Source organism: Semicossyphus pulcher, unplaced genomic scaffold, assembly GCF_022749685.1.
Source record: "Semicossyphus pulcher isolate SPU_LCO1_2020_fin unplaced genomic scaffold, fSemPul1.0.p SCAF_9, whole genome shotgun sequence".
NCBI classification, from domain to species: domain Eukaryota; kingdom Metazoa; phylum Chordata; class Actinopteri; order Labriformes; family Labridae; genus Semicossyphus; species Semicossyphus pulcher.
The window spans coordinates 29,243,488-29,344,937 of NW_027211770.1; the positions used below are offsets into that span (position 1 = coordinate 29,243,488).

General features: G+C 42.5%; 1 protein-coding gene across 10 annotated transcripts; it reads left to right on the forward strand.

Moving 5' to 3' along the window:
• The first annotated feature begins 30,072 nt into the window (after positions 1-30,072).
• On the forward strand, positions 30,073-94,668 carry cspg5a (chondroitin sulfate proteoglycan 5a). 10 transcript variants are annotated; one of them, XM_069655530.1, is made up of 7 exons: positions 30,073-31,698; positions 53,579-54,548; positions 74,623-74,811; positions 82,106-82,184; positions 85,949-86,005; positions 90,407-90,508; positions 93,617-93,706. In XM_069655530.1, the coding sequence occupies exons 1-6, from the start codon at positions 31,599-31,601 to the stop codon at positions 90,491-90,493; spliced, it is 1,482 nt and encodes a 493-aa protein (XP_069511631.1). In that variant the 5' UTR covers positions 30,073-31,598; the 3' UTR covers positions 90,494-90,508; positions 93,617-93,706. The 10 variants fall into 10 exon arrangements, with proteins under 10 accessions (XP_069511631.1, XP_069511623.1, XP_069511625.1 ...); XM_069655522.1 differs by lacking the exon at positions 90,407-90,508 and having other exon boundaries at positions 93,617-94,668; XM_069655524.1 differs by lacking the exon at positions 90,407-90,508 and having other exon boundaries at positions 93,635-94,668.
• Positions 94,669-101,450: the final 6,782 nt, after the last annotated feature.

Consider the following 101,450-nt stretch of genomic DNA (forward strand, 5'->3'; position numbering starts at 1 on the left):
ACTAATCAAATGATCCTTAATTCTGCCATTGTAAGCTTCCGAGCTAATAAATGTTTGCAGTTTAAAGTGACCCTGTAGCTTAGATCAAGATTGAGCAAAAACATTTAAAAAATTAAATGTAGTAAAAGAAAAAAAACAGCAAAAGGTTATAATCATGAATATAAAATATATATGTAAATTATATTTTTGTTTTTAAAATACAAAAAGCTGTTTAATATAAAGATTTAGGGTAAAAGTATACAAAATATCTACGATCTGCAGATATAATAAAAAATAATTAAACATGTTTGTTAAAGCTCCTTTATGTTGATTTTGGCGCCCCCTGTGGACAAAGCCGTACCTCTTATCTCTTTGCTGGTTTTGTCCTGTTCATGCTTTAGTGGTGGTTTTTAACAAAAAATCTCATCCTGCTTTATTTAACAGTCACACGGATCACTTTAAATTTTTGCCCTGTAAAATGTAAACAAAGGTAGCGTGCACTTAATCGTTTCTACTGACACCTACCCTCCGCCAGCAGTTTCAGACATTAAAAATAACTGTATATAAATAATCGATCTTGTTGCTGGTGGTCTGGTTTGCTTTTGTCATCAGAATTAATTTCAGTCTGTTTCATAACCAGCAAAAAACTCCTCACAGGAGCTTTACGTATCCCAATCCTCCCACCCGACTTCCTTAAATATTAATCCATAGATGAATCCATGAAACCGGTGAATAAAGGATTTATAGTCTGAACGTGGAAGATGTTTCTGTACTTCCTGTCTGTTTTTCACACAAACTGGATTATCTGTTTGTGTCTCCCTCTTGCCTTTGTGTTGGGATTAAGGACTTTCCTACAAAACATCTGCACATGTGTTCACAGCGTGTAAATTACAGTTTGTAGTGACATCACAGGCTTTTCCAGCTATTGTAGTGCGAGTTTCATTCTTCTATTGAAAAATACTGACATCTGCTCAGTTTCCCCACATCCCTCACACAGTCAATCCTTTGTGATGTAGTGATTAAAAACATTTTCCATTTGATTTTCTTTTCAGATTGGATTTGTAAAATGTAAAACAAAATACATTATTGTATTTCCGGCTACAAGAGCTGTAAATTGGTCATTGTTCACAGCTACATTTCAAGATGGCATGGCTACTTCACAGAATAATATTTATAGCTTTTTTAATTTAATTTAATTTAATTCAAAGGCTTTGTTGGAATAAAAGATTCAGGTACAATTTAAGCCAAACACGATATCCTCAAAAATAGATGGAAAATATACAAAACCGAAATATTTGCACAACATTAAAAACATTCTTTCACCTTTATTTTAGGTTTTATACAACAGTACCTTTATCAGTATGATGAAATGTATAAAGTATTTAAAAATTATGATTCAGAGATTTTTAAAAAGAAAGCAAAATGGAAATTGGAAATTATTCTTATTATGCGATGCACTTAATGATCTAGTCTTGTGTACTTGATGTCATAAATGCTGCTGGCTAAAAGCAATAAGGTATGGCACATTCTACAACAGTGTAAAAAGACGCTCCACAACAAGCACAAATCGTAACTTAAAATCTAAAAGTATTGACGGTTAAATGTACCTAAATAATCAATGTAAAAGTATTTGTTTTGCAGAAAATTACCTGGATGAGATATACAATTATACATTTAACTAGTAGGTAATATGTTTTATGGACCTCCCACCATCTCACTTCATAGACATCCATAAAGTTTGTGTTCGATTTTATCTGATAAATCACCTTTCTTTTCTTTGATTATTCTGTTACTAAGAGTTTTCCACTGATGTGATCGGAGGAGAAATCATCGGGCCGACCAAATAATATCCAAAATGTTTGAACATATTTGATAGCAGCCAATGACAGAGTCTACATTGAGATAATCTCTATTTACAGATTCTACATAGTGGAATAGTCTACAAAGTAGAATCTGTAGGCAGGACGTGGATTTCCGGGAAGGCAAGTATTCTGGTTTCCGTTTGAACTACGCTTGTAGTCCGACTAATATTGACCAATCACGTATCAGGCTGCGGCGTATACTAAAATTAGCTAGCATACTAGTATAACATTACTAAACATTCTTTCACCTTTATTTTAGGTTTTATGCAACAGTACCTTTATCAGTATGATTAAATGTATAAAGTATTTAAAAATTATGATTCAGAGATTAAAAAAAAGGAAAGCAAAATAGAAATGGGTTAAAAATGGAGCAAATATTAATATTACATTTTTGTATGAACACATTTATTTAAGAATTGATGAAGTACTGAAACTGAATGCTGAAGTTAAAACTTAAATCAACACAGTAGATGGACAGTATGTTGGTTACAGAGTGAGATATTTGATTGAGACAGTAAATTTCATATTGGGGCCATTAGATTACGCTCTGTAATCTACATCCGATTTCCTCCTTAAACATGGTCCTTATGCCCGACCTGGTGGGGCAGTTAAGGGGTGAACATGTTCTTAGTGTGGTTGTTAGTTTAAGTGTGTGTGTGGTTGTGTGCATACGTGACGTAGAAATGATGGGAATAACAAGAGTCCTGTTGCTGTTTCGAAACCTAATCCCGGCCGGCCTGCACTGTAATCTGGCGAGAGGGGGGATTTCTCTGTCCGGCAGATTGACCATGAGGATGTTATTGAGAGGGATGAAAGGCTGGGTGATTACAGGACTCCCCATGTGGGCCGAGGCAGAAGAGGGGGGATGGGAAAGGTTTTAATTCAAATATTTTTGTGTCAGAAGAGCAGGGAAATAGGACACAATCATCAAGCTCTGTGGGAACAGTGATGGTGCAAAAAAAAACATGAGGCGAGCTGTAGGCGAGACTTCAACGCCTTTCCTTTGGTATCGTTTAACACTATAGGAGATAATGTTATCTAGTTGAATGTTAGCTTTTGTGACAAAGCTGTGGGTAGCGTACGAGTTATCAAATATTTTGTTTTACCTTTAATAAGTTTGCCCGATTTTAACTTAACTGTTAGCTTAGTTTGTCGTTAGCTAGGAATTAAAGCCTTTCCTTTAGTATTGTTTAACACCTAAGAAGAATATGTTGTCTAGGGAGTGGTTGAATGTAGGGCCGATACCGATGTTTAAAGCGACAATTTAGCCGACGGCCAATACTAATGTTTTTTTCCATAACTGCAAGTTTTGTAATAATTAATATCCTCGTCTGGATAAGGGGCCAAAATTAACTTTTATTATACAAAAATTAATTTATTCAGGCCTTCATCACACTCTTTGAGAAAGCATGAATTCAGTCTTTCAAATTCCCTATACATTTTTATTTAAACTTCTTTCACGTAAAATAATCTTTTTTTTTTTTAAATAACTGCCTGAAAAGCCTCTTTAGCCTGTTTTAGAATTACCTGGTCATAGTACAAACATTTTTCAGTGCTTACATAGTCTAACAAAACTCCTTTCTGAAAACATAAATACTCTTATGTTACAGTTAAATTTACTGCACAATTAAAGGAGTTAAATAATGAAAACATCGGCGCATACCACCTTATTTGCCGATGGGCTGATGTCTGTCAACACGGTTAATATCGGCCGATTCTCACGTTCAGCCAATTCATTGGTGCATCCCTTGTTGAATGCTAATGTTAGCTGTTGTGTCTAAACTGTAGGTGGCACATGAGTTATCAAATATTTTATTTTACCTTGAAATAAGGCCAGATTTTAGCTTGACTGTTAGCTAGCTAAGATTACCGTTAGCTAGGAATCAACGCCCTTTCTATGGTATTGTTTAACACTTTAGAAGACAATGTTATCTAAGAAGTAGTTGAATACTAAAGTTAGCTTTTGTGACCAAGCTAGGTAGCATACGAGTTATCACTTTTTTTTTTACCTTGACATATAGCCTGATTTTAACTTCACTGTCAGCTAGCTAAGATTACCGTTAGCTAGGAATTAACGCGTCTGCTTTTGGTATCGTTAAACACTATAGAAGATAATGATATCTAGGAATCGGTTAAATGCTAATGTTAGCCATTTTCTGTAGCTAACGGGTAAGCAAAAGTGTTGTTTTAACTTTGTCTTGTTATAGAGATAATGTTAATTATGTGCTCCAAGCCAATTCCAGTTTAACTCAGCAGTAGCAACGGAGAGGACAGTTTGTGTGATTATTTTCTGATCAAAAAGGAATTCAAACAGGCAACCATCCAGAGCAGAAAAGCAGAGTGGAGGCAGACGGGCTGCCTGCCAGAGAGGCTTTAAAAACGGGCCGATTTACATTTTGCTGATGCTCCTACTAAGAATATCTGACAGGAAGCGAGAGAGAACGGGTTGCTTGTTTTACACAAGGGTATTTAAGCTTGACACAAGTTCAAACTGTGACCCTCAAAACACAAAACAGTCCTGCTCTTTGCAGTCTGCTGCCCTGCTGATGTCAGATGTTTCTACATTCAGGTATGAATTGAATATTCTTTTATGTTTGGCTGTCTTTTCCTCTCATGTTCAAACGATATGAGCTAAGCTGACAACAGAGAGTTAAATGATTGACAGCTGTCAGTTGAAATTTGTGATGAGGCGATGTCTTGATGTAAATTTAGTTGTCTTCCGTCAGTGTGCATCACACTCGAGGGGTGGAAAGAGCTCATGAAGCCGCATTATAGTACTTCAAACATGTCATGAGATATTGACGACTTAATCTTGAAGCTGTAGTCTAATTATGCGATACACTTAATGATCTAGTCTTGTGTACTTGATGTCATAAATGCTGCTGGCTAAAAGCAATAAGGTATGGCACATTCTACAATAGTGTAAAAAGACGCTCCACAACAAGCACAGATCGTAACTTAAAATCTAAAAGTATTTGTTTTGCAGAAAATTGCCAGGACGAGATATACAATTATACATTTAACAAGTGGGTAATAAGTTTTAATTTTTAGTTTTATGGACCTCCCACCATCTCACTTCATAGACATCCACAGAGTTTGTGTTCGATTTTATCTGCAAAATCACCTTTCTGCTCTTTGATTATTCTGTTACTAAGAGTTTTCCACTGATTTATCTCTGAGGAGAAATCATCGGGCCGACCAAATAATATCCAAAATGTTTGAACATATTTGATAGCAGCCAATGACCGAGTCTACATTGAGATAATCTCTATTTACAGATTCTACATAGTGGAATAGTCTACAAAGTAGAATCTGTAGGCAGGACGTGGATTTCCAGGAGGGCAAGTGTTCTGGTTTCCGTTTGAACTACGCTTGTAGTCCGAGTAATATTGACCAATCACGTATCAGCAGGCTGCGGCATATGCTAAAATTAGCTAGGATACTACTATAGAGAGACATGAAAGCCGACACTTAAAGCTGCAGTAGGTAACATTATTAAAACTAACTTTTTAGCATATTAGCTCAAACTGTCACTTTAAACATGCAGAAGTACATGAGAGAGATAATCTGTAAAAAATAAATCATGTTCCTCTGGCTCCTCCTTCTGCTCCTAATAGCATTTGTAAGAATCCACCGCTCCCGAACCACAACAACCAATCAGAGCGGAGCAGTCTCTCAGGCTGCTGTCAATCACACGCAGTGCAGCACCACTCCTCCGCGCATGCTGACACGGTCAAGCTCAATTTCTTCAGTGTGCGCAGTGTCAGCCGGTTTGTTTCCACAAAGGCTGAAAAACAAGCACCAGGAATGAAAAACTGCCCGTCCCTCTACTGCCAACAAGGCCTACACGACAAAGACCGTTAAACCGAAGAAGAGAAATGAGGAGAAGCAAGCTCAAAAGAAAGAGTTGGACCGAGACTGAAATGAAACGAGAATAAACATTGGAGGGGTATTTCCGAGGTGAAGAGAGCTACGGGACCTGAGAGGATTAAAAGGCGGTGCTGAGTTAGACAGTTCTGCTCGACAGGTAATTACCCCAGCTTCTTTTCCGCTGTATTTGTTTTCAAATAATGTTTCCATATTGCTGAGACGTCTGCGGTTACTGTGATGTTGTGTTACGTCGGTGTTGCAGTCGGGCTAACGTTAGCTCTCTCTCGATGCGGCTGCTGTTCTGCATTGTTTAATGGCGGTGTGGTTATCTGATGAATCTGCAATCGGGGAATTGATAATGAATATCAGAAACCCTAAATCTATATGATTATGAGCATGTCGTTGGAGAAAAATGGCTGCCGTGTAAATATGGTCAGTTAGCACGAGAGTCGACTCCAGACTCACTTCAGAGTAGTGTGACTGCGATAAATATTAACTTAAGAGACCTTCAGCTAACTAGCTAATTTTCACTACTGTCATTAGCTGAGCTTAATTTTTGTATTTTTTTGGGTCGCAGCAGCTTTTTTTATATTTATTTTGTTGACAGTAAACAACTTTTAAATTCTTAATTTCCTCCAGACTAATTGCTAACTCACGGTCATTGCTTGTTCGCTCATTAAGTCCATCCTTTTGACGTCTTCATTAAGCGGCCCTCCTGCTGCTGTGGAGCTTAAATAAATGAACAAAGCAAAGCTGCGGCTGGTCTCTTTACATTTTTGGGACTACACACACAAAAACAAATTTAAAAAATCATCGACTCTCATTTCTTTTCATCAGAGCTCAAGACGTAAAGAGAAGTCCGTCGTGGCTAAACATGTTCACGCTGAGCATGTGAACGCGCACACACTTTCCCAGCATGTTTCATAATTAACATGCCCGCTCCCTCCGGCCTCCCACATCTGCACTGAATCTGCCACTACTGATGAGCTTTACACTTTACAAGTCAACCGTTCTGTTTCTCTTTCTCCATATTTTTATCTGTCGAATCTCTGTCCTCACTCTGAGTTCACCTTCTGGGACACTCTCACCTCAGATGTCACCTTTGCTTAAAATTTGCACATTATTCATCTTGAGCCTTTAATAACACTTCACCAGCGTATTTGCACATTAACATCTCTGTACACTGTAATGGCACATTAACACCTCAGGTCATTGTGTTTGCACATTTACAACTCTTAAGACTGTTTGGCACATTAACACCTCTACCTCCCTGTAAAGTATGTCTACATTTTAGATATGTTAGTTTAATTTTGACTTTACAGATATATTTTAGCTCATTTTAGCTTCCTATATATTTTACACGTTTGCTTGTTTTTTCAGCTCCAGTAGTTGTTGCTTTCATTGTTAGTCGTTTGATTGGCTGTATTTCAGTGACTGTGTTTTTCATCGTGCCTCTGTGTCTTGAATCCTGCAGCTTCATGTCGTTGACCTTTTTCTTGGAGCAGCTTGTTGCTATACCGATGGTCCCTTAGTTACAGCTGATGGGCTCGTGGTACCCAGCGTTCGGGTCTGTCAGGTATGTGTGTGTGACGACACTGGCTCAGTGATGAATGTACATGCTTTGGTATCATAACCTCCAACCACCTGCTCCTCCATAGAGGAGTTTGAACAGAATCTTGTTACTATAGAAACAGCTTGGATACAAGTTTGTTTCCTACCAGCTCTTTATGTTAAAAAAGAACCTGCAACAGAACAAAATACACTGAATTTATGTTAATGTTGTCTACCGTGAGTCAGCCCATAATTAACTATAAGCCTATAATTAATTAAATTAGTAACAAAGAAATCCATCTGAGATTTAGAATCACAAAGCAGTTTTTCCCACTTGAGTGCACTTTATTATATTAAGCATGATCTGATGTTAACAGGGCAACATAAGCAAACTAACCTGACACACCTGAGTGCAACTGAATGGATGAACAAAGTACATATAAAATACGTGCGTATACATCACACGTGTAGTCCACCTGCATGGAGAAAGACGAGGAGTCTTAAAATGTCAATATTGCAAACCACAGTCACTTTCTATTTTCCGGGTAATGTGTGATCATGCATGGTTATATAGCTGACATTTAACCGTGTGTGTGTGTGTGTGTGTGTGTGTGTGTGTGTGTGTGTGTGTGTGTGTGCGCGCGCATCAGTTTATGCGAGTGTGTGTCATAAAAAATGTAGAAGGCTAAAGTAGGGCAGCGGTTCACAGCACCACACGGGCCCGTGGGGTGACGGAGGCGTGCAAAGACACCTCCCCTCTGACTCCGCCTTCCTCTCTTAGTGTCTCGTCCTCTTGTCTCCCCTCCTCTCTCAGAGCCGTTGTTTCCTCACTGTCCTTTGTCTGACTCCTGTGCAGGTCCAGTGAACACGAGGACCAAGAAGTACACTGTTTTCTGAATGCTTAACATTACAGCTTAGGCTGTTACCATAAATACGACCACAATACATCTGATATCTGATTCAATCATCCTTCTAGTGATGTCTCTGTGCTCAGAGCTGAAATCTAACATCTGAGCGACGTTGATAACGATGATGGCGGTCCTGAAAATGCTGCCAAAGATGAGCATAGTGATTTAATGATTATAATAGTGAGGACTGGTAATAATAGAAATGGTTTGGTTTAGCAAGGTTGCAAATCCTGCAGAATAAAATTACACAATCAAAAGGTCATCTCTGCATTAGTATAACTGCTGATTTAATCATCATGATGACTATAATACGTCTGCAACAGGCGTCGAGTATGTGAGGGCTGCTTCATGTTTGATTTATTCGATAAACAAGGAGAGATTGATTTCTCTTTATCGAGGGAAAAGAGGCACAACTGAAACAACGGCTCAGGTAGCAGCAGTGCAGTGCAAAAAGCTGAAATTCTGACGTTTTGTCAAGAACATTTCTGTTTCATTGATAATTAAAAACGAAACAAAAAAGGACACAGCCACCTCGTCTAAATCCGTTGCTTTGTAAATTACTGTTCTGGTCGAAGACATTTTGTTTTTCCTGAGCTAAATGTGACCATATTTGAACAAGTGTGCAGAGCTTGAGGCAGGTGAATGCTAAGTTATCATGGTGTAACAGTCATATAGTTCCAACTCAAGGCCAATATACAAGCTTAGCTGACAAGTCAGGTATGGAGATGGTCATGTTTTATTTAATAAATTAAACAATCCCGGGCTTTATGGGGGAGCAGTGGTTAGCGCTGTCCCCTCAATTCCAGAAGGTTTGAATGCTGGTTCAGACGTAGTGGTCCTTTCTGTGTGGAGTTTGCATGTTCTCCCCGTGCATGTGTGGGTTCCCTCCGGGTACTCCGGCTTCCTCCCACAGTCCAAAGACATGCTGGGTTCCTTGGTGACTCTGAATTGCACATAGGTGTGAGTATGAAAGGTTGCCTGTCTCTGTGCGTCAGCCTTGTGATTGGCTGGAGATCGGTCCAGGGTGTAACCCCGCATCTTGCCCAATGACAGCTGGGATAGGCTCCACCCCCCCGCAACCCTGAACAGGATAAGCGCTATAGATAATGGATGGATGGAAATTAAACAATCCTTAGATTTCACTTATGGAAGAAACTAGAACACAGATTTCTTCTGTTAGTGCAATTAACCACACAACAAGCCATATCATTTGTCTGATATTTGCATGAAAAACTTTGTAAAAGGCAACAACACAAACATGGCCGAGAGTTCAAGGACTGAAACACCCAACAGCGAGTGTCACCCACCTGTCGCCCAAAGCCGTCAAACCCTTTCTCATGTATAACTTTAAAGCTTAATATTATCAGCACATTTCCAGAGACCAGAGATTCATCCTCTCCATACAGTTATCATGAATGGAAATAAGCTATTGAGACCAACATTCAGCATGTGTATTTATTTCAGTATATAAAGTAGTTAACATTTGGCACATAGCTTTGCTATCACTGGTGAGCTGACTTATTTATTCATCAAAAAATATGATAAAATAATATATATATATATTTAAATAGGCTTTTTAATGGCTTCCAGGTGTAAATGTCATATATTATTTAATTATTATATATGATTTAATCAGAGTTTGTATTATTAATATATTTTTCGGACCATTTTGGCTGATTTTCAAAACACGAAACACATTTATCTGAGTGCAATGTGTATTTTTATATAGTTCGACACGACATACTTTACTATAAAGTGTGATGATTGATGTGTTCACCTGAAGTGCAACCTTTAAGGAGAAATGCCTGATTAGTTTTACTGTAGGTGTTGATTTCAAGATGGTGGTTCTCTTTAAACTGAATGTGTTCTAAACAAAAATCAACAGGTTGCTGCATTTTTCAAAAGAAAACAAAAGGCCGATTGTTAGGGAATGTTCTATACGGAATGCATATTGATTGTGATGGATTAAAGGCGCTCTAGAACCCTCACAGAGCTGCAATGTAGAGGTGTCTTAACCTGGTTCATCATTTTAACTTTAACTTTGTTCGAGTTAACATTGTCGAGAGGATCCAGATCAACTGTTCGATTTTCGTATTTCATTTTGAACACATCAGAAGTATCAACTCACAGCATGGTAAGTAGATTAAATAAGATTGTTTCAGTGTAAAAAAAGTCACATTTCAAGGGTTTTAAACAAGGGAGCTCAAACATGAAGCTGCAAAGTCACATTTAAAGTCCAGTTTTGTTTGACACTTAATTTAATCGCACTTTAATTACATCTAGTTTACAGTAAAGTCCTCTAATCTGCTTTTTATGTACTGATAAGCAGTTTGTATTTAAGTAACCGGATTTGCAGCAGAAGTTTAGATCGTTTTGTTGAGTTTAAATGTCTATCAGAGGTTGAAATCAACTTAAATATGCAGTTAATCTGATCAGAAAGTAAATATAATGGCTTCTCGTCACAAACAAAGATATGTCGAGCAGGAAAATCCCAAGAACCAGGTATCTATTACAAGACTTCTGATTTCTTTCTGGCTGATTTTCCTTCTTTAAGTTCTCAAACTAAATTTTCAAGCATGGAAAAAAAAGACAAATGTGACTAAAAATTGTCAAAAAAAAGAAGTGAAACAGAATTTTGTTTTTCAAACGGACGTCGAAACAACTTAATTTTCAGTCGGTGGGAGTAAAGTTACCAAAAGAAAACATCTACTACAAGCTTTTTAATAACATTTTTGTTGAGTTTACCTTTGGTTAAACTGAAAAAGTGAAATGAGCGAAAATGACTTTTAATTCTTGTCCTAAAATGAACTTAACTTAAAAGAGAGCATTACAAAAATGACTAACAAAATGTCTTTCACTCTATTTCACCTCCAGAGTTCATACCGGGAACAAGAACAGTTTCTAACATCATCTGAAGGGGAGGACGCCTCATTGTCCCCCCCTTCAGACAAAGATTCCAACACCGTCTTGGGTGTCATCTCCTCCCCGTCGTCTGAGTACCTCGTGAAGTCATACCTGGGAGAGGGCGCCTTTGGGAAAGTGGCCAAATGTTTCAAGATGGCCACCAAAGAAATGGTGGCTGTGAAGATCATGAAGCACAGAACCTTCACAGCTGAAACACAGAACGAGGTAAGTACAAGTGATTTTTAATTGAACTGTACGATGCTTTAATTATACTGTAAAGCAGCCTATTTGATTACTCTTTTAAGAGGGCGAGATTTGAAAAAACTTTAGTGCCAAGGGGACGAACATTTACATTTCCTATATCTGACGTGTAAAGCTAGGGACTTAAGGGATGCTCGGGATATGTTTACAGTGCATCTTATAAATCTGAGGAGAGTAGTCTGCTGTTTTATTTCCCATGCAGTTGGACTCTCTTAAATCCCCTTTGCTTTAACACCCTGGGTTAAAACAAAAGAGTAATAGAGAAAAAAAGACGAATATTTAGCCTCCAAATTAAAAATATCCCCATGATAGGTCGAAATTAAGAGATAGAAAGACATAGTTTGACTTACCATGTGGATATTTTTATTGTCAATAAGTTTTCATCTTTTTTTATTCCCTTACTGGCAGCAATGGGCTTCCATAGCTAACAAATGAACCGGCTGATATCTGTAATTATAATAACAGTAATCTTCTAATAATCAGACAATGTACATACCCATAAACTGAGCTTATACACATTAGCTTTGCTCCTGCTTCCAGTGGTAAATTAAACATGTTCCTTACTGTCCACTTCCTGCTAAAGAGACGGTTTTAAAGATCTACTTGTAATATTTTAAGCATTGAGAGTGCCATGTTGCAAAGGCATTCCGTACTGCTACAGTAGTGCCAAATGACGTTGGCTTTGTGTGGCTGTTTTTTATATTTCTTGCTCTATAAGCACGACTGTATAAGAGCTTGTAGGGCGAGGTCCATAAAGGGGGCCTCTTGTTAATTAATCTAACATCTCACATGTTTCCCAACAGGTGAACATCCTTCAAGAACTGAGAGCTTTCGACTCGGACAGATACAACTTTGTCAAGTTCAACGAGGCCTTTGTTGACAGCGGGAAAGTCTGTCTGGAGTTTGAACTGCTCGACATGAGTTTGTTGAATTTCATCAGGAAGAAACCAGCATACACTCTCACCGTGAAAGAAATCCGACCATTCCTACACCAGGTATGCCATTGTTGTGACTAAAACATAATAAGAGGTTTATGTTTCAGGCAAACAGGAAGTTTTATCTACTGAAACTGATTATTTCTCTATTTGCTATCAGAGTAATAGTTATTTGTGGAAAAAGAACTTGCCTTAATTGTCATAATGTTGCCTTGAACCAACACTGAGCTAAGATTACACACCTCAAATGTCTTTAAAACCTGTCAAAGCCCCAGAAATATCACCTGACTCAGTGACTAACCATCTTATATGTTTGACTCATTTCTTCAGATGGCCGTGACTCTACAGCTCCTGAAGAGCCAGGGGCTCGTACATGCAGATTTAAAGCCGGACAACATCATGTTAGTGGACCGTGTGAACCAGCCGATGAAGGTTAAGATGATTGACTTCGGATTGGCTTGTCATGTCTCAAACATACAATGGGGGGCATACATGCAGCCACGGTTTTACAGGTAAATAACTAGAAACACAGCAGAGATTGTTTTTATTCTTCATTTTTAGGAAATCTTTATGTCAATAGAGTAGCCGAAACTAAAACAATTTCTTTTTATTTTGACAGGGCTCCAGAAATCATCCTGGGATCTCCCTTCACAGCAGCCATTGACATGTGGTCTTTAGGCTGCATTGCTGCGGAGCTGTTCCTGGGTCATGCACTTTACCCCGGGAACTGCGAGTACGACATGGTAAGTGTTATGCTTCTAACTCATAAAAAGTTTAATCTATTGTATTTAAAGTGTGAAAAAATAACTACAAATGAGCAGCTAAGAAGGCTTACAGTCAACTGGTAAAAGCAAACAATTATTATAACACATAAGCACTAAATGTAAGTTCTTAAAGGGACATTTATGTTTATTTACTTGTATAAGCATAAAGACAAAAAGCAGTGGGAAACAACTAGCATGACTGTCTCGCTCAGAAACTATATTCACAGGGGCTGTAGCCTATCCAGAATGTTGTCAAGCCATTTTTTTGGCAGTTCTTTGTCGTAACTTAAATATAAAACAGCATAAAACACTAAAATAGTTTGTGAAAAGATGAACTGACTTTGTAAGTTTGTGTTTTGCCAACAGCTACGACATATGGTGCAGACTCAGGGTCAGCTACCGCAGCCGGTTCTCAAGAATGGAACCAAAACAGGTAGTTTTTTCAAGAAGAAGAGGAAAGGCCGTGGATGGAGATTAAAGGTAAGAACAAATAAGTGCCTTTCACCTTCAATGTTTTCTTTTTGTCTCTGTCTTTCCAATTGTCAGTTTTTCTTCCCGACACATTAATCTAGCCAAATATTATTTCCCTCTAGACATCGCGTGAATATGGAGTCACCACCTGTTCCGAGACCCGCTTCAACTCCCTTAATGACCTGAAGGACGTTAGACCAGCTCATCATCTGTCAACGGAGGACACCAAGGCAGAGACCGAGGACCAGGACAACTTCGTGGAACTACTGAAGAAGATGCTTCATCTGGACGTCAGCAAACGGATAACACCCAGCCTGCTTCTCGAGGATCCATTCATCACCATGAGGGACCTCGCAGACGACTACCCCAACAGCTTCTAGTAAGTATAAATTGAAATGTTGTAATAAATCTCTCTGCTGGTTTGGATGGATGATGGTGATGGAGGAATTTGAATGCTTGAACTAACTTTTGTTTTTCTTCCAGCATGAAATCATGCTGTGAAATGATGGAGGTCTGTCAAGGCTCGGAGGTTCAGCAGCCCTCCACCAGCACCTCCAGCCAGAACCAGTACATCTCACAGCAGGATTCTCCCGCTTGGCACCATCAGCAAGAGCTTCCCGTCATACTGGACATCGCATCAAGTGTCTCCAGCGACCTTTCCATCCACGATGACGAGACACCATCTCATTCCCAGGAGCCCAGCTTCTCCACCCAACAGGACCAGGGACCATCACAACAACCACAGCCTAGTTTCACCGTTTACAGAGAGCCGGGGTCACCTGTGATGACTGATGTAGATCAATCCTGCAGCTACAGACTTAAACATCCGAGGAAAATGAAGAGAGACTCTTTTGAAGCCACTTTGACTTGTAACAGGTACGTCTAACTTTCCTTTTCTGATTTTACTATAAACGTATTTATATATATTTTGATATGTGTTGATGAATTGAAGAGATTAAAACAGTATTTGGTCTTTGCAGAAGCCCGGAGAGTGAGAGGAAGAAGATGAAGATGGACGCTTGCGTTGAGACAAAAAGAGGTAAGCTAATCTACGGCAGCACAATCGTAGGATAAACTTTTATTAAGTTAATTAGAAAACATCATTCGGCCTGATTTCTAAAAATCTGACAACCTGGAGGCTGTGTTAGAGGTCTTCACAGGTCCTAGAGATTGCATTAAAACATTAAAACTTGCTCTAAGAACAAATGTAAAGATTTAGAAAATAATTTAAAAAGTAGTTTAATTCAAAGATTAATCTATAAAAATAATTTTTCCCTGCAAACCGTGCCACAGATAGAAGACAATCATTTTTTGAAGACTAGTAATTCAACAGTATTTGTTTGCTTCTGTGGTACGTTAATGTTTTACTGCTAAATTAAGAATGCCTGTAGATGTGATAATAGACTCAAACATCTAAACTTCCATCTTAAAAAACTATTCTGCTTACATCAACAAATGGTTACGAATTGGTGTAATTAAGCTACATGTGATCTTACACACAGCTGGTGCAGCGGATATCTTTCAGTCTGTACTGCAATTAAGATGTAATGTTTTAGTTTGTTCACTTTATCAGCATGTCAACTTCCTGTTAACACGCTAAACTAGGAATCTACTCAATAGAGTGCTGCAGGAATATGGCGTCAAATCCAGAAATGAGTTAGCATTTTTCGCTAGCTCCTTAGTCTGGAAGAAAACAGGTTTATCTTATACATTCCTAGTTTACACAAGCTTAAGAGATTTACACACTTTGTTCTAAGATATAAATACCAGTAAATTTTATATTTAAAAGCTTTCATGCGACTTAAAAAAGGGCAGTTGCTAACAAGTGGCTAATTTAGCTTTTAGAGCTTGTTAGGGAGTTATCACGCCGAACACGGACGAGTTTGATGCTTAAGTGGTGCTTTTGTTAAAGACGTCCGAAAATGGTGTCGTTTTATTTATACCCCAATGACTGATTTTTACACCTGCACATGCTTCAAAATGTGTTTTTAAAAAGGGTGTTTTTATGTGAAGATTATCTTGCAACAAACAAAACCACACTTCTGACATTTTGTTGGGGGAACCAGGCTGATTCTAACCTCTAGGTTGGCCTGCAGCTCGCCATATGAAGAGAAATATCTTCCTATTTGTTTTGTGAACCCGAACCATTACTTTGTAAGCTTTCTAACATCATGTTTTTCCATTTTACTTGTTTCAGAGTTACCAGAAAACACCAGCGAGGCTCCTACAGAGACGACATCCAGCACAGCAGAAGCAAAGCCCAGCAGGAAGAGGACGTGGGACACTTTTGTAGCAGCACACAGCGGACTAAGGTAGGTATCATTTAACATGCCTGTACTGATTTAATATTTTTTTGACTTCAAGTACAAGAGACTCAAACATATTTCATCCATGCAGGAAACCTGACAACAGCTCACCAAAGAAGAAGAAGATGAAGATGAGCCCTGACGCAAAAGAGGCTCCAGCCGAAGCTCCGTCCAGTGTGGCTGACATTAGACCTCAGAGAAAAAGGACTTGGGACACTTTTAAAGCTTCGTATATTGGATTAAGGTAGGTATTATATTACTATTATTATACTATTATAATTATATTATATTACATTTAAGTGTTAAAGTTCAGAAAGTTTAAACAGGATTTGTTTCATGCAGGAAGCCAAAGTGTGATTCACCGGAGAGGAAGAAGATGAAGATGAGCCCTGAAGCAAAAGAGGCTCCAGCCGAAGCTCCATCCAGTGTAGCTGACATTAGACCTCAAAGAAAAAGGACTTGGGACACTTTTAAAGCTTCGTATATTGGATTAAGGTAGGTATTATATTACTATTATTATAATTATATCATATTAATTGAAATTATTACATGCAAGTGTTAAAGTTCAGAAAGTTTAAACAGGATTTGGTTCATGCAGGAAGCCAAAGTGTGATTCACCGGAGAGGAAGAAGATGAAGATGAGCCCTGAAGCAAAAGAGGCTCCAGCCGAAGCTCCATCCAGTGTAGCTGACATTAGACCTCAAAGAAAAAGGACTTGGGACACTTTTAAAGCTTCGTATATTGGATTAAGGTAGGTATTATATTACTATTATTATAATTATATCATATTAATTGAAATTATTACATGTAAGTGTTAAAGTTCAGAAAGTTTAAACAGGATTTGGTTCATGCAGGAAGCCAAAGTGTGATTCACCGGAGAGGAAGAAGATGAAGATGAGCCCTGAAGCAAAAGAGGCTCCAGCCGAAGCTCCGTCCAGTGTGGCTGACATTAGACCTCAAAGAAAAAGGACTTTTAAAGCTTCATTTATTGGGTTAAGGTAGGTATTATATTACTATTATTATATTATTATAATTATATTACTTGAAATTATTACATGTAAGTGTTAAAGTTCAGAAAGTTTAAACAGGATTTGTTTCATGCAGGAAGCCAAAGTGTGATTCAACGGAGAAGAAGAAGATGAAGATGATCCCTGAAGCAAAAGAGGCTCCAGCCGAAGCTCCGTCCAGTGTGGCTGACATTAGACCTCAGAGAAAAAGGACTTTTAAAGCTTCATTTATTGGGTTAAGGTAGGTATTATATTACTATTATTATATTATTATAATTATATCATATTACTTGAAATTATTACATGTAAGTGTTAAAGTTCAGAAAGTTTAAACAGGATTTGTTTCATGCAGGAAGCCAAAGTGTGATTCACCGGAGAGGAAGAACATGAAGATGATCCCTGAAGCAAAAGAGGCTCCAGCCGAAGCTCCGTCCAGTGTGGCTGACATTAGACCTCAGAGAAAAAGGACTTTTAAAGCTTCATTTATTGAGTTAAGGTAGGTATTATATTACTATTATTATATTATTATAATTATATCATATTACTTGAAATTATTACATGTAAGTGTTAAAGTTCAGAAAGTTTAAACAGGATTTGGTTCATGCAGGAAGCCAAAGTGTGATTCAACGGAGAAGAAGAAGATGAAGATGAGCCAGGCTGAGGAGAAGACAGATACAAGTAAGCTAACCATTGACTTCTATTCACACATTTCCCTTATTAACAAATAACAATTTAGTTTGCTAAATTATAGTAAATGTACTGTTAATTGGGAGATGTTTAAAATTGTTGGCGATTATGTTAACACCATGTTTTCTGTATTTCCAGCGACAGCGATGTCCGACAACGCTTGCCAGGCTTCCTCCAGCAGCACCACAGACCCACAAACAAAATGTGACCCTTGCAAGAAGCCAGACCGCAGGTCGACACGGAAAAAAAAAAGGTAAAGTTTTGGTATCCTCTCTCAATCCCACATATGAAGATCAGTTTTTTTGTTTATTAGTTTGCCTAAAGATGTCTTTTCTTTTATACAATGGCTATGAGTGTAAGCAACTTAGTGACTCTGTCTCTTTATCTGTGAGTACAGAAGTTCATCTGATGAGGATAAACCCTCCGAGGAGTCTCCAACGCTAGCAGCCCGGTCCATGCGTCTGAGGGAAAGGAAAGCTGATGCTAACGATAGGTGATGACAGGGAGCAGCAGGGACGTGTCGAGGTCCAGCCTGCTGCTCCACAGGAGAGAAAGAGCCAAGAACGACAGATCCACTGCAACGAGGGACCTCAGGAGCACCGCGACGACCCCATGACTGTACACACTAACGCCTGCACAGATAGAACAATAGTAAAGCCCTAACCTAGTACAGCTTTAACCCATAGGAGATGAGGAGATACTCTGGGAGTTACTTGTAAAAAGAACTCCCTCCCTAAAAAAACAAATACATGAATTAGTTAATACAAAGCGCCCACTCGACACTGTAATATCTCTGGAGGGGAGTTCCCTCTTGTGCGATCCTTCCCGAGGTTTCTTCCAGACTCTCCCGTTAAAGGGTCAGTGTGGGAGTTTTTCCTTGCCCGCTTGAGGAGGTGTCATCTTTACGTGGGCGTTAGGCTAATATTACATGATAGCTTTCTTTAGTTAGTGCTGCACGGTGCTTGCAGTGGTTAGCGCTGCAGCCTCACAGCTAGGTTCCTGGTTTGAATCCCAGGTTGGACGTAGTGAGCCTTTCTGTGTGGAGTTTGCATGTTCTCCCCGTGCTTGCGTGGGTTCTCACCGGGTACTCCGGCTTCCTCCCACATTCCAAAGACATGCTCGTTAGGTTAATTGGTGACTCGAAATTGCCCCCATTTACTGTAATTCAATAATTAACAGCTAAAAAAAAAAAGAAGGAATTTGACCAAAGAAAACTACATAATGTGCAGGCTTTACTTTACAAATGTGCAGTCTAATTGGACTTTTCTTTTAAATTTGACTATTTTAACGCCGGGGACACACCGGATGCCGAAGCGCTGCGAAGCGCCGCGTAACGAAAATCGCGTGCGAGCCGGAGCACTTCCATTCACACCAGACGCGCATTTCTCCGCGTCGGTCGACAAGCGCCTCTGCTCCTCAGCTGTCGTTTACTCACATTTGGAGCTGTTTTTTAATCATGCTCTCTTGCTCTCTCTGTCTGTTCATGAAACAACGAGAGAATCCGGACAATTTTCAAAATTAAAACAATTTTCAAAATAAAACACCGTGATTGACAAATGCGATGTTATATTTGTTAGCTTTTATATATTTGTCAGTATCTAAAAAGATACACACAGACATACACACACACACACACACGGACATAGACGCAGACACAGGCACACACGCACTCATACACACACACACACACAAGAAAGAGAGAGACACAAAGTGGACTGGCTATAGGGGGTGCGGGCGGGGTGTCAAAACACACACACAAACAGAGAGAGAAAGCATGATTAAAAAACAGCTCCAAATGTGAGTAAATGACAGCTGAGGAACAGAGGCGCTTGTCGACCGGCGCGGAGAAATGCGCGTCTGGTGTGAACGGATGTGCTCCGGCTCGCGCGCGATTTTCGTTGCGCAGCGCTTCGTAGCGTGTCGGCGTCCGGTGTGTTCCCGGCGCAATTCGGCTTCAAAATAAAAATTAATAAAATAATAAAATTTCTTGTAAATTTACATCATTTTAATTTGATGTGTCTGTATATATCTGTATATCTTTATATTGTGATCATATTAAGTTATTGTTCAAGAAAATGTCTATTCAAATTAACAATCCCAACTTGAATTCAAAGCACACATACTTTCATGAGTACGGAGATGCATGTCAATATCTTAAAAAATATCCAGGTTTGATTCTGATTTCAAACATATTGCAGAGTCCTGACGGCTCTGCTCTGGAAAGAATATTACATTTACTTTGTGTTGCAAAGTCTTAAGAGTTTGGGTTCAAAAAGTGTGCAGAAATCCTGTAACAGGGTTCAGTTGAAGCTGCATTCATCAACGAGGGGATCTTGAGTTACACAACATGCAGACAAGCCGACAGATTCTCAGGCATCCAATCCAAATGTATTTATAAAGCACGTTTAAAAACAACAAACGTTGACCAAAGTGCTGAACATCAAACACAAAAACCATAAAAACAACACAATAAACACTGAGACCAATTTAAAGAAAACAGCACAATAAAATAGTTAAAAGCGTTGAGACCAATAGGAATAAAAGTGCGTTTTGAGGTTTGATTTAAAAACAGGCAGTGTGCGGGACAGCCGGACATGTGGAGGCAGAGCGTTCCAGAGCTTTGGAGCTGCAAGTAAAAAAGGCTCGGTCACCCCTGAACTTCAACCTTGACCTTGGGACAGCCAGAAGCAACTGGTCTCTGGATCTGAGTGTCCTTGATGAAAGATGAGGTTTTAAAAGGTCTGAAAGATAGGTTGGAGCAAGCCCATCTCATGAGTTATAAGTTAATAATAAAATCTTAAAGTCAGTCCTAAAACGCACGGGGAGCCGGTGAAGAGAAGCCAGAATACAGGAGATGTGCTCACGTAACTATGACTATCTCGGCTAAACGCAACAACCTCTTATAGCTAACGTGTTAGCAAAGAGTTTTTAACACATCAAGCAGACACAGCAGGACATTAGCATTTATTTGTAGCTGTATTACTGATTATTTACAAATGCTAACTCCAGTTGTTCACCTTTTAGTTCTTTGGTTGTGTTTAATTTAAAGTATCTTTGCATAATTAGCTCGCTATCTCTTCAACTTTTGTCACTAGCTGGTCACAAAGTTTGTTTCTGAAACTGCCGTTTGGTACTGAACAGGTAGTGATCAGATATTGTACTTTTTTTTGTTTTAAAGATTATTTTTTGGGCCTCTCCCTGTTGAAGAGGACAGAGGTTAGAAATATAGGTGGAGGTAGTGGGGTTGACGTGCAGCAAAGGGCCGAGGGTCTGAGTCGAGTCTGGAGCCACTGCGTCGAGGGCTGTGCCTCTATACATGGGGCGAACGCTTTAACCGCTGAGCTAATCAGGCCCACCAGCTAGCTTGAAACATACCGTGTGTGTGCTGTAAAACCAAAACAAGAAGCAAAAAGAGGCTTAAATGCTCTGTGAAGCTGCAGAGGTGGCCATCCTTGACAGGATTTTGGCACCAAGACCCTCTCACATGACTATTTAAATGTAATTAATATATAAATAATGGTTCATGCAAGTCAAAGTAGGCTGAATATTCACATTTTTGAGCTGCATTTAAAAGAAGATTTTTATTATTGTGTGACTGAATAAATTCAAGCCTCACTGTGGCTTGAAGACTTGGACAAATATTAACAAAAGCAAAGTTGGGATATATTTTGTTCTTCTTGGAGCAGTGCTTATAATACCTGCCTTCAATACAGAGTGAAAACCAGCCTGAGAGTTCATCACAGTGTACACCTGATGACTGATGGTAGCCTGTCAGACCTGGACAAACATTAACATGCTCAGAGTTTGGATTTATTTTGAACTGCAAATATGAGAAGAAAATATTCAGAATATGTTTGCTCAGACGACGGAGAGAAAGAAAGCCTGTGAGTATTTTTTTTAACAGGAAAACAAGGATGCTAATGTATGTTTAGCAGGGGGGTTTTTTGAGGGTGAGAGGGGGGTAATATGTTGGGGAGACAGAAATGGGAGTGGGTGATTATGAAGTTGGGGTACAAGCAGTTTAGGAAAATGGAGAGATAAAAGAATGGATAGACAAGACAAGAGATGAGAACGGAGACGTCCAGATCCAGGCTTCTGTTTTTCTTGTTTCAGGCTTGTGTGTTTTCTCATGTTAAAATGTCTGCTATGGAAAAGGTCACTGGCTCAATTTTTGTTGTTATGTCGAGATATGCATGTCAAGCTCTCAAGAAAACAACCGGAGACTGCTTTTTATAACGGGAAAACAGAGTACATATAATGGATTGATGCATGTGTTCTTAGGGCCTCCGTAGTATATCTTTCTTAACCTCTTCAGATATTATTTAGAGCCATGTTTGATGTTTTTCCAATCGTATTTATACCTTGATTATTGAGCTGGACAATATTCAAGTGGGAAGCATATTAAAAGAACTGCCATCTGACGACACCTAAAACTGATAATCTCGAAGATCGGTTTTGTTCAACGACCTTTTGGCGATAAACGGTAATTGCGGCAGCACACTTCCCAGATATCCAGACAGTGCTGCATGTGTGACGTCCACGGTCGTAACTCTGGATTTTCCTGGCTGACGGTCGCTTTCCTTTTTAGACTGTTTGCTTCATCTGAGCGTCGAGTTTGTTTCTTTTTTTTGGATTTTCACTTCTTGTTGAAGTTGTATCTGTAGTCATCCATCTTTTCTTTGTTTGTTCAGCCATAGTAGATTACTGTTTTTACTCACAACATTTGCAAAGAGCGGAAAAGCAGCCGCTTAGTTCTGCCTACCCTCTCTGGCAGACCAACCACTGCTAGCTGATGGGAAACGCGTCAATAACTGGGCGCCGCTTGGGATTTATTCCATGAAAGTCTCCACAGACACCCAGTCTGTAATACTGCAAATGCTTTCATCATTGGGCCATAGGCTCAATCACCACTGTGTTACCTCATTCGTCGATAGATGGAGACTTAACAGACATTTAGTAACATGAAAATCTTTGAGATTACTTTAACATAAAATAATAACACGCCAACATGTGGTGGCTCTTTCTCATAGAAGACCAAGATCAAATGCACAGGCGTACATAATGATCATGGCTCACTGTCACGCCTGAATGGATTGAAGCCGTTCTAAATGTTATTAGTGACACCTGTGCTTTTCTCACAATGGAGAAGGAATGATGACGGCGATCAGTTTATGTGTTCGGTGTACAGACACGTGTGCAGCTACCCTTTAACACTAAACCAGGACACACGTCTCATTTCCATATGTGCTGCAAACGACATCCTTACGAAACAAGCTCCAAGGTCAGTTCCTCTTCTCATTACCTCGTGTCCGTTACTGAGCGCGCTAATTAGACTCAATACAATTCAGTGTGCACCTATAGAGACAGATATAGGTCACATAATGACCCCAGGTCTGCTACATACATACAAACTGGCTATGTTGTGTTTTTCCAAGATGCTCCAGTTGTTATGGCTGTGATACAATATTGAATTCACACGAGTGAGCGATTTGATTCATGCATGTGTAACTCTGATCTGATCATATAAGAGCTTTTAATCACATCTTTGTGGAGCAGCTGCTTTCATTAATGATCATCGTTTGTGCTGTTTGTTGAGCTGTTTGCCACTTAAAAAATAAGGCAAGCTCGCAAGTTCTAATAACTTTTATTTGACCCTTTAAGTTACTTTTACGTATTTATTCCAATGACTGTACAGAAAAATGGACGACGCATCGCCATCTGCTCTTGTACTTATTTGAAGCCAGAAACTCTCGAGGCGGGCGCTGCCATCTTGCACTGGTGACGTCATTTGGAGTAGAGGTCTTCACGGGTCCAAAATTTCGTGCCCGAGAGACCCGTAATTGTGCGACCCGGAACCGAACCGGATCCGTCTATTATTTCAAAGCTGGGACACGGACCCGCACAGAACCGAGAAATGCCGGACCCGGACCCGTCTATTATTTGAAAGTTGGGGCCCGAACGGAGTTATGTCGGACCCGACCCCGGCTGGGCGAAACTGACCTATCAGCACCGACTTCACAGCTCATTACTATTAACAAGTTACCGTTAGTCAGCTGTCAAAACAAACCTTTTTGTCCTACCTGTGTGACGCAGCCTTCTCCCCTGAGCCTGTCCGTGCATATAATCCATCCTCCGCCAAGAAAGTTGATAAAACACATCCAGGTTTTCTGTTATTCAGGTCATGTTGATACAAACAGGGAAACTAATCCACTAGTTAATACAGATTAAAAGTCCACTTGCCGTCATGCAGACAGATGACAAACACGCGGCTCGTTAAGAAGCCACATACACGTGTCACACGTAACTGCGCTTACTTTACTCTTCTTTGGCCACAATTTAAATAAACAAGGTTTGACCTCTTTATATTAATTTTCTTTTAGCTTTTTTGTCCATGTCAGCGAGGAAGGTTTCCATCATTGCCGGCTTAGGCTTCAACTTTTCTCTGAACCTGCAGTCACGTGACTCGTCACTCAGCTCGTTGTTGCTCTTTCTTCCGTTATTTTCCACTTTATTTCCTGAACGTTCTCATGCCAATGACACATTGTTGCAACTTAAAATACACCCACAGACACACACACCACTTTAATCATGAAGCCTTTCTAATCACAGCCGGGTATTCCCGGATCCATTCAGGTATTACACATAACGTTGAACAGACCCGGAACTTAAGGATTACAGAATGAGTCCCGACCCGGGTCCTCAGGTTCTGGTAGACCCGTAAAGACCTCTTATTTGGAGCCAGAAACTGCGCAGTAGAGATCGGCGGGTGGAGCCGCGGTAACGATATCCCGCCCCTTCCGCTAACTTAAACACACACTTAACGATAAAACGATCCCGCACATCGTCGTCTTTAACAGCAGAACAGCTTCTGGTGTCGGTCTGAAGCAGATATTCACGCTTATGGAAAGTTCAATGACTGTAGTGTTAGTTACGTCTCCTCTCGCCGTTCCTCCTCTACTCTGCTACTCAGAGCACTTCCTGATTCCTCTTTTTATCTTTTACTTTTCCCCAAGAATTTTTCATTTTTCCTTATTTCTTGCAGATACATTTTGAGAAAAGGTTCAATACTTTTCATTCCTATTACACTTGTTTGAAAAATAATGACATTACATCCAGGAACCCAGAAAATATTACTGTTTGCTGTGTGGAGCTGGAGCCAAACGTGGGTTTCACTGTTTGTTTAGCTCTATTGGAAATTATTTTTGTCACGAGGCTGGCATAATGACAAAAGAATAAGTAGAAGACAGAAGATATGAAGCAGGTGATGAGGGATGTAATAAGTCTTCATACTCACACCCTCTGAGATGCAGATAGAGAAGAGCTGGGGGTCTTTATGTTTTGGAGGTGAACTGGAGATTAAATGCCACTAATCCATGTGTGTCCCCTATTTAATATGAGTAAAGCAGTTGGCCCTGACCGTCACAACAAAAGCACATGATAGCTGTAAGAGGAATTAACCCCGAAATACTGGAAAACACCGTTCTGCCAGACAGAATTAGGCTGAGGCTCAGAATCAATCCACTTCCTGTTTCCTGTCGTCAGCTGTGTAACTGCATTTGATGCCAGTGAGGTCGAATTTTGAGGCCCAATTCATGGAAATACAGAAATTCCCTTGCTGCAGTTTCTCAAATGCAGGAAGTAATTGATTAATATCGTTAGACATTAGTCTTTGGTGGACTGTTTGTTAGACGAAAGCAGACGCTTTTGTCCAAAGCGATGTACATCTGAGAGTTAATACAACACAAGCAACGATCGAGACGGGAGGGAACGAAGTCAGCAAGAGCCAACAAACAGCTTCGATCGGACACTGGTGCTGACAGCAAGTACACAGGGCTTTCTTTTGGGGGGGGCGGGGTTCACCATCAACAAGGTCAACATGGTCATCATCATCATCATGAATATCCTAAACAATACAACATCCTGAATGTCCTCATCATCTGCTGGTACAGGCTCTCAAAGGGTAGAAGGGTTTATTAACTAAACGAATCGTCCTGGAGATCCAAGAAGTCTCTCCTGTTTGCTCCTTGGATTTGGAATAATTCCTGCACAGCATAGTACATCTAAAACATTTAGTCATTTTATAAATGTATGTATTGCAGCTTAATTTCCTGAGCCATAGATATACTTTATTTTGGCTACGTGTTTGCGTGCATGTGGTGGCTGCCACGCATTCCCTGTGTCTGTTTGAAGCGCCGTCTGTGCACGTCCTCAAAAATAAACGCTACGTGGATGCGAGATGCAGTATGCACATGAGCGGTAGAGGCAGTGTAGAGGCAGAGGGGTCGTGACAGGGTCGACACAGCAGCAGGGACAACAATGGCAGAAAGTTCTGAAGACAAGCTGATAGAACAAGTCCACAGTTATCTGTACGATGTGTCGATGCCACTGCACAGAGACAAACATTCCTGTCAAACAACTGGAGACAGATAAGTTCCACTTTAGAAGTCGACGTGGAAACCTGCAGAACTGAATGGAAACAAGTCCGGGGCCGTTACGTCCGTGCACGGAGGAACATGCTGGAGAAACTGAGTGGGGACGGTGCCGACGGTGTGTTCTGTCCACCAAACACACATCAGCTCTCTTTTTCTGCTGTGATCTCAGAATGAACACAATAGTAACCTCCTTGAGTGGAGTGACAGCGAGATCAAAAAGTGGCCGATGGCATGGCATAGCATGTGCCGCTGTGTGTGCCGGTAGTTCAGTGGCATGTGCCGTAGCCGATAACATGGGCCAGCGGCATGTGCCGCTCATTAGACTGGCGTGCCTATCCCCTAAGGTAGGTGGTCATATGAAAATGTATAGTGGACTTGCTTTACGACATTTACTGCCATAAATATATACATTTTTGTCTTTGTCTTTTTGTCTTCAATGGCACATGCCACTGAACTACCGGCACACACAGTGGCCCATGCCGTGCCATTGCCCACTTTTTGATCTTGGCGCTGCTGCTCGAGTGTTGTTTACATCCCGCACATACGGTACGGTAGCTCTACGGTATCCTCTGGTAACGAGTAGTGCATAGACAACTATGTGAACAACTAAGTTCATGACGATCGTGTACACAAACAGTAAGTATGTCTCCGGCCTAAGGCTGTAACCATTAGTTGCTGTCCACGTAGAATGACCTCAGTTAGTTCTGAGCAATAAAATACAGCACATCTTCTTCGCAGCGTGCACGCTGTTTGAATCAAATTACAACTTAAAGCTCGTGAATGATTGCAGGGTTAGTAAAGCTTCAAAGAGCAGCTAGCTTTGCTGCAGACAGAAATTTTGATGATATTGATTGTGAGGGTTAAATTAGCTGTAATAATTCCCCTCAGATAACTGCCAGATGACAGCTCAGTGGAGGCAGCATTAGCACTGACAGCAATGAGACAAAATAAGAAATAACTAGATGAAAAGATCTGTCTTTATTAGATTTAAGGGATCCGAAGATGTATCTGAAATGTGGCCAGAATTGCAGTTCATAACAGACGGGAGGCTTTTTATTATTGTTCCCTGTCCGACGCTGCTGTCAGCTCATATTCAGATCACACAGTGGAATAGATAAAACCAGTCGCCCGGTGAAATCAGATAAAAGCACAAATGAGCAGGAAGGTCGGTAGTGTGCTCATAATGAATAAACTGATGTGTGGTTCTGAGCCCGAGGCAGAGAGACAGAGACGTGTACAGAAACAGAAAGAGAGAGAGAGATGACAGGTGCTCGGTACTAATTCAGGAGGTTTGGGGAGGATGGACATGATATTGTTCTTTTGATTGTTCTTTTGGGAGGTGGAAACATGACAAACTGCAATAGAGTGACGTGCATGAGACTTAAATGTCCACTGAAAACATTGGATCTGAGTGGAGCAGTGAGGAGACAGCGGCCTTCCTCAGCTGTATCTTAATACAGTTCTTATCGTGAATGAAAATCAACGTATCGGCATACAGATCACGAGGACTGAAACGGTTCTGCATCATCTCTAACTCTCCTGTCGTGTCAGGTCCTGTCGCTTTCTCAGGCCTGGCAATCAGCTCATTCCCTCATTAGTCCCTCCGTCTATGAACCGGTCCACTTTCACTGGGTCCCTGCCAGATTGTCTTGTGTGTTCCTGCCAAGCTCTCCAGCGTTTCCTACTTTGTATACCTGATCTGGCGGTTCTTTGCCTGCTCCCTCTTGGACTTGTTTGCCTGTGTGACCGATCTCTTGGTTTTGACCTTGCCTTAATTTGAATTTTGAACAAGTAAGCTGAACTGTCTTTACAACTCTGGCCGTCTCGTTGTCGTGCTTTTGGGTTCAGATCTGCCAGTACCGTCAAACGTTACATCCTCAGGGGGTTAATGTTTTGAAGCACATAGGTGTCAGACGAGGCGATTTACTTCCAGCTGCCAAATCAGCCTTTTTTCTATATTTTCCACGGCAAAGACCCACAGCGAGTGATGCTTGTTTGTTAAAAGAAAGCAGGATGAGAATTTTAAAAAAAACAAACACAAGATCAGCAAAGAGATAAGAGATAAGTACAACTTTGTCCACAGGGGTCGGCAAAATCAACACAACCAAAAGTTCCTGGAGCTTTAAATAAAGTATGTGACGTGACTGAACTTGCTTAGAAAACCAGAGTTGACTTTTGGTTTTATGTTGTACTCAAACACCTTTCTCCTGGCTGAAAGTCTTGAGGGTGAACGATCCATATAGTCATCCTTTGCTCCTCCCTACGTTGACTTTCACGCTAATTTTTTAAAAGATTTTCTCTCTGGGATTTTGCCTTTATTTATAGGACAGCTGAAGAGAGACAGGAAATATTAAGAGAAAAGAGAGGGGGACGACTGGCAGCAAAAGCAGAGGGCCGGAGTCAGGCCTGCGGCTCCTGTGTTGCAGGCTGTGGCCTCTGTATGCTCTACCGACTGAGCTGAGCCAGCGCCCCAACTTTCTCGATTTTATACAATTTCACCTGCCTTCCTCCTCTGCTCCCGTGATGATTACAACTTCCATCAGAGGTCCACCCCCCACAATAGGTGGGGGTAGGTGTCAGACAAAGTGATTAACTGCACGCTGTCTTTGTTTACATTTTCCAGGGCAAAAATTTAAAGTGAGTTATACATGTGACTGTTAAAGAAAGCAGGATGAGATTTTTTGTTAAACTACCACTTAAGCATGAACAGGACAAAATCAGCAAAGAGATAAGAGGTACGGTTTTGTCCACAGGGGGCGCCAAAATCAACACAAACCGAAAGTTCCTCTCAGGAGCTTTAACTCGCACAAATATTTGAAAAAACAGTGTTGACTTTTGGTTTTATGTTGTACACAAACACCTTTCTCCTGGGTGAAAGTCTTGAGGGTGAACCATCCGTCCTTTTGCTCCTTTCTACGCAGACTTTTTTGCTCGTTATACGATTTCTGCTTCCGTCATTATTACAACATCCATCTGAGGTCCACGCCCGATAATAAATGTAAATATGGTTGGTAATAAGCTGCACGCACAGACGTCCTTTACTGCTGTCGGTTTTTATGATGGTCTGAATAATACCTGAAACAAGTGTCAGAAAATGTCTGACCCAAAAGGCAACTGGATCTGAACTTGAAGATGTTTCATGTCTCATCTGAAAGGTTTCTTCAATGAGAGGCGAAACGTCTTCAACAGCAGTCCAGTTGCCTTTTTGATTAAACTTCACAGACACGCCATAAAATGTCATATTTCAGTCACATTATCCCCACAATTAAAAGGTTTCGTTGCAGCCTCTTCTACGGTTGATCACACCTGGCTTGAGAATTAGGGCCACCTTTTGCTTATTCAGTGAGGTGGTTAATGTTTGTGTAACATTTAGACAACCTTTGTTCAGTGTGCAGGAAAGTGACCATATTTTATTTCACTTAAACAGAAGCCCCGAATTTAATCTTGACCTACTTTTCACAACTCAGCAAACACATTTTCTATTCCACTAAACATTTTGGCTTTGCACACGTACACATAAACAACAAACTGCAGCTACACACACACACACACACACACACACACATTTACACACAAAACATCGCCTGTTGCCCGCCCCTCTCTCTCTTTATGCAGTTTTTGTGTGTGGAAGAATGGCCACGACCCCCACCACCGTCATTACCCCCGGGGCCCTTGGGCATTCATCACCATGTGCATCCCCCCATTTACCCCTCCAACCACCCCCCTGTCACCCAGACACCCCCACGCCTCCCCCCTCCTCCTCCCCCCTTTTTGTTTGCTTCTCTGTGTCACACCATTAGACAAAGCTGGTTGTTTTGACGGCGTCAACACACTTATCATTATTATTATTATTATTTTTACATAATCTCAAATGCTTCATCCTGTCCAACACACACACACACACACACACACAGACATGAAGGGACGTTAAGCTCCTTCACAACACAACGTTTTCCTCTGGGTACAAAAATAAAAGTGGCCAGAGGAGAGCGTGCACGATTGAGATCCAACACTCAGATGAATGGTAAATAACTGAAAGCTTTGGGAAACAGAGGGAGGGAGGGAGGAGGAGGTGCAAAAGATTTGGGAAGTGAACAGTGGAGTGGGAAAAAAGGGGAACAAGTGTCATGAAGGAGGAGAGGGAGGACGTTTTGGGATGCAGCTGAAGGAAGGAAGGAGGAAGTACAGGAGGAACAGTTTTAGATAGAGAAAGGATAGAGGACAAGAAGGATGGAAGGAAAGAAGTGAAGGGGGAGGAAAGGGATGGCTATGGAACAGGTGCATGAAAGAGGAAAAAACTATGTTTGCCAGGAAAAAGAGAAAGTTTTCAAAAAGTCTTTGTTGAAGAGGGATGGGAGTAAACAAGGGAAGAGGAGGAGGTAAACGTTTGGAAAGCAAAAAAGTAGGAAAGGGAAAAGGAGATTAAAAAGTTTCAAAAGATGGAGAAGAAAGCAAAAAAGTAGAGGACCAGAATAAGTCTGAACAAAAAAGGAAATGAAGAGGTGTAAAAGTAGAAAAAGTTGAAGGAAAAATGAAGGATGGAGAGAGGAAGCAGGATGGAGGAGTTGGATGAGGAATGGTTTTAGGGAAAGAAGGATGGAAAAGAGGAATGAGGTGACAAATATGGAAAGAAAAGAGAAAGGGAAACATCTTTGGAACAGTTTTGAACAGTTTCTAACAGGAAGAGAGGAAGAAGAATGTTGGAATGAATGTCTTGGAAGAAGGAATATGAGGAAAAATGTCTTTTGGAAACAGAAAGAAACAGGGCTGGGAGTTTTGGAGGTTGAAAAAGTAGGAAAATGTATAAGAAGAAGAAAAGGGAGACAAGGAAAGGAGGAGTAACTGACTGGAGGCATCTTGGAAAAGGTGAAGGTGAGAGATTTTTTTGGGAGAAAGAAAAATAACGTCCTGGGAAGAGAAACATAGACGATTTGCCGGAAGACAACTGATTAAACCGGGACAAAGTAGTGACAGGAAAGGGAAACAACTTTGGAAAGAGAACAAGGAAAAGAGGGTAAAGAGGTTGGTGGGAGAGGAAAGACGGTTTTAAGAACTAAAATAAGGAAACAGGTTTAGGAAAGGGAAGGATGAAGAGGAGGAGGTAAGCTTCTTGGGAAAAGGGAGGAGGGTGGAGGATGAAGTTCGCTGGGTGGGTGGGGGGCATCAACAACCCTCTCCCCCCGCCCCTGATGATGAGAAGGCTGCACTCCGCCGTGCGTTTGTTTCCCTCTCAGCCACAAAGTGCCCAAAAAGCAGCGATCCGTTTCCGAGCCAAACCAAGCCAAGCCGAGCCACGGCGTGCGTCTGCGCCCCACACACGCACCCCCTCCGCGCCTCCGACACCACCACCACCACCACTACCACCCCACCCTCGCTTCACCGTCTCCCACCGCCGTCTCTCTGGCAATGGAGCCGTAAGCAGCCTCTGTGTGCTTAACTGAGCCGAGCGTGTGAACCAGCAGCGGATCCACGGAGACAGCAGAGACCGAGCGGCTATGGAGGAGCAGCGCAGGGAGGCTGGAGTCTAGACTGCACGCAAACCAACAAGACCCACTTATCCGGATTACTTTTTGCAACATTTTTGAACTCTATTAGCGCTATTACAACCAGGATTTTCCTTTTTTTCTCCGTCTGATCATCTTGTACCATTGCACGGCGAGGATGCAGGGGAAGGAGGCGAGCGGTTTTTGCACGGGATGCTGGAGACTAACGCTGCTGTCGTGCGTCCTGGCTCTGCACTTGATCCCGCTGTCTGTGCACGGTAAGAAACTGTCCTTCAGTGTGCATTTTAAACGTGCAGAAACATTTTTCACATAATTTTCGTGCAGCAGCAGCGGCAGCATGTCCTCTCTGTGGATTCAGGGTACCTGAACACACTCCCTCAGTGCAGCCAGAAAGGAGGTCAGTGAGGCTCTGGATTGTGGGTTAGGAAAGCACTTCACACTTAAATAGCATCCACGGAATATTGCTCAGTGAAGTATTGTATAGTTTTGACATTTTCCAGTCACTGGGAAATTAAAATGAATACGATGTAGGATAATCTGGCATAAAAAAGCACCCGTAATGCACATTTTCTGAGCCTTTGAATCACACTGTAGGAATAATATCAGTTTTTAAATTTCATATCGACGCCTGAGGGACAAAAATGTAATTTTCCTGTCATTATTGAACCCTTTGTTCCTGTCGGAGTGTTTCACAGATGTCACACGAGACAAAAAAGCGCACAAAGCGAAATTAGGTCACAATAAAGACACAAGTAGACGGTCCTAAATCCTTATGAATATTGTGGAGGCACAAGAGGAGGGGACATTTAGGTCAATATAAATTAATTGGACGCGCTGCAAAACGGGAGATTATAAGATGTTAATTCAAAGATTGTAAGATTTCTTGCGTAAGGAATCACATTGAAGGGATATCATGAAGATGTTTTTACACAATGAGGTCACTATCAGCTCCATGCTGAGTGTGGCAGACAGTGGAAGTCATTAGACAGCATGGGGGGTTAAAAATGTCATTTAACTCCTTCCAGACACCGATAAGAATCTTAGCAGGCAATCACAGCAAAATCAGGTCAATAAATCAGCACCGTGCGCACTGTGAGCAACCGTTTGCAATATTAAAGGAGAATTTACAGAGACGTGTGAGAGTGACAGCGGCCAGCCGATGCAGTAAACCGGATCCCTGGAGGCGCACTGGCACTACAGCGACACAAAGGCGAGGATTAGAGCCCGGGGACCTGATGAATAATTCATGAGAGGATCTGGACGCACATTCTGATACACAGAGGGAAGGAGGAGAAGAAGAACACCCGAGTAAACATTAAAAAAAAAAAAAGGCATCTCTTTGTCTGAGAGTCATTGCGCGCGGCGGGCTACATTACTGTCAGATTAATAATGCAAGAGCGTGCACGCGCTGAAATCAGCCTGGCGTTATAATCCAATATAATCTGGCTGATTCTTGTCATCGCATTGGCTGAGATTCATGGCGTGTGATGGCAAGGTGATGTCCAAAAAAGGATGCTATTGTGTGTGTGTGTGTGTGTGTGTGAGAGAGAGAGAGAGAGAGAGAGAGGGAGAGAGAGAGAGAGAGATCCATCTGGAAGGTTTTTAAAGGGAAAAAGTCACATCAGTGTAACATCCAGGAGCGATGTTCCCTGTCAGATTTAAGCCAGATGAACCAGTCCTTCCAGTCAGCAGCCCCTGCTTCAGTTTTCACCTCAAATTTAAGGTTTCTTTTCTTTTTAAAGGGACATGTGTGGCCCAGTTACCACCCAAAGCCTTACAGGGAGGTATGCGAGCATCTAACCCCCTTTTTAACTCTCATGCTTTCTTGTGAAGAGATGAAAGAGAAGACACTCTCATGCATGTACATTTACCAATCTAAAGCTTGTAGCTGGTTAGGTTAGCTTAGCATAAAGCGATAAACCAACAAGTCTTCAAACCCACATAGGTCATTTGTTATTACATTTTGATACAACCCACAGGAGCTGATGGCAAGCAACACGCCCACATACCTGCAGGTATCAGACGAACACATGGTTAAGATTTAGAAAGGGTAGCAGACGAATCCAAACTACCTGCTGAAGCGCTGAAAGGAAGCATGTGAAATAAATTATAAGTAATTTTTAATAACTTTTGGTGTCAGTTGGTTTCACCCTGAGCTTGAGTCCTGCTCTCTCGGCTGAAACTATAAATGTAACTCAGATAGCGTTGATCATACAAAGGTTAAAAAAAGGCACACACAAGCCACACTCTTTGAATTTGACTCATGAGCATCCCATGTGTTTGTTGGATCTGTGGATCAGAAATGTTCCTTTTGGCACTGCAAGAAATCCTCATCTGATCCGATCGTTTCTGACTCTTGCACTCATAAAAACATCTTCCTCTGCAGGAACATCATTTCTTCCAGATTCCATTCAAACCAGCTCGAGTTGAGTCTGTTTGATGGAAGACGGGTTGTTGCACTGGAAAACTGGTCCGTCTGCAGGGGAAACAGTGTGAGCGTCTCTCTGCTCTGTGAGGCTGCACTTTGGCACAGCGCTGCTTGAAACTCGATGATGCTTAGCAGGCGTAGTGTCAACCATGAATGTTTCTGGCTTCTGGGTTTACTTCAGAGGCATGTGGCCCTCTGGATACGAGCACTGGTGTTGTGTCCTACTGGCTCTGACGAGTTTTATCGATTTTACATTGTGGAGTCATCATCAAGCGCTTGTGTCTCCCCTTCAGGTATATTGTTGGTCACTTTTCATCAGTGCGGCATCAGGACATTTGTGTCAGCTGAGACTCAGGTGGACAAAAAGATGTAGCTGGATCTGGTGCAAACGCCTTAAAACAACCTTGGGCTAACCCTCCACCTCCACCCCCTTCACACACCCTCAACCTGCACGCACACACACACGTGCATGTTCTCGCTTCACCGGTGGAGAGTGGAGGTGGCAGCTTGCCCCACATCTGCGAGTGATGCTCAGGGGAACGAGGCCGACTACAGCACACCAGAATCCTGTCAGTCATTTCCTGTCGGCGTTTTCTCTGGTGGCCATTTGCAATCCTCTTTCTTCTTCTGTGTGTTTAATGCTGATGATATGCCGTCCCATCCCAGCCTCCCCCTCCCCCATGCATGGTTATAAGGTGGTAGATAGGTGATTGGTGAACTAATGGGTTCTCATTGCTGCACTGAAACTCGTGCATGTGCAGCTTTTTCGATGCCCTTCTCTCCTCTCCTTTTATCTCCCTCCTCCTCCCTGTCTCTTGCTCTCTGTGGCCTGCTGACACATATCTGCTCGCTGGCGGATCATCTTTGATGTGCAGTGGGTTAATCTTCGAGCCAAATCCTCCCACCATGACTCCACTAACCTAATCTTTGTATCGCAGTGTCGAGAACCAAAAAAAACAAGCATTAGGAAAAAGAAGAAACGGACAATCCTCAAATGAATTTCTGTGTCTACAGCTCCTGTGAACAATGGCTTTGCACTCTCTCCTCCGCATCCTCTCTGTCGCCATGGAAACCACACACACACATCCTTCGACACCGGCTGGCAGAACAGCGTGTTCGTGTCTCTCCGCCATAAATGTGTTCACGCTTTGAATTCCATTAGGGCTCAAAATGTTGGTTGGATTTTTGGCACATGCTGAAATTTCTCGCCAAGTCTGGTGGATCTACGCCTACTGACCGTGTGTGTGTGTGTGTGTGTGTGTGTGTGTGTGTGGAGCCACTGGCAATGGGCGTAGTCCATCATTACCAGCTCTAATTTGTAGATTACATCAGTATTTGTGCTGGTGTATTCATCATTCCTGCATAATGATTTCATGCTTATGGTGTTTGATGATCAGCAGACGTTCACGTCTGACTGTTGGCAGAGCAAACATCAGTGTTGTCACTCTAATTTGAATTTCAAGACGAAGGAAGACGAGGCATTCCTCAAGTCAGATCAGATTGTTTGCTTTAAATTATTCTGGGAACATTCAGACAAAATAAATCTAATCTACAATAACCTTATAACGTTGTAATTTAGTGTCTTGTGAAGGTAAAATAATTAAGATTAGTTTCAGTCAAAGCTCGAAATATTGCCATTTAGATTTGTCTAAATTAACCCGATATTGGGCGCGGTTATGCTCTGACATTTCCTCCAAAATGACAATTATTCCAGAGGACATGATAAGAATAGTCACACGGCTAACGCTATTAACACCTAGCATGAGCGTCATTCTCAAGCATTGACCAATGACTGTATATAAAGATGGACGACACGTCTTCTTCTACTCTCATTGTACAAAATTGAAGCCAAAATCCACCCCCCCGTGACGGGCGCTGGAGCCGCCGTAGCCACTTCCTCTCACCAAAACACCCACCCATAAAACGGCCAAGATCCGGCACGTCGGCGTGTTTAACAACATGTCTGAAGCAGATATTCACGGTTATGGAAAGTTACGTCTCCTCTCGCCGTTCGTCCTCTACTCTGCCACTCGGGAACAGAACACTGCAGGAGCCCGATTTGTCAACAGAGCTGTCAATCATGAGGCCACACCCCCTTTTTATAGCATCAAATATCTAATGAAAAGTAAACTAGTCAGAAAAATTGACATAAATCAGCATGATAAGAATGTAGTGTCAGAAAAGAAAAATGTATTTAACGTGTATTTTATAGTTTGACTCATGTCCCATCTGTTAACATGGAGGAGGCGGGCTTTATGACCTATACTGCAGCTAGTCAGCAGGGGGCGATAGAGAGGGTTCGGCTTCACTTTTAGGGAGCTGTCATGTCGTCCTTTTTTTTATGCAGTCTATGGTGTTTGATGCTCGCAGGTGTTGATAGTTGTAATTAGTAACGTAAATAGTTGTAATGTATCGATTATCGCTGATTGCAATTTGTGTAATCAAAGCTGATCGGCCACGCCCACAAAGTCGTGAGAAATGGTCTAAAATATCAAATTAAACTGCTTTGAACAACATTTTCAGGTAGTTATGGAAGTTTATTTGCACTCAGATTTTTGTGGATGCTTAATGAGACTCTAAACTTTGATATCATAAATGCATTTTTACTATTTCAAGCCTTATTTCATTTAAAATCTTAAAGGCTTTAAACTCTTGCTTTAAACACTACATATCTAGGTGTCTGTAGACGCAGCAGTATGGCTTGTGTATGCATGTTATGTGTTTGCTGCAGAGTGACTGACAAACAGAGCAGTCAGGGTTGACGGCTGATGATTCACCAGATCGCTGCTTCAAACTGCTGAAGCCTTAATGAGCCCAGTTAGGAGAGTAATTAGCAGTAACAGGCAGTCGTGTTAGCAGAGCGACAGCAGAGGGAAAGACTGCAGCGATAGCCATTTTGTCTTCAGTCTGATACTCTGTGACTCTTGTGTGAACACATACAGAGTATCGTCGCATCTCAGAGACAAACGTTCATTTAATCAGCTGTTTTTTAGAAAAGACCAAATATCAGAAGTTTACAAAATAAGTGCTCACGATTATCAGTTACACCCTGCTCTATGGTTAGAGTCATTCACTAAGGGTCAATAAATGTCTTTAAGCCTTTAAAGTTATCATTTCATATCATTTAGCTGTTTTTTTAACATTAGCCAGACAAAATTTGTCATATTTGATAGATTAAAGAACTAATTAAAAGTACTCAGTGATGAAAATCATCTTTGCTTACAGCTCTAATCATCATGTTAGAAGTTGTTTTTCTGATCAAACCGCCAGAGCTAAATTAGCTTCCTGACAGAAGCCGAGTATTTTCTCTCCGGCTTTCTCCGAGGGACACAAACTTTTCTCTCAGCGCTAAATTGAGATCCGTGAGCGGCTATAACGGCCATCATCCCAGATAAATCTGTTTGTTGGGAAACTAAGTGATCCTAATCTCATTTGTAATATCCTCCCACCTGCATCTGCCCGCAGGCCGGCGTTAGCTAACGTTAGCATACGCAGGTTAGCTACAGGCTTGACCCGACCAGCTGCTGGATTCTCTCTGCGATCCTGCGTGCAGATGAACGTTGATGTCTGTGTGTATAATTTGGATTAAGGTGCAAATGTCCTCACACATTTTTTTCCATATTTTTTTTATGTGAGGCAGTAAGAATAGAACTTATTTACATGGAAAGATTTGTTTAACATGCACACAAAGTAGTGCATGTTACGTACAGCACATATACGTCATTTCATCATTATTACATTAAAGCAAAATCACACTCAAGCCAGTCAGAGTTTTCTCCACCTGAGGATCCTCTCAGACACCAAACCTGCAACGACGTGATTTAGCCGTCTAAAATACTTCTCCTATCTCCTGAGTTCAATTCTTTGAAACAACTTTGACATGACTTGAAGCACCAAGAAAATACACCACTACAAATGTTTGGCTGGCGCTAAAGGAAAGTCTGATAAATCTGCATCTTAAATGTAAACTAGAGTCACATGTAGGCCAATCTCGGATCCCATCGGGTATAGTCTAACGATGATATAGCCTCTGGGGACAGCGGTGAACATGTTGGGGCGTGTAGCCGGCGGTAAGCGATGAAGCACTTCCAGTCAAGACTTCCTTTTTCCGCGTGCTGCATTGTTGCAGAAAGAGAAACCGTTTTTCTTGTGATTGACTTTAATTAACGGCTCTTACCTTTGCCGAAATTTCAACATCATGATGCAGATTAGTAACAAGTCAACATGAAGCTTTGTCAGGTCTGTCCTCAAGAGGAGAAGAAAACCGCTTTAAAAATGCTCGTTTGTTGAACGGAGGTCGATTGATCTGATGCATTCGAGGAAGTCGGGAAATCTGAACAGCTTTTGTGACACCGCGCCAGGGGAATTTATCTGAAGTTGAATTTTAGATCTAGAGCAGATTGTTAGCTGAACTTGCTGCAGACGTCTGTTTTTTAGAGATTAATAAGAAGGTAAATCGTCGTCAGATGACGCTGATGGGAGCAGGGATGTCATAACGGCTGTTTTTCCTGCATACGCCGCAGCCTGCTGATATTACTCGGACAGCAAGCGTAGCAAAAACGGAAACCAGGACACTTGCCGTCCTGAAAATCCACGTTCCTGCCTACAGACAGATTCTGTCCACCGGTCATCAGTCGCCTGAGCTGGTTACAGACTTTTGTTAGTCACCGAGCCACTGAGATCTCAGAATTAACATACTGTAACAGTAACCTCCTCAAGTGCCGCCATGTCTGTTGTTTACATCTCGCACATACGGTAGTTGCATATGGCCTGAGCTCACTGGTGTGCCCTCTAGAGGTATTCTCCAGTAACACGGGTAGTGCATAGACAACTATGCGAACAATAGCGTTCATGACGCAGCCGGTTGTGTAGGCGACCGCAACGTTAAAAAGGAAGTATATTTCCAGCCTGCAGAATGAACAGAAACTATAACTCAGTGTACCTTGAAGTCCTTGTTACCCCTAGGACTCTTTTTGCAGCTTAACATTACTAAAAAATGGTGAAACCACTCATCCTTGTAAGTTTTATAAAGATTTCAACAGTGGCACAACCACAGTCACAACTTTTATACCGAAAGCATCGACCTTGTGAAACTCACTGTGTCATCCACGTGTCCCTTTGTGCCGGTGTTCCTCCTCCATGTCATCGTCCTCGTCAGCCTCCAGGTGTTTCTTCTCTTTTTTTGTGCTGCAGCTCTGACTCACAGGTGTGACAGGTGTTTTGGGCGTCATTGTCGTCGTCCTTGTCGGTGGTCGTCCGGAAGTTTCTGTTTTTTTCCTGCAGCTGTTGGAAGGTCATGAAACAACCTGGCAAAGTTTGGTGAGCAGCCGGACAGTGACGGGCCGCTTTCTCTGTCCTTCCTGCTCAAAGACAAAACAATTAGCGTACAGTATGTGTGCTTTTTTTTTTAAAGTGCTGAGTTGGCGTTGTTCTCAAACTCTGGCTGCCCTTGAACAGTAATTTACATGTTTGTGTGTGTGTTCATGTACGTAGGTGGTTTGTGTGTGTGCGGTGCAAAAAGATGGAAGATGAAGGGAGAGCTCATCTTTTTGTTTGCACGTAGGCTTGCACCTGTCTGTGTATGTGTGTGTGTGTGTGTGTGTGTGTGTGTGTGCTACAGTAAGCTGCTTTCTTCTGTCTACAAGCGTAATATGTGTGAGTGTGTGTTAATGTGTTGTGTAGGTGTGAGACTGCCTGTGTGTGTCCTTGCTGAAGCGAGTCATCGAGTTCATATTCGTGCACTCGCTCCTCTCTCCTCGCCTCCGTCTGGAGAGCGTGCACGCTGCTCGTTCCTCCTCAGCTCTCTTCTACTGCAGACTGTCTGATTAGCATTCGGTTCGCCCATCACACACATGCACACACACACACACACCTGTCATAGCGACAAACCAGGTTCATCAGAAAGACAGGTAATTATAGGAGAGGATTTATTTGGTTTGTATGATCATGTCTTCCCTTGTGCGATGCGTTTATGTTCAGATTTGCACAATAGAGAAGAAACGAGACAATCGGAGCTGAAATTATACCTCAATTAAGAAATTAATCAAAAGATAGAAGATTTAAAGGCACACTGAAATCAAGACGGGATAAAGAGAGCAATTTTGTCTCAGAGAAAACATCTTCTTGTTAATGACAAACAACCCGACTGCAATCAAGAAAAACGAGGTGGCACATGTACGCATAATTTACTCATATAGAAGTACAGATATTTGTTAAAGTAGAAGTACTGATTCAACCTCAATCCTGAATTAAAAGTGGAAAAGCTCAGGCTCTGAAATGTGCAGTATAAAGTTAAAAAAGTAGCTTTCTGAGGAACATTTCTATCAGCTGTTTATGTGCAAAGCTAACTGACCCCCGAGTCATATTCGGGATTTTATCTGTAAAAGAAATATAAACGTTTCTTATAAAACATCAGGGTTTGGTAACGTTACTCTTAAAAGTTACTTGTTACATTACTGCGCTACATCCTGAGAAAAGTAATGTGTTGCAGATGGTTAGATGTTGCGGTAGTTAGGTCTTTATTGTATCTATTACTCATTCAGTCTGTTAACAAACTCGGTGCCGACGAATTTGGAACGATGTTCGAGCGCAGCTCAGACAGACACAGCAGAATTTGTAGCTGAGATGACGAGGAGTCGCAGAAGTTACTGACGGAGCAAGGCATCGTGCCGGAAAGGGGGCGGAGATTAACGTGTCGACACGGGATATGCGTTCCCATCAATGACGATCGGAGCTGAAGCGATAATTACCCGGGTCTACTGCAGAGTCATTGACCCAGGTTTTTTGACCAGTGGGAAAGCGGCTTTAGTAACAGATAACTTGAATTGTAGAACTAACGTGTTACGTTACTTAAGCAGTTTTCGACATAGTACTCACACTCCTCTTGAGATAAGCACAGTGTGGAAAGTTCTCTGTTCATCAAAGTAATTGTTAATAAAAGAATTGAGGTAAATATGATAAATTACACACCAGAGAGAGAGAGATCTAAATGATCAACAATTTTTGCTTGGATTTATATTTAAAATAAGCACTAATAACTTTATACTTACAGACTAACAGCTTATATCAAAGTAAAAAAGGGAGAGATCGGAAGATTGTGTGTGTGAGAGTGGAAAACACATACAACACACATACACACGTGCACACATGCTTACGCACTTGAATTTAAAATGACCGACCGTTCAAAACCAGGTCACAGGGAAGGAAAAAGCGGTTATGAGTGTGGACGCATGGGTGCACGCATACAGTATGCATGCAGCTAACAAGCACACAGTAATATGTGCATGGCCTCACACAGACACACATGCAGGAGCTGCACAGTATCACATTTTTTCAACCCCAGAAATCTGCAGTTCTTCAAAGATGAACACATTATTATTAAGTGTGTGTTTGTGTGTGTGTGTTTTGCAGCGCCGCATCAGCTCTAGAGAGGCCGAGACCGTTCCCATAGCAACACATCCTTCCTCCATCCCACCACCTGTGGAGTCAGAAATGAGAGGATTTGTGTGATGGAAGGAGAAAAAGGATAGAGAGAGAGAGAAAGACACGGAGGAGGGAAGAGAAAAAAAGAGTGAGAAAAAGAAAGACTAAGGAATGAAAGGATGGGTGGAGGAGAGAGGATTTAAAATGTGGGAAATTCATGAGGTAAAACAGGGAGAGAAGGGAGGAGGTGACGGAGAACAAATCAGGAAAAAAAAAGATGAGTGAAAGACGACAAGATGGAGTAAGAGCGCGAGCGGTTGGTGTAAAATCGATGCAGAGGTTTTCAATTAGAGCTGAATGCAGCACGGTGCATTTCCTCTTTATATCGATATTAATGAGCAGCAGTGAGTAAAGATAAAAAACCTCATGAGTTATTCATTAGCGAGCGGGTGTGGGAACGAGAAAACAGCGTGTGTGAGAGTGTGTGTGGTTCTCTTGAGGTTCAGGTATTTGAAGCTAAAATCAATGAGAATGACTTAAAGAGGCTCTCTCTCTCTCTCTCTCTGCTTCACGTCCGTTCATTCAGCAGCGCTGGTCTTGACGGTGGTCCGATCAGTCGAGTTATTTTTATAAACATTAATGAAATCATCTCTCCTGCGAATTATTCGTTTATGTGAATGAACCAACAGTAATCACAGTTGGCTAGTTTAACTTCCTTTCTGGGTTAAATGAAGAGTTTCTACCACAGTTCAAAGTTGCATCCAAATCGCAGCAGGATAAAGTTCTGCCTCTCATCTGGCTCCTTCAGAAGCGGCCGACAAATGCGTCTTCCTTTTCCCCCGGGACACGAAGGATCCATCGGGTGTATCCTTCGCGGCCCATAACCTTGAGATTCATTGCGCATTGTCAATGACAAGAATGTTAAAATAAACGAATTATCTTTAAAATAATAGGTTAAGTTATGATAGCTTGTTAGCCCACTAGCTACCTGTTGCTAGGCGACAGGAGCCGCAGTTGGCTCATTTCAGTTCGGCCGAAGCGTCTACACAGGCTACGAATGACTCATCCTCGACTGCGTCCTTCGAAGGATGCATCCCTTGGATTGAGACACAGCTATCGTCTCCACGATATCACATGTGGGGTCTCTCTCATTTTCAACATCTGTTAAGATTATAAAAATCTTTTAGTGAGGGCCAGCCTTAAGAGAATTGGTAAACCAGATTTAACTAGCGGCCAAAATTTGCCCTCTAACAATCTAAATCTGGACCTTTGATTATTTATCAAAGAAATACTAATTTTTTTAAAGCCAAGTCTTTAACCAATCAGAATCAAGTATTTAGCACGGCCGTGTAATAAATGGTGGATAGCGAGCATTTTGATTCCTCCGCACTGACACTCACATCTCTTAATTGTCCAGATATACTTTAAGAGATGTTGCAGAGCCAAGACAAAGCTTTGTTCAGAGACATGTCGCTCAGCCTGTTCGCTGACACAGAGCAGGTCTGATGTTCACTCCCTCACTCATTCCTATTGCTCCCAGTTTGTAATCTGTTAAACTGCAACAGGCTACATTTGCTATATTGTTTAATAGTTTACATATTATCTAATAAGTGAATTGGCAAACATAAAGAGATTTCACCTCCAAATCCTCCATATTGTCTCTAGTAGCCTAAAAGCTTTTGTTCGTTAGCCATCCAGAGTCCATCCTTTCCCCCTCTCCCTCCAGTCTGGGTCAGCAAACTGGCTGGCGGGCCTTAACTGTCACAACCAATCAGGTTCCTCTTTACAGTCTGTCACAGCCAATCAGAGCGCCCCGGGTCTGTGGGTGGTGTAGTGGCTTCCCCTCTCCAAACTGATCTGCGACAGACAAAAGGCGAAGCCCGAGGGTCGGCGGCTCGCCAGCGCAGGCTAACAGCACTTGGCCTTGAGGCGCCATCACCCCCGAACAATCAGTCTCACACACACACACACACACACACTGTAGATGAGCCAAAATCTTCTCATTATGGCCATCCACACCCTTCACAAGAGGAGCTGGAAGCCACCCCAATTACCAGTGGGATATACTGGCAGAGAGACAACACACACACACACACACACACACACACACACACAGTCACAAACATAAACAGACTAACAATCTCCTTATGTCATACGGTTTGATTACCTCGTGTAACGTGGGAGAAAAACAAACAAAGACTCTTTCATTCCTCCGTCTCGTCTCGTTTGTGTCTCAGCCGCTCCGTCCTGGACTCAGACCGAGTCTGACACCCTGAACGACTCGTCCTGAGGCGCCCCGACCTGACCCGCTCTCCTCTGCCAGCTCTGTGCCTCTAATTGGGGGGAAAAGACGCTGGTCATTGTTGGTTTAGCTATGCTTGCACTTCTGAAGAAATAATTGCAGAATCATGTTTCATGAACTTGAAAAATCGATTTGAGCGACTCATTTAGTCTTTTGTTGAGCGCTGGATTGTTGTTTTTCTTAAAATAGTTGAAGACGCCAACGCAAAGGTCACATTAGTTTCTGCAGTGATGAAGTAAAAGCAAAAATCACGTTGGGAAATAAAAACAATTTTCACCATTTTCTTACATTTTATGGACAAAATGATCCCAAAAAATCCCCAAACCCATAAGCTACATCTCTGTGTGGCTCTCCAACAACACCTGAGTTAAAACATTTGGTTTAAGCCAGTTAAAACAAAAGCTGACGGACAGCAAAGACACATAACGTCCCTCTATATGGGCTATAGTTTCTACAACAACGCCATTGGAAAACAAAGCTGCTGTGTATCGATGATACGCAGAATTTACTTTCCCGAGCCTCCTCTGAGCCGTCATGCCTCTCCTAAACCAGCTGTCCGTCAAAAGGTTCCTCCTAGTTAATCCAATTAGGCTAACGAGGCGGTGAAACGGAGACATCTCCACTTAACTGGAGCTCAGTCCAGAAGTGCACAGTGAGGATTTTGGCAGACTGACACCGCTGAGGTCTCCCACAGTGGCCTGCGTGAGCTCTGGTAGCTTGTGAGTGTGTATATTCCTGTTTGTGTGTTTGTTTACTGTTATTGTACACACTTATATGATTATTTATATGCTACTGATTAGCGATCGCGGGAACGTTGGGTCACTGTTGGTGTGAGTTCCACCAAATATTTTAAGATTTTTACTGGTGCACACATTTTCCCATGTTAGTTATGTTGAGTTAAACGCGCTTCTGTCACGCTGATCGCTCAGTGTAAGGTGGTTAATTTTGGCAGTTATTTTAGATGTAGTCTTTAGATGACAAAAACTATGAATGGTACGCATGTAAAGCCAGCAGCAGTGTTGGTTTTGACCATACAAACTTTTGATATGTTCATCACCTCTCCTCATTTTCTCCTGTGCTGTATTCGCTTCCACCCATCCAGCCAGGCAGCCAGCCAACATTTAAACAATCTGACTGAAGCAGGCAGCCGGTGCATTGCTTGTCTTTTGACAGATGAGACGCACAGTGGGGGAAAATATGGATTTTAAATGTCCGACAGCCCACCACAAACATTTTAGTCTCATTAATGAGAACAAAACATTTGCAGACTTTTTATTACTAACAATCCAGTCAGGGATCCCATTGGCGACAGTCTGAGACGATACAGCCTCTTGGGACACCGGTGAACGGGCCGGGCGTTAATCGACTTCCCAGATTGAGAAACCGTTTTCTTGTGATTGACTTGTTATTAACGGGTCTGACCTTAGCAGAAATTTCAACATCATGATGCAGATTTTTAAGAAGTAAGAATTCAAGCTTTGTCAGGTCCGTCCTCAAGAGGAGAAGAAAGCTTTTAAAATGCGCGTTTGTTGAACGGAGGTCGGATCGATCCGATGTATCCGAGGAAGTCGGGAGATCTCAATTAAATCTCACGTTAAATTTTAGATCTAGAGCAGATTGTTAGCTGTTAGCATGCAGATGTCTGTTTATAGAGATGAATAAGAACCTAAATCATCAGATGACGCTGATGGGAGCCGGGATGGCATTACGGCGGATTAAGATCCGCCTGCTTTCCTGCATACGCCGCAGCCTGCTGATACGTGATTGGTCAATATTACTCGGACTACAAGTGTAGTTCAAAGAGAACACTTGCCACATCCCTGCCTAGATTAGAGATTATTAAGAATCTGTCTTGAGCTCATCAACGTCTCGTCTTTGTCGTGGAAAAAAAGTCGAACATTTAGTCGTATTTTCATTAACAAAATTAACACTGGTGGTCTTAAAACACAACTGAATCTGTGTCTTCTTCTCATGTCGGCCTCAGTGTGAAATAAAACTGGTTTTACATTAGAGGAAGTTTTTAGTTTTGGCTAATGAGAATAGTTAAGTTAAATGTCATGGGTCAGTCTTTCAGAAATTTCCCTTAAATTTCCCAGCAGAGGAAAGTTCAGGGGATCTCGGAAGCTGTTTTCTTGTTCATGTTTTTCCACTGGAAGTCAATGAAGTCATTAGAATTTCCCTTCTTGTAATGGGAGTCTTACTGGTGTTTGACGGACAGGTGACTCACTCTCAGCTGTGTTGGTTTCCTTCTTTCTCGTTCCACCCAGACTCCACCTCTGTTGATCCATAATGGGCTGTTCAGGCTCCGAACCAATGCCAAACATGAAGCAATGGTAAAATCAACTTCTGAGATGGATGATGTCACAGAAATGACATCCGTGATCAGGGTCAGAGTTCACTGTTGCTGATGGTGTTTCAAGAACAAAGATTTTAAGTATCTTTGTAAAGGTGGAAACTGTGAATGACTTGTAAACTTCATGTTGCTATGCCAGGTGGAGCCAGTTCTTGGATAGTAACCACAGCACTGTTGCATGTAAGTCCAGGTTTCCGTTCACTCTCTGCCGTCTGTAGAATTTCCTCAACTCAGGATAAATTTGAATTAATTGATTCTGGACAACCATTGTTGATATTTGAACTGAACAGTCAGATGTTCCCCTCCCTTCACTGCTCCTTCAGAGGCTGTAATTTATGGATTGCCAGGGACATAACTCTAACAACTAACTTATGACAAGCAATTTGGTAGAATCAGAAGCTGCCAGAGGGTGAATAAGCCTTCACCGGGAAGCAGCTTTTATTGCTTTCATATTGCTACATTGGGCGAGGATGGAGAGGGGAGAGTAGCCGGCAGGGGTCAGAGTGCAGTGCATGAACCCGACCTGTTGTCGTTTGTTTGGCGCACTCCAAGACACGTGTTCATCCTGCACACATGATAACAAACCTGTAAACTGTTATGATCATGTCATGTGTACAGGTTTATCGCGGGGGGCTGGAGGCTATCTCAGCTGTCATTGGGCGAGAGTTGGGGAACACCCTGGACTGATCACCAGTCAATCACAGAGGCAGACTGCCTTTCACGCTCACATTCACACCTACGTACAATTTTAGATTCGCCAATGAACTTAACGAGCATGTCTTTGGACCGTGGGAGGAAGCCGGAGGGAACCCACGCATGCACAGGGAGAACGTGCCAACTGCACACAGAAAGGCCCACTACGTCTGAACCGGGATTCAAACCTTCTAACTGCGAGGCCACAGCGCTAACCACTGCACCACCGTGCAGCCCGGAGCAAGCAAATGTTTGACATTTTTGCTTGAAAAATCCCTGATTTGGTGTCGAGTCTGCAAACCAGAGTGAATGTCTGCATTGAACCGGCATAAGAGTCCTGCAGTGTGGGTTTCCTTCTGCACAAGGAGCCTCATGCTGTAATACAACCCGGCTGAAGCAGTGTGAGATCTGAGGCCACTGATAGCAGACAGATTGAAGATCTCTGAGTGTTTCCCCCTCAGTGACAGAGTGGAGAAGTAGTCCAGGAGCTTTCACCTCCTCTTTCTTTCTCTGACATCTTTTTTCTCTCCTATCCTTAATTTGTCGCTCAGAATTTTACTCTTTCTTCTCTCATCCATGAAGTGTCACTTCTCTCTGTCCCTCGTTACCGTCTCTCCTCCTCACCCCCTGTCACTCCCTGTGGTTGTGTGGCAGCCATTACTGTCCGTTTTCCAGTGTGTGCGAGTGTTTGTATTCATCAGACTGTTGCAGCAGCAGGAGTCTGAGGAGTGACGTGTGTGAACGGCTGACTAGTTTCCCCATGAGATTCACCTCAACAGTCTGACAACCTGTCGCTTAATGAGCGTGTTTCTGTCACTCTGCGAGCGAGACATAAAGCAAACGAAGGCGCGAACGATGTTTTAATGTGTGATTTAAAGCTAGACAGACACCTGATCTCCTGGTTATCATCAAGTATTAAGTGTGTAAAATGCATGTGTGGTTAAGTGGTAATGTGGTAATGCTTATATTTTATGCGTTTGTGTGGTTTTGGCGTAGCATCGCAGGCTGCTGGGTTGATGTTTTATACAGCAGCGGATTGTGGGACTGCTGGAGGGATTAGCCCCTGAACGACCCCGGCATCAAAGACACAGCTGAACGCTGCTGCGCCAGAAAACAACACCATCAATAGAATGAATCCTTCCACCTGTCAAACAGCTCGTGGATAAAGTGACAGCCTCACGCCTAATGATGACAACACATGCATCTGTATTCACTGGTTTTATTTGGTGGCAAATATATTTTATACATTCAGGAAATGTTGTCTTTGCATGCCAATCTTTATCGACTCTGTCCTGCTTCACATTCAAACACGCTTCGACTATATATTTCCTCTTTACCTGCAAGAAGAGCAGCCACTGGTAAAAGAAACTCTCGGCTCAAAGGCACTGTGTCAGTATGTGCTGAGAGAATAACCAAACCGATCTCCTGGTAACAAATCCTAATGTACAAAATGTGACCAAAATGCGGATAAATGTACGTCAGAAATTCCACAGGATCCGTCTCCGGCATGTTCTGTGTGTGCCGTGACCTCCGGAGTCGCCCGCGCCCACTCAAGTCAATGCTCGCAATTCCACAGCACGCGCTGCGGCCCATCTCCGGCGCATCCCAGAAGCGTCTCTCCGCTCTGCTCCGCTAAAGATACGCGCCGGGTCTATTTTGGACGGAGGCCGCTTCAAGCACGCATCAAGCTGAACAGAGCAGATCGTTCCAAACAGGAAGTCACACACGAAAACAGCATACAGCATCCGGTCACTTCAAAATAAAACACCATGTACGGACTGGTACAGACTCCCATTGTTTTTCCGTTTTCATAACAACAACACACTGAAATCTTGGAAAAAGAACACTTTTAATTAAGTAGTGTCCTCAGCCGTGGTAGAAGCACAAAAAATCACGGAATGATCTCCACATGAGCAGATAATCAACCTCGGCGGGGCAAACTGAAGTTTGTGTGTTTCTCTGTTCACGCTGATGTCATCGCGTGATTTAATCGTTCTTTGGTCAGACTCGTGAATGTGCAGACTGCGATTTAAAATGTAAACAGCAGAATAATGTAGGAATAATTAATCAACATCGTTGATTTTCTAAAGTTTTAAACCTCTGCAGATCGACACAGACGTGCTGGAGAATCTCTCAAAATGTTATGCCAGGAACGTGGTGCATCATGTCCCCGAAACTAAAAGGTCCGTCCTCGCATAAGAGCATGAAAAGGGACTACTTTTAAACTACTACTTTTTACTTGTAAATGTTCTTTGTCTATAAAGACAGATAAGTTATTTATTTAAATTGGATTGGGCAGCCCAAGTCACACTCAGCTGAGCCCTTTCAAAGGAAGTGCTCTTGTCTTTTTGGGGTTGGAACATCTGTTTAGCCCAATGCAACACCATATGTAAGTCTATATCAATGAAGCAGACTTGTTTGGGTTAAAAGAAAGGTAAATGTGTTATCATAAGATTTGGAGAGGTTTTGTTAAAGTAGTTCAGTCAGAAGTTCTGGTTTCCTGGTTTTTCTGCTGCAGCTTTTAAATGATGTTATTAGATTGTGGCTCGTTACCATCTGCGGGTGTGTACCTTTATTCTTGTTTGTTCCCAAATCAGACATCACGTCATGCAAGTCATAAAACTATTTAATGAATAATAAAGTCCTGGTTGTGTAAGCGGAGCCTCACTGAGCGTTTAGAGATGGACAGATTAAAATCCAGAGCTTATCTTGAGTTAGCAGAGATCCTCAGATACCCTCACATGTCACTCGGTGGAGCCTGTTTCTACAGAATCTCCTTACACGACCCTCAAGTGCAGTTATTTACCGTGTGTGATCAGGGTGGGAACTAAACCGTCAAACCCTCAGACGAGACTGTATGCTGGAATGTGAGCCTGATGTTATCATTTTGTTCTCTGCAGATTGATGTAGCTCTAAAGCAGGACCGTTTAGTAAAGCCTTATTAAACAGCAATTTCTTAATGACGTTCAAATTTTATGGATATAACTGTCCTTTTACAAGAGTCCACATAAAAGACTGAAAGATTTATTGGCTGAAAATAACCAAAAATATTAGTTAGTAGATTGGAAATGTTGGAAATTCACTCTCTGGGCTGCATAAAACAGAGACTGTACATGAGACGTAGCCTCCTGCTTTGAAATAAAAAGCCAGTGCAGAATTGTCTTAAACCTGCATTTTCTGAAAGTCCCAAAGTCTAAAAGTCTATGAGAAAAGTCTCAGGTCTCAAAAGGAGTTTTAAGTCCTCTTCAAAACAGCAATAAGTAAATTATGGTCCCATTGAGGGTCAAATAGATGATAAAGAAGGGCACACTTTTGGACCAGGCTACCTTGTGATTGAATATTTGCTACCATCAATGCGTATCCACCCTCTCATCCAAATATGGTCACCAATGACAAACTCAAGGCTTCAGAAAGGTTGTCCAAAACCATTGGTCGATGTCAAGGTCCACTTCTTATGTGTAGTCTATGATCTAAATGCATCCAAAGAATTGCAGGAAATCCCAAACCAAACCAGAAGCTAAGGATTTCTTAGATCTAACAAAAGTGATGCTCAAGCACCGACACCAACACTGTGTCTGTCTGGCATATATTTTCTGTGCAGGCTACATTTACCTCATGTTGCCAAAAGACTCAATTGTTGTTGGAAAAAGTCTAAAAGAGTCAAATAAATTGATTTATTGCAATCAATGTTTATACTGCAGTTTGTCCTTCATATCTGAGGGAGCCATTGTTAACAGAAGCCTAATATGGTGCTGCTGTCGGGGTTGGCAATGCAGTCGTGAAGTTCTTTCAGAGTAAAGTACACTCACTATGTTCATGACAGTGCTGGGAAATGTCATCCAATGTATCAGTCGAGCTCTTCACTGTGTTCTTTATTGGATTTTGGTTCAATGATCAAGGATATATTTATTCCCCCAAAAGGGCAATTTGCTGTTTGGCCAGAAGTGACCACATAACAACCAGGCAAACAATGGACAATAAATATAATACATTACAATCAATATAATACTTTACACGTTATTTAAAAGGCCAATGGCAGCAGCGACTAATTAGTCTATTGGTTATTAGGCTGAATTGCCTTTAGTTTTCACTTCATGCTTATGAGTGTCTGAGAGGAGCGTGTATTCTCCCATAACCAGTCAGCAGTGACTGATGGTGTACGATGGTCATAAAACTGTCTTCAGTCATTCTTCTTCTGGTGTTGATGTTCGGAAAAATCAAAAAGATTTATATTAATGGACGTTTAAAATCTTGGCTCATACAAATGGGGAAGTTAAATGACATGATCATCGTCAACAACCAATAGGAGCGTTCTCTCCAGCACCAAACAGGAAGCAGCCGACTGGGGAGACAGTAAACGCGACAGAGCCTCCTGGGAGGCTGAAGTAACTCGACACAGAGGAGCTGCTGTCACTGTGTCCAAACTGAATGTGACATGATGGATGGACGCTCGTTGCTCTCAGGACATGATGTTAACAAGGTGCCAGTTAAATCCAGTGAACCAGTGAGAGTGTGGTGTAGGTAGGAATACCTTTGTAGCTCATAATGCTAACCAGGCTAAAGTCACCACCTCAATCGCGTCACTTAACGCAAACCATAGCACACAAACGAGCAGCTAAGTGTACTTGTAGTCTTATAAAAGGTGATCCTGCAGGATCCCCAGTCTTTGCAAAATCTTCTTCATAAACAACATAATTTCAGCTCAGTCTTTATCAGTAGCTCATGATGAACAGACTCTTGCGTGTCATCTGTGCATATTTACAGCTTTCTTACGGTTGTCCAGACCCTGTTTAGTCTGTGTCTCCTCAAGATCATCACTTCCCCCCCTGCAGGGAAACCCCCAAAGTCTCCCAAATCCCTCCCTCTCAAACCCCAATAATCCATAATCCTGCAGCTCCGCAACATTCAAGTACATTAGTGAATTATTCCTTTAATCCAAAGGAGGGGAGCGTCCGTAAAGCAGCTTTCTGCATGACTCAACGAGCCGCCCTGGGATGAAGTAATCGACCGGGGGATAAGCATAGAGCCAATCATGTCTCGTTTTAATTTGTTTCACCCGGTCACTCGGGTTCAATACCAGACTCCTTGAGCCCCCTTTGTCCGTCTCTTAATGCTCAAAGACTCCAGCAGTGATGTCACCGTGTCGGTGGACCACTGGTGTGCAAGGCTGTAAGGTTTCTTTGGAAAGAGTGAACACAACCAGTTGGTGGTTGTATGTTTGTAGTTCAGATACAAACAACAGCAGATGTTGCATCCAAAGCCCAGTTTTCTAAGCTAATATTAGCTTTACATTTTTAGCTCCTGTGTTCTGATGTTAGGCCCATTTTTCTGGGCTGAATTATTTGTAACATTCAATTCGTACCATTAAAATAAATGTACACATCTTTACTTGTGGGAACTGACAAGAATAAGAGGGTACTGTTCTCCCCCCTCGGCCTCCAACCCGATTATTCTTACCCCTCAGTTGTTGATTTATTTCATCCTAATGTTTGCTGTATCTTGTGATGTCATTTGTTTAAGGTCAGGATTTTGTTCTACTGCAGGCTGCTGGATTGTAAATGTTTTGACAGTTAAAGCTGTGTGTAATGTCAGTTTTATTTGTCACTTGCATATTTTTAGATTCAGTGTGACTAACACTCTCCAGGGATATAATTATCACAGATGTCCTTAGCAAAAGAAGAATAATAAAAGAAAGGACGTCTTCATTTCTTCAGAACTTCCCTAAAAGGGGCTGTATGTAAGATTTTACATATATTCATCAATCAAATATCATTTTTTATTGCCAATGTGTGAAGGGACCTTGCCCATCTTCCTCCATTGCCTCTGTGGGCATTTTTTATGTAAAGCACAAAAAAGAGGATGTGACGTATGTGCACGTTCGCGAGTACCTCTGACGAGAGCTCCTTCTACGCCACTGCAGTCAACAGTGTGCAGCACGCTGTGAGATGGAGATGGATAATGCCAACAAACTACCAGCACCCACAACAACATAAACTACACACAGGAATAAAAAAAAGACACATACAGTGTCTCGCGTACAAGAAGGTTGACTGCAGTTCCCTCGCCGGCTGACCGTGTTGCTGGGAACGAGGATTTTCTTCCTTTAAAATTCCTTGTTTTCTACAACAACAATTAATACAGTGATAGTTGTTTGTGCATCTTTAGGTACACTTCAAACTGAAACAAAGAGATCAATACAAATTTAGGCTAAACTTTAGCTTCTAGCTTTAGCTAACTAACTCCATCACATCTTTGGTTCTTGTTTCTCAGCTGAGAAATCTTTGACTGAGGGATATTGGGGGCAACAGTTGTCTTGATTTTGTCCTAGAAGCGGCCCCCAGTTTGAGACTTTTAAAACCCCTAGTCCAGGCCAAACAGGAATTGCTTCTTCAAATATATATTAATCATCTACGGTGCCCCATTGAGGACATACAGAAGCTGCATTCGCAACAAACGCAATGTGGCCAAAAACACATTTCTCATGAGTTCTTGATTTTAGATGTTCGGTTTCATGAGGACAATCTCCCAGTCAGCATTTGATGTAATTAGTGCTTTAAATCAAACCAGCTGCTCTACAATTATAGACATCTCAGTAACAGGCCTGGCACACACAAGTTTCTACTGAGCTGATCGATACAAACTGTAGTCCGTATTTTGAGTGAGACCTTTGTCAGATTTTCTTTTCTTTCTCCATCTGAGAAATATGTTTTTTGGCTTTATTCAAGTTCGTAGCAGTTTACACCGATGTGGTCACGGGTGCTTGGTCTGTGAGGCTTGATGAAAGGTTAACAAGGATCACACCTTTGTAGTTTAAAAATGTATAAATAAAAGTAATAACTGAAGATCCAGGAGCTACGAGATGGATTACAAAGCTTTCGTTTTCCTTAGAAAGCTTTAGAACAAACTTGTACTAATAAATCTGTTTTCTTGTGTTTGTAGGAAACGTTGTCGGGACCAATGCCACTGAGCCGGACACTGCAGCCAATGTTACCTCGCTGCTTCACGAGGAGGAGGGGCCTATCAAGGTCAACGCGATTACCGCCTCTGCCAATCCTGACACGGTCAGCACTGTGACCCCGAGGGCGGGCCGGATCCCCCGTTCCGGTGAGGATGAGGACCAGAGCAGCGGCATGTTTGGCGAGTCGGTGGTTCCTGCAGTGGAGGAAGTGGGTGTGGCAGCCCCGCCTCAGCTCAGCCCTGATTCTGCTGAGACGGAGCACCTGCTGCCCAGCAGCCCACGTGAAACTGAAGTGATGGAGGGCGAGGAAGAGGAGGAGGAGGAGCGTCTGCCACACACCGACCCGCCTTGGATTCACGCCAAGGACACAGCCGTGTTCGACCTGGATCGTCTCTTCACCACCACCACTCCACCTGCCACCAACCCCTCTAACCCTGATGTCCTCCATGTGGACTTCTTCGACCAATCCTCTCGTGGGCGCAACCTCGACCTGGCCCCTCCCTCTCCTTCATCACTGGCCCATGAGCTGCAGGGAGGAGACCCCACTTCCTGGGCGATGCCAGACAACTACGACTACCTCACACCCTACGAAGACGGCGTGTCCCCCACCGCTGACGAGTACACCTACAGCACAACGACCGATGCCTACGAGACCGATGAAGACCTCCGGCTCTCTGCTGGGTCTCCGGGTCGCTCCAAGCCCCGAGCCCCAGGGTCTGACTCCTTCATCCCTGGAGCTGCACTTCCTGGTGCAGGGGCTCCGGTACCAAACATCCCTGTTGGGGCTCCTCCAGCGGCTGCACCAGTGGACGGGTCTGACGGGATGGGTGGATGTCGCGTGGGCTACCAGATGGTGAACGGAAGCTGCCGCTCGCCCTGCGACATGCTGCCCAACTACTGCTTCAACGGGGGACAGTGTTACCTGCTGGAGGGCATGGGAGTGTTCTGCAGGTATGGACCACCACAAACACATTCGCTCACTGACCAAAGCACAGACTATACCCTGCTCCAAAACAAGTCAATATAACTCAGTCATAGACGGAGGCCTCCAAGTTGCGTCGTCAAACCTGAACTCATAGATGTTAAATTATGTCTGTCAAATAAAGACAAAAAAACGGGTTACTCAACGTGATTTCAGAGCTCACCTCATAGTATCAAAATGACATGTCCTTAGTAAAGGTAAACGGGTCATTGCCATATGCACATCAACAGTTAGAGTGTTACTGCTAGATGCGCTAGCTAATTCTGCATAACTTTCATTGTGCAAGATTCACCAAAATGTAAAATAATGAGACCTGTAGCGCCAGACGCAGATATATAACGTGGTGCTGGAAGGAAGTATTTCTGTTGGTCCAGGGAAACGCCCTCTATCCCATCCATAAAACTCCACAGGATTTATCGATTTGCTTTGGGATTTTTTAAATCAAACGCTTCAAGATTAACTTCTGGGTATTCTTGGATGTAAAACAGAACCCTAAAAGCTCCTAAGCTTGTGTTAACCACACATCTGACCAAAAGCCCATTCAAAACATCCTCCGGCTCCAAAACAAGGGAACCGAAAGTGCACAAAGTGTTTCCAGGTTTTAGGGGCTTTTTTTTCAGCAGTTTCCAGTTCACACCACTTTTTTATAATAAGTATCCCAGTAACTAATTAGTTACTCTTACTCACCAAATTATTTTTAAGCTAACACATCCTGGACACCATAACTGACTGCATGACAACTGTAAATGAAAGGAGTAAAAAGCATTATTCAATAAGAAGCAGCAGAAGGGACAAATAATCTGCCATTCTGATTAAAAAGTTTCCATTTTAGAAAAACGCAGCAGTGCAGCTGTGTTCGGCTTCATCAGGATCAATCATATGCATGTATAATCAACAGAACTGCTGCATCCAGAGTGAGTTCTATGGAGCAATCAGACACCAGCATATAAAATAAAATGCTCTGTCACATGTTGTGCAAGTCTCCGAGAAACTCTAGATTTATAACGTTCTGCTCTCTTCGTCAGCAACATGTGGAACAGCTCAGTGCAGAACACAAACCAGCGTATTATTGTTGTTTTAACGAGAAAGTTTTATGAGGAAATGTCCCAACTTCTACCAGGCTGTGTGCTGAGATTCGCTTTTATTTTGAGAGATTTGGGTTTTCTTTTGTCACTCAGACTGGACACAAACACACGTTTCAGTACGAGCAACTACATGAGCACACAGTGAAACTGCAATGCAAAGTTTTGTATAAACTCCTGTACAAACACTGAACTGTATATTATTCTCATATTCCTCCCTCCTGCATATTGATAAAAACTCCGATTACTGCATGACCTACCTTCCAGGCATTAGGGTCGTGGTGGTGATGAATCTAGGTGGAGGTCAAAGGTCAAATGGATTTATGAAAATACGGTGTAAGCCACAGAGTAGTTCCAGCTCAATACGAGTCCTCTGCCAATGCATATGAAAGTAAACAATTGGAATGCATGTGTGGATCAAAACATCCTGATGTAAACGGAGAGCGATTTCACGTGACAAACATCATCAGGATTAGAGCGGCTGGGGGAAGGGTGTGTGTTGTTGGATAGCTTTTCCAATTTTTATACTATATTGTAATGCAACTAATGTTGTTCAATAGGTATATTACATGGAATACCAAAGGTTCAATACCAAACCTGCATTTATAATCTGTAGTAAGAATCTCTCACTCTCTGCGTCACGGAGAGTGATTAATTTCTTTACCCTGAAAACGTTTTCTCTCCCCGACCCTCCATTTCGGTTTCCTCTAATATGCTCTTAAAATGGTTTAAGCCACCTTTATACTGTTTAACACTGAAATGTTCAGTCACACTAGAAAGCTACACAATTAAATCCATCTGCTTCCTCAAAAAAATAGATGGTGCTTGATGACATAGGGACTACCTGCAGGGCTACTTGGGAAACTACTGTTGCTAGCAAAGGGCTATCCACATGCTACCAAGATCCCATATTCACAGAAATAAGGGGATGATGGACCTTTTTTCAATTAGGTCTTGAAGATATCAGGTCTTAAAGTCAGGAAAATTGTAGCCTGTTCTCCAGTTTTAAGGAGCGTAGGCTAACATTAGTTGGTTACAAGCTGTAGGTTAATATTTCAACATATTGACAGACACAGAGAACATCCAATAACATCTGTCTTGGTGAAACAACATTACAGAGAGCATAAAACCACTTGAAATGTCTCCTTCCTGTGTCATATTAAGAGGTTATTAAGCTAGTGAACAGAGGAGCATAGATAAGCTCCTGCTGGCAAGCTAACCGCTTTCATGCTAGCATGCTAAAACTAGCATGGCAGCTTAACCTTCTTGTCTTTTCTTTATACCGAGTTGTTTACTCACGCCTCGCATTTTGTTGTCATTTCATTCAAGAAAGACTTGAGCTCTCAAAGCTCTCAAAGCTAGCAAACAACCTGTTTGTTAGCCTAGTTGCTAAAGATAATAGTAATGCGTTTACAGATTACTGGTATCAACTACTATCTCATCACTGTCTGCAAAGCATACGTGTCTTATTTTGTTTAACATGCAGAAGTGGTAAAACATTTCATGATGTAAGTCAGCAATAAAATCCTCCAGTCTGGACGCAGTCAACGAAGTACATTAGCAGACTTGGCTGCAAAATGTCCCTTTAAAAGCTGCTTTACGAACTCCTCGTGGATGTTGTTCCATTTTACTGTGTAGACTTTCTTTAGTTACTCCTGCTGATAACTGGCTAAATGCAGATGAAGTACCTGTTTGATACTTCTATTAGCATAACAATGAGGTGGAGATGATAAATGTCAGACACATCATATCTAAACATCAGGTTGATGAGTACAAAGAAAAAGACTTCTTTCTACAGCCGCCATTTTGTTCTGATAGTCAACATCCGTACAGGAAGCAATCCATCATACGAAAGGCGTGAAGATCATTTTATACACACACAGCAGCCTTGGTTGAGGGAAAATGGCTGCACAAAAACAAAGCTTTAAGAAGTATTGTATCACTAAAAACATCTGGAATACAATGAATATCAGACACTGATGAGATCTAACAGTGTTTGATCTGAGGCTGATTTTTCTCGGCCTGTGTTTGTGCTATCAATCACATAAACACGGGCTTCACAGAATGGTTTTACATACATTTCCTCATAATCACGACATAAATTAGCCAGCCAATCAGTCAGAGGAGACTTCCAATTAGTGAGCAGCTGCATTGATTAAAATGCAAATGTATGCAGGTTTTGGGTTCGTCCTTCTGACTGGAGCTGATGGAGAAAATATCTGTCTGCCAGCAGCTGCACGTACAACTCAAATATAACGCACACATCTAAAATTAAACTAAATATTTGATAGGGTGAATCTCTCAGGAAACATCCAGACAGATTTATTTTCTCTGATTAAAAAAAAACAAGGCCAGCTTTCTAGTGCCCAGACCCCCCATCCATCATGACCTCCCTCACCTGAGGATTATATGCAGCAGACCGTGACCCTGGCTGACCTTTCACCTTTTTTATGTTGAAAGTCGTCAGTTGTATCATGATTTTAATCAAAACTGGAGGATATTGGGGCACCGGGTTCAGTAGGCAGAGCAGGCGCCCCATATACAGAGGCTATTAGAGCTCAACGCAGCGGTCACAGGCTTGACCCCTGTCCTTGGCCCTTCGCTGCATGTCATCCCCCTCTCTTTTCACCCAATGTGTCCCATCAAAACAGGCAAAAATTGGCCCAAAAAATCCATCCATCCAGCCATTTTCTATAGTGCTTATCCTGATCAGGGTCACGATAGGCAGGAGCCTATCCCAGCTGTCATTGGGCGAGAGGTGGGGTTACACCCTGGGCTGATTGCCAGACAATCACAGGGCTGACACAAAGAGGCAAACAACCTTTCATGCTCAAATTCACACCTACGGGCAATTTAGAGTCGGCAATGAACCCAGCATGTCTTTGGACTGTTGGAGGAAGCTGGAGTACCCGGAGGGAACCCAAGCATGCACGAGGAGAACATGCAAACTCCAAACAGAAAGGCCCACTTTTTTGTTTGTGTTACGTTTCCTCTCGCCGTTTGTCCTCCACTCTGCTAATCTGCACCTGATCGGCTGCAGTTGACAAATATTGGTATTGGTCAACAGAGCTGTCAATCATCATTTTGACAGCATCAAATAACTAATTAAAAATAAACTTGTCAGAAAAATGAACACTTGGACGTAAATCAGCATGATAAGAACTAACTATAATGACAGAAACCATGTTTGAGAAAAATTTATTAGAATTGTGTAAAAATGTATAGAATTGATTTTATAGTTTGACTCATGTCCCATCTGTTAACATAGAGGAGGCGGGCTTTATGACCTATACTGCAGCCAGTCAGCAGGGGGCAATAGAGAGGGCTTGGCTTCACTTTTAGGGAGCTAAATATATAAATAATATAAATAATATAATCCCATCTCTTTAGTCACTGCGACCATGATAACAGAACCAGTATACCAAACAAATTTAAAGTACAACGCACGAGCATGTATTACAACGACTATAAAACCTGTAAAATATGGCGTCTCCCTTCCTTTAAAGCAGTCTGACATCCTTACAATGTCTCTAAATGTTCATGCCAAGAATCATTGCAAAAGATTGCAACATTTATATATTTAATTTAGACGAACAAACCATCTAAAGAAAGCGAGTAAATAACAGTAAAGGCTTCTTCATGTAACACCACAGTGGCTCAGCAAAGGTGTCTTGAAGAGATGCACGGCTGTAAACCCGTTGATATATTGACAGCATTATAAATAAATATGCATGTGGTTGACACACAGTGTGTCAGGCAGCTAATATAGAAAGACACATTAAAGTAGGATTTGAGAGGTAAATAAAATTCTATTTGTGAGTAAGATAATACTAGATAAACAGGGAGGTAAGAATTATAGTGCAGTTACCATGCTGTGAAAGATGTGAATAAATAATGTTATAAGGAGACACTTTAATGGACTGAATCACCCACAGCTCCTCCACTGCGTGCATTCATTTCACAGCAGAAACTTTACAACCTTAGATCATTGCATTTGCTCATCAGTAAGACAATTATCTTTGTGTTTCAATTGCTATTTTTTAAATTGAAAGATTAGACATTGTCAGAGAGAATTAAGGGATTTAAATTATAACAGTAATCACCACTTTTCTGCATCAAACAACAGATTACAAGAGTTATTGACCAAGAGGAAACTGGAGCATTCCTCACACAGCGCTGCTTGAAAAAAAGTCTTGCTAAGCAGACAACATGATCCAGATATTTAGGACATATTTTGGGCCTTCAGTCAGCAGATATTAGCCGTGATGAAGCTCCTGAGAGTGAGTGAGGCGGGGCCGCAGAGAGGCCGAGAGGCGTTTCACTGCTGGGCAGGAGTGCAATGTGGGTCACTGGAGCGCTGGCACAGATGAGCTCCAATATGTTCCTCTCTATGTGTGTGTGTGTGTGTGTTTGGGCATGATTTGTGTGTCTGGTTTCACGTGTGACTGAGTTTGTGTGTCCATGTTAAACTGTGAGGCCATGTGTGTATGTTTGTGTGGTGAGAGTTGGTGCGTGCAGCGGAGCTGGAGCTGCTTCATGCATCAGGCCAATTCAATTACGGCAGGATGAATGTGTGCACCTTTAGCCCTCTGCAGTAAAACACATGACCCTTTGAAGTGCTGTTTACTGACCTCAGACCAGCCTGTCGTATCTCTTTCCTACAGGCAGAAATATGTACCTGCAGGACCGAGTAGCTCACCTAACTCAGTGTTACTGATAACACGCCACTTTAAAGGTTTTACGACGACGTTATGATAAATACAGCAGGTATTATTTTATTTACTTCCCAACTCTTGCACCAAAACAATCTTTTTACAGTTCTGGTGTCTAAACTGTCCCTGAATTCATAGTTTTTGAATAAACAGACGATTAAAACATGTACAGAACAAATCACATGCTGTATTTGTATCAACACACGGTACAGCTCTACGCGACACGTTCTGGTGTGTGTTTCACTTTAAGCCAGATTTAGGCCTGATGCACGGTGTCAACTGCAGGGCTTTCCATAAAGCCGGCTGTCAGCCAATCAGTCAGATAGTCATTAAAGCGCAGCCAGCTGTGTTGTCATATAAAGTTTTGATTCTGATAAAATATGTTTGCTAAAAAAGATGCGCAATGCGCTATGTGCATTCGAGACCAGAAAGGAATGCAAGCACGAAGACAGGTCTTCAGAGTTCGACAAATTTAGCTGAGAACCAAACAATTTAAGCGTTGCATTGTTGAAGAGAAAGGGGACACTCTAATATAGGCAAACACCAGTTGCAGAAAGTTGCACCATTAGCATTAAAATGTTGCAGCATTTCTGACATATACTCCACGTAGATGTTTATGGCCGTCATGAGAAATTCACCTGCGAGCTGGTTCAGGAAGGCAACTCGAGCCGCTCTGATTTCACACATGACGTGTCGATATCCAGGATCACGTGACAAACACTTCCTCCTAATTTGGCGTCTATTTAAGCTTAAGATTTCTGCTCTGTCACTGCCCTGCACCCGTACGGCGCTCATACTTTCAGCCCCAGCATCCGCCTGCAGGCTCCGGCTAGGAGGGTTTAAGATATTATCTCATCACTCCTCCTGCATGTAAATCTGCGAGGAATAATCATTTAAAACTATTACAAACATGAGTTGTCTGGCCCTGTTTCCTGCTCTATCCACCGTCCTCTCTTCAAATAAAGGCATAAAAAGCCCGAAAAATAAACTTTAAAACGCCCTGCCGGCCAATGACTCTCAGGCTAAATAATGTCACATGCCCACACACTTGTTTTCAAGTTAAAATATGATGTGTAGGCTCGAGATACACAACAATGAATCAAACCTCACTAGAATAACTCCCAGTTATGTCATCAAGTGTGATAAAATATCTGCCTCATTAGAGACAACAAAGGATAAACAGAAAGCCATGTGTTAGGATATAATATAATTCCCGGTAGGTTGCCAGTAAGTGTGTGACCGCTTAGTGCTGTCCCACTGTCAAATCACCGAGTGTGTGAGGGCTCCGATGCGGACTTTTCAACGCCATATTGCAGACTTTCTGTGACTCCGGATATCTGCAGACTTTACTCTAGTAATTACCCAGAGTTCATAGCCAGCTTGGTGATGTATACAAGCGTGATTGCCCAGCCCCCAACTAAATGTTAACACATGAAACTAAATGTCAACAAAGCGAGCGAAGGGAACCGATTTACGTTTGTCTGTAGGTGACATCATTTAGTTCATAGCACGTTTTTAGAGATGTTTATGATTTTCAATTAAATATTCACAGAGGATTAGCCAAGTTCAGTTCATACTTAAGTTGTTAATGAGAGACAACGGTGCGAATGTACTGTAGGTGCCCTTGACCTTTATTCAGCCATGATTGTGCAGAGCAGAGGAGCAAAACCAAAGCAATGTGGAGGGAGAGAGAGAGAAATACTTTTCTCTTCTTTCTGGGAAGTTTTAAGTCAGAGTCTGAGCTGTCACACTTACAGAGTGTCTGTTGTTAGTTAAGGTGCAGCCACTCTTTCAAATCTTCACTTCCCAAATCTGTTTGTGGCCAAAAAAAGACATTCGATTCAGCAGGACGGCTTCCAGTTTATGAGACTTTAACTCTAAACCTCCGTCGCTCTGCACAAACACAGTCTGCCATTTGATCTCTCTGTTATTGTTTTGAAGCTATCTAAGGTATCTCCAGCGCTGGCTCTCCTGTCCCCCCGACTAACGGGATCTGACAGCGTAAGTGTCGTAAACCGCTTCCTGCTCTGGAGCTGCAGGACCGAGGACCTTATTCGGAGAAACAGATGAGAAAACGGAGGGAGGGGTGAAACAGAGAGGACAGAAAGGCAGAGGGTGTTTATATTCCGAATGTTTATCAGATATTGAAAGAGAGGGAGCGAGAGATGGAGGGGAAAAGAGAGCGAGGAGCTGTCAACAGGAAATGAAAGAAAAGAGAAACAGAGAAAGAGAAGGAGCGAGAGGTGGACAGAGAGAATGAGAGGAGGTGGAGGAGAAACGGAGAGAGAGAATGAGTCAGAACTTTATAACGCTTGCCAGTATGGAAACGACTCGGGCGAGCCAGGTCGACTTTAATGTGTGTGTGTGTGTCCTGCAGCTTGATGTAATTAAGGCTAGCCTTGAACACCAGCAGCAGTTTGTATCCATTTTAGATTTCATGATCACATCATGGAAACACACTAATACAAACCCCCACACCCACCCAACACACACACACACACACGCACTGGATTATGTGTGTATTAGGGATCACTTCCAAGTCAAAGAGCGTGGGGTCGTGGAATCAGGCCAGAGGTCAAACACACTGGAGATTTATGAGTGCTGAGAAGGACAAAAGATGCATAAACACACATACACAATCCTCCACACACACACACACACACACACACACACACACACATGCAGAGATAGTTTTTGCCAGAGGTAGCCTGGCCTGACATATTCGATTGTGGACACTCACTTACACATGCACAAATTTGTTTTTGGCAGCAGCTGTTCTGCTGCAGGGCGACTAAGTTTTACTACACATTCACATACATGCATATACACACAAACACTCACAAACAAAGACAGAATCATCTGGTTTGATGGGTGTGGAAGTGGGCGGGGCTCTACACTATTAAGGGCAGCTGTGGCTCAGGAGGTGGAGCATGTCACCCACTAATAGGAATACTGGCAGTTTCTGCTTCCTGTTCGGATGTCGTACTGTCCTCCAGAAACAAAGCAAACCCCAAATTGCTCCTGAACAAACAGCCATCATTGTGTGATTGATTACAGGGTAAGTTTGGGCCTGATTCCCCCTCTTCCCACAGAAGTAAGCAAAGATCGATTTTTCAATGGTTCTAATAATGATCTCTCCAGATGTTCCTGTGGTGTGAGGGATGTTAAGAGATTTATTTCCCCCGGTCTGCTTAGAAGAACGTCACGGAAGTCATAAATATTAAACATGTTCAATATTTACGATCTGATATCCTGTTGTGTGGCGGGAACCCCGGTGACAGCCGAGCACGCACTCTGTGGATCATCAAACGATAGCCAATCAGGAAGCAAGCTAACTGAAGAAGGAAGAACAACAACAGCAGCCATGGTAACATGTACAGCATCATAGCTGTTAAGGCATGGTACCGGTTGGACCCCAAAGCAGAGACGGGACACCGGCAAAAAATACAAAAAGATTTATTTACAGATTAACACAAAAAATGTTCAGTGCAAGCTGTGGCGTCGGGAGGCTGGCTGGCTGGCATTGACTCGCACGTCAGAGGAAGCATCACCAGGACCGAGCACATGGAAACGCTCAGGCACAGAGCACGCAAAAAGGCAGGCAGGCAGGCAGGCAGGCAACTCACCAAAACCAAAGGAATTGGAATTATCTGGCGTCGAAGAGAAGTCGAAGCCAAGCTTGAGTAGAGGGAGGTTGATGAGCTGATAGAGATCAGGTGTGCCTTGTCTGCCTGCTGCAGGTGAAGCCAGCCACGCCCCCTGTCACACACACCAGCACTGCAGGAGAAGAGAAGAGAAAAGGGAGGGTGAAAAAAGGGAGAGCAGAGCAGACCAAAAACGTCGTCCTGCCCGTCGTCCGCCATGTTTGTTTACTCTAAAGTCTCGTTTGACCGCGTTGTGAGATTTCCAGCTGTGAGAGTCGGACTCTGGTTGTTGGTGAATGAATCTGAGTGTGTGGTGTGCTGTTTGGGTCGTATCGCTGCTCTCCACACACTACAGGAACAAAACTGTTCAATCTATCAGTATCTGTCGTCATGTGTGGGAAATTAAAATGATTTAAAGTTTTAATGTTTTAGGTCTCATTCGTCCACCGAACATTGTAGGAATCTGTTTTAATGTACAAGCATACTTACTGACATGGCCTCTTTGTTGGAGGTATCCATGTGTCAGTCTGCCTGAGGCCAACATGAGCATCTTGTCAGCTTACAACCTTTATTCCTGAGTGATCGTTCTAGTGACTGAGCGAGGGCCACATCTGCATACCGCTAATTGGTTAGTGGTTTATGGTATTGTGAGTGCTCTCTGGAGACTCGGGGGGGTTTGTTCTAATAGGTTTTGGTCACAGTTGTGTTCAGACGTCCCGATGCTGATTGAGTCATTTGCCAGCCTATTATTTTATGATTTATTACAACACGCAGGTTGGCACTAAGCACCGTCTGTTGGCAGCTGAGACAGACAGGTCTGCAGAAAATTCAAGGTAAATGCAAACAAACAGAAATTCATTGAAGAAGGTGTTTTGTTATTTTCGACTGACCGCCGGGGTCAGCCGGGGTCACCTACGTCCTCAGCTAAAAGCGACCATATGCGGTCAGCCACATACTAGGTTGTAATTCTCATTACAGTTCAACCCTAATAAACGTATCAGTTCACCGGAACAAATGTCTGCGAATGTCCCACCATTACGACCACGGTTTGAATCAGTCACATTCTTCTAATGCCAAATGAAGAACACCGATTATGTGGTGCTTTTTTTCAAATCCCTTTTCAGTGTTCAGATCACGGGATTTAGCATCACGGGCTGATTGAATGGAACAGTCTTTTCTCCACTGCGCTTACTAATAAGGTTACACTGGTTCCATCTGCATAATGGCAGCCCCTGATGCGGTGATATTTTATTTAAGCTGGGTTGTTTTGAATGTGCAGCAGAGGACCCGGTGCCTCGGGGAAATCTAGGAGGCTGGCTGATGAAAGACAAAAAGCGTCTGACCTAAAATAATAATGTGAGTGCCGTCAGACGGAGGTGGCCTGGATTGTACCGTCACTTTCTTTTTGTTCGCTTATTTATTCTGTTTGTTTTATTAGTCCGTCGAGCTGCAGCTGCTGAGTTGCTAAATCTTTCAGATATCATGAGCAGCACAGAGCTCCAGGCAGCTTCATACTTGGGTTTATTTTTTAAAGTCTCATTCCCATCTGATGAACATGTGTCACATGCTCTTAATCAGCAGCAAAGCCAGGAATGAACAGTGACAGGAAAAGACAAACTGCAGCAGCTGTTTGTCAGTATCCTGCTGTTCAGTTTGTAGGAAAAAATGAAGTGGAAGTCGACAATATTCATCCAGCTATCAATTATCGATACCACTTATCCTATTCAGGGTCATGGGCCGGAGCCAATCCCAGCTGTCATCAGGCGAGAGGCGGGGTTACACCTGGACTGATCGCCAGTCAATCACAGGGCTGACACATATACATATATATATATATATATATATATATATACATATACTTTCCTACCAAAATTAGAACGCTGATGCAGGTTTTTCAGACCCAGAAGGTCTCTTTTCTGCTGCGTCACCGTCTGACGTCACAAACGCACCGGATAGAGGGTTAGTAACAGAGAAGATGTTGCGGTGGTTAGATCTTTATTGTATCTATTACTCATTCAGTCTGTTTATCAAACTGGGCGGCGACAAATTTGGAACGATGTTTGAGCGCTGCTCGGACGGAGACGGGCGGAATTTGTAGCTGAGATGACGAGGAGTCGCAGAAGTTAGGCCCACTACGTCTGAACTGTGATTCAAACCGTCGAGCTGTAAGGCGACAGCGCTAACCACTGCACCACCATGCAGCCCGACAATATTGATATCATATAAAATATGTGTAATCATGGATGGTTGGATGGATGTAAACATATAGAACAAATTCAGCTGCCAACATAATAAGATGACTGAATCATCTGAAACTGGTGCTAGCTGTTAGAAGCCCTCATGAGGCAGTGGATGAGGCCGCTTTTAGGAGGTATTTTTGATGGCAAAAACACCCCATAAAAGTTCAGGTTCTTAATACCTTTAAGTTGTTCCCATTTGTTTTGGCTTGCGATGCTTCAAATGCTCACTCACTGCCCTTTCGTTACAGGTTTGGGAGTACCAATGAGCTTAAACTATTTCACAACCAAAGAAAATATGAGAGAACAGGGGATGAAAGGATATGATTCATGTGTCAGAGATGGTTGTCGGTCTTTTTCTAGTTAAATCAACAAAAGACTATAAACCTTTTATGGTCTTTCTCCATCGAATTTCCCCTGAAGTCATATTCACATGAGAACAAACTCTTTCTCTCCTCCTCCTCTTCTCTGTCAGCGTTTAAAAATCAAATCCAGTTTTTAATCCTGACCTCGACCTGACCAGTGTTTGTCCTTCCCCTCCCTAAGCCCTCAGAGTAATGAGAAAGTTTGCTCGAATTAGGTTTCGTTTCAGAGCCAGAACTAAAACTGATGTTTTATAGTGCGGACTTGTTTTGGAAAAAGTTTCCCATGGCACGAACCCGTACTCTCCTGTCCCCTGCTGGCCTTGTATCCTCAGATCCACCTCCTTCTGTTGACTTCACTCAGTCCCCTCCTCTGTCTACAGTTATTGCATAAGAAAATATGCTTTGCTCCGAGGAAGAAGCCTTTAAAAATAGAGTTATTTGAATGCAAATGTAGGATTTATGCTAAATAATTCAGTAAACAGTGCGGTGTGCCCTCTCCTGTCAGTCCAGTTCCTGCTCTTCCAGGTCCGGTTTCCTGCTGCTCGTCCTCCAACCTTCCAAAGACGTTGAAATACGTTTCTCCTCCGCTTGTTCTGTTGTTGTGGAAAGATTGTGGTTTTTAACTTGAGAAAAGTGACTTTATATTTAGAATATATTTTCTATTCCATGAAAGAAAGCCTTTCTGAAAATGTGCTCCAACATTTTCAGGGATATGTTGATATATTTAATTTGCAAGCAGTTGCTTTTACACTCATCTACAAGTTAAAGGCTTTTAACTTGTTTCTCTTAGATGTTAAATTCTCATGATTTTCATTAGCTTGTCACCAATTGTGTAATATGTTTTTAGCATAGACAGGATACACCGGTCAGCCATAACATATTAAGTTAAAAGTAGGTTAGTTTTCTCATAGACCATAAAACCTGACTTCTTTTAAAGTCAAGGTGAAATGAAAAAAGTCATTTTAATCCTTTTAGATCACATCCCCGGTAATATTGTGCATCTGTTTGACAACATAGGCCAAAAAAAATACAGAAAATCAATTTATTCGTATTCTTATATCAAAATCTGATAATTTTTTCTTCCGGTAAAACTAAATTTCACGCGTGCTTACGTAAGTTAGCACCAAACAATTTCAAGCAATCAATCTGCAACATTTAGCCGCAGAGCACCAAGAACGCTCGGTCAGTTAGCTAGCTACTGCGCTGTGGAGAACGTCTGTCTACGCCCACTTCTCACCGATCAAATCAAATCCCTCTAATGATATGTCCCGCCTGCACGTCCTGTTTCACTCGGAAATACGTCACGACACGGAAGCTAGATACTCTCGAAATGCCGTTTCATCTCGACTTTAAAGCCAATGGAGTAACCCCCTGCTGGAAGGAATACAGGTTTGAGGCCCTTAAACCAGGAGGCTATGTCCACTTCAAGTCTATGGACGGCTTTCTGCTCCAGCCCTAAAACACTGCTATGAGAGCTGTGAGACTGAAGCAAATCAAAGATCTAGGCCGACAGCTTCAACTTGCTTCAAAGCTCTCCAAAGCTGGGAGGAGTTTCAGACTCGGATGATAATTCTCTGTAGGTTCAATTCGACAAGCAACCTCTTGTACAAAGCTGCATTGTTTGCATGTTGTCATGTGATACTTATTCTTTATACAATGTGTTTATCAAAGTGTTAGTTATTCCAGATTAACTGACGCAGCACGGATAAAACCACTTGAGAAGCAGTGAGTTGTGTTGTTTAGGAATACATTTTGGTTTGTTGGAGGTTATACCAACTTTTCCTTGGCATTGTGGACTCCTCAGGTTAAATCTGATGTCAGTATTATTAGTGTGAGATGCATTCCTCTGCGTGTCCTCTGCTGGCCTTCAGCTCTTTAACAACTAACCCAACTGCCTGTCCTGAATCAGCCTTTACCCCCTCGTCCTCTCTCTCTCTCTCACCCTCCATTAGCCCTCATCAAAACCATCAGGGGGTCTTATTAGAGGACTACAACCCCATCTGCACCATTGTCACACTGTGTGCATGTTAAATTAAAGACTCTCGGGCCAGTCTAATCAGGTAAATATAGAGAGGATTTGTTTGTTCTTTGTAACGTTGCTCGGGTCGACTCGATACTAAATCTGCTGTATTCCCGCGGCGAGCCTCATTGATGGAGATAATGATGGGTTAGGGAGGAAAAAACTGCTGTGGGACACAATAGGAAGGCCTGTGGGACGTGTGGGAGGTTTTATAGAGGAAGGAACGGGGAACAAGGGAAGCCGGTCAACATATCTCAGCCAGAGAGGGATCAGCTCTTTGAATGTTGAAAGGAGGTTTGACAGTCGTAGTTTCTTGTCCCTGATGAGGAGTCATTTCCAATTTCTGCTCCGTGCAGCCGCCCAGAGCGTAAGACTCCTGGAGGAACGAAATGCAATCCTGAAGATTGTCTTGGAAATTCAGCCAAGAACTGTTTCCTTTATTTAAAATATTTTCAAAAATATCTTAAAGGATAATGCTGCTGTCATTCGGTGTTTAATACAGACCCTACAAAAAGACCAGGACCAACAACGTGCTGGCACAAACACAACTCAACACAGAACTATTTCCCGCTTCAGATGAACACAAACTGTGTGCCTTATAACTCCTAACAGCCTGGTTATCTCTGGGAACCTTCAGCCACAAATCTGCTCACAAAATGTATTGAATGTTGAAAACTCACAAGCTAGAAGGAAATCTTTGTGACCAATAAGCTGGGAAAATACAAGGGTCAAGGTCAAAGGTCAAGTGGCTGCGGGGCCAGGAAGCAATCTTGCACCAAATTCAGCACGGTGCCATGAGTATTGCAGGATAGTGTGTGTGAGATTGACAGAATATAAACTTGTGTTTGTGTACTGTAATGAACTAACATGTCATCCAGTGCAACAATGTGGAACGGGAAGGCCATGTCTGTTGGATTTCCAACCACTTTAGTCCAGACTGAAATATCGCAACGACTACCGATGGATTGTGATGAAGGGTTTTGGAGATGTTCGTGTTTCACAGCAGATGAATCCAACAGGAAAAACTTTGATTTATCCTTGATTAGGATTCAGGAACCAAATTAACAATCTCTTCCTGAAGTGTCCTGTCGAGTTCGTTTCTCTTTCTTTGGATTTTCACTTATTTTTGAAGTTGTATCTCTAGTCATCCATCTTTTCTTTGTTTGTTCAGCCATAGTAGATTACTGTTTACTCGCAACACTTGCAGAGACCGGAAAAGCAGCCGCTTAGCTCCGCCTACCCTCTCTGGCAGACCAACCACTGCTGGCTGATGGAAAACGCGTCACTAACTGGGCGCTGCTGCTTGTGTTTTTTTCTGCGAATGTCACCACAGACACCCAGTCCATAAAAATATGATATACTGCAAATGCAAAGGCAATCATCAGTGGGCCATCGGCTCAATCGCCATTATGTTGACTCATTCGGTGATAGTGACTTAACAGACATTTATTTACATGAAAAAGTTCGTAAAAGTTACTTTAAATGTGTCAAGTGAAACCAGCTCATGAAGACATTCTTGCAAAACTAATGACATTCCCATCATTCTCACCTGCTCACGCAAATAATACTTGTACCTGTAGTAATTTGCATGAAAATCTAAGATGAAAAAAAATGGTACCCTTTGCACCTGCTTCATATCAGCATGTTGGTTTTAGTATTTTTAGCATATTAATATGCTGACATTCATTTGTGCATTCAGCTCAAAGCATTAGCCTGTTTGTGACTCCTAATGTTGGTCAGTTTTTGGACAACAATGGAGCCTTTAGGCTAATAGGACTTTAACATCATGCTTAATATACACAGGCTGTTCCTGTTAGTACAATAAGCTCAATTGTTTTGTCATCCCTTTGAAATTCTAAGCATAGCAGGACATTTACCCAGGACCGCTGTGTTTTTTTAAACAAATGTCAAAGAACGAGAGAGAAAAAAATCAGTTGCACAATGTCAAAGCCGAGGCATGATTCAGCTGGAGGCGCTCGGCAAAGTGCACGAGGGAGGAGCGGGCGGGTGGATGAGATGGGGAGGTAAAGAGCCAGTGAACAAGAAAGGAGATTTTCAAGAAGACAAGCAGCAGGAGAGGAGGAGGAGGAGGAGGAGGGGGAAGAGAGGGAGGAGAAGGAGAGAGGGAAACAGAGAGGAAGAAAGAAATAGAAAATTGGAAGTAGCCGCTAAAGCACGACTGTGTCCCTGTGGACGGCTGAGCGAGGATGCGTGCGTGTGATGGAATGACATGTCAGCGCCGCATCTGCTCCGTTTACCACTCAGCTGTGTTGCTATGACGACCAGCACATCCTCGCTCGCTCGCATTCTTCCTTTATGCCTCCCTCCCTCCCCCGCCCTCCGTCTAACTCCAACTTACATAAACCTCTTCTTTGTGTGAAGGCAGAGCTGCTCTCAGGTTGAGTGCATCGAAGTTGCCTTGAAAACGTGATATCAGGCATCATCTCTCGCTCTCTGTCGCTCTCTCTAGCTTTCTCTTTCGCTCAAAATGTCTCCTGGCTTGTTGCCACCTTTTCAATTCAGCTGGCCAAATAAAAGCATCAAGCATTCAGGAAGGATACAGGAAGTTGGTCGCTGAAAAGGAGCCTGCTTAGTATGTAAAGACTGTAGCAGGAGTGGCCATACGCCCCGACACCTCCATTCACTTTATCCTCCCTCATCTGTGTGTATGTGTGTGTTTGTGTAACTGACTTTGTGGGGACATCAGTTTCTACAGTCACATGTGGGGACCTCTCTTCCTTTTGGGGACGTAACAGCCCCCATAACAAATATCATTATATTTTTGTGTGAAGAATTGCTTTAATATTAGGATCAGGTTATGTGGAGGATACGGTTATGGTCTCCAGGAAATTAATGTAAATCAATGGTATGTCCCCTGAAGTGATGGAAACATGATGGTGTGTGTGCAAAGGAGAGTTTACTGCTCTGTCATTCTTTAATTAAAGCTGTTCTTTTTCTACCATTTCACCCGTATTCACAGCGTTCTAAATGAGTGTCATGATGCCAACCCACAGAAGCAACTTCTTTTGATGTATATGAAAAATACATGAGTAAGAGAATGAGCACTGTTTCCGTCACGCTTGAAATACCTTCAGCAGTTTTGTATTTTCACGTTGTGAATGTTTCTGTCAGACACTCTGACAGCTCTGTGCTCCGAAACAACAGAAAGAGAAACAGTACATGGCTTTCTTTACAACAAAGCCATGGAGGGTAACCTCGAGCTGAATCTCCTCTTTCTCAAAGTTACTGTCTGCAAAAAAAGTAATATAGACACATGGTAGAGATACTGACTGAATACTAGTAGGGAAATCTTTTTAAACATTTGATTATTGAAAAACAAACTTATTTAATTATTCAGCTTTTGTCATCAATGAATGGGTCGGTGCGTCAGTTTAGCCGCTTTGTCACTGGTCAAAAAACCCGCTAACAACCGTTTTTTTCCTTAATGGGAAAGGTTACACGCGGCATTCAGACGCGGGTCAAATTACTCTGCAATAGACCCGAGTAATTATTGTCTCTGCTCCGATCGGTAATGTTGGGAACACAAAACCCGCTCAACACGCTAATCTCTGCCCCCTTTCTGGCGCGATGCTATGCATCGTTCCAAATTTGTCGCCGCCATGTTTGATAAACAGACTGAATGAGTAATAGATACAATAAAGACCTAACCACCGTAACATCCTGTGTGTTTGTGACGCAGCAGAAAAGAGACCGACAGGCGTATATTCCACTGGCAATGGGGAAAGAGACCTCTATAAGCAGGTCTTCCCGGGTCTGAAAAACCTGCATCAACGCTCTAATTTCGGTGGGAAAGGGGTATTAGTCCACAATGAAAGGTCTCAAGTAATTCAGAGGATATTTGGCACAAACAACCAACAGGAAAATAAACAGTTTAAAATTTCCCCTAATTCATGCAATCTGCTCGCGTAAGGATATCTGTTAAACTGATTGCAGAAGAGCCGACCGCCTCACTTGTATTATAAATTAGTAGTAAGACAAACATAAGCGTATTATATCCAAACCTGTCCGAAGTAAAAGACAAACACCTTCCTGCTCCTCTAAAACGGAGCTATCAACACCGTCTCCTCTTGTTTGTTAAATCTTTACAGAAACAGAAATGCATAAAGGTTAATTCGTGGTGTAACTGGAATTATTTCTTCCTTAAAAATAGTTTTTCCAGATGTCCCTGCACATCTGTGCAGCATCTCCTCTGCTAACCTTTGTCAGGGCTGCTGCAGGCCATGAAACAGGGATACAGGGGAAGCAGACGACTGAGGCAAACAAAGTAGATGCAGTTCAAAGATAACTTTAAAAAATGGAGATACACAGGCTTACCAAAGGCAAACAAATAGCAGGTAGGTAGCAGGTCAAACTCCAGTTAAATCCCAAACAGGTGACAGGGAGAACGGGAACAGAACAAGAGGAACTTTATGGAAATTGAACGTCAGAAAGTCTTGAAGCTTTTGGTCTTCATGCTAAGCTTGACGAATTGCCTCCCATACTTGCGCACAACCTGCAGCAAGCAGAAAAGTTAACCGCCCAAAATCAAAGGCAAGATGTTCCGGGGGTGTGAAGTTATTATTAGAGCGAGATTTAAATCTCCACAGGAGACAAACAGAATAATGCACCAACCGTCTTCCTCTCATGATGTAACAGTGAAACAGCTCAGGCTCGTTAAGTGCTGAAATATTATCTCCATTTTACACGCCAAACAGTGTGTAGACGAAGCCATCTGCCTCTGTCGTGTATGTCCCCAGGCGGACACCGTACTCTGCCAAACGACTACATTGGGAGTCTGGGACTCAAATGGCAGCTGTGTGTGTTTTTGTGTGTGTGTCCATAATGTACATCCGCACATGGATGCCCGTATGCATTGTGTCAGATCTTATGGACGCGAATGTCTTTTATGATTGTGTTTGTGTGTGTTTGACTGAGTGTGTGTGCGTGTGTTTGTGTGAGTGTGTTTATAGCTGAAAAATCCCCCGGGCGCTTTTTTTGTTTCTATTTCTAGACGCACAAAGTGATGACATTATTCCTTCTGAATACGACGTTCAAAACCTGCCGTCCACTCTTCCCTTCTCCTCACAGGCCTGTGGTTGGTTTCTTCCCACAAACACTAAAAGTTTTATGTAACTGTGACGTTTTTAGAGCTAAATTTGTTCCCAAGTGTTCATAAAAACACTGACTTTAATAGCGAGGTGCTCAAATCAAGCATTTCTATTAACTGATACTTTAAAGCCAAATTACAGAGATGCTTAAAAGCTATTAAGTGAGTCTGAGCATGTCATTGAATCGCTAATATGTGCTTTAACTCAGCCAATAGTTTCCTCTTTTATTTTTCAATTTTCTATCCTTTCATCTGCGCACTACTTTTATTCAATATCTCTCATCTTTTCATTAGATTCCTCTCTGCCACGTCTCTTTATTGTGGTAAATCTCTACCTCGATCAAGCACTTGGTAACCAGCAGCAAGGACGAACTTCCTCTCTCATCTACAGTTTTTCCTGCTCTCTCTTTTTCCCCTGACTCCCATTTTTCAACCCTCCTCTCATTTCAACCTCTCTGTCCTCTGTGCCCTCCAGTGATGGGAATTATTGCTCTTTGAAAGGAGCCAAATATTATGGCTTGGTTCCAAGAGCCGTTCAAAAGAATCACTCAACATTGTGCTTCCTAACCATCGAGATCTATCAGGTGACAGAGAGTTTGTTTCATGTTTTACCCCCCAACACGTCTACACCTTGTTAATGGCTGTTTGTCATCGTTACCGTTAATGAAAGGGGGAAGTTCTTCTTCTTCTTCTATTTCATGGTGGTTGGCAAACCAGGGAAGAGGGATGGGAATTAAGGACAGGCAGTAACATCTGAGCACAATGACAAACTCAAGTAGAGCTCAGTTTTGACTCGTCTGTACCAAAGTGCAGTTGAAAAAAACATTTTGCAAACACATGTTCATTAATCTTCTTTCTCTCTTCTGTCTCCTTTAGATGTAACGTCCAGGATTACATCTGGCACAAGGGTGCTCGCTGCGAGTCGGTGGTGACCGAGTTCCAGGTGATGTGTCTGGCCGTGGGCGCCTCGGCTCTGGTGGTCCTGCTGCTCTTCATGATCATCGTCTGCTTCGCCAAGAAGCTCCACGTGCTCAAGACGGAGAACAAGAAGCTGCGCAAGCGGAGGTGAGGCTCCATCAAGAGACTGTTGAAGTTAATTTTAAATAAACTGATGTATTTCATCTTCCCTTTTCTTTATTGATGGAGTGGACCATCTTTTTCTAGTTTGGAAGCACGATTCAACAATTTCTTCTCGGGGCTACACCCTAGGCATACACTCGCTAGCTTATTTTTAGTAATACTATATATAACAGGGGCTTTTTTAAGAATATTATGTTAGACAATTCTTCCCAACACGTTTCCAATGATTCATATCCGAGTGAAACCTTCTTTCGGTGTGCGTGATATGTCCTCAAGCTCCAGGCTCATCTCTGAGTCAGTGGATTCATTTGTCCAAGTTTTAAAGATCAATCGAACAAAACTAAAAAGTCGAGTCTTTATTGCTTTTTCTCAAAGACACTGTGCTGCAGCTCATTTATTACCAGTTACCCAGCAGACACTCTTGAGTCCCGGCTGCGGTACATTACTCTCATCGATGTTAAAGATTGAAGGAGAGAGCTTTGTTTCGGTGACTGGAGCTGCCTCTGAGCCAAACGTCTGCCCCGACCTGTGTTTACTGTGAAGTTTAGAAATATACAGACAAACTGGTCCATAGAGAGAGCGACGGGGGGAAGAAGTTAGGTAGTATGAAGGGCCTGCGTCCACTTCTCACGGGCGCCTACTGTTGCTAGGTAACGAAAGTCGTCTCCCGGCATTCCCCCATCCTTTGAAGTGACCGTTAAGTTTTAAATGGCTCTGAGGGCTTAATATTTGACAAAGGAATTTTACAAAGAAAACATAAAGACAATGTAAAGGAATCGTGTCCTAATGTAAGCAGCAGCTTTACACCTAAAAACTGAACCCAAGGAAAAACAACAGGATTAGCTTCTCCTCTGCCATTGTTGTTGACTAAGGTGATATCAGAGTAGGAGCCATTATGTGTTTTACCTGTGCTCATTATTTGTTAGGTTTCAATCCTTTTATGGGTTAACTCTTATTTCCCGTCATGTGCACTTGGACGGGGTTTCCAAGTTTCAGCTGGGTGGCGGGAGGCAGACAAACAGGGTCAGTGGGTTAGGTGTTTTCTGTTGACCGTCATCATCATGGTTTAGTTATCGTGATCGTCCTTTCTTTAATAAAAGGTTCAAATTCATCTGGACTTTGGATTTTTTTTTTTTTTTGGAACAATACGTGTCACAGTTAAGCTCCACTTACGCTTTCACACCGTGTCCTAACAGCATGCGAGCGTCAGACATCGCGTTGCATCGCTTAAGATCAGACGCTCACTGACCACACTGCAGCCGTCAGATTTACACTTCCATTACGTCACGTAAACAAACCATATGGCTATCAGCTGTGCGCTTGAGACTAGTCTGAAGCAAGACTAGAGGGTACTGTTGAGGTAACTGAGTTTTCCTGAATGTCAGTGAATGTGTTAGTCGACAGCACTTTGTAAAGAAAGCTAACCTTATGAGCGAGGAAAGTAAAAGAATATCCAGAAGCATTTTTTAGGCCACTTTATTAAGATGTTTGTAGTGAAATGAAGAGGTATCATACAGGTAATTACTCATTTGATTTAACCGCTCCTCGTCTTTGTCCACGCAAGCGACAGGACTAAAAATAGAAGCAGGGCGTCAGGATCAAAACAGCACACTGCGTCGTGTCGAGCATCTCGCGGCTTGCAGCCAGTTAACAATAACAATAACAATACGTTAGTTAGTTAAGTTAGGACATTCCAACAGAAACCGATTAAGCTGATTTTGTTGCTGATGCTCGTTCGCGTCGCACTCAGTTAGGAAACGCTCTAAGAGGCATTTTTACCATCTTAGTCGCTACACCCGCCCCTTCTTGATTTGGACTGCTCGGTGAGAGCTGCCAGAGCATAAAACGCCGTTAGCGGAAACAGGCCAACAGCTTTAAACACCTAGCCACGCCCTGAGGAAGACCTGATGAGGGTCGAAACCGGTCGCCGTTTACTCCAATAATATTGATGTTTTATACGAGAGATGCCCTGATTTAATGAAGGCATTTTAAACTAAAGTCTCGGTGCGAGTGTGCCTGAAGAAAGCCCAGTGGCTTCCCTCCTTTGACAGAGAGCTTTAAACACTCACTGAAAACAAATTTATATTTCTGTAGTGTCAAGAAAGTCCTGAAGTTTAAATGTGTAAATAAAACAAGAATGCTTCTTTTTTTGTGTTAATCAGATGCAAATGTCAACAAAAACACATGCTACACTTTTTTCCAATAGGTTGTTTTACCTAAACAATAAGAGTTCCTAGTCGGTATGATAGAGATTTAAACATTAAAGAAAGGACGCAGAAGTAAACAGCAGCAGGTTTCCTTCACAGCACCACAGAATGATGACGCACTCACTCGAACACAATCACAGTTTACAGTTGGTTTAGTTTTTTACCCTCACTAAAACATAGACCAAAGTTATTTCCATCCTTCCAGTGACCCTTTTTCCATCTGATCAATGAAGTTCTTCTAATTAACCTGCTTATAAAACACAAGCCAAACTCATGCACGACAAAGGTAACGTGTAATTTGAATCATGTGTCAATTGAGATGATATGATGTTAAAAAAGAGAGGAGGATAAATGAGGGGATGAGGAGGATGAGGAGGAGGGTCTGTGAGACAGAGGAAGATTGGGATGGGGGGGATGGGCGAGAGAGAGAGACAAGGACAGTCTGAGGGAGGAGGAGGGGAGAGGATGGATCTGCTGAAATAGGAAGCGAACAACTGAGGAAGACAATGAAGGAATGCAGGAGGAGACGAAGAAGGTGGGAGGAGGGAGGAGAGCTGATGGCGATCAGCCGGCAGAAAACGAGATGACAGTGGAGAAGGCGGCGTGCACTCTGCAGGGTGTGAGACGTTTTTGATGCATGAAGGATATTTATCGAGTAGGATTAAGCCCCTTTGGATACAATGAACCTGCTCATGAGGCCAAAGATAATGCATGAAAAATACAATTACATACATAATTAGTTCAATGCAATAGCTCTGCCTTAAAGTCTACCTTTACAACATTTAGAATGGTCAGTATTTGGTGACATCTTTGGGAATTAATCAATTCAGTGATATGTTGCATGTGGTGTTGTACTCGACCATCACAAACTATTCCCTCTCTAGTGCTCATTGAATTGATTCAACCCGTCTGTCAGTGTCAGAGCGAGAGTTTGGAGTCCCATGCATGAGTTTATCCTAACAGAGCAGTGTTTGTGTCCTAACCTGTCCGAACAGTCCGGTCATGTTCACAAGCTGTTAAAAAAAAAACTTAAAACTGACGCCGAACAGACGCAGCCATTTGTGTCTGTATGGGATGCAGATGAGGGGTGAAAGGCACAGGTATTAGACGACCTTAATGAGACATTTTTGCAGCTATATTCTCAGCATTATCCACTAAAAAAATGTGCATTTCTTCTCCTCAGATACAAATGAATTCCTCCATTTGTTTCCTCCCTGTATGCACTCCCTGTTTCCTCTTATTATTTAATTTAACTGTACAGTGTCTCTCTGCCTGAGGGGTCAGGGTGCCTTATAGGATTTAGGTGATGGACTGTAAGAAATATCCTCCTCCTCTCCCTCCTCCATTCCGCCATTGAATGAGTCCCTACCTGTAAAGCTTTATTCAAATATTAGTGCATACATGTCTCAATGTCTCATGGACCCCTTCTTTGCTCTGTTCCGCCTTCTGCTACTACTGATTTGTATTCTTGTGGTTCAGCACCAAACCTTAATGCACATTTGCTGCCTTTCTTTTGATCGTTTCAATATGTTTCGGATTCAAGTACACCGATTTTAATTCTGCAGAATTTAGAGTCAGTTTCGCAAGAAGAAAACACAACTTTTATGACTCGTAAATGAATCTAAATGACCTTAAAAGATGGAGATAATTCCTAATTATTAACCAGGTCTATATTTTAAAGTTTCTTTTTGCTTTACCGTATGAAAGATGAAATCATTTCCATCATTTGAGCCTCATTGTAAACTAAAAGAACCTGAATCTCGCCTTCATTAAAGTCATAATCACTGGACTTTATAGCAGGCGTTGCATGCTGATAGGCTAAAAGGTTGCAGACTCTTATTTAACATTTATGTAATCAAATATTATAAAACCATCGAAAAAACGCTGATTTCTTGAGTGCACGACAGAGAGAGAGAGACGGTCGGAGGGAGGTGGACTGAAGGAGAGAGAGCAGGAGTGACAGACAGATTGAAGGATTGAATATAAAGAGGAGTGGAGGATGGAGTCGGGTGGGGGTGGGGGGTCGGTTTGGCTTTGCTTTGCCAGCTCCAGTGTTTTAGCGGCCATCTCCCTAGCAACAGAGCCGTCGTGGATGAGAGCAGCAGCCCGGCGATCAGATGCAAATGCAACCGAAGCACCAAATCCTCAGCACCAGCTCCCACGCTGCAGGGACTATTTTTAGCTCGACGGGGAAGGTTATCATGCTAGTCATGATGGAGGAGATTATGGGCGATGAAGATGAGGGCGAGGAGGAAAAGTGGTGCAGCCGTTAGCAGCCGAGCTAGCAGAAATAAAAGGAGGAAAAGGGTGATGTCATTGGTACTCTGGATCCAGCTGAAAGTAGGGCAGTCTGAACAGGAGGGGGGGGGGGGGGGGGAGGAACAGGGGGAGGCGGGGTTGACCTACATACAGCTGTGCGACCTGAGGGGTGTGTGTGTGCAGCGGCGGGGTGCAGCATGAAAGAGACAACACAGCCTCATCAAGTGGTCGGCTAAAAGAAATCGAAGAGGAGGAGGAGGAGGAGGAGGGCGACAGATACGAGGAGGAAAAGGAGGGCAGGATGAAACGGGGGAGGAGGAGGGAGTGAAGGAGAAACTGTTGCATGAGAGAAAGAGAAAGTGAAAGAGAGAGTATGAGAGGGCGGTAAAGAGAAAAAAGCTGTGACACATTCAGAAGGGTGTGTGTGTGTGTGTGTGTGTGTGTGTGTGTGCACTGCTGACAAGGCTCATGAATATATGAGACTCCCACACTCTCCCATCTGCTGGGTAATTGCAGTCGCAGTGTTTCTCTGCCGCAGTTGAGATCAGACCCAACGTCCCCGTCAAAGATGGAGAGAGAAAGAAAGAAAGAGAGAGAGAGAGATTGAGAAGATGGAGGAAGTGCATCCTTGTTACGACACATTTGTGGCTTCTTCTGTCTGTCAAACAAGTGACACTGATTGTCTCCTCTAGGTAAATGTTCAGCACAACAGAACATGTCGTTCAGCGATGCCCTCTGGAGTGACGTACAGCAGCTTTTTTCTGATCTCGTCAGGACGACATCTTTAGTCCGTGCCCTCCAAATCTGTTACAAATAACTGCTGGAAAAATATGAAGGTTTTTACGCTTAAAAACTTGGTTAGGCTTAGTAATGGATCTCACCTGGTAACAGACAGAATTGTCCACTCAAACTTGGTTTCCATCTTCAGTCGATATCGCCTCCATTCTAAAAGACGTACATGTGTAAATCTGAATTAGCCGTGTATGATCTTATAAATCTTTTAAAAAGTAGTTTGGCAGTTTTTTTGGAAAGAAGATTTTTAACCCACTTGCTTAGAGTTTGATGCAGGGGCGTTGATTTTATCCGGCCCAATATTTCAGTCTGAAGTCATTTAAAATCCATCTGAAGTCGCCTCCCTGAGTTAAGTTCTCCAAGACGACTTCTTTAAACTTGATTGGCTGAGAGGCTCCCACTTTGTGCAATTGTGATGTTTGCAACATAAACTGCACAGACTTTAAAACAAAGAGGGTACGAATGCTTATCAGCCACCTAGCACTTGTGGGTACTTGTGTGGACTCCTCCTCCTGGTACAGCAGGTAGTTAAAAAGTGTAGCTCTGTTTCCACCTCCTGTTGAGTGCAAAGTCTGTCCTCTTTAGGGAGCCAGGTCTGCCTGTGGCAGCCTCTCTCGATGGCCGGGCTGTGCTCACCGAGTCTGTACATAGTCAGTGACTTCCTTAGTTTTGGATCAGTTACAGTGCTCAGGTATTCTGCCACTCTCTCTCTCTCTCTCGCTCACACACACACTCTCTCTCTGTGAGTGGACGGTTGTCTTTGCGGCTGCAGCAGCAACCCAGTTGTCCATGTGTTTCTCACGGAGCTCACAGGCCATTCCCAAGACTTCGTACAAAGAGTGAAAATAAGGGGAAACAGATACAAAAAACAGCCCCTGCAACAACAATATAACCCCCTTTCCTTCTAACCCCACAGTGCGATTCTCTACTTGCAACTACTTGAAGTTCTTAAAAACTGTGCATTAATGCTACGTAAACATGTCAGCATGGTGTTATATTATATATTCCCTGTAAAGATCATAAACAGGGTTATTGGTATCAATATCTTCATCTCTTGTCATCTAATGGTACAATATGAAACTTCTTAAACCTGTGTGCTATTTAAAAATACATCCTGAGTCTGTAACTGCTCGCCACAGAAACAGGTCAGATGTGATTTAAAGTTTAGGCTCTTGAGGGGCTCGAGGTAACCTGAATCTGACGGTCAGGAATGAAACATTTTATTCTTAGTTTGTTGCATCGCAGATAAAATGTCTTTTTGTGTTTGTTGATTGACAAACAGACGACTTGCTGTCTAACTAATGCTGCTTTCTTGCTTTTTTCTCCCCCTTCCTTTTTGTCCCTCGAACACTCCCTTTCTCTGTCGACGATGTAATCTCTGAAATTTCTCCTTTTCTTGCCCCCTTTTACCTTTTTTCTACTGTCTTGTTCCATTTTATCTTTGTCTCTCATGTCTTTCTCATTTTCTCTTAACTGTCTTTGTCCTTCTCTCACCTTGTGGATCATTGCCTGTGAATGTCTCACACCCCCATCTTACCCCCCTTTCCCGCTCCTTTTTCCTGCTCCTGGATTCTTTTTAAATCCTCAAACTGTCCTGTACTTTAATTATCTTTCCAATCCTCCTTTTCATTATCTGGAACTCCAATTTCGCCGCTTCTACCCTCTTAACCCTCCTCTTTTTTTGTCCTTGGCCTCTCTCTCTTTCTCTCTCTGCATCCTCTTGGTCTTCTTCTCCTGAATGTCCTTTACCTTTCTTTCTATTTACATTTTCATCTCCTCCTTCTTTCCGAACCTCCCTCCTCCCCTTAATTTCCCCACATCTTGGCTCTCCTTTTTGCCCCACAAATCGTCAAACTTTTCCACCCCTCTCTCCCTGCTCTTTTGAATATCTTCCAAATGTTCTGCTTTTCTTCACCTCCCTTCCTCCCCTCTTTTGCATCCCTGTCTACTTCCACTTTCTCCTCTTACACTATATTTTTTCTCCCCTTTCCTCTCCCCTCCCTCCATCTTCCGACCCCCAGCAGTAAGTACCGGCCTACATCGGAGACGCACAATGATAATTTCTCGCTGTCCACCATCGCTGAGGGCTCCCACCCAAATGTAAGGAAACTGTGCGACACCCCTCCTAACGTCCCTCATGCCCGTGCATTGGCTTACTATGATAACATTATCTGTCAGGTAACGTGGTTCTCGCCTCTCTCTCACCCCTTTTTCTGCATCCCCCTGCAAACCCTGCCCGGGCCCCTTGACTCCCCCAAAACCCCCCTAATGCATGGGCATGAGTGTTCTCCGATACTCCGAGGTGTGCTAAGCTAAAGCGGGGAAGGGGCGGGGTCGAAGTGCGAGGACGGACGGAGGGAGTTTTCTCAATGCATGCAGTTTGGACACAGAGGACGACATACATTCTGAGTTAATAAACCCTGATCGAACTTTTCAATCCATAAATCTGCATATTTTTCAGTGTAGCACCAATTAATTCCATGTTTTAGCAAACACACCACTTGTGCTAGAAAATATAGCAATGTTAGAAAATTAACTTCTTCTGTCAGGCATGTCAGACACTTGAAACGTTAACCTATAAATTGTCTTCTTTTGAGAAATAATGATAATAAAATAATAATAATAAGTGTTTTGGTTCATTAAATCTCAGAGAATATTCTGATATCTCAACTTCCCAGATCAAGGTGTCTGCGAGTGGCTTATTTAGGCACAAAAAGGCCAACAACAGAACTAAACACATTTAAACCTTCAGATTTTGATCATTAAATGCAGAAAAAAGCATCAAATCCTCATTTCAGAAGCTGGAACTAGAGCATCTGTGGCCCTTGTGCTTGAAACAGATTAATGATCAGTTATTTGACTAACAGCATCTTTTATTGGCCTGCACAGATTTTGCTTCCTGCTCCCATAATGCAATGCAGACCTGCCAAATCAGTCTATGTTAAAACTGACAAAATAATGCAGACGTGAGGTCAAGTAGTTAGGTTTAATATCTTTATCTTGATCAGATAAATAACTTTGCAATTATAGTCAAATAAATAAATAAAAATATTTTTTTGTCCGAACAAAATAAGAGAAGTGGAGGGTGAAAGAGAAGAAAAGTAAAACATCCTCTTCATGGCCCTTTTTTCTCCTCCTCTCGACAACACCTTCAGACAGAAGGAAAAGTATGCACTGTCCTGTTGTTTCATCGTGTTTATTGATTCACTTCCTCTAGTTTATTGCTTATTGATCCTCTACAAACACAAGAAATGTCAGAGAGTAAAAATAGCTCAGGTGCTGCAGAGACAAACTGTTAACTGTAGCTGCACTTACATCTGGGAAAATCAAGCCTTACCTATTTCAGCATGTCACATATCTTTCTTTATTTTACTGAACGGTATTATCGTATCTGCACGCTGACAGAGAGCTGATGCATCAGACTGCTGCATTAACACATCCAAGGTCAAAGGTTAAACTCCCCCGGAATGCAGACTGAACATTAATGGACTCTTCTCTCAGTGCTGCTACAGTAACAAGCATCCCCGGCTTTAACCACTCTGCAAAGAGAAAGCTCCCATAATCCTTCACTGCGACCCCCGCCTGCCCCGTCTCTTTCTAACCTGCTCTCTCTCTGATCACCTCTTGCATCGGTATGTCATGACATTACTGTTATGTCACTAACATGCGCCACCTGGTGGGCATGTCAGCCAACGCAGCTTTGCTTTGCTGTTTGTTTACAAATCTGTACTGATAACAAAATGTTTGTTTATCCTGAAAATGGGCGGGAGGGAGTGTTATGAGTGTGTTTTTCTCGGGGGGAGGATGCAAACAGGTAAGATAAAGGTGTGGGACACCTTGTTGGAAATGTTCGGGGTTATCAGGATAAACATCTGAGATGCAACGCCTCACGCTGCCCGCAGGAGGCAGCAGAGAGCCGACAGATGCCTCACTAACCGAAGCATGGGTAGCTAGTAGCGGCTACGCTAACGTTGTAGCAGCATGAGTAGTTCTTGTGCTACAACTGAGGTAGAAATTGTTTTGATTTTGTTTTTAAGGACGTGGTACCACCCTCTAACTACTCCATCAGTAGTTCTGTTCACTTGTAAAGCTGCAGCAGCTGCTTGTTCCTCTATAGTTCTCATTTTATTACATGCTAGCCTAATAGCTTTAGGTATCTACTGTCTCATTTTTACCATGACCATACACCGTTTCCATTCCTCCCTGGTAGACAAGAAATCTTAAAAGAGTGATAAAAACATCCATCATCTCCTCCTAATAACATCTTTAAAAAATCAACCTTCTAACTCAACACAACCGCTAAAGTCTTCACTCATTAGCTGGACTGAATAGTTGTTGTAAAGGTTTGTTTTAGCACAATTAAAGGAACCCAGTGGGATTTTTTCAAACACTATTATGGCCGTAGCTAAGTAACGATATGTTTAAGAATTACTTTGTACAATGTGAAATTTGGCTATTTGCGCTTATAAGCTGGTGTCCGTCCTAAACAGTTAGCAGCAAAAGAAAAAGAATCATCACACTGCCATTACTATCTGACTGTGAGTTTTTAAAGTCCAACTGTATTTAGAGTAGTGACTCTCCTCTACTGAAACAATCTGATTGAGGATTATGGCTGAATCAGGACACCTGTAGCAAGTAGTTTTTCAAACGTAAAGAGGGGGTATTATGCTGTTTCACATTTTAAGACATATTTATAATGTTTCAAAGTTGGATGTCCAGACCAAACGTGGGTGAAGTTTCAAATCTGTAGGTAAAAGTATGTTGGAGTAATCCCCTGGCTTCTCAGCTCATCCCGGTTTCAGACAGTTTGTGATGTCACAAAGTGCAGCCTCAGCAGGCTTCGGAGAGCTGGCCAATCAGAAGAAAGCGGGCTTGTAGGGGCGGGGTTTCTTAAAGGGACAGAGCTGAGTCATTTCAAACTGAGAGCCTGAGGAGTTGACTGTGAATTATGCTAAGCTACTCCACGGGTATCACAGAGTGAATTATGAAGCTTGAAATTATCATAATACCCCCCCTTTAAGGCCTTAATCTGGGGTGTTTCTGACTTCTAAGTCTCAAAGGTTGAATAAAGATCTTATCTTAATCTTAATAAACTTACAAAACTAAGCCTCATACACTGGATAAAGTGGTATCGGACCCCAACCTAAGTAATAAAAAGTCAGTCAGTCAGAGGAGACTCATAAAAACATCAGCGTGGTGTGAGCTCTTTGACTGACAACCTCTCTCGGCAGAATGTGCATGCTTCACATGTGGCACACTCTGTCCTCCTGTCCGTCCATGTAGCCTAAAGCAAACCTAATACATTTCCAACCACTGTTCAGTCCATATTTACCTTCTAACACACGTTCAAACCACGTAAACTCACTCTGACATTTACAGTAGACCTCCCCAAACCAAAAACCATACCAACTCCAAAATAATCCCACTAATAAAGCAAATAACCTCAGTTCCCTTCCAATATCCTCATGTCCCGCTGGTGGAGAACCTCGGCAGAAATAACCAGACCGGCTTTTACTTTGGTAACAAAGAATAATGTCCACGCAGCACCAGAGAGTCTCAGTGTCTGCCTCAGAGATACTGAGGCCTGCTGGGAATATCAGCTGACGTCTGAAAGGAAGTTACTCCTACTACTGCTCTCGATCTCTCTCTGTCTGTTTTATCTGTCTGCTTCAATCTCTTCCTGTCCGTCTCCTCTTTCTCTCTCCATCTCTCTCCGTATCGTCTCTGATCTGTCCCTCATCCTTTTTTCTGTCCACTTCGATCAGCTCTCTCTGTCCGTCTCGACCTGTCCCTCTCTCTCTCTCTGAGGATGCCTTGTTTGGTTTTAAGGAGTATAACCCTTTGCCCCATCCCCCTCCCCTCAGAAAACCATGAGCAGATACACCTGGGAGTGTAAGACCAAAGAGGAGTCCGACTGTGAGGTAAGACCAAAATCCCAAATGTCAGATAGTCCCGCCCACCCCCTCTCTCTCTCACCTTCCCAAACAGCTCTCTCATTGTTAATGTGGCCCTGTCAATCACCCTCTCAACTCGTCAGTGGATCAAACCGAATCAAACCCTTCCACCAAAAAATAAATAAACTCAACGGTAAGATATTATTGTTATGACAAAATACACATCCAAACAGAAGATGTCACCGGTGAATAAACTTTAAATGAACCTTATATGTGTGAAACAAGGTTTACCTTGTTTTTGTAGATATTATATAAATACAAGAAGAAGAAGAGTAAACTATGAGCTCCAGTTAATGCTCATAAGGATGCACACAAACTACAACATGTATAATATTTTCAGAGAACAATCAACACAACCTTAAAAACAGTGTAACAGACAATATCTTCCAGTATGCATCACATTAAAGGATAGGTTTGGATTGTCGTAAATGTAACCATAAAGACTTACTCCACTGACTTTGTGCGTCAGTGATCCTACTGTGTGAGTACGACCAAAAGCTGGGATTTTTGGACCTCTAAAAGTTATTGAAAGACATGGGGGACAAAATTCTCAGAGCAAAATGCATCTTAAAGTTAAGCTGAAAAGGGCTCTTTTCAAACGATCTATGACACATGATCAAAGTGCACACAGGGCTTGTCAAACTCCACATTTGCTAGTAAAACGGTGCTAAAGCCGGGGGTAAAATAAGGTGTAAGACGCAGAGGCGTAGCATTCCAGCTTCTGTTCAGTGTAACTTGAATCAAACCATTCAGAGTGTCACTTCCTATTTCCTTTAAAAGCCAGGTGAAGCTGCACCTGGTTTATTGGATCCGATAATAGGTTAGTCAAGGTAGGAGAGAAAATAATTTTTTGTGCGCTCTTCTTTAGAAACCTGCCCTGCACCGGGTAGTGATGTGCGAGTCATGAGTCAATCGTCCTCGTCTCCACTAACTCGTTCACTCACCCCTCCTACCCACTACTAGCCACTGCAAACTGCGCATTTGAGGCGAGACCACCGCATCAGCCTCGCCCTGTGAGAAAAAAACACTTTAGCGCTTGTTTCAACCCAGTACTCGCTCCCACAGTCCGGCGCCCGGAGCTCGCTCCCTGCCCTGAGCTGAAGGTTGGACTCGAGTTACACGTATCACTCACACATTCATTCAGTCAGTGCCCGCTCTCCCAACACGGCAGGGCACAAAAAGCACTTTATCCACACACAATCATGGGAAAACAAGTGTCACAAACCCATGAAATGACTTGCTCTACTATCAGAAATTGATCAATTAGATCCAAAAACAATCAGAAGGCTTAGAAGACCTGCACAATTACATTTAATCTCCATTTATGTTAGCGGAGTGCTAAACTGGAAGTCTCTAGTGCGCATGCTCCATAGGCGCTTGGGCCGGTGCAAAAAGAGTCAAACCTCCCATCTCTAGCACCGGGTGCGGCTTGGACACAATGGCTGATCAGTCTGAGTTTGACAAGTCTACTGGTTACACTCATTCTGCAAGAAGGTGTAAAATCGGTGTAATTATTTGTGAGTATTTGAATTTAAAAGGCTGAACCTGTCCATTAATGTGATGTTTACAGGAACGTATTTATTTAAAAATCAGACGTTAAAACATAAAGAGGCCTGCAGGGTTGACCTTGTAAGGACCTTGTCTGATGTCCAGACGGAGCATGTACCGCCCCACCCCCGCCGGACACACGCACACACTCATGAGCTTTCAGTGGACGAAGAGGAAATCCCTGTTTCCCTGAATTTACACAAAAATCTAAACATTCATAAACACAAAACAACCTTGTAAAAAAACCATCCAAATAGATAGTTTGCATACACCTGCACACACACCTGCACACACACAGGTACACGTCAGTCATTTCTGCACAAAAACACACTAAGTGTTGATGTTTTCCTGCAGTAGCAGAACAGTTTGTGCTTCTTCCTCTGTGGCAGATTGAACCCTCTGTCCTCAATCTTCCCTTCACAGTAATTTAACAGAGTCCAGCCGCACAGTTTCCTCTACAGAAGACGCTGAGATGGAATTGTTTTTTTGTCAATACTAAATAAATTTGACACAGAAAATGAATTGACCCGGCAGAGCTGGGCGTAATTTCTGAGACTATTTCATTTCCATCGACTGAACTGAGCTGACCCTGAAGTGTAAACGCAGCAGGCATGTAGTCAAATCATGCATTTAAAGACAACTGTCCCTTATCCTCAATATATAATGATCCTTTTATGTGGTTAGACTGGAAAATACTCCACTTTAAGGACTATATTTCTTCTTCACGTTTGTTTCTTAACTGCTTCACTGCATAAATCCTCCTCTCTCCCAGTCATACAGCCAACTGTCTATTTTAATATCAAGACAATTTATAAACAGCGCTTCTCGTCTTTTTATTCCTCTCCTCCCAAAACAAACGCAGACACGCAAACGCACCTGTCACAAACCTGTGCAAACACAAATATATGCTCAGGGAAAAGAGGCAGTCAGTAAACACAAACAAAGTACGTACACACACGAGTCTTGGAGAGAGCAGCACAGGCAGCCAAATATACACACACATACACAAATACCAGCACAAATATATGGAGGTTTATGCAGCAAGCATATAAAATGACCAAAGCTAACAGACTCACTGACTCGCAAATATGTAAGACTTGAAGAAAATTACTGATCCAATAAACAAACACAAACTTGGATAATACCTACCTGCACACTTCATTGTAAATATACATCTACACTGAGGGAGGAATTCACTAAAGGATTGTGCGGCTTTTGCACCAGCTAAACCTGTGCAAAAGACACAGAAAGACTCCGCCTCATCCCCGAAGTGCACTGCAGAGCAAACAACGTCTCTGTGCACCGGTGCCGTTTGCGTGTATTTAAACATTATGCAGACATTCGGGGCAAGTTTGGCCTCTTACTATGCAAATAAGCCCTGTGGCAAAAAGCACCTGATTCACAAACACCAGCGCTAACAGCACCGCGCAGTTTGAGTGAAAATATATACCGTCTGTAACCCTAAGGTTACCGTAAGGCTCAACCCTTTGGCACACTGGAGCCGTTACGCAGGACAGGGATTATTATATGGATAAGCTGCTGTTGTGCCCTCGTTTAAAAAAATAAAGCTCTGTTCAAATAGTTAAACTAGTAAACACCTGTTGAGTCTGGACTTTACAGTATACTGTTAAAAGAGCTGCCCCCTCCTCTCCCTGCTCATTGATCTGTGGATGGAGTGGAGATCCTTCAGTGTGGAGCTCAGCTACTGCCTGAGAGCGCAGCAGAGAGGTGAGGTGCAGACAGCTCCTCTTCACAATCAGACACAAACAAGAGCAAACTGCACGGATCTGAAAAACTCTATGGGCGTATTTATGCTTGAATATCTGTAGTGCAATTTGCTTTGTGAATCAGACCTTGAGACGGAGCAGAGAGCAGGTGCAAATGATGCGCAATTTATTGTGCGATCAGCGCAATTCTAAGTGAATTCCACCGTGAGTGTGATTCAATAACATTTCTGTGCAACACGGTCAAGATGACTGCGAGCTAAAATTCTGCAACACCAAATAGAAAAAACACATTTTCCTTAAACTACAACAAAGATGGCATCAGCCAACAACTACTTCTCTCAAAATCCACCTGATGGCTCTTTGTGTTTGATGTGAACATTTCTTACTTTCTCCTCATGGTAAATTTACAAGATTAGACCTACAGCTAGCACATTGGTGCTTTTAGCTAAATGCTAAAACCAGCATGCTAACATGCTAACAGTAAAACAGCAATATACTGATGTGAAGCAGAAACATTTTTCACTGTATTTACTGTCTTACTGTATGCAAGCATGCAGCAAACATTTGATAATTAGCATTAATGACAAAGTACAGCAGATGCTAAATGCTAACATTAGCTTGCGTCTCTATTTGACGCATTTGTGGGACTAAACACTAAAACTTTTTGCAAGACGTCATATGAACCTATTTTAATAGAGTTGTTGTTCTACTGTTCAAACAAAAAATGTGCCCTCAAAATGTATAAAGACATGATTTAATCACATAAACAAATCTACACATATTGTCCATCTATAAATTCCAAAAGCTTCCGCTGTATCCTGAAGAGTTTATGCAGCATCTTACAGCAAACTTACACTCAACCCTCACCAGCCCACTCAGAGTGTAAAGGACATTAGGGACTGTCCGTGTGCCTCCATCATCATCATCATCAGAACCCTGTTTATCTCTGTTCCCACTCCCCCTCAAAACGACACCCGCTCTAAAGTCCTCGTGACTCTGTGCCTCCCACCCACTGCCCGCCCGCCCGCCCGACCGCCTCCCCTAATCCACCAATGAACAACAATGAAATCCAACAAACACAAACGTTTTCCAGTTTCACGCTGACGGGAGGACAGAGGGCCCCTATCCTGTAACCATGGAAGTGACGTATCCGCACGTCCTGCCTGAAGTTACTATCTAGGCCAGCAGCCAGCGGGTAAATGCTCTCACTGCTCTTCCTTTCTAAACAAAAGTTCCATTGAATCCATCGCAAACATTCACTTAGGGTGTGTTTGTAAATGGCATCGGCCTCCGGGTCTGGAATATGATGTGTGTGTGAGTGAGTGTATCTGTGTGTGTGTGACAAAGAGATGCAGACGGACGCCCCGGGATGCCTGGGCGCAGCAGGGTCGATGATGCCATGCAATATTAATGGGGGATAAGAGGCTGGAAAAACAGAGCTAAAATGGACTCCGCAATCAATTTGTTCCCTGCTCTGACCTTAATTAAGTCCACATGAATTGAATTAAACTATTTAAAACACATTGTTGTTTTTTCCGCCTCCCAGCGACTGCTTGGGTATGTATGACGGTGGTACCCACAGATAAAAGGCCAGGGTGGAGAGTTTTATCTGCGTTTTTTGTTTTATTTTGGAAAGAAAAGCGAGGAGGAGGTGAAGCAGGAGGAGACTCTGCATGAGCGATAACTGTACATTTGGGGAGGGCATATTCTTGCATGTGGATGTGCATGTGCTTTCTGTGTTGCCTGAAAGGGGAGGCGAGGGAGGGAGGATGGTATCGCTCATGCAGCTCACCTCACCGCCTGCTGAACCAAACACAACATGCCAGTCGAGCATGACGATTATCCGACAGTGGAGCCTCCAAACCTCTGAAATGCCTGCTACTGAAAGCCGTTTTGCTCGAAGTAACAAAACAAAAGCTGCTATTTATTTTGTTTTGAACATTTGATGGTATCTTTGTGCATCTAGCAGTCTCTAAAGGATCATAGCAGTGGTTTTACTTTACAGGTTTTAGCCCCTTTCTTGCAAATTCAATGAACTCAAACTGCAGGAAGTCTTACAATCTCAAGGCATCCATTGGTTTCTGTTAATTCATGTACAATGTGATCTCTTTTTCTATTAGCTGACTCTTGAAACTTGCTTAAGTCTTATAAACCAATCAAACATCAAGTATGAGTAGTTGTTACCGGAGAGAAGGCATAAGTGAAGTGTATAATGACTGAGAAGCCCTTTTGAGTTTCCAGTCGAGGGCGATGGATCGGTCAAACAAACAGACACATACTTACAAACGTAATGAACACACATCACTTATCTCAAGTACGTTTCGTAAGCCACATGCTTAACTTGGCCAACATTAAGAAGCGTACTTATTTTACCCTAACCACCAGTGGCGGCTGGTGAAAAATATTCTAGGTGGGGCTGTGCTGTGACATACTAAGACACGGGAAGCAAAATAGTGCTATATTTACATGGCTACATCCAGCTAGCCAAGCCTTTCTGGTGTACCAGTTGCGAGAAAATCCTCTGGTGTAGGTTTTACCTTTTTCACTCGCTTGTTGGTTGATTTTAAGATCCGGTCCAGTTTCTTTAATCCGTAATTTTTCACTTAAACTGATTGGCTACTCATCTCTGCTTTAGGGGCGCTTTTGATATATATATATATATATATATTACATATTTAAATAAGTTATTTTGTTAATATTAGTTTTTTAAAATAAAATAAATAAAAACACACTCTCCACTAGGGAGGGCGGCATCCTAGCGCCCTCTATTGGCCAGCCGCCACTGCTAACCACAATCTTTTTTCTAAACTGAATGAAGTAGTTTTAGTGCCTGAACTGTGACTGTTTCACAAAGTTAACCTCAGGTTCGATGGGTTTTTCCAAATGTATAAATATGGGGACGTGTTGCCTGTTGGTCGTGTGTCAGGGTAAAGACAAATGACCTGTCTGATGGTACAGGTTTGAGGACTTTAACACCCGTGCCTTTCTTACTCTGACATGTCAAATGTCTTAAATAAAATAATTAAATGAAACAGGCCCTAATCCTCGCTGTAATGGGTTACACAACTCACACAAGTTTCAAGACTCTGCTGATTGTCTCTCGCACTGTACAAATATTAATGGGAACTAACTGGAAAAACAGGATAATTAAGCCTTAGAATATTTAAAATATTTGTAGTTGAGGAGCTAAAACTTGCAAACACACAGCTGTGGTTCTTTACAGCATGAAGGTGGAACATGAAAATCTGTCTGAGTGCACGAAACGAAAGACAAATCCAAAGCTCTCAGATGTGTCAAAAGCATATTGAGCCAAAGTTCATCTTAATTCAACCCAGTTACCAAAGAAGAACATCCATGTTGGACGATTCTGCAAAACACTGGAATATGCTCAATGACCTTCATAATGAAATATCTGCACATGGCAGTGGTAAGGTTAGGGTCAGGAAGAGAAAATGGTTGTTGTATATAAGCAAAGGATAAGCGACTGTAGGGTCACGCCGGGTCCCTACAGGATCCGCGGTTGTGGTCCATAAGACAGCATGTGCCCTACCCCACATGAGGCGTCTCTGGACCGTGCTGGCCCAAGCAGCTGGATTCGGAAGATCGCGGGAGAACTACATTATCACGCAGGAATTGCAAAATCACGCAGTAACATCAATGTTAAAACAGGGCAACACGCAGACTACAGTTCAGTCGTGTCTGACTCTGTGTTTGGAACGATCTGCTCTGTTCAGGTTGACATGTGCTTGAAGCAGTCTCCGTCAAAAATAGACTTGGCGCATATTTTTAAGCGGAGCAGAGCGGAGAGACTCTTCTGGGACGCGTCGGCGTGTGCTGTGGAAACACGAGCATTGACTAGAGTGGGCGCGATAAAGGAGTTAGGCAACTAAATACATGGTTAGGTTTAGAGAAACATTGTAGCAATGCTACAAGGAGAAAACAAGTTGATTGCACGTCAGTGATGGGATTTGAACTTAGATCTTCTGCATGTAAATAAGCACTAGTAGAGTATGTCATAGAGTGATACTGAATGTAGGCATTGGAAATAAATTGTGAGGTGCAGAATCGTCCAATATGGATCTTATTCACTGGGTTAAAGTTCTGGTTTTCTTTGGTACTGTCTTGACAACGGATAAACATTTGATAAAATCCAGTTCTGATAATTTGGTCACAAAGGTTTTAAAAGAAAGTAAAGTTTTCCACCAATTGGCCGGCTCAAAGATACAACTGAACATGAAACTCTTGTGGTGGTTCTAACTGTGCTCTCTGCCCCCTACCCTCCACCTCCACCCTTTCTGGGTAGGATGATCCTAATTCCCAGAACAAGCTGGAGGACCCGGTGAAGGCCGCGCCCAAGGAGGATGACTCCCTCAACATCCACAACTCTCTGACCCCCAAACACGAGAACCACAAGGTCCTGGGCGAGGAGAACTCCTCGGAGGTAAACTCACTGCAGAACAACATGATGTGAAACAAAAAACAAAACAACCCCAGCAACCTGGCAACACGACAATGAAAACGTCAAGGTGCGCCGGCAACGGAAGCCCCCCCAAAACCCCCCTCCCCGCTCTCCGTCGGTCCGCTGCCGAGTGCGCCTAACCGGTCAACCAACCAACAAACCAGCCTGTCAACAAACCAGCCAACCAACCCAGTCTGCAACCGTCTCTGACACGGCAACACTGCCACCAAGCGGCTTCTACCGCTGCAAAAAACGTACACCACCACCACTTCGCCGCCGCCGCCGCCACTGCCCCAGCTGAGAGTAAACCCCCCCCCCACCCACCAGCCTCACCCTGCCGCCGCCTTGCAACCTCCCCCTCCTCTCTTACATCCAGTCACAGCCCTGTTTCGCAGCCCCGCCCCCCTTGTTGCTGTCACTCTACTCTCCCTTATCTCTCTTACCTGCACACACACACACACACACACACATAAGAAGCATACACATACAGTGAAAAGATGAGAACATACACACGCTTATATGTAGACACACACACACACACACACACACACCTTCCCCTGCCTGCATCGGTGTATTTTGTAAAAAGAAAGAAATCATACAGAAGTTTAAAACGTACGTGAAACGTCATTGTAAAAAAAAAAAGTTACGATAAAGCTACTGAGAGGTTTTGATGTTTGTCTGACTAATCCAGTGAGTATGTATAAATATTGGAAAAAAAATTTGCTTGGATTGATTTAAAAAAAGAAGCAACACAATGTGTCTTGGTTTTCATTGATGTGATTTCTAATCCTTTGATGTACTTGTTTTTTGTTTTTTTTTGTACTTTTTTGGGACTTCGAACAGAGAATAAACAAACAAGATTCAGACAGTTGTTGAAATAAACCTTTTTAACATGATCTCTGTGGATCCTGTGTTTTCCTCAGTGTCGCCTCCCCTCTTACTTACCCCTGATCTCCAACACTCTCTGCATGGCTTTGAACGCAGCTTCTTAGATGCTTGTCTTAAATGTGCCGCCTGCTTACACGCACACAAACACACGCTACATTTTAGAACCTTTTAACACTATGAAGTTAAGTTGTACAGTTCTTACTTTAAATGTTATTATAACAACAGCAGTAAAGATTTGTTATAGATTTTCTAAGGTGAAGAGTTTCGCTTATTCTAGGATATCAGAGCCACTAACTTGGCTTTTCCTGAGCTTCAGCCTCATCCAATGAGAGTTGTCTATGCTGTCAGTAAGATGTTAAAGAGGGGGTATTGTGCTGTTTCACATTTTAAGACATATATATATATATATATAATGTTACAGTGTTAGATGTCCAGGCTAAACTTGTGTGAAGTTTCAAATCTGTAGGTAAAAGTATGTTGGAGTAATCCCCAGGCTCCTAAGCTCAGTCTGCAGGATGCTGCGAACGCCAGGATGAAGATAGTTTTTTCTACATGCTGCTCTTTGTGACGTCAGCAGGCTTCTGAGAGCTGGCCAATGGGAAGGAAGTGGGCTTTTAGGGGCGGGGTGTCTTAAAGGGACAGAGCTGACTGTGTCGTTTCAGGCAGAGGCTGTATGAGGGCCAGCGCAGAGCACCAGTGTGAGTGTAAATTATGCTAAGCGACTCCACAGGTATCACAGAGTGGAATATGAAGCTTGAAATTAACCTCCCCTTTAAGCTGTTATCACATTACCACGAAGCCAAACTAGCACGAACATCTAAATCCTCTCTGTGACAACCGACAACTTCTACTTTGCGCATGTAGTTGATCTTTGAAGCAAAAAAATACAGTCGAGAAAAATCCCAAAATTCAGGTTTTGACACGATTACTGACAAACTAAACTAATTGAATATAACATTTGCTTTGAAATATGCTCTATAACACTGAAGCACCAAGATTAATTGGCCAGCGGGGGTTTGTGACAGCCAGGACAGCTGAAATATAATCAAGGTTGTTTTACTTTTATTGCTGCAACAAGAGCAATTTGATAAAGAATACAGATTGTAAAGAAAAGCAAGACAATTTAAAGTCAAAATGTTGCTGATGTGACTGTGACTTTGAACACGAGTGGACAGCTGCTCCTCTGTGACACGAACCGTCTTCCCAGCTCATAAATCATGACAGAAAACACCAGGACCCGGTCTGCTGCTTCTGCATGTTTCCTGCCTCCAGAGACGCTCCCTGCTTCCAGCTGGACACACATCACACACGAGGACATGCTGACGCTTGCAAATAAATAACACTTACAGATGCACGTATATGAACAGTGAGAAAAACACTTCTTCTCTCCTATAAAGGGGTTTACAGCACAGATCTCTTATTATTACATTACAACTCTTTTTAAGGCGCTGCAGGTGGTTGTACTTGTTGGTTGACAAAAGGGCTGATTACGTTCTGTCAGAATGTCTGCTGCACAAACAGGTGAGTGATGAAACATTGTTACATTAAACAGCTGCAACAACAGATCCAAATTGAGCCCCGAACACCTGGGACCTTTAAATGAGACCAACAATATAAGTCAAAATCATTTGTACAAATTAATTAGGGCAGTTGTGGAAAATACTCAAATACTGTACTTAAGCGATTTGATTTAAAGGAGAAGTTCGATATTATTAAACCTGGGCCCTATTTGTAAACGTGTGTGCAGAAATGACTCATAGGAACTAAATCGGTCCAGTAGATGGCCTCCGCCGTAGCCGCGATATGGCCGCAATGGCTGCAACATAATCCAGGGCAACTGCGCCCGATCAAAGTACGTCCACAAGTGCTTGTTTCTGCCACTGACAGGCTCAGAGTGTTACTCCTGGTGTTCGACAACATTACGTACATGATCCCTACAAAGGTCGTTTTCGACACACACATTTGTACAAATAGGGCCCAGGTTTAATAATACCGGACTTCTCCTTTAATGCCACTTTAAACTTGGACCAAATACATTTTAGAGGCAAATATTGTACTTCTCTTCACAACTCCACACCTAGAAAATATAATCAATTAACAAAATATGATGCATTATTATAGATTAAGGGGCTCCACGGTGGTGCGGTGATTAGCGCTGTTGCCTCACAGCTAGAAGGTCACTGGTTCAAACTGGTTTGGACAAAGCGGGCCTTTCTGTGTGGAGTCTGCACATTCTCCCCATGCATGCAGGTTCTCTCCGGGTACTCCGGCTTCCTCCCACAGTCCAAAGACATGCTCGTTAAGCTCATTGGTGACTCTAAATTGCCCGTATGTGGGTATGAGTGTGAAAGGTCGTCGTGTGTCCTGTGATTGACTGGCAATCAGTCCAGGGTGTACCCGCCTCTCGCCCAATGACAGCTGGGATAGGCTCCAGCCCCCCCGCAACCCTGACCAGGATAAGCGGTATAGATAATGGATGGATGGATTATAGATTAATCTGCCCAGTAGTATAAAAAAAGTATTTAATATCAGCACTCCTTTTACAAGCTGGAGCACGTGTGCAGTTATAATCAGATGATATATTTTGTCATGAAATCAATAATTCTGCAGAAGTTATTTTGTTTTTGTTCGGCTACTTGATGCTAATACTTATTAACCTTTAAAAGCAGATGCATGGAGTGCTGCATGGGTGTGAAAAAGTGTTTAAAAAAAGGTGTTGCTTTGGCGCTCTTCAGTGTTGGGATCCAAGTTTCAAGTTATTGTAAAGCTCTGAGGCACAGAGAGAGATCATTCATAAAAAGCCTTTATTTCTTCAGAGCTACAGACATGCCTACACATTTAGGCCATTAAGGCCTTCATTAGGGCAAGTAAGGCTTTTAATTAGTGCCTCAAATCTTTTCCAATAACTTATTATTACCTTTGTTTCAGGAAAGTTTTAATTACTTTTTGAAGAGATGAATGGCAATAAAGAATAACCTTCTCTGTGGAGGGAGAACTTAACTCAACTTCTTTTGACACTTGAAGAAGCTTAGAGTTGGAGTCAATGGCTTGAGTATGATGATGTTTGGTTTTAATGCCTTAGAGAAATATTGTATCTGTAAAAGAAAGAACTGCGCTGGCAGCGTTTGTGAATTTATCTGAATTCTTTCTAATTAATCTGTAGAAATGAACTCCTTATATTCATCACACACAGATCTGCTCTATTCAACTTTCCCTTCTATTCAGGAGGCTGAACGGACACAATAGAGCTCACACACACATGTGCACACTTACATTCAGACATTCACAAAGCATCTGTCACTTTCCCATGCTCACAGCACCTCTTTTTCACACACACACACACACACACACACACACACACACACACACACACACACACACACACACACACACATTTATTCCCCTATTCATGTGAGGACAGTCATAGATATAATATTTATATAGCCTCTCGTCTGAATCTGAACTAAAGCTGCATTTAAGACTTTTAAGGCAAGTTCAGTCAGTTCAGATTCAAGTCAAGTTACTGGTTACTCAAATTTAGTTTTTAGCAACAGGTCCAAGTCAAATATCTAGTCATTTGAGACATGTGTGAGGGACATCTCTAGTCTTAAGACAAATTCAAGCCAGGTCTTAATATATACTGTAAAAATCAATGAGTCTTCTCTACTCCAAGTCAGTCTGAGGTTATTCAAAACAGGTGAAGGTCCAGCTTTACATAACTCATGACATATCTGAAGCCGAGTCCCGTGGGGCGAGCCCAAGTCAAGTCTCACGTAGAGTCTTTGGGAATTTGAGGCTCTTCAAAGTCAAATCTAAAGTCAGTTCAGTCACACGACGTTGGTCACAGTTTGAAATGTTTACTGCAGCAGCAGAACACAGCTTGTGTTTGAGGTCTCGGCTCTGACCTCATCACCTCTCCCAGATTTATTTTACACGCAGAAACTTGAGGAGTGGAAATAGCTTAAACCCTCCGAGCCGGAGCCTGCAGGTGGATGCTAGGGTGGTGGCAGGGCTGAAAGTATGAGCGCAAGTACTGGTGCAGGGCAGCGGTGGCAATGAGAGAGCAGAGGGAGAGACCGGAAATCTTGCAGCTTAAATAGACGCCATATTAGGAGGAAGTGCTTGAATTCTGACTTTGGACTGCAGTCCCAAATACTTAAACATGCTCGCCACTGGACTCCCTTTTTGAGCCAGAATTTGTGGGATTTAAACTTGAGACTTTGATGTTTTTACTCTCACAGTTCCGATCAAATCTGGATGAATTCAAGTCTTAAGGCGATTCCTCAAGGGCAAGCCTATAACAGAGCAAGTCTAAAGTCATCTGAGGCCCATCCAAGTCACATTTAAAGTTGTCTGAGACTAGTGCAAGTCTCAAGTCTTTTGAGCAATTTAATTCAGGTATTCAGTCATGTGGGAGGAGTCCAAATCAAGCCTTAAACCATTGAGTCAAGTCCGATTCATAAGGCAAACCTCACATCATCAAGTCCAAGTCTTAAGTCATTTGACACACATCCAAGTCAAAAGTGTAAGAAGCATCTCAAGTCTCTGGAGAAAAGTCTCCAGAAACTGGAGAGAAATTCAAGTTAAAGTTAAGAAGTTTATATTGAATCTTAAATGATTTGTTTCCAAGTCAGGGCTGAAGGAATTTGAGACAAGCCTAAATCAGGTGTCAAATCCCACAAGTCAAGTCTTCAGCATCACGCCACAACTCTTCGAAGGAAATCTCAGTTCAAGACTTTTAGGTTTCAGTTTATTACTTTGGTCAACTCCAAGACTCAAGTTCACAGCTCTAATCCTAACTTTAACCTCTTCAACAAGTTGGTCAAAATGCTCTCCTTCAAAACTTCAGTCAAAAAGTATCAAAATCAAACTGGTTCCCACAGCGATCGAGGTACAGCATCAATGCACACACACGTTCTCTCATGTGATAAACAACCCTGAATGGGTCTCGGCGTAGGCTGCCGCCTTTGTTGGGGTTTTTCTTTGGATCACTGAGAAAGCAACGGGTTAAACAGCGTTATTGTGGGGGATCCTTCCCAGGGTAGAGGGGGTCCGATGAGTGACGGGTGGGGGAAGGTCTTGGTGCACTTCTCTCTCTTCAAGTAAATAAAGAGGGGGGGGTAAGAGAGCATTTCAGACCCCAGAGGGCAGAAGAAAAGACTTTTTTGTAAGTCCAGAATGGAAGCAGCAGTAGGTGAGTCACAAAAACAGCAACAACTGTGATTATTAACCTCTTTCACTCCTGTCAGCCTCTCTCACACACGTATATAAAAACACACAGTCAGTGACTGTATATAAAGATGAATGACACGTCTCCACCTCCTCTTGTTGTACAAAAATTAAGCCAAAATACCCCAAAATGCCCCTCTACTCTGCCACTCGGGAACAGAACGCTGCAGGAGCCTGATTTGGCAACAGAGCTGTCAATCATGAGGTCACACCCCATTTTTACGGCATCAAATAACTAATAAAAAACAAACTTGTCAGAAAAATGGACACTTGGACGTAAAGCATGATAAGAACTAACTATAATGGCAGAAACCATGTTTGAGAAAAATGTATTTTGATTTTATAGTTTGACTCTTGTCCCATCTGTTAACATGGAGGAGGCGGGCTTTATGACCTATACTGCAGCCAGTCAGCAGGGGGCACTAGAGAGGGTTTGGCTTCACTTTTAGGGAGCTGTCATGTCGTTCATCTTTTAATACAGTCTATGGTTGACACATGCAGCAGCACATTACTCAAACACCTACACACACACACACTAAAGGAGGGTCCTCTGAACTGAGACGAGCGAGTCTAGTAGTGTCAGTGGACGCCATGGCAACAAGTGGGCATTAGACTACCAACAGCGAGAAGTGAAGCAGAGTGGGGGAGGTGGCGTCATCCCTCTGAGAGAAACACTGCGACAGAGCTTGTTTATGAGGAAGAAAAGCAACTTTAATTTATTTGATGGGGAAGATGCAATTTAACACGTTTCTGATACAGAACATGAGACTGATGCTGCTCGGGGAGTTTGTAGATATTGCCAATGTTCAAGTCTTGACCCCGATTGCATCATTGTAATAAAAATATGCAGCTTTTGCCATCATAAAACCCTAATTCACTCCAGATATGTAAATACAATAATATCTGGTAGTAAAAAAGCACTTTTCCTTCAGTTTTTATCCAAATGAAATGTTTGTGGAGACGGAAATTAAGACAGAAAGCTCAAATATTTTCACTTAGAAAACCCTTTACTAATTGCAAAGGATAATGAAGTATGAATAACCTGCAATTCCTTTACACCAGCAATTTTGGCATTGATATAAGCTCACACAAACACTTCTAAATCTAAAGAGTAGATGCATCACTTAAAGCATGGCAGGGGAAAAGGGGAAAGCTTTCAGGGGCCCTTGGAGGTCCATTGTGCATTATTGTTGCATTAGAGAAACATAGCCTGTTTTAGACTGTAAACACCCTCGTACAAAGTATTTTTGGTTAGCACAATGTCCACAAATGACTGTTATTGCTAGGGTTATTCATATATATATGTACGGGTGAATTCTTGACATAAAAGGACCGGTGCATCAATCAGGATACCAAAAAGGAAGGAGAAGAATAAGAAGGAGCTAGCAAGGCCCTCTGAAACAGCGAAGACAACATTTAATGCTAAATCCTGGAATTTAAACCTATGCCCCCTTTATGGGGATTGCGCCCTCGTGAGACCAACCTGAAGTACCTTTATCAAAAAGCCTGTGATATCCAATGAGACTGTGGCGGCTAAGGGAAGTCCCGCCTTCCCCTGAGA

Bases quoted from the DNA above. Each gene is read 5' to 3' on its own strand.
- cspg5a (XM_069655519.1), top strand. From the start codon at position 31,599: ATGCAGGGGAAGGAGGCGAGCGGTTTTTGCACGGGATGCTGGAGACTA. The intron at 54,549-74,622 runs GTATGGACCACC...TGTCTCCTTTAG, and splicing joins GGCATGGGAGTGTTCTGCAG to ATGTAACGTCCAGGATTACA. The intron at 74,812-82,105 runs GTGAGGCTCCAT...TCCGACCCCCAG, and splicing joins AAGAAGCTGCGCAAGCGGAG to CAGTAAGTACCGGCCTACAT.